General features: G+C 53.1%; 2 protein-coding genes and 1 long non-coding RNA gene across 22 annotated transcripts; 1 reads left to right on the forward strand and 2 right to left on the reverse strand.

Annotated features, from left to right (window-relative positions):
* Window positions 1–11,674: 11,674 nt before the first annotated feature.
* On the forward strand, window positions 11,675–104,797 carry MYO18A (myosin XVIIIA). Of its 20 annotated transcripts, XM_045836508.1 has the most exons (48): window positions 43,739–43,756; window positions 48,795–48,937; window positions 51,272–51,331; window positions 53,699–54,406; window positions 56,258–56,335; window positions 57,361–57,396; window positions 59,470–59,557; window positions 59,735–59,841; window positions 59,957–60,133; window positions 60,486–60,699; window positions 60,839–60,981; window positions 61,539–61,639; window positions 62,462–62,525; window positions 62,753–62,897; window positions 63,249–63,269; window positions 64,681–64,692; window positions 65,285–65,461; window positions 65,679–65,769; window positions 66,069–66,261; window positions 67,075–67,161; window positions 69,150–69,291; window positions 69,443–69,602; window positions 70,343–70,529; window positions 70,850–71,093; window positions 73,461–73,570; window positions 76,737–76,802; window positions 79,869–79,997; window positions 80,675–80,818; window positions 81,206–81,295; window positions 81,434–81,553; window positions 81,782–81,893; window positions 82,328–82,455; window positions 82,775–82,929; window positions 84,637–84,760; window positions 84,838–85,038; window positions 85,611–85,721; window positions 86,238–86,342; window positions 86,650–86,796; window positions 87,136–87,249; window positions 88,618–88,734; window positions 88,931–89,014; window positions 89,443–89,580; window positions 91,580–91,765; window positions 92,155–92,294; window positions 93,102–93,146; window positions 96,269–96,391; window positions 97,642–98,933; window positions 103,442–103,576. In XM_045836508.1, the coding sequence occupies exons 2-47, from the start codon at window positions 48,899–48,901 to the stop codon at window positions 98,927–98,929; spliced, it is 7,251 nt and encodes a 2,416-aa protein (XP_045692464.1). In that variant the 5' UTR covers window positions 43,739–43,756; window positions 48,795–48,898; the 3' UTR covers window positions 98,930–98,933; window positions 103,442–103,576. The 20 variants fall into 20 exon arrangements, with proteins under 20 accessions (XP_045692455.1, XP_045692456.1, XP_045692462.1 ...); XM_045836499.1 differs by lacking the exons at window positions 43,739–43,756; window positions 48,795–48,937; window positions 51,272–51,331; window positions 53,699–54,406; window positions 56,258–56,335 and adding exons at window positions 11,675–11,812; window positions 22,275–23,351; XM_045836500.1 differs by lacking the exons at window positions 43,739–43,756; window positions 48,795–48,937; window positions 51,272–51,331; window positions 53,699–54,406; window positions 56,258–56,335 and adding exons at window positions 11,736–11,812; window positions 22,279–23,351.
* LOC123817069 lies at window positions 39,439–48,390 on the reverse strand. Its single transcript, XR_006785375.1, has 5 exons — window positions 48,272–48,390; window positions 47,828–48,082; window positions 43,555–43,638; window positions 42,936–43,181; window positions 39,439–40,458 (listed from the first exon to the last, which is right to left on the reverse strand). It is a non-coding gene; the product is annotated as an uncharacterized LOC123817069 (long non-coding RNA).
* A 12,859-nt stretch (window positions 104,798–117,656) lies between the features above and the next one.
* Window positions 117,657–128,834, reverse strand: PIPOX (pipecolic acid and sarcosine oxidase). Its single transcript, XM_045836967.1, has 8 exons — window positions 128,645–128,834; window positions 127,250–127,398; window positions 120,926–121,139; window positions 120,464–120,646; window positions 119,801–119,956; window positions 119,261–119,419; window positions 118,615–118,690; window positions 117,657–118,336 (listed from the first exon to the last, which is right to left on the reverse strand). The coding sequence occupies exons 1-8, from the start codon at window positions 128,756–128,758 to the stop codon at window positions 118,206–118,208; spliced, it is 1,182 nt and encodes a 393-aa protein (XP_045692923.1). The 5' UTR covers window positions 128,759–128,834; the 3' UTR covers window positions 117,657–118,205.
* Window positions 128,835–139,371: the final 10,537 nt, after the last annotated feature.

Consider the following 139,371-nt stretch of genomic DNA (forward strand, 5'->3'; position numbering starts at 1 on the left):
GTAAATGCCCCCCTATCAAACTATGCCTTGGAAATGTGTTCCGTAATTCCCAGAGTCAGAAGCTGCAGTAATGAAAGGTAAGATGAAATTTTTCAATGTGAGACCTTAAAGAGCATCCACTGGGGAAGGATGAGGCTGTAAGACCTCTCTCTTCCAACTCCTGGCATGATGTCCACAAGTCATTTGTTACCCTGGAACCTGGAGGAAAGACCGTCTCCTGTAGCATCTTGGGAAAAATATGCCTGGTGCTATGTAGGTCTGAAAAAATTGCCCAGGACAGTTGAAGTTTTGAAAGCCCATTGAGTTGGGAACATGTCAGCAGAAGCCTAATTGCAGCATGAATATGCAGACCGCTAATTTGGGATTGTATTGGGGCTCCTCCTAAGAGTTGCTGCTTCAGTCCTTTATTCTACAGTGTCCTTTTCCCTGCCAGATTGTTCTTCTTGTCCTTGTCAGGTAGTAAGTGGTGCGCCTGGTGGGTGGCAGGCACAGATGGAACTGGAGCTCTTGCTGCGGGCCAGAAATAGTGATGCAAATTATCTAGCTGCTGAGGCATTAAATTTTCACCCCCTTCCCCTCCCTACTCCCACCTCCCACCTTAATTCCTTCCTTAAGGCCTCTGATTTCTGTGTTCACAGATGAGTGACTGGGCCAGCTCCTGACCCTAGCACCGAACTATTCCACCGTGGCTGGCAAGGTGTGGCTCGCTGTCCTCCTTGTCTTTCTGCATTCTGCTGGTCGCTCTGGTTGGAGGTGTGGTCTACAGGGGTGGGCAGTCCAAGTTCACCTGTAATACTCTGGCTACACAAATGTCTGGTGGCCATTCCCTCTAACTTCTTCTTTTCTTTTTTAAGATTTTATTTATTTTTCCCTGGCTGGTGTGGCTCAGTAGACTGAGTGCCGGACTAAAAACCAAAGGCTCTTCAGTTTGATTCCCAATCAGGGCACATGCCTGGGTTGCGGGCCAGGTCCCCATTAGGGGGATGTGAGAGGCAACCACACATTGATGTTTCTCTCCCTCTTTCTTGTTCTCCCTCTCTAAAAATAAATGAGTGAATGAATAAATAAATAAAATCTTTTTAAAAAAGATTTTATTTATTTAGAGAAGGGAAGAGAGGGAAAAATAAGTAGAGGGAGAGAAACATCAATGTGTGTTTGCCTCTCATGTGCCCCCAACTGGGGACCTGGCCCACAACCCAGGCACATGCACTAGACTGGGAATCAAACCGACAGTTCTTTGGTTTGCAGGTCAGCACTCAATCCACTGAGCCATACCAGCCAGGGCCATGCCCTGTATCTTCTATGTCATCTATGTCCTGCACCAGATTGCAAGGGAGGAAAGAGTAGATGTGGAGAGGGAGTACTTGCTGGACACCTTGCAGAAGCTGGTATCTGGGGAGCCCTGCAGAGAGCCAGGCTGGGGTCCCTGGGGTCTTCTCAGTTCCTAGAGGGACAGTTTCTGGTGGGAGAGAGGATTCTCCTTGGATGCCTACAGACAGGAGCCCCGGATTGTGGTCGCGCAGGGTCTTGGCCATCTACATTGCCCATGTCATGCTACAGGCCTTTATGGAACTGGCCATTCTGGGGAGCAGGGAGGTGCAGCAATACTATGTGTTTGGGTTTGATGTTCCATACTTGTTTCACTGCCACTTCTATCCTTGTCCCACTAGTAATGACTGCTTTGTGTCCAGAGCCACAGAGAAGATGATCTTTCTGAACTTCTTGTTTGGCGTGGAAGTAAGCTGCTTCCTCCTGACCCTGGTGGAGCTACACTGCCTTGGCTGGGTCTTCACCTGCCGGGCTCTCTTTGTGGCCTGTGCCAGCTGCTGCCACATTCTCCCCTGCTCTATTCTGATGAAGACAGGACTGGGCTCCAGGTGCCCCCTTGCCAGTAAGCGCCTGCAAACGCCAGCAGAGTGAACTGAGATCTGATTGGGCAATGCCAACTACCAAAAAAATCCTTATGGAAAAGGTTTGCTGACCCCTGTGCTAGGTAGGCCATTAGGAGCCATTGTCATCGTTCTCCTGCTTGATCCTTAAGGGTGAGGAATGAGGGGTGGGAGTGAGGAGCCTGCTTTCTCCTGAGAGCATTACCTCCACAGGCATGGGGTACTGAAGTGATGAAGCGGGAGGCCTCCAGAACCAGTCTGCCTGAGTTAAAATCCCAGCCCTGCCACTCACCAGCTATGTAACTTGGACAAGTTGCTTCATTTCTCTGTGCCTCTGTTCCTTTACCTGAAAAATGGGAATAATAATAGTAGATCCTACATCATAAGGATGAGATGAGTTTATATATGTAAAGTGCTTACCAATAGAAGCTGGTTGCAATAAACATTAGCCACTGTATTAACCTTAGCTGCCTGGAGTGTTGCTTTTTGCCTTGCTGCCTGGTGCACTCAGAATGGTGGAATCATATGTCAACTTCTCCCTTGCTCCTATGGCTGTTGGTGGCCCAGTCCCCACAGAAATCATCCTTCCTGTTCTCTCCTATGCCTGTCTCCTCCTTCCAGTTTCCATCTCACCTTCCCTGGCTTGGACTTGCATTCTCGCTCCCCTGGGCTGCAACTGCTGAAGCTGCCAAGCACCTCTCTGCCGGCACTGTCCCCTCCCTCCAATCCAACCCGCACTGGCCTGCTGGCCAGCTCTCCTGGAAGCTCCTCAGCCTGGCATCTAGCATCTTCCATGAGCCAGCCCAGATTTCCCTGTTCAGCAGGATCACCCACTCTTTCCCATTCCGGCCTCGCTTGGAGCCAAGTCTGGACCATCACCAGCCTCCTCCACCCTTTGCTTTTGCTCGTGTGCCCTCCTGGGGAGCTCTGTCTTAGCAGCCTTCAGAGCCCAGTTAAATGGGTTCAAATCCTGCTCGGCCACTGAGTTTGGCCTTGGGGAACCTGCATGATGCTCTGAGGCTCAATTTCCTTCTGTATATAAAGAAACTAGTAATACCTACTTCACACGGTTGTTGTGAAGGTTAAATAAGATAATGTAAATAAAGTGCCAAACACACAATGTTTCTTGGCACGCAGGAGGTGATATTATTATCATCTAAATCCTACTATTACGAGCGTAAATCCGACCCTCTTTCTCTGGAGACTTCCTCTACTCCTCCTCTGGTCTCCCCTGAGCCTCCATGAAGATTCCACGTGGTAATTGGTCATGCACTGTGTTGTGACTTCCCCTTTACTGTGGCTTTTGGCACTTGGTTAAACCCACCCTGTGTGTAACCGGCCATTGCACCTCAGTTGCAGGCAGGGTGGTGAGGGTGCGCTTTGCAAGAAGAGGACACACAGTCCTGCTCTTAGCTTAATGCTTAGTGTGGGATAGGGGTTCACTCACATATGCCGATTTTATTTAACTCTTATACCTTTAGGCCAGAATTAGGAGTAGGTCCACAGCCAGGGCTACACCTGAGGCATATCAGAAAACCAGAAGAGATGGACATTCCTTTACTTCCTCCTAAAACTTGGGCCAATTTTAACAATCCTGTAATAGCTAAGGAAGCTCTTTTCAATATCTAATTGGAGTCCCGCTTGCTGCAGTGGAAGCTGTTTTCTTAGGCCTCAGGCTACTGATGCCTATCTAGTTCCTGAGAAGCAAGGGGGCAAAACGCCCTCTGGGTTATGCTAAGAGACTTAGATTCCATTTCCCAGGCTGGGTTCAGCCAGTTAGAGTCCTCAGGCCAAATCTGGCCCTCTACCTGTTTTTGTAAATACATTTTTATTGGAACACAGATACGCCTACTGGTTTTTGTATTGTCTTTGGCTGCGTTTGTGCTACAATGGTAGAGCTGAATAGTTGAGACCAAGTCCATCTGACTTAGAAAGCTTAAAGATTTACTATCAGCCCCTTTTGGAAAAAGTTTACTGGCCCCTGTGCTAGGTCACTGGGAGCCTTTGAAGAATTCTAAGCCAGGGACACGATCATGTCTGTATTTTCAAGGGGTCATTCTGGTAGCCACAAGGAGGAGGGTTGGAGGGGATGAAGTAGAGGCAAATGACTGGGAAGAACCTGTGCCAGGTGCCCAGCTGAGCACTAACAAGGCCTGGACTAAGGCAATGACAGCGGGGATGAGCAAATGCTGCCTACTGGAGAGACATTTGTGGAGTAGAACCAATCGATGCCTGAGTGGGCGGGGGCTGAGGGAGAGGGAAGAGGCAGGGAGGGAGAGTGGACTTCTGACTTCATGGACTAAGGGAGGGTTAAGGCTCATTAACCAAACAAGTCAGTGAGGAAGCTTGTACAGTTGGCTTTGGACATGATTCATTTGGGGTATCTGCAAGAGATGGTGACAGAACCAGGCTAGCTGCTGGAGCGATTCCTGCTGTGGAGATCTGGGGAGCTATCCGTTGTGCGGGAGGTGGTTGGGAGCTCTGGGAATGAACAAGAATCTCCGAGGAGGGGCTGTAGGATCCCAGGAGCAGAAGGCAGAGGCAGAAATCCTGGGAAGTGCCAACATTGAAGGTCAAACAGAGGATGAATATTCAGCAAGGAGATCTGGAAGAAGAGGTTCTGGAGGCCAAGCTGAGAAGAGAGCTTCTAGAAGGAAGGCAGGTCAGATAGGCAGTAGTCAGAAAGCCTGAGAGGCAGATCCTAGAATCTGCAATTGAGAGATCACTGGTAGGGTGAGTAACTAACATGTCCCCTATGTGTGAGACTTTCTATTTTAGCGTTGAAAACCCCACATCCTGAGAATGCCCTCAGTTATGGGCAAACCAGGACATCTGGCCACTCTACTGCTTACCTTGCCAAGAATGATGTCAAGAAGAATTTAGCTTGCAAAGTGACTAACTTCTGGGGGCATCCCAATGAGCTGTCAAACCTATGTCCTAGTGATGGGCTCTTTGAATCTCTCCAAGCATAGTAACGAAACAGAGCTCTCTCTTTGGCCCTGATACAACCTAATTCAACCCTAACAACAAACCTGTGGGGCAGGAGGTTGTAGCCCTAATTTTACAGGAATGGAAACTGAGAGGTTAAGTCATTTAACTAAGATCTCGTGGCAAGTGGCAAAGTCAGGCTCAACTCCAAGCCTTGTGACTCCAGAAACTGGCACCCTGGCTGCCCCCACCGCTCTGCTTATAGATGTCCATGCCTGGGACCCTGGGCTCGGGAGTGGTGCTGCTGTGGACCCCTGCTCACTTCATTGTAGAGTCAGACAGAAGCCATGACATTCTGGGAAGCACAGAAAGAGCCCCACACTGTGTGTATACCAGTGCCGCAATCAGGCTGCTCACGCAGAAAAGGGCTAACATATACTCCAGGCCGTCAAGAGTTGTAAGGCAATAGCTAGGCTCTTAAAAGAATGTTTGTGGTAAAAATATGCATAACGTAAAATTTACCATTTTAACCATTTCAAGTGTACAATTCAGTGACATTACATACACTCACAGCGTTGTACGACCATCCCTGCTATCCATGTCCAGAACTTTTTCACCATCCCTAACAGAAACCCTGTACTCATTAAACAGTAATTCCCCATTTCCTCATCACCGCCCCCCCCCCCAGCCTCTGCTAACCTCTGCTCTGCTTTCTGTCTCTGTGAGTTTGCATATTCTAGGTACCTCGTATCAGTGGAATCACAAAATATCTGTCCTTCTGTGTCTAGCTTCTTTTGCTTGCGGTAATGTCCTCAAGGTTCAATCAGGGTGTAGCACGTGTCAGAATTTTCTTCCTTTTTATGGCTGAATAGTATTCTTTTGGATATAAATGCCTCCTTTTGTTTACCCATTCATCTGCTGATGAATAGGTTCTTTTTATTCTTACACTTCTAGTAAGACGGTCATATTTTTTATGTTTTAAAGTAGCATTTCAGAGACAACAGGTCACCGTGTGCTTCCTGAAGAAAGGCTGCACTACTTATGAAGTATTCTTGCCAAAAAAAAAAAAACCCTCAAAGCTGTTCAGTCTTCTAGATCTATCTACCAATTTATAGGAAATAGAGAAGTCAGATCATCATCTTAAACTACACCACGGGAGTGCAATCAGCAAAGCCTGGACTGTGGAAAATCTACAGCATAAAGCATCTCGTTTCTCCAACAAGTGTTACTGAGGGGAAAAAGAGACCGAAGAGAAACCTGCAAATTAAAAGACACTCGATAGTCACGTCAACTGACTATGGTGTGTAAATACTGATTCGAACAAACAAGCACTTTTCAAAAAGGCATTTACGGAGCTAAGTAGACATTTGAACATTGATTACTTGAGGGTATTAAGGAGTTATTGTTAAGCAATTTTAGGTGTGACAATAATATTATGGTTTTGTCTAAAACAGCTCTTTCTTTTAGAGAGGCGCACCTGAAGTACTCTCAGATGAAGTGACACGATATCTGAGTTCGCTTCAAAATTATGCTGGTAGGAAGTGTAGTTAAAACAAGATTCCCACAAGTTGATAACTATTGAAGTTTTACAAAAGATACTCTGGGGTTTGTTATATTATTTTGTTTACTTTTGTATGTTTGAATTTCCCCCCCATAAAACGTGTTTTGTATGTCATTTCAGAGATGAGCTCCTTTATTTTAGGCTGACCTTCAGCAGGTACTCTCTCCTGAGAATTTCACTTTTAAGTTTCCTGGAGAGAGTCTCCACTCACACGCCAAGCTCCTAGGCAAAGGAATAAAGGATCTTAAACTAATAGATGCATCTGGGAAACGATATTCAAGGTGTGCTTTTGTCACTTGAACACTCGCTATCAGGCAGATTTGCAATTCGACAGGCTCTGTAAAAAGCTGGCTTGCTAATTTGTGATCCTTTTTGGAGGGTCATGTTGTGGTAGCTTGCCATGGGATAAGAATCATCTCACATGCTTTACATTTGCCGTTTCTTTTAAGGCTCCCAATAACTTTGACACCTGTTATTAGCAGCCCTCATTTTACAGATGAGGAAGTGGAGGGTCACATGGTAACATCTGTTAACCGCTTACTATGTGTTCAGTACTGGGCTAATAATTGCTTTAAATGAATTTGCTCATTTTATCCTCTTGCACCCTTAAGAGGCAAACATTTCATTGTCTCCATTTTATAGATGAGGAAACTGAAGCTTGGAGAGGCTAAGGAATTTGCTGGCAGCCGCTAGACCAATTTGCCTCTCAGCGTGGGGCCCCAGAGTCCATACACTGCCCACTTGTCCCAGCACACAGCCCCGCAGAGTGGTTTAGAGCACGTGTTCTGGGCTGTGCTGTTGGTTAGCCATGTGGCCTTGGGCATATGGTATTTTAAAATACATATATTTTAAAAAATATATGTATATTCTGGTATTGTGTGATTTTAAAAATATTTTATTTATTAATATTTAGAGAGAGGGGAAGGGAGGGAGAAGAAGGAGAGAAACATTGATGTGCAGGAGAGACATCCATCAGTTTCTTCTTGCATGCCCCCAACCAGGGACCAAACCCACAATCCAAGTAGGGGCCCAGACTGGGAATCAAACCAGCAACCCTTCGCTTTGTGTAACAATGCCCAACCAAGTGAGGCACCCAGGTCAGGCCTTGCATGAATTTAGTTATTTTAATTTTTGTTTTTTCAATTAAAGTTTATATTCAGTATTATTCTGGATTAGTTTCAGGTGTCAGGCAAATTATTTCATCTTCCTAAGCCTAGTTTCTAACCTGCAAAATGAGAATAATAACAGCAACTTCTCAACTGGATGATCATAAGGATGAAATGAGATGCCTGTCAAAGTGCCTGGCCCATAGTAAGGACTCAATTAATGTAAGTGATATTTACTATTATTATTATTATTTTATTTTCTCTTTAAGGGGACTTCTCATTAATGTCAGATTTCTTTAGGAGCTTAGGAATGCTCTGGAAAACTGGCCTTTCCATGGTCATTTGTGCTATTTTATGTGGGCACTGCTTTGACATTTTCCCATGAGCGGGGAAAGATGCATTATTTTTACTTTTACTTAGAGCAAGGGCAGGGATTATTCTGACCTTTGGGAAGTAAAAGACTAAATGCCAAGTGATTATGAGCCAGAGCCATTGTGGGTTTTGCCCCAGTGTTTCAATCTTCCCTGGTCTCTGAAACTGGTTCCTGGTTTGGGCTAGAGGTGCGCCACTCCATGAGTGCCCTAGATGTGGGCACACATGAATAAAACAGGTCAATATGCCTACTCATTCCCTGCCATGATGTAGGGAGAAGAACATGGGCTTTGCAGTCTTGGGGACATCCTGACTCGGCCACTCACAGGTCGTATCCGAGTCCTGAACCTGTCTGTGCTTTAGTTTCCACAGCTGTGAGTTGCGAAAGATAGGATGATAAAGCTAACAGTTACAGAATGCTTATTATGTGCTGGGCACTGTTCCTTTTATATATTAGCTCATTAAATTTTTAAAACATTAATAAGCTACTTTTAAAGCAATTACAGGTTCATAGCAAAATTGAGTGGAAAGCACAGAGTTCCCATACAGTCAAAGGCTACAGGGTTCACCCTCGGTATTGTACATTCTGTGGGTTTGGGCAAATGTATAATGGCATGTACCCATGCTTGTAATATCATAGAGAGTAGCTTCGCTGCCTTTAAAATCTTCTGTGCCTATTCATTCTTCCTTCCCCCCAACCCCTGACAACCACTGATCATTTTGTCTCCATAGTTTTGCCAGTTCCAGAATGTCATAGAGTTGGAATGATATAGCCTTTCCAAATGGACTTCTCTCACTTAGTAACATGTCTTTGAGGTTCCTCCATGTCTTTTCATGGCTTGATAGCTTATTTCTTTTTAGTGCTGATAAGATTGCATTGTCTGGATGCACCATAGTTTACTCATTCAGCTGCTGAAGAATATCTTGGTTGCTTATAAGTTTTAGCAATTATGAATAAAGCTGTTATAAACATCCGTGTACAGGTTTTTGTGTGAATATGTTTTCAATTTATTTGGGTAAATAACAGGAATGCAATTGCTGAACCGTATGATAAGAGTATATTTAGTTTTGTAAAAACATGCCGCGCTGCCTTCCGAAGTGGCTGTACCATTTCGCATGCCCACGAACCATGAAGGGGAGTTCCTGTCAGTCCACGTTCCTGCCAGCATTTCGTGTGGTCAGTGTTCTGGCTTTTGGCCGTTCTCACCGGTGTGTAGTGGTGTCTTGCTGTTGCTTTAATTTGCAGTCCCCTCTATTTGCCATCTGCATAGCTTCTTTGGTGAAGTGTCTATTCAGGTCTGGCTCATTTTTAAATCAGATTGTTTTCTTTTTTCTTTTTAAAGATTTTATTTATTTATTTTTAGAGAGGGAAGGGAGGGAGAGAGAGAGAGAGAGAGAGAGAGAGAGAGAGAGAGAGAGAGAGAGAGAGACATCAGTGTGCGGTTGCTGGGGGTTATGGCCTGCAACCCAGGCATGTACCCTGGCTGGGAATTGAACCTGGGACACTTTGGTTCCCAGCCCGCGCTCAATCCACTGAGCTACGCCAGCCAGGTCAGATTGTTTTCTTATTGTTGAGTTTTAAGAGTTATTTGAATATTTTGGATAAGAGTCCTTTATCAGATGTATCTTTTGCAAATATTTTTTCCCAGTCTGTGGCTTGTCTTCTGATTCTCTTGATGTTATCTTTAGCAGAGAAGTTTTTAATTTTAATGAAGTCCTCATTACCAATTCTTTCTTTCATGAATCATGCCTTTGGTGTCGTAGGTAAAAATATCATTGCCATACCTGGGTCACTTAGATTTCTTCCTATGTTATCTTCTAGCAGTTTTAGTTTCCTGTTTTGCATTTAGGTCTATGATCCACTTTTTTTAAAGACAGATTTTTTAAAAAGATGTTATTTATTTATTTATTTATTCTTAGAGAGAGGGGATGGGAGGGAGAAAGAGAGGGAGAGAAACATCAATGTGTGGCTGCCTCTAGCACCTCACCCACTGGGGACCTGGTCTGCAGCTCAAGCATGTGCCCTGATTGGAAATCAAACCAACAACCCTTTGGTTTGCAGGCCGGCACTCAACCACTGAGCCACACCAGTCAGGGCCTATGATACATTTTAATTTTTGTAAAGGGTATAAGGTCTGTGTCTAAATTCATATTTTTGCCTGTGGATGCCCAGTTTTATTTTTAGCACCATTGGTTGAAAAGACTATACTCATTTAGTTTTCAAAATAACCTTTCAGGCAGACACTGTTACTATCCCCATTTTTCAGTTAAAGAAACTGAGGCACAGAGAGGTTCTATAAGTCACCCAGGGTAATGTAGCTAGTACTTGACGGAGCTAAGATTTAACAAGCAACCTGGTTCTAGAGTCCACACACTCAATCCCTAGCAATAATAGTAATGTCTCCCTCACAGGTTTGTTGTGAGGAAATGAGATAATGCCTAGCACATAGTAGGTGCTCAGGAAGCAGGAGCGATAGTCATTGTCCCACCTAGCCTCCAAGGCTCCACTCAAATGTCTTGTCCTCAAAGTAGCTTTCATTTCAGCCCTAGTCCCCCAACTCCTGTGTGAGCTCCCCAGAGAGAGGCTCCGTGTCTTATTTCTCTGTGTCCCTCACTCTTAGCAGGCTGTCAGTAAATACTTGTTTAATTGAGTTTGGTTGCATGCCATTCCTTTATCCACAGTGCACATCCTGGGTGTGGTCTATTCCTCAGGATCACCCAGCTCATATTCACCTGTTTGCTTCTGAGCCTCTCCCTCCAACTTTCCCACATCTGTCAGGTTGGGCCACCCCTGCCTGGAGAAGTTCCTGGTTGGGCTGTCTATGGAGGCAACTACCCTTGTCTGCTACACCCTTTTTCCTGAACTTTCTCTCCCCCCACCCCTCCAAACCCAAGACATAGCACCTATATTGGAGGCCTGGTCTCTAAATGCTTCTGGCCTTTCTCAGGAAGTCTAAAATTCTTTTCTCACTGGGTAGATCAGCTCACTTGATATTTACAGAACATGAGACCCAGTGAGCAAATATTGTTCTAAAAAGCTTCTGGCCCTGGCTGGTGTGGCTCAGTGGATTGAGTGCCAGCCTGCAAGCCAAGGGGTCACCAGTTAGATCCCAAATAGGAGCACATGCCTGGGTTGCAGGCCAAGTCTCCTGTTGAGGGTGTGTGAGAGGCAACCACACATCGATGTTTCTCTCCCTCTCTGTCTCCCTCCCTTCTCCTCTCTCTACAAATAAACTTTTTAAAAAACTTCTGAAAGGTGTTAATCTTGGCATTGTTGAACTCCGTTGGGGATGAGTGCCACTAAGGCTGTGTTCCCTGGGCCCTGGTACACCCCTTAGGAAACTCCACCGGAGGCAGGTCTCTCTTAGACCAAGCCACCAGCAGCCTGTGGACACCTTAGAGTCCCACTTTGGACATGGCAGGCAGTGCCTGCTTTGGACCGAGCCATCTGGCACCAGCCAGCAGCACCCTACGTCTGCCTCCGCAGAGCCACCCTGGGAAGATGTGGCCAGCAAGATCCAGTTGCTTCCTCTGGACAGCATTACTGTGGGCAGCACCCTCTTGGACACAGCCAGCAGAGTCCAGTGCCCATCTTGTACAGAACCTGTTCTATACACTCAGCATAACCCTAGTGCCTGTCCTGTGGATATATCCAGCAGCCTGTAGTGCCCAGTGCAGACAGAACCTCAGGCAGGACCTCTCAGACACAAACAGCCGTCTCCCAGAGCAGTTCCACGGGCTGCATGGCCCGCTCTAGAGTCGCGCCCAGGCGCTGCCCGGAAGGCCGGGCATTTATCCCCGGAGTCGCCAGCAGGGAGCTCACTTTCGGCTCGGCTTGCGCGACCGCGGGGGGCGGCGCTGCGCTGCGCGGCGCTGCGCTCCAGCCCGGACCGGGCCGGGGCCGCTGGATGCCTCGTCTCCGCTTCTGCTGCCTGCCGGGCGGGCTCCGGCGGCCGGTGAGCGCGGGGAGACGGGGGCAGCCGCCTGGTGGGCCCGGCGGGGCGGAGGGGCGGGCTCGGGACGGGAAGGCGGCGGGGCCCGCCGGCTCCTGCTCCCCCCACTGTCCCCTGGAAGCAGCGGCCCGGACTCCCGGCTCCGGTCTCCGGTCTCTGGTTTGTGGCCACGCCGCGGAGCTCGGCTCCCGAGAGTGGGGGCCAACCGAGAGGGGCAGGGAGGGCGAGCTCCATCACCTTTCGCCAGCGGGGGACGCGAGGAGGCAGGGCAGGGTGGTCTTCAGTTTGGGGGGATGTGGGGCTCGAGGGAGCCCAGGTCGCCCTAAGCTGCGGGATGAAGGCTGCAGCCTCGGGGCTAGAGAGCTTCTCGGGGCCAGGCCCAGGTCCCGCAGACAGAGCAACCCACCGAGGCTCTCGAGGGCAGCCGGGAAGGCGAGCACCTCCACATAGCCCTTTATCCCTCCCAGCGGCCTTCACCCTTTCGCTGCCAGGCCGACAGCGGGCTGCTCTCAAAGGAGCAGCTGCTAGACAGCTGGCTAAACAATGGAGACCCCGCTACCCCAGGCCCCCTCCCCTTGGGACAGAAGATGGGGTGGGCGGGTGAATGGTAGGCTTTGGAGATTAGGGAGTGCAGGCTGTCCCCTGTGACTGGCTGCTCACCTCACCTTTCCCTGTAAAGGGGTGGGGTGTGTGTGGGAAGGTTGGACAGCCTGCCCCAGGCCTCTGGGAGAGACAGCCCTAACGCCCCGCCCTGCTAACCTGTCATGCCAGTTGTTTCAACAATGGGAAGGGGAGGTGGTAAGGTTAGCTGTCCCCCACCAGCAACCGCGTGTTGGGGGGTTGCTGCTTGGTACCAAGCCTAGTGAGGAGTGGATCATGTTCCTGGCTGAGATAAGGCCTACAGGGACACACCACACATTGGGGCTTTGTTGTGGGGTTGGGGGTGTCACCCTGTTGCAAGGCACATGTGTCCTGCTGATTAGTTGGAAAGGCTGCCAGCCAGAATGAGCAGGGGGGTGGGGAAAGGCATCCAGTTTTTTAGCAGGTACTCCTTTTGCCTGGTTTGGCATGTGTTTGGCAGTGTCCTCATGGTTTGTGTTTTTGTAGGGAGCCCTAGACTGATGCTTCCTGGAGGAGCTGTCCTGCCTAGGGCCTTCCTGCCCTTAGATGATCCCCCAAAATTATGGAATTAGATTCCCTCTCCCCTACACCTTGCCAATGACTTGGGCCGGTTTGCATGGATTCATTTGATCTTTTGAGTGTCTGGCATGCCTGTGGTTGTGGAGGCCTTGTAACTTCCCTGAAGTGCGAAGTGAGTATGCATGGGGCCGCGCCGGAAGGGAGGGAACGTGTCCAGGCAATTAAGAGCAAGATCACCTTAGCAAGACATTGACTCCAGACAGGTTCATGCTGACTTTCTATGGGCATATCAGGTCTGGAGCCCTTTTGGGGGGCTAGTTGGTGTCCCATTGTCATGGCAATGGGTCTGGCCTTGCCTAACCGGTCCCCACCCTTTTGGTTCAGAGGCTATTTTCTACTTAGGGATACTGAAAGTTGCTCTCCAGAGGTCTCTGGCTTCCTGACAGACCTCATTGCTCTTTGTCAATGGCCTGCTACCTCCTCGGCTTCCCCTCTGCCTTTTTGTGATGAGGTCTTTCCAGGAAACATCTTCCTGATTGCTGGACACGACTGGTTATATATAGCCTTGGGTGGAGGTGTGCTTGGCCATTTGGGGTTGGGGACATTGGAGTTGGGGCCTCAATTCCAGGAAGACAGTATGGAAAGCTATTGTGTTAGGAGTTTCGGAGACTGAGAAGGGCTGTAGGTGGGCATGGGAGGGATAGAATGCTGGTGGTCACTTCCTTTGGGAGCTTTGAACTTTGAACATTCAATGACCTGGTGCCTGGCAGCTCCGAGCATCTAGTTTGTTTACTCATTCCCGGTCTGGCTCAGGTGCCAGGGCGTGTGCCTGAGGGCTTCCTCCCATGCCCCAGGCTCTCCTCAGCTGCCCTTACTGATTGTGTCCTTCCTGACTCCTGCCCCATCCCCTCCGCCTCACTCCCGGGCAGCCTGGGCAGCCAGCCTCTTGCCTGGAGCTTTCTTCACTGGTCCAGCTTGAAACTGCTCACTGTGGGGTGCACATGTCTTCAGAAGTTGGACCTGAAAACTCCGGGGTCCCTCAGAGGCAGGTACCTGAAGGCGGACTGGGTGGGGCCGAGCTGGTGCTTGTGTGAAAGGGAGAATCCACCCTCCTCGGGTGGAGCAGGGGTTACTGGAACTAGGGAAGGCTTGACGCTGGCTTGCTGTGTCACAGGTCTCCTAGGCAGCAGCGCTGTTCTTGCTCCTTCAGACCAAAGGTCTGTCCCCTGCCAGATCTCCCTCACCTGGAGTGGATACCACAGACTGGAACCAGAGCATCCATGTGAGCAGCGTCCTGTCGGCTTTGGGCCCCATTCCTTGTCCCAGGCCTCTCCTGGGCATGGTGGGTAAAGCTGAGGTAGCTTAAAGGTTTGAGGGGATAAGAGGGCCCAGCCCACTCTGTGCTGTGTAACAGATTCCCACAGGATGTGGGTTGGGGGCTTGATGGAGCTTTTAAGTTTTGCTTTGGATCAGGCCTCGGAGTGCTTTAAGATCTGTTCACTGCACCTCAGCCCCCATCACCACTTTCTGAGGTGGACTGAATTAGAGGGTAGGGTGGGGCAGTGGTAGGAGCTAGATGGGAGGATGGGTTGGAGACCTGGAAAGCCCCTTCTCCCTTACTTTTCTGCCCTTGCTCTGGAGATGGGAATTGTGTGGCTCATAAATTATCCACATTCCTTTGACATTTCAAATAGCTTAGAGTCAGGCAGCAGATTAAATTGTGGACCGTCGATTTTATAGGGCCCAGGGCCCTTCCTCTCTGCCAGGTACTTTTATTTCTCTTGCTAGGGATTATTTTTATTATACTCTGATATTCAGAGATGTTGGATGAGGGCTCGAGGTTACACAGCAAGTCAGAGGCAGACCAAGATTAGAACCTGCAGTTTGTGTTGAGCAGAATCTCTCTCCAGCAAAGTCAGGGACTTGGGGCCAACTCTAAACTCTCAGACCCATGGGCATTTTATAGTTGAAATAGCTGAGGCCTAGAAAGGGGACAGGACTTCTCAAGGTCACACAGAAGGCGGGGTGGGGATGGCAGTGTTAACTGAGTTCAGTGAGCGCCCAGCAGGCTGCGGCAGGTTCCCCGAGAGAGACGGAGGAGTTGCACCTAGAAGAGCAGCAGGGGACTTAGCGGGCTGCTGGCACCTCTCCAGCTCACCTTTCTCCTGGGGCCTGTGGGATCTGCGTTCCAGAGGAGACAGGAGGTGGCTCTGGGCTTAGGCTACGCAGGGCCCTGCTGCCTGGAAGGACAGGGGGCTGCCGGTTCCTGGCTCGTGGGCAGGCAGAGAAGGGAGCGGGGAGCCGGTAGGCAGGCAGGCGGGCGGGCTAGGCAGGCAGGCGGGCGGGCGGGCGGCTGATGTCATGTGAGAAGCGTGCAGCCTGAGTGAGGGAGCACACCTGGAGCCAGTAAGCTCCGTGTGACCTGGCGGTGAGTCACGGGGCTCTGCGGAGCTCAGCAGAACCCGCCAGGAGAAGCTCGGCGGCGGCTGCAGGGACAGGCGTCACCCTGTGCCGTTCAGGCTGGGGCCACGGGGCTCAGCCAGGTGATCTTCGGGCCCCACTGGGGCCCTTTTGCAGTCTTCGGTGGGCCAGCTCCGAGATAAAGGCCTTGGGGCTGTAGGAAATGGCCACTCAGGGAGGTCAGAGGCCAAGGGAAAGAGGCCGGCTCTCTTGGGAAAGCATTTCCTTTGTATTTATTTATGAGTGTGGTCCGGGCTGGGGTGGGGGGATTGACCCTTTTAAGTATCCACCCACAGCAGCCAAGTCTTGGGATTCTAACGTTATAGTTTCCATTTCCTGGGGTTTCTACTTTGCCAGCTGCAGGGTGACCCATTTAAATCTGTCCCCACTTAAAGCCACAAGACAACAGTAAGACCTATTTTAACCAAGTCCCCCAATCACTGAAATTGTTTCAAGGCATGAGAGGGCAATCTTGAACTTACTGTTGCAAACCTTGTTTACAGCTTTAATGCTAACTGGATCGCTTACCGTATTGTCAGACCTGTCTTTTTTCTTTTTCTTTATTTAAAAAAGAATATTTACAATCACAAAAGTAATATGCTGAAAAAAGGTTTAATCTGCAGGAAGTGCCCTAGGTCGAAAGTGTTACCCCTTTTTGCCATTACCCCACAGGCAAAAGCTGCTGATAAATGTTTGCAATGGATCTTTCCAGACTACTTTTCAAAAGTTTGTTATATATTTTTATGTATATTTATAGCTTAAGATATTGTTACATAAATACAGTTTTATATAAATATTAAAATATATTTTCTGTAAAAAATAAAGAACATGCACAAAAGTAGAAGAAAAACTATATATAATCCCACTGTCTAAAGCTGTAGGCTTAAATACACACACACACACACCTACCAGCTAAATGTTCTTTTTTTTTTTTTAAGAATTTATTTATTTTTAGAGAGAGGGGAAGGGAAGGAAAAAGAGAGGGAGAGAAATATCAGTGTGTGGGGCCAAGAGGTTGCCTCTCCTGCACCCATACTGGGGACTTGGCCCACTATCTAGGCATGTGCCCTGACTGGGAATTGAACCAGTGACCCTTAGGTTTGCAGGCCAGGGCCCAATCCACTGAGCTGCACCAGCTAGGACTAAATGTTCTTATTGTAAAGAATTAAAACAATACAGACAGCATACAAGTCTGCTTTGACCGTCCTAAAATCCCTCTCTTACAAAGAGCACACATTTTTTCTATGCATATGCAAATATTATATATAATATACTTATGTATATTCACACATATACATAGTTTTTAAAATTTAGTAAAAATTACATACTATCTGACAACTTGCTTTTTTCACTTAGTAATATAGTCTAAAATCTTTCTAGGTCAGCATACACAAATCTACCTCATTCTTTTTAGTAACTACTCAGTTCTATAATTTAGCTATTAACCTAGTGATGGGCCTTTATAGTGAAGAATTTTGCTACCACAAACAATGCTCTAAAGGTTAGCCATGTTTATTGTGGGAATATATCTACAGATGTCCTGTAAGAGGAATTGCCCCATCAAAGAATATGCACATTTGAATGTTTTCATAGGTGCCACCAACTTGCCTACCTTATACCAATTTACACTCCCACCAGCACATATGAAATGACCTGCTTCCCATCCTCTAATTGATTGTTATTACTAATCTTGGTAGTTTTTTATTGAACTGCCAAGCGAACAATGGTGTACCTCTTTTATCTCACATGTCTGAATATTACTGAGGTGGAGGACCTGTTCGTGCCGGTTGCCATTCGTATTTCTGCATCTCTGCGTTGCCTGTCCTTGTCCCTGGCGGTACCCATATGGGGCCTCTGGACGTGCGCCTGCGTGGTCCGGGTGGCCATGAGCTCGCTGGATTGCCGTCGCTTCTTCGGGCTTTCCTCTCTCTATACAACGGTCCTTTCCAGCATTGAGATTTTTATGTCTACACTCATTTTAGTCACACCTGTGCTGACAGTCATTTGTGTACTTTACTATCCCCTCTACCCATTTGGATGGCAAGAGTGTGTCCTGCTTCTGCTGGGTAGCATCCTTGAGGGCTTCCTCTGGGCTAGGCATTATATAAAAGGCTTCTTCACTTCATATTTCACTTAATTCCCATGCCTTATGTGGTAGGCACTATTATTATCTCCATTTAAGAAATGGGGAAAATGGAGGCACGGAGGCCTCAAGAGCCTTGCCCAAGGTTACATAGCTGTTAGCTTGAATTTGGTCCCAGGTTTGTTACCTGACATCTGAAATTTAAACTCTTTCATTAGTTTTATTTATCCTATATCCCTTGCATTCAGTAGGTGCTTGATACACACTTTTCCTTAATATTTTATCACAAAGCTCTGCAAACATTTAGAAAAGTTAAAGAATTTTATAAAGAACAGCCCCCACTTTCTAGATTCTACAATTAACACTTTACTACCCTTGCTTTATCACATATTTATTCCTTGATCCATCCATGGCTCATCTTCCATTTTTGATGCATCTCAAAGTAATTTGTAGACATCAGTATACTCTGCCCCAAATACTTAAGCATACATATTAGCTGGAGTTCAATATTTCTTTACAGTGTTTTTCTTTTGAGTGACTATCTCACACAATGGAATGCACAGACCCACGTGCACTATTTGAAGACTGCTGATGAATACATACACCGCCAATCCAAACTTCTATAGAGATACGTAGCACAAGCATCACCCCAAAAAGTTTCCTCATGCCCTTTCTCAGACAACCCCCACCCCCACCTCCCAGAGGAAATCACTGTTTTGATTTTTTTCCGCCTTAGGTTGGTTTTGCCTATACTAGAACTTCATACAAATAATACAATACTAGTATGTACTCTTTTGTCAAAGGCTTCTTTTACTCTCACTTGACAGTGTTTTTTCGATTCATCCCTCTTACGTGTATCAGTACTTGCTTCCTTTTTATTGCTGAGTAGTATTCCATTATATGAATATGTAAATTGTTTCTCCTGTTGGTGAGCTGACAGATGCATATGGAGTTGAATGGCTCTTGCCCTCAAAATGCTTTCTCTCTTAAAGTGACAAAGCAGTTGAATTGACTGAGGTGATTGTATTTGGCTTTGATTTTGAAGCTAGGAGTCAAAATGATTTAGGTACATACCCTACTTTACATACATACCCTAACTTACATGCATACTTTTTCGTCACTTAACATTAGAAAGGCCTGGCTGGTGTAGCTCAGTTGATTGAGTGCGGGCCTGAGAACCAAAGGGTCACTGGCTCACTTCCCAGTCAGGGCACATGCCTGGGTTGCAGGTCAGGTCCCCAGTACGGGTCGTGTGATAGGAAACCACACATTGATGTTTCTCTCCCTGTCTTTCTCCTTTCCTTCCCCTCTCTCTAAAAATAAATAAATAAAATCTTCAAAAAATTAGGAAGGCCTTCTGGAGTAGGGTGGAGTGAGAAAGGTAGAAAAGAAGGTCAGACAAACTATAAGGTTTCCTTCACTGAACAGAATAAGAGATGAAGGGGAAGCAGGTAGAGATTGCAGCCTGGAATGGAGAGCGGGGAGGTGGCAATGCCATTGCTGCTGGAGACTTTGGACAGGAGGACAGGAGATGCTGGAAAGTCTGGGGTCTACAGAAAGGTGACAGAGCCCAGGTCTCTAGCAGATTGGGTGCTGAGGAGCATAGGAGCAGCCACAACTGCAGCTGCACTGCAGGTCTGACCCTGAAGCAGGAGGTTGCAGTAGCTCCAGACATGGGGCACAGGAGAGAACCCGGGCCACAGCCAGGCCTGGCAGCTGTAGGAGTGGCAGTGGGGAAGGGGCGCCTGGTGAGCTGTGCGGATCACAGTGGCACCAGGAGCGTGAGGGAAGGGCTGCAATGGACTCAGTCTCCGAAGGCCTCAGGGTTGGGATAAGAGGGGTGACTTTGGCAGAAAGTTAATAACTAACCTGTGTCCACAAGAGACTTAGATATTTGGAATTTTAGAGCTAGAAGAGACCTAGATCATCTAGTCCAACCTTGAGCAAAGTGACAGGCTCAAGGTCCCCTGCTGATTTGTTGGCAGATCCAGGCCTAGATATCAGATCTCATAACACTCCAGGCCAGCATTGTGCCCTACGCTGCTGCTGCTGCTGCTGTGACTGTCGTTCCTGCCTGTCACGATGACAGTGGGGGCATGCTTTTGTCCAGACAGGGATTTATATGAAATTACTTTCCATGGACCTCTTCAGCCCAAAGATTCTAGAATTCTGAGCCTCTTTTCTGTTGATAACTGCTCAAATATGTAGGCCCCAGCAAAGAGCCAGGATTGGGAAAGGGTTGCCGAGCGAGAACTGGAGACCAAACGATGCCTTGGTGGGACTGCACCAAAGGCAGCTGGGCTCTCTGGGGTTGCACCCCGGCCAAGAGACTTGTTTGTTCCCTCCAAGTCCCTGAGGTGGGTTTCTTTCCTTATTTCCCCACAGTACTCCCTGGGGCCATCTTCCAAACCAACCCTTTAAGACAGCGCAAGTAGCCTGGGCTGGTGTGGCTTAGTTGGTTGGAGTGTCATCCTGTACGTGAAAAGGTTGGGGGTTCGATGCCTGGTCCTGGCACTTACGGAAGACAGTCAGTTGATGTTTCTCTCTCTGTCTCCTTTTTCCTCTCTCTCTAAAATCCATAGACATATCAAAAAAATTTTAAAACAGTGTTGAGTACTGGCGGATGAGGGGTAAGGTGGGCAATGACCAACTGAAGATCTTATGTCCTGGGGTGTGCAGGCCTGTGCCACACCCCCATCAATGGTTCGGGAGGAGGACAGACTCCCCGTGTCAAAGCAGAGCCCTAAAGAGAAGACGCCTGATGTCAGGCACTCCCCGCCCCAAATCAGCCCAGACCCAGCTGGCCAGGGTTGCCCCTGGCTTTCTTCCTCTTGAGCTCTACATTTCTTGTCTTCCCACTCCCAGTTACTGTGCATGGAGCATTTAGAACCAGCAAGTTCAGGGGGAACTTGATTTTACCAGGTAGAGACTGGAATGAGAGGAGGACAGGAGAACCTGCCAGGCCCACGGGGAGCTGGCTCTAGACCAGATTTCCCACCCCTTTGGGTGTGCTCTGCAACTAGAGATTTCTGAGGAATTGTACTGCCCAGTCCCATAGCAGCTAGCCACACGGGACTGCTGGGTACCTGAACGGTGGTTCATCTGAGCTGAGATGTGCTCTAAGTGTAAACTACGTGCTGGATTTCAAAGACTTTGTATGGAAAAGAGAATATAAGATACCTCAGTATTTTATATAGATTACATATTAAGATGACAATATTTTGGATACATTTACACTAAATAAATGATGTCATTGAAGTTAATTCTACCTGCTTTGGTTTTTTTTTTTTTTACCTTTTTAAATGTGACTGCTAAAACATTTAAAATTAATATATGACTTGAATTATATTCCTTTTGGGTAGTGCTGCTCTATAAAGGGTACATTTATCTCTTGGGAACCAACTGGGTGAGGGTGCTGGGAAGGGGGGAGCAGTTAGCCAGTGCACTGGGGCCCTTGGGAATTGCTGGCCTTGATGCCTTCCTAGGCATTATGCCTGGGTTGAGGGTCCCTCTCAGTAGAAAGGGGAGCCTGGGGTTCCCGCTTGGCTGAGGGGGTGGGGTACACAGAAGAAAGGCCTCTCTGGGGCCTTGCAGCATGGAAGGAGTAAGCCTGTGGTTCCTGTGTGTGGAATTCAGGGGGAAGGGCTTCATGGACGGAGAAAAAATTACATTTAATTTCTAATTAGTGGGTATGGCCTACTTCTGCTTCTCATTCCCTGCTGGTTAGAACAAGAAAGGCTCCCTCAACCCCACCCCCATCAGGCTTTTCTCAGCCCTGTGCCCAGGCAGGTGTGCGAAGTGGTGGGAAGAGGTCGGCGCCACAGGCACACGTGCCCGGGAGCCGAAGTCTTCTCTCACGCTGCCACAACTTTCTTCCTGAAGCTATATTTAGGTGTTGGTCTGGGGAAAAGGATGTGAGTTTTTCAGGATCCTGTTTATCCAGCAGATCCCACCTCTGCCCCCGCCGCACAGCTGTCTGCCCTCTGTTGAGTCTGGAACTTCCCCTTCACTTCCCTCCCTGCCTCAGTTTGGGCGCCCAGGACCTAGAAAGAAAAACAATATTTGCCATTGTTTTCTGATATGGCCACTTGTTAGCTATATGACAACTAACATACTTAATTTTCTCATTTGTAGAGATAATGATACTTACCTTGCAGGGAGGGATGCTGTGAAGTTCAAACGAGGTAGTGTGTGTAGAGAGCCTGGCATTATGCCTAAGTGGTACTCATTAAATAAGTGTTGGTTCTTCGAGGTCCTCTGTCAGACAGTGGCTAAGGCTGCTGTTCTGGGGATAACAGGCTTAGGAAAGAGCCCGGTAGCACATGATTCTGTTGCCTTAAGGGACATTGACCATGGGGAGATGATGGTACCCTGAGTCCCTTTCCTTTCTCCCTTGTGTTTGAAGTCAGGTCTCAAGTTGGCTCGACGGCATCCTCCTGCCAGAAAGTGAGATCTCCTGGATGCCCTCTCCAGGCACCCACCTAAACCTAGGTCTATCAGGGACCACAGGAAATGAGAAACTTTGGAGTTTGGGCTTTTCCAACCTTATCTAAACCTCAAGTTTCCTTATGTGTGAGATGGGGGTAATAATAGACCTTCCCATAGCAGTGATATGAGGCTTAGCTTAACCGGGACAGGTTCATACAGAGCAGAGAACTGGCGCATAGCTAGCTCTCCGTGAGGGGCAGCTGTGCTCAGCAGTTGGCCTGACTAGCCTGGAGACGTGGGAAGAGCCTCCACTCTGATAACTGTTCTCTTTCTCTCCATTTCTGTCTGCCACAGCAAGGTGGAACACAGAGGCCCTGTGCTGCACGCCCATAATCCTGTGGGGGTACCACCCCCGAAAACAGCACCCTCACCATGTTTAACCTAATGAAGAAAGACAAGGACAAAGATGGCGGACGGAAGGAGAAGAAGGAGAAAAAGGAGAAGAAAGAGCGGATGTCAGCAGCGGAGCTCAGGAGCCTGGAGGAGATGAGCCTGAGACGTGGCTTTTTCAACCTGAACCGCTCCTCCAAGCGGGAATCTAAGATGCGCCTGGAAATCTCCAACCCCATCCCCATCAAGGTGGCCAGCGGCTCCGACCTGCACCTGACCGACATTGACTCTGACAGCAACAGGGGCAGTGTCATCCTGGACTCGGGCCACCTCAGCACGGCTAGCTCCAGCGACGACCTCAAGGGTGAGGAAGGTAGCTTCCGTGGCTCTGTGCTGCAGCGGGCGGCCAAGTTCGGCTCCCTAGCCAAGCAGAACTCACAGATGATTGTCAAGCGCTTCTCCTTCTCCCAGCGGAGCAGGGATGAGAGTGCCTCTGAGACCTCCACCCCCTCAGAGCACTCTGCTGCCCCATCCCCACAGGTGGAGGTGAGGACTCTAGAGGGACAGCTGGTGCAGCATCCTGGCCCAGGCCTCCCTCGACCAGGGCCCCGGTCCCGAGTGCCTGAACTGGTGACTAAAAGGTTTCCGGCTGACCTGCGCTTGCCCCCTGTGGTGCCCCCACCACCCCCTGCCCTCCGGAAGCTGGAGCTGCAGCGACGGCCCACGGGAGACTTTGGCTTCTCCCTGCGGCGCACAACCGTGCTGGATCGGGGCCCCGAGGGCCAGGTCTATCGGAGGGTGGTTCACTTTGCTGAGCCTGGTGCAGGCACCAAGGACCTGGCCCTGGGGCTGGTGCCAGGTGATCGTCTGGTGGAGATTAATGGGCACAACGTGGAGAGCAAGTCCAGGGATGAGATTGTGGAGATGATCCGACAGTCCGGGGACAGCGTGCAGCTCAAGGTGCAGCCCATCCCAGAGCTCAGTGAGCTTAGCCGGAGCTGGCTGCGGAGTGGCGAGGGACCCCACAGGGAGCCAGCCAATGTGAGTGTTTCCCTGGGGATGAGCAGGGACCGGGATTGCTGGTGTCTCCTGTGATTGTATTTAGGTGGATGATTGGGGTACCCAAGAGCTGGCTGGAGCCAGAGCCCAGCAAGTGTGTGAGTGGTGAAGCTGGGCCAGTCCTTGGGCTTCAGGACCACCTACCTGGCTTGTGGGGAGAAGAATGACCCTCAGGTGGGGGCTGTACATGGTCATGCAAGCTCCATGGTTTCCTGAGCCTGAAGGTGGGGCATGGGGGCTAACAGGTGCCACTTCCGGATGTGAGACAGACAGTATGGACTCCTAGTCCAGACTGGTATCTGGACTGATACATAGGATCTCTATGTTATTTAGATATTGGAAATGGAAAAAAAAAGATAAATTATTTCAAATCAGGGCTGTCATGGAAATCTGGATGTGCAGCTGCTGTGGTAGCTCCTGGGAAGATGACCTCAGGCCTCCTCTTGCCCCTTAGTGAGTGAGGACTTGAATACCAGGTAAGGTTGCAGGATAGGCAGGGGCCGAATTGTGAAAACCTTGTAAATCATGGTAGGAGTTTAGATCTTACCCCAGTGGAATGGGGCCATTTCAGGGTTTGAAGCAGGGGAGTGTCTGGGCCTGATTTATAAAGACTGCTTGTACTCCAAAAGTTTTATTATCTTGCCTGGAAGAAGAAAATGCATGGCCCTGGAAACATCACAGACACTGAGCCTACAGAGGTAGTACGGCCTGACTATCCTTGAGGCCCCAACTGTGATCCTGCCACACAGAACAGCAGTGGAAGGGGTGACATAGGCCCAGGAGAGATTTAGGTTAACTGTATCCATCAGATTTAGCAGATATCTGTTTATTTACCAAGGACCACCCCAATTTAACTCCTGAAAAGATGGTCTTTAGGAGGATGGAGATCTCTAACCCAGGGGGCCCTTTAATAGGGTGGCTACATAGCAGTTTGAAAAGTTCTGCCTGGAGACAACACATGAAGGATGAGTTGGCCTCTGGTCATTCCTTTCTCCCAGCTGTGGCTTTTAGGACTGTCCCAATCCCTGAAGCCTGACCAGTGCACAGCCTGGCCAGGACCTTTCAGCACTAAGTGACCAACCAGATGTGTCCAAGTCAGAAACAGGAGGAAATGCTAAGGAAACAGGCAGAGTCCCGGTCCTAGCTTTCTCTGCAGGACAGGAAGTAGTTGCTCAGATGGCAGCTCAGCCTAGCAGCATTCGGGCCTGGAGGGCTTGGGAGCGGCAGGGTCAGACTCTGGCAGGAAGCATGGGCGCAGGTTCCAGACCTGGCTTTACCCTGGAGCTGGTGGGGTCAGGCAGCGTTGCTAATCAGGAAGGGGTGGTGAGTGGGAGAGAGCCTGTGGTAGAATCCAGGGAAAGGCCCGTACGTATTTATTCCAGAGACACATTGAGCACCTTCTCTGTGTTAGCCACCAGGCTAGACTGAACTTGGGGAAACAGCTTAGAGGGAGTGGTCTTATCTCAGAACCAAAGACCATACCATGTTGCCGTGTCTATCTACTTTCTCCCAGGCTAACATTGCCTTCAGCAGATGGAATTTTCTTCTTAAAGAATGAGTCCCCCAGAGGATTGTTGCCAGCTCCCTGCTGAACCACAGCACAGGCCTCTGTGGGGCTCAGGGCCTGGCATCACAGATGCTGGTTAGTTTTCCTCTTTGTAGCACAGGGATCATCTTGGCATCTCGTATTTCCCAGCCTCTCTCTTCCCTACCTAGCTGCTGCTACACCATCCCTGGGGAAGTGGATGGATTAGCTCTGGAAGCCCAAGTGGAACCCATCTTACAGCTGGTATCATAGAAGTGCGGGCTTGCTCTAGCCTGTGGGGCGAGCCCATTTGGTGCCCAGAGGACTTCTTCCCCTACCTGGGGGATCTGGCAGGGGACACAGTAGAAAGCCCCTTTCTAGAACTATCTGACGAGACAACCAGAAGTGTAGGGCTAAAGGAAGCCACATATCTTTTCTTACCTGGGTAGGTGGTAGGGACCCCTGCCACATAGAGGGGAGCAGAGGGAGCCCAGCACTGTGGCTCCTGAGACAGCCCCTGGGCTAGTGTGGGAGAGCTGCAGCCTAGGCTACGGCTCTCAGCCTCTATCTCCTCTTCTCCCACTCCTGCTCCTGCTCCTTTTTTTGGCAGCAGCTCTAATCCCAGTCCCATGCCAAGAAAAGAGTCTTCCTACCTCCTCCATACTCCTGGGTGGGCGGGGTCCCCTGACAGCTCTAGCCCCACAGGGACAGCTCTGGCGGCCACCCTGCCTGCCGGGCCATCCATCAACTGTGTCCACACGTTGCCTGTCCCCAGGGAGCTCTAAGGGAGCTGGCTGGCCATCTGTTTTCTTTCTGCACACAGATGGGGGCCAAGCCCCATGGCTCCTGTCCATGGTTCAGAAGGCCCCAGGGAGAGAGAGCCCCTTGGGTTTCCTTCTCGCGTGGTGTGTGTCCAGAATGCTTGGCTCACACCTTGTTCATACGTCCCCGTAGCTGCTAGGCAGGGCCCTGCTGGGAGTAGGGGGAGCCACAGGAGTAGGCTAGACTTGGAACCTGATAGAAATCACTTCGGAGGCCTGAGAGAAGCAGTCCTTCTTCTACCGTCTGTTCTTCCACTCTAAGCCCGTGATTGTAACTGGTGTGGTGCAAGAATTTTTAAGACATGCAATACTTGATTATTTAGTCAAGGGCACTGACCTCTTTTCTCTTAGATTGTCAAATAAAAAAGATGACAACAGCCAACACAACAACAGCCATCTGGTGTGAATGAATCAAAATTATACCTGTGTTTTTTGTCAGATCAGCAAAAAATATCATGTTTTTTAGTGTACCACAGAATTTTAGGAATTAGTCTGTGTGTGCCGTGAGATGAAAAAGGTTGAAAAATCGCTGCACTAAACAAACATTTGTTGAGCACTTACTGTGTGTCCCGGGACTGGCCGTGAGAAGCGCACAATCCCAGCCCCAAGGAACTCCTAGTCTAGCTGGAAAGATGATCAAGTAGCAGACAGTGACATCGCCATTTGAGAAGCTCAGTGACGGGCCAGTGCAGGTTACTAGGGAGCACAGAAGAGGGACCTTCAAGTGTAGTCTTGGGGATGAGTCAGAGAGAGCTGACTAGGGGAGGCAGGAGGGAGGAAGAGGCTGTCTTACACATAAGTCAAGGCCTAGAGATTGGAGAATAAGGCTGGGGGACAGTGTATGGGGGCAATATTGAGAGAAGCAGCAAGAGGAGCAAGCAGGCGCCAGGTCACAAAGGCCCCTGTGAGCCATGTCAGGCAACGTAAACTTTAACACAAGGGCAACGTGGCAGTTTAATCAGGAAGTGTTAGGGACGGAGTTTGGAAAATCTCTTTGGCTGTTTATGGAGACCTTCTGGTGTAGCAAGGGTAGCCGCAGGGAGAACAGTGAGGGTGCTATTCTGGTGATCCGAGAAGAATGACTGGAGGCCTCACTTGGGTGGAAGCATTGGAAATGGCATGTGGAACAGATGTAAGCAACTGAGGTAAATTCCGGGGCCTTGATGATCGACTGATGTGAGGGAAGGAGGAGAGGAGGGGTCAAGTGTGACTGCCAGGTTTGGGGAAGGATGCTGAGTTCTTTCAGTGGTTCCTCAGGAAAAGTGTTTTGGGGGGGGCATCTGTTTTTAGGTCAGTTATTCTTAAGTCTTCTAAAGGCAAAGTGTTCCCTGAGTCTGGTAAGATGAAGGGAATTGTTGGTTAAGATGGGGATCTTAGAACCCCAGTTGGATCGAAATTCTTCTCTCCAGTCCCATGAGTATGGGCAGGAAAGTCCAAGCCCACTGAGAAGAGGCAGGGGCGGGTAGGCAGGGTCTGGAAGACTGGTCCCTTCCATTCGTATCCTCAGTAGGCCCAGTGTGGGGGCCGAGTGGATTATCTGCAAATGTTGGATGTTTCTGCTGAGCTCAGAAAAGTCCACCTGGCTGAACCCTGGCCAGTGCAGTTGCTCTCCTGCTGCTAAGAGCCAGAGGAGCCGGCCTGGGTGGGAGCCCTACCCAGGAAGCACTGCTTCCTGAGCTTTTGAGGTGGTGGTAGGAGGAGAGAGGAGGGGGTTAAAGGATGGCCTGCTACCCTCTCCCAGTCAAGTCTAGTTTCCTGAGCCCTGTGGAGCTGTCAGGCATTTGCCGAGAGCTGTGGTAGAGTTTCTTCTCTGGTTGGACCTTGGAGTTTGCCCACAATTGCTATAGCATTGTGAGGTTCCTTAAGAGGCCGTCATAGCCATCTAAAGCACCTCCACACTCAGGAGAACCTAGAAGAGTGCAGGTTGTAGTGGAAAGAACATGGGCTTTGGAACCCATTTGAGTTACACTAAAGTGACCAAACTTTTCTGAGCTTCAGTTTAGTCATTCCCTTGAACAATTTTTTTAAAATTTAAAAATATATTTATTGACGTTAGAGAGAAAGGAAGCGGGAGTAGAGAGAGAGAAACATCGATGTGAGAGAGAAACATCGATCAGTTGCCTCCCATATGTGACCTGACCAGAGATCAAACCCACAACCTACCTAGGCATGTGCCCTGACCAGGAATGGAACCCCCAGCCTTTTGGTTTACAGGCCAATGCTCCAACCGCCTGAGCCACACTGGCCAGGGCTCCCTTGAACACTTAATGAAGGCTGTTTGAGGACCAGGCACTGTACTGAACACTGAAGGATCAAGCAAATAAAATACAATCTTTCCTTGAGGAAGCCTAGACATAAGTAAAGAAAGGTAACCAAACAACCGTAACTGCTGTCATAGAATTCCGTACAGGTAAACAGAAGGGTGGGAAGGAAGAAGTGGGCAGTTCTATCTGGGGAGAGGGGTGGTCATCAGGAGGGGCCTCTTATAGGATGTGACCCTTGATCTCCATAAATGAGCCTTATCTGTCCTCCCAGAACTGGAGATGAAGTCAAAGAAGGATGCACGCCCAGTGAACTCACTCCAGTTTTCTCTGGGGCGGAGAAGAAAAGGAGACTTGTTTTTTATTCTGTGTACTATACTTTATGGGTCTTTATTTAAGATAGACATGTTTATGTGTTAGGTGAGATCACTTAGGCAGACTTTGGCAAGTAGTAAATGCTTAGGAAGATTAGTATCTTCCCCTCTGCCCAGTCTCTGAAGACATCCAGGAAAGGTAATTTTGCAGCCTCCTTAATTAACCCATCCTCGTGTTCTCCCATCGTTGCTCCTGGTGAGGTTTTCTTTCCAAGCAGGACTCCTGATGCTTTTGTCCAAACTCTCTCACTGTGGCCCTGAAAAAACAGCCAGCCAAAGGGAGAGGTGGGCACTGGATGCTCCTAGCTTTTCCTGGCTTCTTAGCTCCCAGCTTCTTGGGCCTGCCGACATGGACGTCAGAGGCCCTGCAGGAGACAGCCCAGTCAGGGTTGCCTGCATGTGGGAGAAGGGCGGGGGTCACTTTGCCATAGTGGAAGTCCTAGACCCCTGGGCGGGAACTGTATGAGCCTCATCGTCCTCATCCACAGGATCCCTGGAGTGGGGACTGTGGATTCCAAGGAGAGACTAGAAACTGTACCGCTTGCAGGTCTGCCGGGCCAGCTGCTGAGCAGTGGGCTTTCCCAGGGGCTTCTGGTGGTGCTGGAGCAGCCGCATGCTGCCTGGGCTCAATGTTCCAGGATGCTTCTGTTCCTAGTGCCGCTCTAAATGGTCCTTGGAGGGGTTTTGGTCTTTTAAACAATTTTTACTTCATTTTGTGCCAAAGCTCCAGGCACTTTTGGCATCAAGAGTCTCGCCCTGTAAGAGCCCTGGTCTGGGGGCTCAAAGTAAACCCAAACAGAGTTCTTTTGGGGCCAGTGGGCAGGTTCAAGGGCACGAGAACTGATGGGTGAAACGCATTAAGGAGCATTTCATGTGAGGGGTATCTATCCTGGATTAGTTTGCAGGCTGCATGGGACCGGCAGGATAGAGTGGCACACTAGGTCGTTTCTGTCCTGCTAGGTCTCCCTTCTCTGTCCTCACAGGCACCGTTCTGCCTTCTTCCCGACGAGATGCTAGATGGACTGCAGCCCCTGAGTGTCCTGACCACCCAGCCCGTGGGTGATGGGGCACAGTGCCCAGGCCCCATCAAACTGGGCGTCATGGTCACTGGCTGCCTTTGCAGGCACAACTTGGACCCCTGGTGGGGGGGGGGGGCAGGGCCTTGATGGAGGCAGCCTGCCCTGGCCCCTCCCAGCCCTGGCCAGAACCCCTCCAGCCCACCCTGATGCCCTTGGCCATCCTGCCCTCTGCTCCCTTCTAATCTCTCTTGTTTACATTGAAGTGGCTCTGGAAAATACCAGATATGCAAACACCCAGACTGGGGGTGGGCGAGGAGTGGGGTGAAGGGGGGGTGTGGTGGGTGGGAACACAAGTATTTTAAAAATGCTGCAAATCTCTACAGTGTTTCCCAGAAACCACAAGCACGCGTTCTGCCTGCCAGCAGGGCTCCCGCCACCCCACTACACTGAGCTGCTGGATCGTCCTCACTGCAGCCCCCCCCGGGGGGGGGGAGCCTCTGTGGGGGTGGGGACTGGTGACCCAGCTGGGGAGGGGGCGCCCCTGCGGCCTGGGCAGGCTGCCCGGTGCCTCCCTTGTCAGTCCCGGCAGTAGTGCGGACACCCCCCAGGCATCCAGCCCCACTGTGGGCGCCCACCGTGGCTGACAGGCACTGCCAAGGAGTGGAGTCGTGGTGGCTCCCCGCCTCCTGCCGAGCAGTTTGCGGGGGGCGGGGGAACCCCAGCCAACCCTAGAGTCCTGCTTGGTGTTTGGCAGCAGCTTCTTTTCTGTTAAATACAGAGGACAGTGTCAGCAGAGCTTATTTTTTCAGTTGCTGGCTGTAGTTTGGTTGGAAAGCAGTCTCCTTAGACCTGGGTCGCCGCTCCAGCTCCCTTGATCTCCCGCCGAACGTTCCTCAGAATCGGGGCGTGGCTTTCTGTGCAGGCTCTGGGCCAGGGGACAGCGTAGGGTCTCTGTCCAGTATTCTGCATGGCATCCAGCACAGTATGTCGCACAGACATGCTTCACGGGTGGTGTTTAATTGATCTGGTCAAGATTCTGCTGAACAGAAATGCCTTGAGGGACGGGCGTGAAAAACAATAGCAAGGATGAGGATCGTGGCTAGTGTTCACTGTACATTAGGCACTGCTCTGGATGCTTTATTTTTATTAACTCATCAGATTTTTCCAACAACCCTTTAAAGTAGGTGCTACAGTAATCTCTCTAGTCTATCGATGAGGGTTACAGAGGGGTGAAGGTTAAGTAAATTGCTTAAGGTTTCCAGGCTATTAAACGACTTGGCAGGATTCGAACTTAGGACATCAGCTCCTTGTTCTTTGCTTATGTGCTGTGTAATAAGTCCTCACTTAATGTCATCAGTAGGTTCTTGGAACTATGACAAAAGGGTGGATAATGAAACCAGTTTTAGCATAGGCTACTTGATATAAACAAGTTCCTACATCATCTCATCAATGTTACAATGAAATGACACTGAATGAAGTGACATTATTTGAGGACCTGCTGCACAGAGCAGGAAAGGCCGTGTCTGGATACCCTTCCACCCCGACTTCCTAGCCTAGGTCTGGACCCGTCTGATTCCTGCTGCCCTAGAAGCCTCCTCTCCAGAGGGGAAGGGGAAGCCACAGTCACTGGCCACTCTTGCTCTTGCCCTGTGGACGGTGAGCCACAGAAGGTGCAACCAGTGCTCACAGCTTCCTGAACGTTAAGCAGAGGAAGTGAGCCCAAGGGGCAGCAGGCGGGATTTAATCTCGTGGGAGCTGGCGGAGGTCCTGGGAAGGGTGGCCGAGGGAAGCCTCTGGGAGAGAAGCGGCACCTGTCTGGTATCGGTTGGGTGTGGTCTCCCCAAGGTGGGGGGGGGGGGTTACACTTTTGCGCCTCCTGCATGTCCCCTGTGAGATCGGGGAAGGCAAGGGCATGGCCCCCTCACCTTTCTGGCCCTTACTGACATGCTTGTACTGACCGACACAGCACTTGGGATGGCAGGATCCCTGGACTGTCACCTCTGGCCGAGAGTGTGTCCTCTTCTGCTCCACAGGGACTGAACTCTGTTGTCTCCTAGTGTGCACCGTGGGGAGAAGGCAGGGAGCACGGCCTGGCAGAGTGCCGAGCTCGCAGTGCCAAGCGCGGAGTGGGTGCGAGACGCAGAGTTCTCATGTGCTTCTGCTGTTGAGTTCCTGCTGCTCCTGTGTCTGTGCTGCTTTTCCCTTCCCACCCTCACACACTGCTGTTCACCAGCTCCAGTTCAAATGTCTCTTCCTCAGGGAAGCCCTCCCTGATCCTCTCAGACCCTGTCAGGTCCACACCCTGGCAGCACCCATCTTTCTCCTTCATAGCAGTCATCGAGGTTACACTTCATTAGTTGTCTGCTCACTCCTCCAGCGCTGGAGTACTTCGTGAGAGCAGGGGCTATTTGATGAAGAAAGGAAGATGGTGCTCAAGTCAGGGACTGATTTCCCATTCTTTATCCAGTTCTTGTTTAGCTGTTTGGGTTCCTAGAACCCTCCCCGCTGGCCGCGGTGACTTGTCTGAAGTCCACAGCTCTGTTTCCTGTGCCTGGGCACTCGGCCTCTCTCCCACGGGCTCTCCGGAGGGGAGATGGGCTCTAGGCTTCGGAAGCAGGGGCCTGGGGGAGGGGCCCTGGCAGGGGGGTCCCTCAGATGGCCTGTCTCTCACGCCTGCACTGGAGCTCCCAGAGGCACCAGGCTTGGGTGAGAAGTGCGGGCAGTGTCACATGGGGTCACACAGTGTCCAGCCCTGAGGATCTGGATTACAGAGAGGTTAAGGTTAAGTAAGTTGCCTAAGGTTTGTTGCCTAAGATCCCCCAGGGGACCTTGGAGGAATGTGCCTGTCTTATTGGCTGCAGGTCTCTGAGGGGGTGGAATGTGGCCCTGTAGGGTTCACGGCTTCCTCTTCCCTTCTGCTGCTTTCCCTGGGCTGCCTTTGCGCTGGAATGTCAGCAGGCTGGGAATTTTCATGGCAAGGATTTTTCCTAATCAGAGCAACGGATTCCTGCTGGAGCCTGGGGACAGCTCCTGGCTGGGCAGGGGCTACCGGGGAGGCCAATGGTGGGTGCGAAGGTGACCCCAACTCCTCTGCTTTTAAGTCCTGGGCTCAGTTCCCACCCTCTTTGGAGATGCAAACATCTGTCTCCCCACTGGGCCAGGCCAGGGAACCTGGGCTTCTGGAGCTATGAGGTTCAGGAGAGGCAGTGGGAGGCCTTGGGGATGAGAGACTGCACCTCAGTTAGGAGAGAACATGGCTGTGGCCTCGCTTCCTCTAGCCATGTGTGAGTCATGAGCGGGAGGGAGCCGCCTCGGATTCCATCCGCAGGTGGGGCTGCGCCTGCCAGACCCAGGTTCTCTGGCCCAGGTAGGTTACCCAGCCTTGGTGGGGAGGTGGCACTGCTGAGTTTGTCACCTGTATCTGTCCACTCCAGGGCCTGGTTCCCTTTCTTTGTGACCTTTCTCCTGTGCCCTTTGTCCCTTGATCTCAATTCTGCTGGCTCCTCCCTCTCATTTCCATTTCTGCAAGGAGCTGACTCACTTCCTCTGTCCCGCCCCACCCTCTCTCACTGCCAGGCCTTGTGGCATGCAGGGTACCCACAGGGAGGGAGATTTCTCACTTCCCCAGCTCTTTTCTCTGGCTGCAGAACAGGCTGCCCCTGGCTCTGGGCAACTGAGGGCTGGGGTGGTTTGGAGTGGGAAGGGGACATGGCTCTGGACTATAGGACAGGACAGGCGTGAATGGCCCCAGCATCTTGGCACAATCAAGGTGGGTGTCAGGAAGCCTTGAGTAGCACCTGCTCTGTGTCACACGCTGTGGGCTTGGTTCTGGGGAGGAGAGAGGCTGAAGATGCCATCATTGTGATGAGGGGGCCTGTGCTTTCTCTAGAACAGAAGACATCTGCAGAAAGATAGATCTCAGCCCAGGGTGGCAAAGGCTCGAGGCCAAGCAGTGACAGCACTGTCAGGCAGCATGAGACAGTTGTGACTCTCTGTGGTACCCAGTTGCATGCCCAGCCCCATCACATGGAGGGAAAAGTATCTGGAGATCCCAGTGGAGCTTTCCAGAAACGTATCGAGAGGAAGGGTCTCTGATACTATCTCACTCATCTGAGGGCTGGTTTGATGGCCGAGCTGATGGCAGAAGCACAGCTTCAGAGAGTGAAAGTTTCCTCCCTGAGTAGGCTGCCATCTCTTACCTTGTCCTCCCCGGAGGGAGCTATCCAGGCCTCAGGAGCCCGAGTGTCTGGCACTTCAGGCACTGAAGACCCAGCCTGTGCCGGGCCTGGGACAGCCTTCCATCCTTTGACGCAGGTAGCCCAGGGTACCTAAAGGACACACAGACCCAGGGTGAGGTCCCCACTCTCTTGGCCATGCATCAGGATCGGTAGAGGCAAGAGGGACACCGGGCCCACCGCTTGAGAAGCCTGAGGGACTGACTACCATGGGCTGTCTTCCTGGATTCAAGCGACCAGCAAACATCCTTGTTCCCAGTAGCACTTGGCCTCGCCTGGCAGAGTCCCCACAGCGTAATTCTGGCCTCAGGATTTCTGGACAATGACAGGAGTTTCTCATTCAGGTGAGATTGGAGGTGGCAGGAAGGAATGAGGCCTAGGCTCAGAGAAGGTGAGGAGTATCAGCCTGGGTACCTGGCCCTACCTGGTGGGATGTGAACCTCTACTACAGGCATGGACGCCTGCCTGCACTCCTCCCCCACCCATCATTACTTGGCCTGGAGCTGGGCAGCAGAGCCAGGCTCTGTGAAGGGACACCCAGCTTGGAAATGGCACACACACACACACACTGCAGAACTTAGTCTGGGTGGTCCTCTTCTCCGAGACCCTTGCAAAGCACTTCTGCCATCAGCTTCCAGTCCTAACCAGCCCTCACTGTCTCTGTCCAGAGGGAAGCTGGCTTCCAGCCACAGGGCCTGGTCTCTGGGTCAGGAAGGCAGAGTTTTCTAGCTTTTATCAGGGCCCTGATTCCCCACCCAGCCCCTGTGTCTTTCTCAGACCACTGGTTTTGAGGCCTTTTTCTTCTGTGCCTCTGAGAGAGGGAACCCAGCTATAAAAAGTCCCCGATCCTCTCTCCCCACCTATTCTCTTCAAATCCAAAAAATGCAGCTTTTGTCGTTGCTGTAGAAACAGATGCTTGGCAAATATGAAGTTGGATAGAAGGGCTGGTTTTGGCTGTAGGAACTGCCTTCAGCTCATTTTAGGGAGAGAAAGAGGAAAAAACAACACAGGCAGAAGGACCCACAAATCAGGAGCTGTATAGATTGTGTCTGTATCCATCTCATTAATACATTGGTTCATACTGGGTATAGCAAGGACCCTGGAGCTAGACTGCCTGGGTTCAAATGCTGCCTCTGCTGCTTACTGGCAGGTGACCTTGGGCAAATTATTTACTTCCTCTGTGCCTCACTTTCCTCATCTGTAAAGTAATAATGATAGTACTTTCCTTACAAGGTTGTTTTGAGGATTAAATGAATCAATACATATAAATCACTTAGAACAGCATTATCATCATCATCATCATCATCATCATCATTAATCTGCCCCTGAGTATTGGGCAGCACTTGGTGCTTCTGAGCTGAATGAGTCATGTGCCCACAGGAATGCCCTCGGCCTGTTAGTGACTCAGCTCATCTCCTGGGGTGGGTGTGGCTATGCCCTTGTCCTCAAGATGGTGCTTTTGGCCTATGGGCATTCCAGGCGGACATAGGGAAATTAGGCCCAGGTTGGTCTCCAAGGGCCACAGGTAGCCCCAGAGTGGGATTGCTGTGCCCCGGGCTTCCGATCTGTATGATTTGATGCCAATTGTCTACTTTTCCTATTACTTCCTCCAGTCGAATTCTTGACTGATGCCAATACCTTTGAATACCAGACTTCTATCTACCTATTTATTTTCTAGTTGAACAAACAAACTAGACTTTTTGTGGTCTCTCTACAACTTATTTTGTTTCTTCACACCTGCCTTGCCTCTGACAGCTCTTCTGGATTGAGGCCGAGCAGGAGCTGGGGCCAGAACTGAGGACCGAGCAGAGAGGCAGCCCTGACCTGCCAGGTCCCGGGTCTGATCTCCGCTCTTTCCATCGCACATACGAGCTTCCGAGGGACTCTTTAACTGTAGCAAAACCTTCCATATTCAGTGCCTGTGATAGAACATGATAGTGGTCACACCTATACCGTTCCCCTGCCTCCCTGTCCTCCTGCCCCACTGAGGATACCGGGCTCGGGGAGCTAGTTTGAGCCTCTCTGGCATGACAGTCGTGTTCCAAAGTCCTTTCTCCACCATGTCCTCCTTCCCTTTTTCCTGGTTTGGTTCATCCAGCTGGCAACACAAGGAGGTAGCCAGTTACGGTTCCCATGCCCCATGGCAGAACTCCTGGCATGCGGCTCAGGGTGAGGCTTCATTGGCCTTGTTTGTCCTTGAAAGTGCAGGATTCTGCTGGGATTTGTCTCTCTGGGAGCACTAACATCAGCTGAGGCTAGCAGGGTGATGTGGGGAAGCCCTCAGGCCGCTGCATTCCTGACGTCTTACCCATGCGTGGTCCAGGGACTGCAGAAACAAGGAACGATTGTCTTCTGTGGCACTGAGGGGCTTTCTCCCCAGCCTGGGATGCCTTGCGATGGGGGCTGGCTTCCATTCAGCCTTGCCTTCTCAGCCCCTCTGCATCTGGCTTCTGCTCCCAGGCTGGGTGTTAACTTGTGGCTACAGTCCCCTCCCTCACTTCTTTCTGAGGCCTAGGGGTCAAGGCCAGGCACACTAGGACAGGAATCTAAGTAGAGTCTGGGGCAAGGGTGGGAAAGGGCAGCAGGTGGTCTGGGGAAATACCTGAGGGGGTCTTTGGCAAGGATGACCAGGATAAGCTGAAACGGGTTTCTTCAAAGCCAGATGGAATTCTCCAAAGAAGGAAACGCTCAATAGTCTGTGCCCTCCAACTTGGTAGCCATTACCCACATGTGGCTATTGAGCACTTGAAATCTGACCAGTGTGACTGAGGAACTGAATTTTTAATTCTAATTTAATCAGAAGCAGTATTCCCATTGTTTCTCTTTATCTTCCATTTAAATAGCTACACACAGCTAACGGCTGCCGTGTTAAGTAGGCGCAGCTCTGGACAGCTCTCTGAGAAGAAATGGTGAAGTGCTCCTTAGGCTGTTCTCCTCTTGCAGTCCCCCTGGTGAGACTGGGATGGTGGCATTTTCCTTTCCTTTCATGAAAGAAGTCTTGCCCTCTCTGGCAAGTTCTACACTTCGCCAGCTCTGGAATCCTAATGCCCCAGAGGCAGCAGGTCCCTGGCCGTGCGCCACCACAACTGGGGCAGCGCTTCCCCACTCGCTGAGCATGTTTTCTGCCCAGCTCGGTAACACAGGTGCTCACACGCCCCAGTGGATTTGGCCGGGGCTGTTGGTGCGGAGGTGGTGGGCTGGTAGGAAAAGTCGAAGCTTTTACTTCTCCCTTCCTGCTTCTGTGGAAATTGGGTTTGTGCTTTATTTTTACTTGCAAGAGTTCCAAAGAGAGGCCCAATAGGGGCCTCCAGAGGTGAACACAGATCCTCAAACATTTATTGATGTTTGGAGGGACCTGAGGCTTATCTAAAGGAGACTCTGACTTTGAGAATAAGCAAGGACTACAATTCTCACCGTCTGGAAGACCTTATTGGTATTTTATTTAAATCAGCGCAGCTAACCCTTAAACTGGGTCTCCTTTTTTTTTCTTCTGTGGACATAGAGAATTGTTATTTATGTGAAAAAGAGAACAATGCTTCATTATGTTTATTCTCTCATGTCTGTCAGAGGGGGTGGGGATGGGAATATCGCCTGTGTGGTGCATTTTGTAGACTCAGAAATCACCCAAGTCTTGGTGGGATTTGGGGCAGGGGCCTGGAGAATTTTGGGAAACCCTCCTCAAGGCTGGTCCTTGGCTTTGGGCCATGTGGGAGCTTGAGGAAGCAGGAGCAGTTTGGAAATCCCCAGGGGCCATGAGGAAATCCCCAGCAGCTGAAGCATCCCCAGGGACCAGAAGGCCTACTGGAGCAGCCAGTCAGGTGACTCCTGAAGGCAGCCAGGCCCGGACTCTGAAGGGGCAGGCTCCTGGTCTTACCAGGGAAGCCAGCCCCCGTCCCTGCTGGGGCTCTGTGCCCGCGAGATGGTGTGGTGTCACCAGGCTATGAGCAGACAGGCGCTGGGGGAGTGAGCAGCCCTAAGCCTCAGTGATCGCCTCTCACGCAGTGACCTGGGGCTGGCCAACCCCTGTTCACTTACCCTCCTGCTTGTCCCAGACCTCTGCCCATCACACAGGTTCAAAGCGTCTCTGGAGTCTTAGGTTTATTCATGTAGTCATCCATTCATCCATTTTGTTTCATCAATAAGCATTTATTGAGTGCCTACTATATGAAGTGACTGTTTGGGGCTTTGGGGATGAAGCAATGATGAAAGCAAAGTTGGCACTGAGCTTATTCTTGCCTCTTCTTGCCCTATCCCTCCAGGGTAAGACCAGAGGCCATCTTACTCCGGCAGGGCCCCTCAGCCTGGAGTTCTCAGGGGGACGCCTCTTGGGGGTGGGGCCGGGAGGCCAGCCCTGCAGAGCGGAGGTGAAATCCTGTGGCCTGGGCCCGCCCTCTGCCGGGCTCCAGTGGTGCTGCAGGGTGGGTGCGTCCTGGGGCTCCCGCGCATGTGCAGAGCCTGGCCCGCCCGTAGCCCCGCCCCTGCGCAGGCCGCGCTGCGGGCTTGGAGCTGACTGGGCCCCCACCTGCCGTGACCTGTCCGGAGGTCCAGAGAGTCTGGGCCCAACCCTGGGCGTGCATCATTCACCCAGGGAGGCTGCCTCTTAGCCCTCCTTTCCCTCCCTGTGGCCATCCCTAGGCTTCTTCAAGGGGCTTAGCTGACCTTTTTCACTTCAGGATCCATTGGTCACAGTATCCACTGGTCATCTGGTCATCAATGGCCAAATTTTTTAAAAAGTTGGTACTTCAAAGAGTACCAGTCGCTGTCTGCTCGTATTTCTGCTAGTATGTCTGCTGGTATGAGAAACTGGTATTTCATAAAAGAGAAGACATGTCACACACCAAAAAAGATAACCCTTTCCAAGAAAGGGAACGCACTGGTGCTGAGGCACCGAGCGAGTGCATCTGTCAGTTAGGTGGGGGGATCCCCTCCTAACCCGGGACGCGTTAGTGCCCCAGCCCGCCTCAGCCCTGAGAGCTGAGTGCTTGAAACAGGGCACCCCCCACAACTTCCCTAAAGAGTTCCGTTAGTGATATTTCATACATTACAAATTAGTAATAAAGTACCATACAATTAGTGCACACTTACGGAACCAGTGTTTATAGCCCATTTTTTAAAAAGGAGTTTTGATTTAACAGGGAACTAGGGAGACAAATGGGGTCAGAGGAGTACTCTTTTTTAAGATGTTAATTAGAACCTCAGCTTCAATGTTTTCTAAACTATCTCCCTCTAAACCAGCCTCAAGGAGCTCAGGGTCTGGTGGTGAGGAGGCTCAAAAAGAAGCCAGCACTGTGCTTCCCCACAGTGTTCACCTTGAGGTATTACATGTCACTGCCCGTTGAAGAAGTCAAAGACTTCCTTTACTTCTCAGAGCCTCCTGTCTAGCCTGCCCCCAACTCTGCCTAGCCCCTCCGCCTGGCCCAGTGCAGGAGACAGAGCCAGGGACCTTTCCCTCACCCCACACCACCGACCTGGGAGGACAGAGGAGTTGAAGTTGTTGGTCCATCTGGATATCCCTTTGCCCCCATTCTGTTCCACCCGGCTTATTGTACCTGTGCCTTTCAGATCAGTTAGTTAAACCCAGTGGAAATATATTGGACACCTACCATGTGCCTAATGCTGGGGAGTGGGTTGAAACCTAAAAGAAGTAGGAAATGGGCTCTGCTGTCCAGGGAGAGAAGGCATAAAACACACGACACAAATAGGTGACTGTCCAAACATTAGTTATGCTGTGCAGTCGTGGCATATACACATTAAACTTCAATGCATTCAGCTATGTGGTTGTATAAGAAACTATAATCTGTAGTGTAAAATTATAAACATTGTATTTTGCATATTTTTATTATAAGCTGTCCTTGACTATATATATTATGCTTTTATGCAGATATATAGATCAGTATATGCAAAGCCATATGGACTATATGTTGTAATCAATTCAAGGGATTTTTAAGGGTAATTTTGAGTATATTCTATTTTGCCTAATATGCTGACTTTCGAGTCTAACCCCGTGTCGCCGGTGACTCCCCCGTATCTAACAGGACACCATACTGAGTGTAATCAAGAACCGCCATGTACATGTGGTGACATTTAGGTAGAGACATTGAGTATTAGGGTTTTTATTATAATTTACCTACAAATTACTGGTGCTTTACGTGTACTTTCTTTTAAAATTCTCACATCCCCAGCCCTACCCCTTTTTCCACCCAAAAAAAAGTGGAAACTGCAAGAGGCAGGGCTGGGCTTCAGACCCAGGTATGTCTGGGCTTCAGGGCCCAGGTATGTCTGACTATAAGTTCATGCCTTTGCACTACACTACCATGCAGGCCTTGGGTTTCAGGGAAGGCTTCATAAAGGAGTGGGGCTCGAGATGGACCTGGAGAGACGGGGAGGGTCAAGAAGGGAGAGGAGCTGGTGGAGAGGCATTTATAAGTCAGCTCTGGTGGCGAGGAGGGCAGAGCACTGTGGGAAGATCAGCCTGCGAGAGAGAGAGCCAGGTGGGCTGGGGAGAAGGAGACAAAAGTGAAGGTGAAGTGTAAGGAAGGGCCCAGTTGTAGCTATCCTGGGAGGCAGGCTGAGGGGCCGGAGGGTGGTCTGGCTGGCTGTGGGGGGGACTCCAAGAACCACAGGTTAAGCTCATTAAAGACATAGACCAGGCCCTGAGACAGCACCGACCTCTGAGCAGCAGAGGGACTGGTTGTGGTTGTGTGTGAGGCTGAGCATGTTGTCAGCGCCTCAGGTTTCCCTCCTGAGGGAATGAAGAGGTCTGCTCTTTCCACTCAGGAAATGAAGCTGATTTGCGATGATCCCCATCAGTAGCACCAGTCGTCTCAGAGACAGAACCAACAGGATGTGGTCATCTGAGTAGAAAAGAGGAGTGGATGGGCACATGGTTAATAGTGATTCAGAACGAGACTGTGTGGATCCAGTGACACCTCAGTCACCCAGAAGCCATCTTCTGGAGCACTGCTGAATGGCAGGTGGGCTTAAGAAGGCCCTGGAGTTGCCAAAATAGCAGACACCAAGTCTGCGTGTGAACACCCAGGTCCTTCACTCACGGGAGAGGCTGCCATCTTGCTGACATCCCACTTGGCCTGCTCTGGACTATGTTCTCTCAGGCTTGATTACCTGGGTTTCTAACCTTTGGCAGAAACAGCACAGTATAGGAAGTGAGACTGCGGGAGACAAGGCATGCTGACAGGCAGCGTGACAGCTGACGGACAGAGGTAGGGGACAAAAGAACTAAAAGGCAGATATACGGACACAAGGCGTGTCTGGCCTTCCTAACGTGGGCATGTAGCAAGGGTACGTGTTGACCGTGATGTCTGGATGGGGCTGGTGTCCTCAGAGAGTGGCTGGAGGCCTTGCGGGGGGCGCGAGGTAGGGGGGCCAGAAGCCAGGCTGGGAAGTCAGGAGTCGTCACAGTGGGGACGGCGTGCCCTTCAGCACAGGATGGAGTGGAATCACGGCTGGGCTCAAGAGGGGAAGCTCAGTTCGAGATGACTTCAGAGCGTTTTACTAAAGAGAGTCTATCAAATGTTGTTTTTGTGATTGTAAATAGTAAATGTATTTAGAAAACTACTCAAGATAGAAAGCATTTTGTTCCTTCAAGGGAGTAGGCTTCAGATACCTAGAAATTTTGCTTATGGTGTATCCCCCCCCCGCCCCCGCCAATGATCACAGATAGGTAATAGTTAAAACGTACTGAAAACTATTGTGCTGGATACTCTTCTCAGAGCTTCGCAAGTTCTAATGTATTTAACCCCTACAGCAACCCTGTGTGGTGGGTGCTATCACTTTCCCCACTTTACAGGTGAGGAAGTTGAACCACAGGGTTAAGTTGTATAGTTTAGTGTACGGAAGAGCCGGGAATGAACCGGGCAGCCGGCCCCTGGAAGTCTCACTGACTTAGCCGTGGTGCGCCATGAACGCGTCATTTAGAGCAGTGATTCTCAGAATCACCTGGGGCAGCGGTGCCCAACCTTTCTGGCACCAGGGACCTGTTTCGTGGAAGACAGTTTTTCCAACTGCGGTGGGGGCGGGTGAGGAAACAGGAGGCGGAGCTCAGGCAGCAATGCCAGCACATCCACAGACAGGGAGGAAGGAGGCTGGGGACCCCTGGCCTAGAAGCCTGGCCACAACACAGGTGCTGGACCCCTATCCAGAGTTTCTGATTCAGTGCATCTGGGAAGGACCCTCATTTGCATTTCTGTTAAGTTCCTAGGTGATGCTGATGCTGTAGGTCTGGGGACCACACTTTGAGAACCAAAGCCCTTTCATTCCCTGAGATTTCACCAATGTCATGCTAACTGGGTAAAAGAGTGCAGCATAATTCTCATTTTACAGTCACCTGCTCACAGTCACATGGCTAAGTCATTCATTCATTCATTCATTCATTCACTGACCCACTCATTGACTGAACAAAAGGGCACCTCAGCACTAGGCCTTATGTTGGCCTTGGAGTTGCACGGTTCTTAGCCTTGGCTGCTTGTAAGAATCACTGGGGAGGAGGGAGAGCTTTTAAAAAAAAATCCCAGTGCCCATGCCTCCCTCCCAGACTAATTAAATCAGAAACAATGTGTCGGGGGTGGGGGGTGGGGAATCCAGGCATCAGTATTTTTAAAGTTCCACAGGGGATTTCATTGTGCAGCTGAACTGGCACCATTGTGTCAAGAAAGCACTGGAGATACGAAGACCTGTGACACAGCACATGCCCCAGAAGGGGCAGACCGGCTTTCTGGGAAGGCACACCACTCCCTAGAAAGCAGAGACAGGATCCCAGTGTCCTAGTGGCCGTGTGTAGCTGTGCTGGGAGCGAGGGGTGGGTAGGGGGCAGAGCTGAGCCTTGGTCCTTTCCGGCAGCGTCTACCAGCCTTTCCACAGAGAAAGACATACTGCTTACAGGACCCACTGGGCTCACAGGACCCCTGGCTGGGGTGACAGGCCTGGGGTCTCCAGCCACTCTGGTTGGACATTGGCGGGAGATGGCTCTACTCTAGGGCTTCCTTCCCAGTGCCGCCCCCACCCCAATCTTTTTTTTTCCCTTCAGAGGAAGAAGGAGGCTGTGACTGTTTCCTTTCTTCCACAGAGCTGACAGCGTCTGAGACAGCTTCAAAAGACCTGTCTTTTGGCTCCTGCCCACCTGCTCCCAGATCCCATTTCGGCCTCTCTGGTGTCCCCAGCCCAGGTCTGGGCATCACGTGGTGCCAACTGGAGAGCTGGGCTACGGTTTCTCTTGATGAGGAGCCCTGGCTTCTCACTGGCAGCCCTTGCTCATTGGCCAGACACCCAGTTTCCTCTCTTCAAAGCCAAGGCCCACCCACTGCACCCCACTCACCCCACCCTCCTCTGTGCCTGCGCAGTCACTGGCTGTGTGGGGAGAAGGAAGTGTGCACAGCGTGCAGTCGATTCCACGCATGTCTCCGGTGTATTCGTTTCAGCGAGGCAGCAGCCGTGGGCCCCAGACCGATAGCTCGGCTTCCGCTCCCACTGGACTTCACAGGACAGCTGTGCGGCTGCCCTGGGCACCGTGCGCCGAGGGCCGTGTGTTGTTTTAGCAGGGACGTCCCAGGTTGTCTTGCCTCTGCGGCAGTAATCAGATGGCTGGGGTGAGCCTCTGATTTGTGTGTCCTGTGACTGAGTGTCCGCGTGTGCCGGGTGTGCGAGTGTGTGTGTGCGTGAGTGCGTGTACGGGAACGTGCATGTGCTTGCCTTGATCCTAGCCTGTGGGGCCGGGGGCTGCAAGTCTTGAATTCCTGTGCTATTTTTAGGGGCCATATCAGCTCAGCTGTCGGGAGGCTCGGGTGTGTGTCGCTAGGAAAGTCCCACTCTCCCTGTCCCTTGCCCCTTATCCTCCAACACTGCCTGCCTGCCCCCCACCCCATGCCTTTACTCTGAGAGCCTCCTCCTTCCCTTCCACACACGCTGTTATCACCAGCTTCCTCCAGGCGGCATACCTGGTACCCGCAGTCCTCCAGGCCACTCACGCTCTCCGACTGGCTCTGGCCCTCCCGGGTTGGGCAGCTCTTGACGGGAGGGGCCTGGGGAGAGGGAGGGGAACAGGGGCGGGGCTGCAGCCAGTGCTATTTTGAGCTGCTAACGGAGCAGCATCGGAGAAGAGACTCCTTGCTCTGGGCTGCTCCAGGCCAGGCCATGCGGGTGAGTGTCCCTCTGACCCCCACCCCGGAAGTGTCCCAGGCTCCTCTTGCTGTTTCCTCATTTAGGAAAGGAGGGGCCTATTTGATATTTCCCCAGATGTGGTTGAAGGAGGTGAGGAGGGAGGGGAGGGGCAGCCTTGGGTCTCTTCTCTGAGCCTCTTGGTGGGGAGGGAATCACCCAGCCCAGGCCTCCTGGGGCTGACTCAGGACTTTGGGAGCTTCAGACGGGGCACCGTGTTCTAAACCTCAGTGTCCTGGGGCTGCATCGGCTTCCCCACAGTCTGTGACACGCCTTCCCCACAAACCACTAGTGCTTGAGGCTTCATTCCTTGGAACACTATTTTTTTCCAGAATCCAGAACCCCAGTACCTCCCAGGTCTTTGGAAGTCTTGTCCCCTGCTTTGTGTTGCCAGAATAGCCCTGCACCCCCTTCCTTCTGCTAGACAACGGAGAGGGGCCTGGGAGGGGTGGTTCTTGGAGTTGTCAGGGGCCTCCTCTTGCACCGTCCCCGAGAGTGGACTCAGCACTGCCTCCCCCATCTCTGCGGATCGAACACTTGGGACACAGATGGCATCTCAGGGCTGCCCTGATTGGCTGTGGATCTCTTTTGTAGCAGAGGTTACTCTAGAGGAGTAAGTTCCTTTAAAAAGCAAGTGAGGAGAGACATTGCTGCCTCCCAGTCTGTCCTGTTCCCCCACGCCACCAAGGGTAAGGCTTTCAGCTGTGTCAGCAGTTGGCAGAGCGAGTGGGCTGGCCTAGTGCGGAGGTGTGCCGGGAGCCTGAGATGTGGCCATGAGCATTTGTGTCGCTCTTTGCCCAAGGACTGCCCTGCCCCGGCCACAAAACTGGCACCAGGGTGGAGGTATGTGGGCAGGCGGGGTGGGGCCAAAGAGACTCCTCACCCTGAAAGGGTGGTGCTTCCTGGTCTAGCTGAATCCCCACCCCACCCCACCCTGGGCCACCAGCACCAGGTCGCAGATTCGGGGCCATGCATGAAGATGGCCAGGCCGATGGCAAAGTGCCCTGCAGAGAGGCAGTGAGAGTCCCCAGGGAAGAGAGGCCCCCACAGGTCTGGCTGTTAGAGGAGGAAACCCGGGCCTCTGCAACTGCAGTAGCAGCAGCAGGAAGCCATTCCAGTGCACCTGCTTCCTCCCGGCCTGCTGGGGCTGGGCAGCGGCTGCAGGCGCGGGGCTGCTTTCTGTTCCGCCCTGCCCTGCCCTGGGGGCGGGCTCTGGCTGGAGGCCGGACCACAGGGGCCAGGGTGTCCCTGCCCAGTCTTCTCCCTCTCGTCCTCGGCCTGACAGCGTGGCTCGGGCCACTCCCTGCAGGGCCCCCGCTTCTGTCAGACAGCTCGGGGTGAAGTCAACTTGGGTCGTGGGTGGAGGAACAGGTCATCTCTGGAAACCCTGCTTTCTACCCCAGATGTCGTCTGGCAGGTGATGTCATGGAAGGGCAACAGTGCAGGAACCTGGGAGATGGAGGTAGGGCTTGCTTCCACCCCTTAAAGTGAGCCCCGGCAGGTCCTGCTGAAGGACAGACCTGGGTATGTGTCCTAATGTGCCACTTGCTGCCATGAGGCCTTGGGCAAGTCACTGCCGGGCCTCCGTTTGCTCATCTGCAAAGCAGGAATCATACCCGTATGTACTTCAGAGGGATGTCTCGGGGGTTAAACGAGATGATGTATGTAAAGGGGTCAGCACAGTGCCTGGCCCTTAGTACATGTTCAGTACAGGGCACCTGTTATTACTGTCTTATTGTTATTTCTTACCTACACCTTCCTCCTCCCCCGGCCCCAGTCCTTACATAAGTTGGTGCTAGGTTGGGACTGGCAGGGAGAGGGTCACCTGGCACCTACCTCTGCACCTCAGAATGGGATAGGGCAGAGAGGAGGATGCTGTGCCTCTTTCTTCCCAAAATGAGAGGCCCAGAGTGTGTGTGAGTGATGGCAGAGGGGGCGGTGCCAAGTTCTCTGCCTCTAGGCACGCTCTCTCCCAGCACCTGCTGCCCTTGGGAGCTCAGAGTGTGGACATCAGGCTTGGGCATGTGGGCCTCCGTGCGTTTGTCCAGGCTGGGCATTCCATGCCTAAGTGGTATCTGGTGGATGGAATGATTCTCCTGGGGGTATTTGTGCCTGCTGTCCCTCCTGGGAAGGGCTCAGACAGTTGTAAGTTAAGGGCAGATGGTCCTTGGTGGCCACACAGAGTATAAAACCGGCCTGATGCAGCCCCCTGAGTTTTGGAAGCCTTCTGGGGCTGAGCAGGGGTGAGTCCCTCAGCATCTTTCACAGATTTTCTCCTCTTCGAGAACAAATGCTTTTAGCTATTATTTCCTATATTGACTATGTAGTCATCTTTACAATAGAAATAAACAGTAAGTAAACAATACATAAAATAAATACCAAATGTCTCTATTGTGTCTGATTCACACAGTTTACAAGTTACTATGATCACTGTTCTACTTAGGTTCTAGTTTTTTTTAATTGTTATTTTAGGTGACGTTTTCCATATGGTTACATTGCCTACATTTTTGTAAATGTTTTAAGAGAGAGGGAAGGGAGAGGGAAAGAGAGGAAGAGAAACATCAGTGTGTGGTTGTTTCTCACTCGACCCCCACTGGGGACCTGGTTAGCAACCCAGGCATGTGCCCTAGACTGAGAATCAAACCCGTGACCCTTTGATTAGCAAGCTGGCACTCAACCACTGAGCCACACCAGCCAGGGCCATTTTTGCTAGTGTAAATGGCAACATAACAGCACATTGTACCCAAGTGCCATAGTTTACCTAGCCCTTCCTTATCCTGGGCATTTGGGTTGCTTGTAATTTGGGGCTAGTATTTAGAGTACATCTTTAAACGTCTTTGCATGGGTTTGTAGAGGTTTTCTTTTTTCTTTTCTTTCTCCTCCTTTCTTTAAGTCAACTTATTGCCCAAGCATTCCTGAAGATGGGATGGCCAGGCCAGGAGATGATGAATTTTAGGCTGTTGTTGCTCCCAAAGAGCTACTAAGCCTCCCCTCAACTCGATGGCACTGAGTTTACCATCTATTTACTGCTGCTAAGTTTAGAGATTGTACCTCCCCGTTTCTCCCACGTCCCTGGGAGCTGGGATGTGCCAGTGTTATTCTCCATAGTTCCTAGGAAGCCCGTCGCAGCACTGTGGTGCAACAAGTTCCCTCAGTGGGGTGGGTGAGGAGAGTGCTGCCCGTGAGGAAGTCAGAGTCCAGGGGACATTACAGACACACAAACAGCTCCGCAAGGTTTCCATCCTTGTCGCAAATCCCCGTGCTGCCTACCTGCCTGCTCTGGGCCCTCCGCCCCGTGCTCAGCCTCTCCATTCCCTTACCTAGAGAGTGGGTTATTCTGAGGATTAAATGGAGACTGTGTACAGTGCTCACCACTGCACCCGGCTCGTGGTAAGTATTCAGTGAGCGTTGCTTTCTCTTCCCTCCCTCAAGAGAAGATGGGGGTCGTCAGGCCTCCACAAGTGGTGGGATCGTGGTGGGGACTCCCTCTGCAAGTCCAGAAACTTGATCTGGGCACATTGGACACTAGTAAACACTGCCCCGTCATACTTTGGCTTGACCCAGACCTGACCCTTGATGCTAATGCAGAATATTAGCCAGAGTTGGCTACCTAAGGATGACTCAGCCCCTCTGACCCTGCCCAACACAGCAGAAAAGGTGGGCCTCTGTGGGAGCAGCACGGGCTTTGCATTCAGAGTGACTTGGGTTCAAATTCCAGCTCTACCATTTATCAGGTTTGTGACTCAGCCTCTCTCCTTTTCCTCTTCAGTAAAATGGGAGTAATACTAATTCCTGTGTCATGAGGCTGCTGTAAGGTTTAGATTTGAAAATATACTCGCATGTTAAATACATGTACCAGGCCCATCTCACTGTAGGTGTTCCACATTCAGTAATTAATGTCGCTGGGAATGGCTGAGCTCCCCAGAGAGGGAACTGGGCAGGACCAGAGGCCTTGGCTCCCAAGCGCCCTTGCTCCACGGAGCCATCAGCTCCCAGCCCTGGGGGCGACCGCAGCAGAGGCATTGCCACCGTCTTTGGGGCCAAGCTCCTTACCTGTTCTGTATTGGATAAAGACAGGTTATTCTTGATCCTGAGCAAATCTTAGTTAAAATCCAGCGATAAGGAAGAAAGAAATATCCAGGCAGTCCGGCCCAAAAGCCCCAGACAGAACTTCCTTTGAGAAGAACCCCACGCTTGTGTTCAGAGTGAAGTTCATAAGGACAGCTGAGGCAAAGGACTAGGCCCCGGTGTGAATGGCAGTGTTCTTACATCCTGGGGTGGAGGGCTCCTCCCGGACCTGGAGGAAAACTAGAGCAAGAGGTCAAAGAACAAACTGATTAAACAAACTTAAAGTCTCTAGCATAGGAACGGGAGAATAAAATAGAAAAGTCAACAAAGCAAAGTAAAAGCAACTCGCTGAAAACAAAAACTTCTTTAGTTTTTCACTGTTAATTCATTACCAACAATAGTAAGAACGAAACAGTTCTTAAGCCTCACCGAATTTAGTGGTTTCTTCGGATGAAGGCTCTCCTTCGGTGCAGGCAGATTCTGCCTGTTGACTTTCAAGCGGACCAGCTCCGGTTTCCAACCCATGGATGGGGTGGCTTTAAGTTCCCCAGGCCCCTTGTGCCTGGCAGGTCATGGTGTGTGGCAGGTAAAAGGTAAAGTTGCCCGAGTCCTAGAACAGCTTCCTTAATCCCCTCCCAAGTCACAGGCCCGCAACTTGGGTTCACCAAATTAAGGGCTCAAGTGCCTCTCCCCACGCAGGCCCCTAGGGTGCTAAACCTAGAAAGGACCCTAGCCATTATCTACACTAGTCCGCCCTCTGCTTCTACAGAGAGGCTCCGAGAGGGGTGGCTTATTTAAGGGCACACAGAATCCAGGAACGGGAGGTCCTGCATTCTGTACCCCACTTTGCCTCCTCGTTCCTCTAACACTGCATACATACCCGTCTCTGGCCTTTTGAGCTTTGTAATCCTTCCCCCTCCACTCCACCCCCTTCTCCCTCTGTTGCCCACAGTGTCTGTCCTGGCGGACCCTGGCCTTTGGGAAAACTCCGAGTCCCTGAGAGACCCTGCCCACCCATTTCTCCTTTGACCCAGGGCGCAGGCTACTTTCGGCGCCATGGCCTTTTCATCAAGATTTGCCTTCTGGGAGCAAAAGGAAAGTTGGATTTCAAAACCTTTATGCTTTTCCGATGTGCTTGGCATGGTGTGTGCAGGCAGGAGACCGGCTTGTGAGAGAGGGCTTTGGAAACCAGAGCAGGACCGGGGCATGGGTGCATATTGGGGGTTGGAGAAGACTAACCAGGGGGCCAGTGGACTCTTCTGTCTGTCTGGGCCCCTGCGCTGAGTCATGCTCCTCCCTGAGCTCCACCTAGAAAGCTGAGCTGCTGTTTGTCCCACTGGTGCCCCTCCAAGTTAACCCCTCCACACTTCCCCATGCCCCTGCTGCTCCGACTCACCCCGGGAATGTGGGCCGCTGTGGAGGGGCCGCTGGCAATGCATTTGGCTCTGAGGCCTGGGAACTGAGTCTCCCCCAGTCTGGGGGTTGTGGAGGGCAGGAGGAAAGGGAGCCAGGCTTTCTGGCTGCCCAGGTCCAGAGGGTGATTCAGGCTGCAGACCCGGGCATGCCTTTGTGCTGTGCATAGTCCCCAGCTGGGCAATGACCTGCAACAGAGCCCTTTGGGTGGGGGAGGGGAGCAGTGAGTCAGCCTCAGGCTAAATCTGGAGCTGAGCTCAGAGCTGAGCCTAGTGTCTCAAACATTTGGGGGGATAGCCATTGGTTCCCCAGCCCCTTGCCACTTGGGTAAGATGCTTGGGGTCCCAAGCTTGAGCCATTGGAGGGAGGAGCTGGTAAAGGATGCGGAGTGGACTTGGAATCGGGGCCATGCCTGTGCCTGAGCTAACAGCACTGCGAGCAGTAATCACTGTGCCTGGGTGGTTCGTGAGCACTTGTTCCCCCTCTAACCCGTGTGCCCCTCCTCTAACCTGCAAACTAGAGCCAGTGCACGGTATGGTCTCTGGGGGTGGGGATGGGGTGAGGGATGGGCACCGCGGGAGGTGGGGGGGGCAGCAGGTGTAGACCTAGATTCTGCTACTCCTCTTCATTCCCTCTCCACCAGCCCCTTGCTTCCCTTTCTCTGCTCCAATCCCAGTTTCTAAAGTAGTAGAGTCCATGCTGACGAAGAATTACTGTCTCTGGCAGCGCGGACTAACTTTGAAGCTTGAGCCCATTGAAAAGAGTTCTGTGGGCAAGATGCAGCTTTAAAAGTACCTTGGCCATCATGCTGGTCAGTGCCCCAGGCACTGCTAATTAGAGTTCAAAATTAGCCTGGAAGCTGGTTACAAACAGAGAGTCCTCCCCAGGTGGATAATTAACAGGACCCTGGAAGAGTTTCTGAGGATCTTTTCCGTTAGGAATCAAGGACTCCTCTTACCACATTGTGCTGGGAAAGAAAGGCATGCTGAGGTACCGGGTGGGGTCAGACTGGTAACAGACCCGTCTTTCTCTATAGTCCAAAGTGAGTAAAGATGAGAAATGAAATCCACTAGGACTGCTGAGCTTGTGGAGGGAGAGATGTAAGTGAGGCACAGGGGAGCAGGTCCCCCCCAGCCTGGAGGCCTGGCCGCTCCGGGTGTGTTCTGGGCCAGCCTCTGAACAGAAAGAACCTCCAGAGCGTCCATATTGCCTGTCCTTTTTCCCGGATCGTTATGGCATCTGCTGCTGGCCCCTGACTCTGCTTTTCTCCTCTGACTTGGGCCAGCCAGCCCCTGGACTGAGTACAAATCCCTGGTCAGAGCAGCCAGAGCTCAGGCGTCTGTCCTGCCTCCGCCCCCCACCCCCAGCCTTGGGGTTCCCTCTCTCAGCTGCATGGTTGACAGTTTGTGGGTCTGAGGTTGGGGAGATATCTGGCCTCCTGAAACCCTGCCTCTGCCACGCTCTCTGCCTCCAGCCAGAGCCCAGCCATCTGGTTGAGAAGGCCTCGGGCTCTGTGCTGTGGGAAATCGTGTGGAGCCCAGAAGGAAGCCGGAGCCAGCCCGGTGGAGCCGCCCATTCGCCTACACTGAGCTCTGCAGGCCCCTGCAGGCCCCCACACGGGGCAATTCCCCCTCCTCAGCCACTAGGTCAGGGGGCCCCTGTCCAGACCCCTTCTCATCTGAGCTGGAATGACTCTGGTAGTTCAGCCTGAGCTGAATAAACTGCATCTCTCTATCCACACTGCCTCCAAGGCCAGGGTGCTGCTTTCATGGGCAGACCTCGTTAGACTGCCCCAGTGGGCCACGTGGCTGGTCTCTGGGGGCAGAGGCCCTTGGCTTTGGCCCTCACAGAGACTCTTCATTTCTGATGTTGTCACAGGACAGTTTTGACCCCAGTGTATCTGCTGCCCAGGTCTGTAGCCCCAGTTCCCCTGGCCGTGGGATGCTTATCTTCTGTGCTTCTCTTGCTGGGCCCCCAGCCCTGACCTGCCAGTGACTGCTCTGTCTGCTCCTTCAGGTGAAAGAGGAGGACAAAACTCTGCCGAAGCCTGGCCCTCCTGGCAAGGAGGAAGGGGCTGTAAGTGCTTTCTCCAAGCCCCCTGTGCAAGGGTGTGCCCACCATAGCCTAGCCTGGGAGGCTGCTGCACGCAGCAGGCAGGCGTGGCACGGTGCCCCTTCTGTGTGGGTGCCCGGAGGGAATACCAGGAGGGGCTGAACGCACCGCCTGCGCGATGCTAACCTGGGGCGGGTGAAGCAGAAGGGAATGCCAAGGCACTGTGGAGACCCTCCCCCACACCCGGTCAGTCCCTGCCTTTAGTTCTGCTTTCCTGAACCTCTGGGGCTGGAGAGGCCTTAGGTGGGCAAACCCTTAGGTCGGGAGTACCAGATGAGCAGCTGCTGGGACTCCTCATCCTGCACTGGGTGGCACCAGACAAGGGCAGGGAGGCGCTGCAGCTGCTGCTGTCTCTCCCTAAGACCCCGTCAGCTGCTTGGTGTGGGTGACCTGGAAGTAGGCCCCAGCTGCCCGGTGCCCCAAGCCAGCCCCTACCCGGCCCCTACCCCAGTCGTTCTGCCCTCAGATAGAGGCCCTGAACAAAGGACTCTTTTAAGGCAAGAGAAGAGAGACCGTTCCAGAAGAGGTAGGCCTAGGGATGTGTAGTTGGGAGAGGGCTGCCGTCAGCGCAGGGGGCGGCAGTGCCCAGGGCTCTGGAGCAGCGCCGGGCTGCAGAACAGATCTATGCTTCATCGCCGCAGACGGTGCCTGCCCGGCTCCCCCACTTCCTTGGACCGAGACTCAATTAGCCAGACATTGTGGCTTCTGCCTGATCTGTAAACAATCCTGCAAGGCAGCCTGTGATTGCAGAGGTACATGTTCGAGACGTGGGCAGCAGGGGTCTTGGAGTATGCCAGGTTTTTTGTGAAAATTCCATGTAAGGTGCTTAGAAGACTGCCTAGCATATAATCAGCACTGTATGATGGGTAGCAGTTGTTTTCATCATCGTTGTCATCATCGTCTGCAGTTGGAGGGGACAGGAGGAATGCCAGAAAGGGGGGGAGTAGGACCCGGCAGCTAGGGCCACCAGCCAGCTCTGCAGTGCCCTGGCAGGACACAGAGCACTCTTGGTCCAAGAGGTTGAGGATGAGTACCTTCAAGCCCTCCCCTCCCCTCCGCTGCAGCAGGGCCACGATGCAGCTGAGGCCTGGGCTGAGGCCATTTGGCTCAGCTCCGCTCAGGACGTGGGGCAACCTCTCCACATACTGGCCACTCCATGAGCATCTTCCTACATCCAAGCAGAGATGGCAGCCAGCCCCTCCCGGAGCCCAAGTGTACCCTTGAACCAAGGTCATTGTTTTGAGGAACAAGGGCTCAAGCATGGTTCATTAGCGGCAGCTCTTTGCCTGACCAACACGGAGCCCCTAGGTTGCTCCCCCAGGCAATGCGGCTAGCATTGCAGGAAGCTCTGCCCTGCCTCTAGCCAGCCTGGCCTTCCCAGCGGCAGGCTCTTGGGTCCACAGACAGTTCCCACCAATGGGGAAGGGTAGGTGAACCATGGGGAGTGTGCAGGTACCCCATTCAGTTCCTGGGTGCCCAGATGCTGAGAGGCTGCCTGAGGCAGGGCCCCAGCTCTAGGGCAGAGTGGAGCTGTGGTAGCTTGAGTGCTTAACCCTTTGTGGGCCACAGCTGCCTTCTCTTCCTCCCATATTCCACACACACACTGTGGGAGCCAGGCAGCCTCCAGCCCTTGAGGGGTTTGCAGGAGGAAAACTGCAGAGGGACCGACAGGAGCAGGCTGAGCTGGAAGCTTCCTAGGCTAGCACTGGGTTTCTGCAGTCCTGGAGAATGTGGGTGGAGAGGGGACAGTGGCCTGTGACCAGAGGAGCGGGCAGGGAGGAGGCCTGGCATGTTGGAGGGCCAGGAGTTGCTCCCTGACCACTGTTTTCGTCAGGAGGAGCAGACTCTGGGTCTGACCGCCCAGCAGACAGTGTGATGGAGGGATCACAAAGGCAGGAAGGCCCAGACTGAGGCCTAGGAATTGGTTGTTTGACCTCTCCGTGCTTCGCCTCTGCTGTGTTTGGGCTGTGAGGGCGTGGGCTCACCTGGACTGAGGCTCAGTCGCTGCCCTGACAGAAAGCCAGTAATGGGCGCCTTGTGAGCTCTGGGCACTCTGTGCCAGCATCTCAGGGCTCTATGCTAAGCCTGGGGATAGATGGCAGGTGACAGCAGCACCTGCTTGTGTTTTGTGGGAGAGGGACACCTAGATGCAGTTGTCCTGTCTGGGTGATGGAGAGCCTCTTGGAGCTCTGCCTCATTCATTATTCGGTATGTGAATGGAGGGTTCGTTCCTGGGCGGGGCGTTGAGGTCACACCTCTTACTTCCTCTGCACAGGGTGGGTGGGACACAGGAGCTGATGCTAATGTCTGCCTGTATCTGTGTGACTGTAGCTAGAGGGCAGCGCAAAGGACGGCAGTGGCCCATCTAAGAGTCCGCAGCCTCCCACCGGCCCGGTACCCACAGAGACTCCCGAGAGAACCAAGAGCCCTGCACCCACGCCTGCCATGAATGGCCTGGGCGCTCCCTCCGGAGAAGGCCCAAGTGAGGAGGCCCCAGGCCTGTCCCGGAAAAAGGTGGCGAATGCAGTGAGGAAGGTGGTGAGCAAGGTGCTGCCTGGCGAGGAGCCTGGGAGTGCCAGGGAACCTCCGGGCAGAGGGGTCAAATCCCCTGAGCACCCAGCTCGAGGCAAGAGGGTGGAAAAGGCAGCTCCGGGTCCCAAGCCGCCACCTCCACCACCTCCCCCTGCTCTACCTAAGCCCGAAGCCAAGAAGGAGACGGCCAAGGACGAGCTGTCTGTGGGCCTGCGGAGCCTGATGTCTCGGGGCAGGAGCAAGGACCACAAGCCCCGCAGCAGGCAGGCTCCTGGGAAGGGGGAGAAGCCCTCCGGCCAGGAGCCAGGCTACTCGGGGAAACCAGGCTCCCCAGAGGCGGTGGACTCCCCAGCCAAGCCAGGCTCGCCAGCCAAGCCTGGAACCCCAGAGAAGCAGTGTTCCCCAGCCCCGCCAGAAGCGCTGGCTGACCCAGGCTCCACTAGCCCAAAGTCGAACCTCGCTGGATTGCAGCAGCCCAAGTCACCAGCCCCTGACGTGCCACAGGAGGTACCCTAGCGTGTCACTAATCTCCCATGTCCCTCGCCACCCTTGCTTGAGGGCAGGCACCCTCACAACCAGCTTCCCTAAGGCCCCTGCACCAGCCCCGCATGACTGAGAGGCTAGGCCCGGCCATTGCTCACAGCGGGGCCGCATGGCTTTCCCGGTCCGAATGCCAGAGCCTGTGGCGGCCTGAGCTCTGCGATGGGTCCTGCTAACCAGCATGCTGCTGTCCCGGGGGAGTCGGGGCCTGGTCCTCAGCTACATGGGGTCAGTGTGAGGCTCCAGACCCCAAATCAAGATCTAGGGTCTTAGCAGATCAGTGCCAGGGGAGGGAGACAGAACTTCCGGAGTCGGGCGGCCTGCCTGCCAGGTCTGGGCAGGGTCCCAGCTCTGAGCCTCATCTGTCGGGTGGGGGCAACGCAGGTCCTCAGTTCCTCCTCTGAAGCCCTTGGGGCCACAGGTGTTTTGGAAATTAGTAATTTTTACATTTTAGAATATCATATGGTGTACATAATCAGCAGCAACCCATAACCAAATGCATTAATATTTCCACAGCGAAACCTATGGATGTTTACATTGCAGAGGGATAGAATACAAAGAATTGGGTTTTGCCACCAAAATAGTTAAGAAGAATCTTTTGTGTGGGTGGACTTTTGGATTTTGGAATTGCTTTGGAGGGTTGCTGTGAATGTTAGAAACGATTCAGGTAATGAACATCCCCAGCCCAGGCCCTGGCATGGCGGGTGCTCCCCCGATAGAGGGCAGTCCTGACCTGACCAGGAGGCTCACCACAGCAGTTATTAACTCCATCGTGGCCACCGCTGCCACCAGGCCTGGCCAGCAGCCCCCTCTGGCGGCAGCACTCGAGGGGAGCCCTGTGCCTGGTGGCTCGTGGGCACGGTGGCCCCCTTGGGTCTGGAGCTCTGTCTGTCCACCGAGTGCCCCCTGGGCAAGACAGGAGTTTGGGAGGCAGAGAGAAGGAACGAGGAGGATCGGTCCAGCCCTTTCCCTTGGAAGGTGCTGCCTGCTTGGCCAGTCCTTGGGTTGGGGACAGCTCTCTTTAAGCTTTCCCGTTGGGTAAACCCTTCTCAGGCGGCCTGGGGTCTGTGTTTGTGTCGAGGAGGGGTATCAAGTTTCATCACTGCTTCTCTGTAATTTGCACGCTCCTTCAGCTCCTTCCGTCTGGAAGGGGAGGGGCGGGATGAGGGGCAGGGCACAGCCTAAAGGCCTGTCCTGTGTCCAGCCCCTGGGATTCCAAAGGCCCCAGAGCCTGTCTTGCTCCCATTCCATTCTTCTTGGGTTTTGAAGAACTTAAGAGTAGAGCAGGCTGCAGCTCTTCCCACCCCTCCTGGCTCACTCTGGATCAGGGATGTGACCTTCTGGTGCACAGGAACTCGCCAAGGCATTTTGGCTTGATGGGCAGGGCAGGAGGCACACCGTCAGTCTCTGAGAAGACCTCTACGGAGCTGAGAGCATCACACGCCCGTTCCGGGGCCGGCTGTCCTCCCTCTGGCTCCCTGTCCCTCCACCTCTCACTAGGGTGGGTTGGGGGCTGAGAAGAGCTCTGCTTGGAGTTCATCAAGCGGTCCGCTGGGCTGACGGCAGGGGCCCGAGGGTGTGTGGAGGAGTAGGGCCATCCTGTTGCTGAAGTGGTGAACATGGTGAGAAGAAACTCAGAACTCTCAGGTGCTTTTTTTCCTTATCTGATAGTTTAAAAACTCACATTGTGCCTGGCTGGCCTTCCTGACCCCACCTCACACTTACCCACTGGGTCCTAGCGGCTTCCTGGGCTAGAAGCTTGGCATGCTGTGTCCCCACCACTTCCCAGGCCAGGACTAATAGTGGTTTAACCTCTAGACAGGAGCTGCCCCTGAGGTCCGGCTGAGCCCCGCAGAGGAGGCCCGCCAGCGGCTTGAGAGGATCTTCACAGCTTCTGTAATGCCACCTGTCGCGGGCACTTCCCCGGTCCCTGGCGCGCCCCTCCCCTGAGGCTGGCGCCCAGACTGAGTGTGTCTGTGTGCGCAGGAACACCTGCCTGTGGAGGAGGCTCCGTGGCATCCGGGGGCCCTCACCACGGTCTCCCGCTTCAAGAACGGAGAGAAGGGCGCTGGGGGACATGTCTCAGTGCCCGGGGCTGGTGGGTGTGGAGGCAGGGAGCTGGCTCCCCTTTTTTGATGCCTTGGCTCTCTAGACCCAGGTGGGCCTGTTAATGCCTTGTCCATTTCTAACGGGCAAGGTCCAAGGCCTGGCTGACTCCCCTTCCTCTCCAGAAGGGCCTTTAAGTGACCAGACAGAGACAGAGAGGTCAAGGTGCCTTGACTCTTGGGCAGTTGGCACGTGGACCCGAATGGGTCACCGTGGGTCGTGCAGCTGCCTGGGAGTGGTGCCGTGGGGGTCTGAGGAAGGGGTCCTAGACTTGGGGGTACCGGTGGTCCTGCTGTATGACAGGTGCAGGGAGGATATCTCTGCAAGGCAGCTTTGGCAGGGGCCGTGGCATCCTGGGGTCGGTGTGTTTGGAGGCCAGGGACAGCCCTGTCCTGGGTCTGATCAGGGAAGCTCATCTGGAAAAGGCCCTGGATGTGGGAGGTGGCCTGGCCTGGCGGTACCCAGAAGAGGAGCCTAACCCAGAGTGGACTAGGTGGCCAGCCTAGGAGTGACCGTGGCCCGAGTGGTGCACTCCTGCCCAGGCCGCAGGAATGACTTACCAGAGCCTCGCCTCTGAGAAGTCTGATGGTGACAATTGTCTTCACCAGGCTGGGCCTCTCCTTGGCTGGGCTCAGTTCACCCGCCCAGGCTGGCAGCCCCCCTCCTGGTGCTAAGGGACTCCCACCTACACCGCGCACCTCAGGCAGCCTGAGAGTGCCCGCCCACGTGTGCCTGGGTGCTTGCGGAAGGGGGCGCGCCGATGGTCTGCTTGCCTTCACCCCTCTTCTTCTCTCTCCTTTGCTTGCTGCTGGTAGCTGGACCCTGAGGCCGCGTCTCCTGCCCACAGCCAGGTAGGGTGTTCCTGCCCCCCTCAGGAGCCCTCCGCTCCCTCCGGTGACCACCTGCCACCCCTGGCCTGTACCTGGGCCGGCGTCTGTGCTCGGGCCTCGTGCTGGAGTGTAAGGCCTCTTTCCCCTTCCAGTCCCCACCTGTTGTCTGGCGGGACCCCCCGGGAGGCAGTGCTAGGAGTTTGAGGTGGGCACTCTGTGTCAGGCCCTTGAGGAGTGTCTAGACTAAGCGTTACCGCCCAAGTGTGGCCTCTGTGGTGCATGGTTCTCAGCCACTGGAGCCCAAGGGCCTGGCCAGAGTTTTGGTCTCTGGGTGTTTCCATTCTGCTCACTCTGGATAGAGAAAGCTGAACTGGCTGAATCCCTAGCACCACCCCCCCCCCCAGCCGCCCCCCCCCACCAGCCTGAAGACGTGGCGGCGTTCCCTTATCTCCACCTGCTGGCCACTGCAGAAACGCGCCTCCAGATTAGCTCTAAAGGAGTTGGTGACCGGCCGTGACCCTTTGACGTCACCTTGTACGTCAGTCTTCAAACACCTGACCCATAGAATGTACCCGCCCATTCAAGACAAAGGTTTCGCCTGCCTCACATGATTTAAACACACACACACACACACACGTATAGTTTTGTTCTATAAAAGTTACATTTCTTCAAATATAAAGAACTAGCCTTTTTTTTTAAACATCTTCCTTTAACAATTTAAAATAGTGACACACCATAGTGACCCTCCTAACTGAAGGGGACCGTCTCTGGCCGTGAGTGCCAGGGCCCGGGGCCTCAGGTGCGGCCCAGCCTTCCCACTCAGCGGCCGGGAAGGGCAGTCGGTGGGGGAGGGGGAGAGGTCTCTGGGCTGGAACCCACCCTGCCAGTGAAACCCGGAGCTCTTCCGTTCAGCTCTGAGAAATGTGGCAAAGAAGATGCTCCCTCTTACTATGTGTCCTTGTCCTTCTCAATCCCTCACCAGGGCCCAGGCCCCAGGCCTCGTGAGGGTGGGGGACTGTAGAGACTCGTGGTGCCTCACAGCGGGGGTCTTCAGACAGTGGGGGGAAAGGACCAGCCCCATGGCTGCTCCATGTCCTGGGTGGGGCCTCCCCCCAGCAGGGCCACTGCGCGACCTGCTGCCCTTCCACCCGCATGCAGCAAAAGGAGCCTGAGGGGCCTGTCTCCTGTCTGCTCACCCCCCCACCCTACCCCCCGCACTATTTCTTCCCTCGGAGTCCCGGGCCCTTACCCCAGCAGCGTCTGCGAATGCTTTTCTGATGGGCAACCACGTGGGGCCTCCCGGGGTCCCCGGCCCTCTGTGCCCACTCTGGTGCCCACCCGTGTGGCATGCAGTCTCTTCCTGTGTTTGGTAGAGGAGTGCTGCCCCTCTCCCCTGCCCCCATATCTCTGGGCGTGCCCTTGTGTGGCCTTGGCACGTCCCCGTGGGTCTGTGTGCCCGCCGCCTTCTGAGGAGGCTGCACATGCGGCTGGCTGGGCCCCACCCCCACCCCGTGGAGCGTCCTCTGGAGGGCAAGGCCTGGCCCACATGAGGACTCGGGCCCCACTTCCCACCTTGCACTGCAGAGTCTCAGTAGACACTCTCTCCTCGCATCTTGAGACAATGCCCTTTCCCGGCTCGGTGAAGGAGGGCCTGTCAGGATGAGGGAGAAGCTGGGTCTGAAAGGTCACGGTGGCTGTGGCTCAGGGTGAGGGGTGTGGGCTTAGGGCACCAGTCCCACAGGCTTCGCAGGGCGGCGGGGGAAAGGGCAGCTGAAGGGAGAACCTGCTGACCCACTTTCCCGGGGTCCGCTCTCTCCTGTGCTGCAGTCCTGCTCCACCCTCAAGGTTGGCGTGGTCACTGGCTCTGTGTCCTTGTCCTCGGGGTTCCTCAGGACCACCACCCCCTCCTGGCTTCCCCACCTTTTTCCTCTGACACCTCTGAGGTCCCTGTCCTGTGCCCGCTCCCCAACTGTCCCCCTTGCACAGTGGCTCATCTGGAAGCCCTTCCCCTCAAGTATCTCCTCCCTCCCGTTGTCCCTGCCTCTGTTTTCCAGAGCAGGGCCTGACTGTGGGCTCTTCCCCTCCCTCTGGCAGGTGAAGACCGAAGAGCAGATTGCAGCTGAGGAGGCCTGGCACGAGACGGAGAAGGTGTGGTTGGTCCATAAGGATGGCTTCTCCCTGGGTGAGTCTGGGGAGGCGCAGGAGCGGGTGCCTGGGCCTCTTGGGTTTCAGGGCTGGGGTTCCTTCAGCGTCTGGTGAGAACCGGGTGGTGAGTGAGGAGGAGGCAGGGCCATAAAGGGCCGAAGAGGGTAGGAAAGCCTCCCCAGGCCCCTGTCTGACTGCCCGTCCTACTCTGCAGCCAGTCAGCTCAAGTCCCAGGAGCTCAGCCTGCCCGAGGGGAAGGTGCGCGTGAAGCTGGACCACGATGGAGCCGTCCTGGATGTGGACGAGGATGACGTGGAGAAGGTTGGCAGGAGGCTGCAGGAGGGCACGGGAGGTGGTCGGACAGGGCAGGCCCGCCCGCTGCCAGCGCAGACAGGTCCTGCTCCTTCAGTGCCCTCCTGCCTGTCCTGTCGCGCAGGCTAACGCCCCCTCCTGCGACCGCCTGGAAGACCTGGCCTCCCTGGTGTACCTCAACGAGTCCAGCGTCCTGCACACGCTGCGCCAGCGCTATGGCGCTAGCCTGCTGCACACGTACGCTGGCCCCAGCCTGCTCGTCCTCAGCCCCCGCGGGGCCCCCGCCGTGTACTCCGAGAAGGTGCGATGCCTTCTGAGCAGGCATGTTGCCTCATGGACCCACCCGCCCGCTGCCCACCCCGCCTTTCCCGGCTCTGCCCCTTTCCCTTGGCACCCCACGGCCTCCTGTCCATGCTCACAGTTGACCTTGGGAGGAGGAGTCATTTCAAGGGGTGAGGACAGAAAGCCCCTCCCCAACCCCTATCAGAGGCCAGAAACAGCTCTCGTCTGCATTTCCTGTATGGCCTTAGCCTCCGAATCCCCCTGCTGCCCTGCAGTGAAAGGCCCAGAAGGATGTGGACCTCGGGGCGAGGGGTGTCTGGGTGCGACCAGCTGAGAGCCTGTCCATCCTCCCCTCCCTTCTCCCACCCAAGGTGATGCACATGTTCAAGGGGTGTCGGCGGGAGGACATGGCACCCCACATCTATGCCGTGGCCCAGACCGCGTACAGGGCAATGCTGATGAGCCGCCAAGACCAGTCCATCGTCCTCCTGGGCAGCAGTGGCAGTGGCAAGACCACCAGCTGCCAGCATCTGGTGCAGTACCTGGCCACCATCGCAGGCACCAGTGGGAACAAGGTGTTTTCTGGTGAGGCAGGGACAGCTGAGACTGAGAAGGGGCTTGGGAGAGAGGGTGGGGATGGAGGCCCCCCCGGGTACAGGCTGTCTCCCCCTGGCCGCCCCGTGCGCCCGGCCTCCCTGATGGCCCCGGGGCCTGTCTTCTGCAGTGGAGAAGTGGCAGGCTCTGTATGCCCTCCTGGAAGCCTTTGGGAACAGCCCCACCATCATGAACGGCAATGCCACCCGCTTCTCCCAGATCCTCTCCCTGGACTTTGACCAAGCTGGCCAGGTGGCCTCGGCCTCCATTCAGGTGAGGGGACACTCCGGGAGGTAGGAGACTGTCACCTGGTTTCATGCCATAGAAATCAGGCTCTCTCCTGTGCCTCATTTTCCCGGGATTCTGCCCCAACAGAATGGGCCCTGGCACTGGCGGGGCTGCTCCCTGTGCCTCCCGCCCTGGGTGGGCACGGCTCAACTTCCCGCTCAGCCCTGCCCAAGCCCCGGCCCCACTCCCCGGGGCTTCTCTCGGGCAGATTTCACCTGGAGGAGGCTGGCTCGTCGGCATCGTAAGGCCCATCCCAGGCTGACTCCTGTCCTGGCTGAGGGGAATCCCTCACCACGAAGTGTCCACCTGCCCACAAAGGCTGTGCCTTGGGACTAGGCAGGGTGGCAGTGTCCTCCACTAGCTGGGCCTGTCCTCTTCCTCCTCCTGGCCCTGGGCTTGCCCCAGAGGTGATCCGGCCTCTGGTCGAGCACCTGGGGAGGAACAAACAGCTTCCTGTTCCCACGGGCCGGTTCTTTCTGGTGTGGGGGAGGCTCTTCCTGGCACTGCCCTCCCCTGCCCATTCCCTTCCTGTTGTGCCACAGACGATGCTTCTGGAGAAGCTGCGCGTGGCTCGACGCCCGGCCAGTGAGGCCACATTCAATGTTTTCTACTACCTGCTGGCCTGCGGGGATGGCACCCTCAGGTGAGACGGGGCAGAGGGAACTGGGAGGGTGCTTTGGACCCCAACCTGAGGAAAGTTCCACTGGCCCTTGCCACTCTATTGTATCCCATACCATTTGCTTATTGCGTGCCTGCTGCACATTAGGTTCTGAGCTAGGCCCTGAGAGTGGCAAGATGAGGGGCCCTAAGCTCTGCACACAGGGGTCTGGTTATGTGTGAGGGGCACAATTCCTAGCTGGGACCCCTGCTGCCTGTGGAGCCAGGTCTAGAGAGGAAAGCACGCTGAGATGCAGATGGCCAGGGACTGGCCTGCAGTCACACAGCTAGTGCGGGGCTGAACTGGTCCGCACTGGGGCCAGAAGCCTTACCCCTCTCAGGGCCCTCCCTCTAGGCTGGCCCTCTGTGCCCCCAGGTTGGCTCCTCTGCCAGGCTCTTCCCTTTAGACCTTCAGACCTGCTGTCCGTGTTCACTGAATGAAAGGATAAATGATAAAGCAGAGCAAGCAGCCCTAGGGCCTGATTCTCTTCAGCCCTTCTTGCAGCCGAGGGCACAGTCTCTGTCCTGGCCGGACTCACCCTCCAGGCAGGCCTCCTGCTCCCTTCCAGGGATCTGACTGGACACTCTCACCAGGACGTACGTCTCTGGTGACCTGTCCTGGGGAGGCCGTGCTCTGCCCTGACATCCAGACCAATTAAGAAAGCCAGTAGCCTCCGGCCTGGCAGTCGGGCGTGATGGGCAGGCAGACTTCAGAGTCTGGAAGCTGTTTGTCCATCATCGCCCTGGTAGGCGGGTGGCCTTGGCATGGGGACCAAGCTCCGTGCTGACGCCTCACTTGTACCCCTAGGACAGAGCTCCACTTGAACCACTTGGCAGACAACAATGTGTTCGGGATTGTGCCGCTGGCCAAGGTGAGGGACTTGTGCGGACTGGTTGACAGCCCTGGGCCTTGGGAGTAAAAGAAGCCTCCAATGGCCTGGAGTGCCCCGTGGGAATGGCAGAAGGCCAGTTCCAGCTGGGTGGCGCTACCCCAGTCTTGCCCTGCCCGAGGGACCGGCAGCACGGGGGTATGCTGGCGGTGGGGTTGGGGGACAGCCCCTCTGAGATCCGGTGCCGGCATGCCCATCTGTCCCTGTAGCCTGAGGAGAAGCAAAAGGCGGCTCAGCAGTTCAGTAAGCTACAGACGGCCATGAAGGTGCTGGGCATCTCCCCCGATGAGCAGAAAGCCTGCTGGCTCATCCTGGCTGCCATCTACCACCTGGGGGCCGCAGGAGCCACCAAAGGTAACCTGCAGTGGGGCCCCAAAGCCTGGCTTGTCACCCAGGAGACTTTTTGAGGACCGTCCCACTCCCAGTTTGTCCTCAACCAGCACAGATCTCCGGTTATGAGACTCCACCTTTCACTGTGCCTCTTCCCAGCCCCCCGCATCAGAGCAGAAGGCTCCCCACACCCAGAGAAGCCTCTCTTGGCAGCAATGGCCTGAAGCCTGAATTTTGGTGGCAGTGCCCAAGAGCACTGTGAAAGCAGGGGGTGGGCGCTGGGAGGCTGAGGGGAGAGAGAAGGGCCCCAACACAGACCCCACAGACCCAGACCGGCCCCCTGGAATAACTCTTCTCTTGTTCCCTTCCTGACAGAGGCCCCTGAGGAGCCAGCGGGTAACTGACCTTGGCCCCTCCCCAGGGTGTAGGGGTCCCCTGGCCATGTCTTGGTGCTTGCCCTGGGCTCTCCTTGGGCGCTGGCCTTGTCTGTCATAATGGAGGGGCCTGGCCTGGGGGAAACTCTGTGGTTGAAGGTGGAGAGGGCACCTGCTGGCTGTGGGGCTTCTTGGAGTCCCCCAAATAGCTGCTTCTATCTGTTTTGCATCCAGATCCTGGAACCTTTCACGATGCCCTCCATGGGGCTTGGGTGAGGTAGGGTGGGCTTGCTTCATGGGGCCTCCTAAGGCCAGTTTTCTCTGAGTCCACCCTTCTCTCCACTGGTTTGGCAGCAGGTGTCTCTTTCTCTTGCATGTCAGGGTGGAGGCCACTAGGGGGCAGCAGGCACCATGGTAACAGATGGACTGCAGCTTCAGCGCTTGTGCTTGGGGGCTTGTGAATGGAAGCAGGGGTGTCCAACTCGTGGCCTCTGGGCCACAAGTGGCCCAGGATATCTATGAATTTGGCCCAACACAAAATCATAAATCTACTTAGCACATTATGAGATTTTGTTTGTTTCCATTAATGCTTGTGTATTTAAATGTGCGGCCCAAGACAACTCTTCTTCCAGTGTGGCCCAGAGACGCCAAAAGTTGGACACCCCTAGCCGGTCTGGCCTGGAAGAGCTCTGCTGCCTTCCTCTGGGATTACACTGACGGGCGGGTGCTCTGAGCACCGATTTCTCCTCCAGTTCGGGGACAGGGGTGCTGCCTCTGAACAGCACCCGGGGCTTGGGCTCCATCTTCCTGCGGGATACGAAGGTGCCGGGCCGCTCAGCAGGGGCGAGGAAGCACTGGTTGGTAGGTGGGCGGGCACATTAGGCTCCTCACCATCCCAGCAAGTGGCGTTCCCACCAAAAAGGAAGCGGGCTCTGAGTGAAAGAAGTTCTCCAGATTGTAGGTGGGTGGACATCTGGCTGCGTCTTAAGGAAGTTCTTGCATTCTGAGGAGGCCACGAGCCCAGGTTTCCTGTAACCCTGCCCAGTGCTGACTGCAGGGAGGGGGAGAGCTCTGGGCGTGTCAGCACAAGGGCCTTACTGAGCAGGGTCTGCGACCTCTGCAGAGATTCCAGTGTTTTCTAGGGCGTGTATGGGTACGTGTATGTGTTAGAATGTCTTTGGAGGTCTTTGTGTGTGTGTGTGTGTGTGTGTGAGAGAGTGGGATTACACTCACAAACACACTCCTTTGAGACTGTGAGTGAGCTTGTATGTGTGTTCCTGAGTCTGAACGGGATTGTGTTTTCCTGCCCACTCGTCCGCACAGACCCCCACCCTCCGCAGTCCCTTCCCGTGGGCCTGGCAGGCTCCGTCGATGACTGTTTGCTAACACGCTGTTTTCCTTTGCATGCTGCATGCTGGTCCTTTGCCTTACAGAAGCTGCTGAAGGTAAAACCTTGTTTCTTGTTAGCTTTCCCTAATTGCCATGATTAGACACATGTTGGCTGAGGCACGTCTGTCTGCGTGGGCTCTCCCTTTCCTCTGAGGCTTTTTCATATCCTCACTGTTGAGCCATGGGTGGGTGTTTGTAGCCTCCCCTGGCAGATGCCTGGAGGTAACACGGAGGGTCCTAATGCATTCATGGAAGGGGAAAGCACCGTAGTCTCTCCTGATATCCCCCAAGGCACAGGTGGATCTCAGTGTTCATCATGGGTGGGCTGGCTTATCTTCTGACTGTGTCCCCAAGTTGGTACGACCCCTCCCCTAGCCAAGCCCTCTCTAAAAGGATGTTTGAAGCTGATAGGGTGAAGCTGCCCTCTGGTGGCAGCAGTGTGGTATTACCTCCTCTTTTAGGACCCATTCATTCTCTCCACCCCTGAAGAACACAGGAAGCTGGCAGCTGCTGGCTGGCCTTGTTTTGCCTGAAGTCCAGTGGTGCCTCTGGAAGATACTCACTCCCCAGTCCTGTGGGAACAGGGAGCCAAACAAATGGCCTAAGGAGGAAGACCCAAGATACTAGATTGTTTTTTCTATCCCATAGCTGGGCGCAAGCAATTTGCCCGCCACGAGTGGGCCCAGAAGGCCGCATACCTGTTGGGCTGCAGCCTGGAGGAGCTCTCCTCGTCCATCTTCAAGCACCAGCACAAGGGTGGCACCATGCAGCGCTCCACCTCCTTCCGCCAGGGCCCTGAGGAAAGCGGCCTGGGAGATGGTACAGGTACCCTGGGCCCCTTGGCTGGCGAGTGTGATTGGGAGGCCTCATCTGGGGCTCATTGCTGTCTCTGCTGTGGGGAGACTGCTGGGGTGAATAGAGCCTTCATCAGGGAGAAAAGAAGCCCCACGACCCCCGTGGCCTTGGCCCTGGGTAGGCAGGGAACATACCTAGGTGGGGATCCCAGGGAGCAGGAGCTAGAGCTGATCCTCTTGCCCCACAGGCCCCAAACTGAGTGCACTGGAGTGCTTAGAGGGCATGGCGTCTGGCCTCTACAGTGAGCTCTTCACCCTGCTTGTCTCTCTGGTGAACAGGTGAGTGCCAAGCAGGAGGGCCCAGGAGCTGTTTGGCTTCCTGCCTTGTGACAAAGGTGGAGTTGATGCCTCAGTGCTAGTGTGATTGCTGAGGCAGAACCACCTTCCGCCAGCAGAGGGCTCACTGTCCTTGTAGGCCAAGGAAGGCACAGCTTCCCCACCAGGGCCTTGGGCAAGTGCGCAGGGATGGGAACTTGGCTTGGGCCAGGGCTGGGCTGCCTGGGCACCGGAGGCAGACCAGTGGGGCCTGTTCAGCGATACTGCCCTAGACAGCGCTGACCCAGGCTCTCCCTGTGAAGGGCTCTCAAGTCCAGCCAGCACTCACTCTGCTCTATGATGATTGTGGATACTCCGGGCTTCCAGAACCCTGAGCTGGGTGGGTCGGCCCGCGGAGCCTCGTTTGAGGAGCTGTGCCACAACTACGCCCAGGACCGGCTGCAGAGGCTCTTCCACGAGCGCACCTTTGTGCAGGAGCTGGAAAGATACAAGGAGGTAGTACTTGACCTTGCCCCTGCCTGCCCACTTCACCCTCCAAGCCTCACCCTCTGGCCTTGGCCCCCTTGGGGGGGTGTCTGTGGATGAGGAAGGAACTACCTTCCCCGCTGGCCGCTCCTTCCCGCCTTTTACACTCTTGCCATGTCTGTCCGCCTGTGCTCTCTGTACTAGGTGTCTTCCCTGCCCGGGGTATTCTTACTTTGTGGAGCATTTGCTCTCCAAGAAGCTGAGGATATATTCAGGGTCCCTGGGAGCGCTTCCTTGCCCACATTTAAGGTGCCACCTAAGCCTTGTGATTGCCACTGTGTAGCTCCTGCCAGCTCATGTCAGGCCTGGCCTTCCCTGCCTCCTGGTCTGTTAAGATGGTGATTGATTATTTAGGGCCCCTTCATGAAAGGTGGTCCTGGATGGAATGAGATCTGGAAATCCTACTGCATGTGGCAGTGAGGGATATTGGTCCTGGGGAGGATATTTATCAGGGATGAGAGAAGATTCAGGAGGGAAAGGACAGCTGTCTTCGAGTGTCCCAAGGATGTGTGTGAAATTGAACAGCTCGCTCCACATAGCCTCGTCAGTGGGTGTGAATAACAGAAATATGTGACTTCGGCTCAGTATAAAAAGAGGTTAGAAGGAATTTAGCTGTCCAGAGGTACAGAGGTGCCGCGGTGAGCACTCGTCCCTCGGGCTGCTGGAGGGGCGCTCCTGCGTAGCACAGGTCAGACTTGCTGACTCCAGCATCCCCTCCTGGCCTGCTCACAGAGCTGCCCCCACACGGCCCTGCGCTCACGGCCTCTCTGCCTTCCTTCCTAGGAGAACATCGAGCTGGTGTTCGACGACCTGGAGCCAGCCGCGGATGACTCTGTTGCTGTTGTGGACCAGGCCTCCCATCAGTCACTGGTAGGAGGAGTTCCAGCGAGGCCCCGGGCTGGCCTTCTCTCTCCCTTCCCGTCCCTCTTTCCCAGTAGAGCCCACCGTGCATGAGCTGCTGCCAGGGGTGCTACTGGGGGCTGTAGGGGCCCAGCATCCGGGCCCAGGCACCCAGCACTTTAGAGCTGTGGGCCCTGCCGCTCAGCCCTCAGCCAGTCTAGCCAGGAAGGTGGCACTTCCTTCTGCCCTGGTGCAGTGGGGAGCCCCGGCCCCCGGGCACCTGAGCTGGACGGGAAGGTGCACCTCCTCTCTGACCAGCTGGGGCTTAGGCCCTGTCCTGTGACTGGCTGAGCCTCAGGTGTGTCTGCCAGCAGCTCTGGTGTCTCCTCCTAGGTGACGAGGGCCTGGCTAGACCCAGACGACATAGTTATTCCCTACCATTGTCCCCGAGAAGAAGACTGATGCAGCCTGGCCGAGTGGGGTGAAGAGGCAGCATTGTACCCAGACAGGGAAACCAGCTGCAGACACCCACTGAGGGCCATGCAGACATGAGCTCCTGCCCTTGGAGATGGGCTTTGTCACCCTTGGGACTAGTGTCTGGGACACCTTGCTGCCTGGGGATGGCTGGCCTAATGAGTACTTGGCATTTGGTAATTGTCTTCAATCAGGGATGTTACATAAGGTATTTTATTGGAGAACTGACGTTTTGGCTAGGCTTCTGACCTGTCTCCTCTGCTTTGAGTCCTGTCTCTCTCTCCTCCTCCCTTGTTGAGAGGCCCTGTTGGGCTAGCAAGGGGTTGGGGCCCCCTGAGACAAGTGCTTAAAGTGCCCGAGATCCACATCTCCCCAGGCGAGCTGGCGTTTCTCCCCTGATACCTGGGCTCCCGCGGTGGCCCCCCTCTAGCTTTGCCATTCCCAGGAGGTATGAGGGAGTCAGACCGTGTGGCTTAGGAGCAGCAGTGAGGCAGGCAGTGCATTTGGATGGGGCTTGGCCATCCTTTCCCTTCTTTGCTCTCTCTCTCTGACTGGCCTTGGCGTTGGGCAGTTGTACCCGGGGGACTTGGGCCCCTCAGTATCCAGCCTGCCACTCGTCATCCGATGGCTTTGTTGCTCATTCCTGCTGGTAGCTCTAGTCACTTTGGGACCTGAGTTACCCATCAGTCCTTGGCCACCTCCTGGTCATCACACTGGCTCCCTCGGGCAGTTGTAAGGAGGAGATGTCAGCAGCTGGGGTCAAAGGGAGGGAGATGGCATTTCTCTTCCTTCTCTTGTCCCTCGGACCCTAAAGGCCGGGCCAGAATGGGGTGTGGGGAAGGTCGAGTCATTCTTGCTTGAGGAAGACTTGAGAATTCCATAGAAAAGACACCTTCAATCCAGGTGTGGCCACAAGCATAGTCTGTTTGGCTTACCTGGGGTATTAGAAATCAGAATTCAACAATTCCACCTTCTCGTCCAAAACCCGTCTTAACGCTTTTCTCATTTGAGTTTATGGCTCTGCAATGACCACCCCCTCAGTGCTCTGAGCCCTCTCTGGGTGCTCCCCTCTCGGGGGGGCCAGGGCTAACCCCACAGCTGTCACTTATTGACATCTGTTGGTCCATGCACTATGCTCAGGGCCTTTATCTCATTTACTCCCTCTGGGAGGTGACGCCTGGGGAAGTGGCTACAGCACGGGGCTTTCGCTAGCCCTTATGACCCGCAAGAGGATGAGGATGGAGGAGAGCCTCTGGGTGTGGGCAGGGCTAAATAAAAGCCTTTGGTCTTTGGTGACTTTGGACATGAGTCCTAGGACTAGGAATCGTGTTTTCCATGAGCTTCTTTCTCCCATCTCCTTCTGGCCCCCTCATTTTCCTTGCTGCCCACCTGCTCCACAAGGTGTCAGCAGTGAGTGGCCGGAGCTACTGTGTGTGCAGTGTGTAGGTGTGCAGCCTAGTTAGAGCGTGGGGTTAGAGACAGGGCCAGTGGCTCCTTCCCCACAGCTCCGTGCGACACAGTGGGGCTGCTTTGCTCCTCCGCAGGTCCGCTCACTGGCCCGCACAGATGAGGCCCGGGGCCTGCTGTGGCTATTGGAAGAGGAGGCCCTGGTGCCAGGGGCCACTGAAGACACCCTCCTGGAACGCCTTTTCTCCTACTATGGCCCCCAGGAAGGTGACAAAAAAGGTAGGGGCACCACTGGAGAGCAGCCCCCTGCTTCCTCTCCAGGGTATCCACCTGTACAGGTCCAGGTGGCACTGCCTAGGGGCTCACTGTGTCCCCGGGCATTCTGGGGCTTGTGCCCTGATGATCTGAACTGTGCTTCTCCCACCCGCAGGCCAAAGCCCCCTCCTGCGCAGCAACAAAACACGCCATTTTCTCCTGGGCCACAGCCATGGCACCAACTGGGTGGAGTACAACGTGGCTGGCTGGCTGAGCTACACCAAGCAAAACCCAGCTACCCAGAATGCCCCCCGGCTCCTGCAGGACTCCCAGAAGTAAGGAAGGCACTCACTCTGCCCATGTCCCATTCCTCGGGGCTGTCGTGGGCTCCCTGGTCTCAGGCACCCTCACCGGAAGGGTAGATAGCCTCCACTTCCCAAGAGGCAAGGCTAGTCGGCCTTGAGGGCACAGGGGTGGCCTCCTGGAGCAGAGGTGGGGCTAGGCGTGGTCGGAGGGACCTATAGTTTTAAATTTGACTAACACCCCCACACACATTCCTCAACGAAGGCAGATGTAGTCTTAGAAAGCCCTCAGTCAGATAATCCCTGACATCCACTCATTTATCCAATAGGCAGTTATTGGGCACCTACTCAGTGACAGTGAATAAAACACAGATCCCTGCCCTGGTGGAGTTCACACCCTAGTGGGGGTGGGGACAGTAAACGTGACAGCAGATTCTGTCTCCTTTGAGAAGCTGTTGAGCTCTGCTGTCTCCTGCCACCTGGGAACCCTTCCCCCACCTCGGCCCTTCCTAGAGGAAGAGAGCATGTCGCCCGCTCTGTCCGATCCCCGGCTACCCCTTGGCTTCTGCCCTCCCTGGTTTTCCCTTTTCACTAGTTAGAGATTCGTCTGCAGTTCCTCTGTAGGGCGTGGGACGTGCAGCCCTAGCCCAGGTAACCCAGGCCCCTGGCCACGCTGGTGCAGGGGTTGTGTGGTTTCTTAGGAGCTGGTAGAAGGCGTGGCCTCTACTGTGAATGTGACTTCTTTCTCTCCTTTGCCCTTCCGCCTCTGGCAGAAAAATCATCAGCAACCTGTTTCTGGGCCGGGCGGGCAGCGCCACGGTGCTCTCAGGCTCCATCGCAGGCCTGGAGGGCGGCTCACAGCTGGCGCTGCGCCGGGCCACCAGCATGCGGAAGACCTTCACCACCGGCATGGCGGCTGTCAAGAAGAAGTCGCTGTGCATCCAGATAAAGCTGCAGGTGGTGAGTCTGCCAGCCCGGCCACGGCGCCCTTTCTTACCCCAGCAGGTAGCCCGTGCAGTCTGGGCACGCTCAGGTCACCCCGTGCTCACTCCGTATTTCCCTTTGACCTGATTGCTGCTGGTGGAGTCCCCTTTCCAGTGCTGCTGAGTGACGACTCAGGCCTGGTCGGGGCAGAGTTGTCCAGCCTTAGCACGTTCCTGGCAAGGAACATGTGCCTCGCCATCCTGCAAGGAGTGGAGATGCTGGTACCAGTTCCTGCTCTCTTGGGCATGGGCTGGGCCATCAGGGTCCACTGAGGGCCATCCCTTCCCCTTTGACAGGATGCCCTCATTGACACCATCAAGAAGTCGAAGCTGCATTTCGTGTACTGCTTCCTGCCTGTGGCAGAGGGCTGGGCCGGGGAGCCCCGATCTGCCTCCTCCCGCCGAGTCAGCAGCAGCAGCGAGCTGGACCTGCCTTCGGGAGACCACTGCGAGGCCGGGCTCCTGCAGCTGGACGTGCCCCTGCTCCGCGCCCAGCTGCGTGGCTCCCGCCTGCTTGATGCCATGCGCATGTACCGCCAAGGTGGGGCCTCCTTCCCTCTCGGCGCCTGCTTCCCTTTTCTGGAGCTGCCCCTGCCCCTCCCCATCTCTCAGATGGGCCCACGGGGCCAGAGGGGTGCTGCTCCCCTCCTGTCTCCGACCAGCCCCCGCTTCGCTCTTCTGCTCCAGTGTCTCCTCTGTAGGGTCTCTTCTCTCCTCTCCAGCCCGGCCTGTTCCTCCTCCTTTTCTTTCCATTCTGCTGACTCTTCTCTTCCTCCTCTCCCTCCCATATTTCCCCTCCCTGCCCCCCAGGCCCTGTTCCCAGAGCTCCCCCTTCCCTGGTCTGGGTCGGTCAGCTCGGCCCACGGCAGTAGATGCCCTTGTGGGGCCGTCTGAGTGAAATGCTAAATCCTTCTGAGGTGCTTACATTTCCCAGAAAGTTCAGACAGACCCCCTTGATGGGCCCGTCTGGAGGAGGGGACGGGGCTGGAGAGCAGTAATAGCGGTTAACATCTTTGGACCCTTCGCGGTACACGGGGCACTGTTCTGAAGACGTCAGACACACTAACTCCTTTAATCCTCACAGCAGCCTCTCGAGATGTAGGTTCCGTTACCATCCCCAGATGAGGAGCCTGAGGCTCGGAGAGGTTAAGTGCGTTGGCTTGCCCGAAGTCACACAGCTCGGAAGTGGCAGAGTGGGATTTGACCCAGGCAGACCTCATTCCCCAGCTCAGGCCTCATGGGAAGTTATGAATTTTCCAGGTTTCTGCCCTCTTTTCTTTAGCTAGAAGAGCAGGCGGGGTGCCCCCCCACCCACAGCCAGGTCCCCCTGAGGCATCCCCACGGACACCGCCACTTTTCCTCAGCAGCCGAGCCAGGAAATGGGCTCCCTACCCTGCTCTAAATAAATCATCGATCTGTCCCCACGTCTTGATATGGAGTTGGTGTTTATTATTTCAAAACCAGATTGTTACCGCTCTGAACAAAAATCAATGTGCTTTACTCAAACAAGCAGATCGATGAGGCCAGCAGAAGAAGGGCCCCCCCAACTCAGCCCCCAGCCACTATCGATAGCGCTGATGATTAATTAAGATGCCAGGCGTCCAGACCTGCTATCCCGGCCCATCAATTTAATTGCTATTCAGATACAATCAATAGCTCACTTTGTCTTGGCCCCTCAGCGGCCCCCGCCTCCTGTTTCAATTATCAGGCACATGCATCAGCCTCATCTCCCAGTTGGAGGGTTTCCCAGAGCCAGCCAGCCCGGCCTGGTGGAGAGAGCCCCTGCCCGGCGGTCGGGAGTTCGGGTCCGGAGTCCAGTTCTGCCTCCAGCCACGCAGCCTTTGTGGCCTTGGGCAGTCAGTCGCTCCCCTTCTCAGGCCTCAGTTTCCAAGTCTGGAAGATGAGCTGTATCTGTTCTAAGACCCTTGTGTTGTTTGAGATTCTGTGATTCTGTTGGAGTGGGTCTCTCGGTCCTCTGCTGTGGGCTCTGGTGTCCTTGGGCGACTCTGCGGAACCTCCCGCTGGCCACCACCCTGACCTTGCTCCAAAGCAGAAGCCATGTCACCCTCGCCCTGACCTCCAGCCTGGACAATAAGGAGACCTCTGTTAGAGGTGACACTCTTTAGGGAGAGAGACTCTGCAAGTCTTTCTGGCCCCATGGCCTCGGGCTCAAGGTCAGGGTGAGGGTAGGAAGGGGGCCCTTTCCGATGTCCAACTTCAATGGACTGAGGAAAGGAAGGGGACATTGTATTGAACAGCCAGCAGGTGAGCCAAGCTTTCTACATATTTTCTGATGTAAGCCCCGTGACTACCATGCCCAGTATGTGGCAGGGCCCCATTTACAGAAGCGGAAACCGAGTCTCAGTAAGTTCCAGTGGCCCCTCCAAGGTCACATGGTATGGGGAGCCAGCGCCCAGGTTCCACGCCCAGGCTCATGCACTTTTTCTCTCAGCTACTCTTTGATGCACCCCCCTTTTTTTTCTTATTAAGTCCTGAAGACATTGTTCTCTGTGGGTTATGACAGAGTCACAGGCCAGAGGTCATCCAGGCTTTCATCGCCATGGCATTCCTTCCAAGTGGTTAGCTATGCCCTGTTTGCACCCCCACTGACAAGGAACTTGTTTTCCTTCTATAAAAAGGAAACAAGTTCCCTTTTTAAACCTTGTAATTACGCTGTGGGGCCGCCCTACATGTCCTCTCGGCCTCCTGCCCCCCTGTCCCTCATCCCTGCCTCCTTCCTCTCTGCTCCCCTGCCCAGGGTCTGCCTCCACCGCAGGTTCTCCTCCCCCAGCCGTCTCCTCCCCTCCGGGGACTGGCCCCGCAGCTGCCCGGATGCCCGTGGCTGCTGGGGTACTCAGGAGCAGGTGAGGCACTGATGCCCGCCTACCCGGGGCTGCTCTCTCTCTAGGTTACCCGGACCACATGGTGTTTTCTGAGTTCCGTCGCCGTTTTGACGTCCTGGCCCCACACCTGACTAAGAAACACGGGCGCAACTACATCGTGGTGGATGAAAGGCGGGTAGGTCTGGGCCCCGGAGCCCTTTCAGACCCCTTTTCCTCTGCTCAGACCCCTCTGAGCTGCTGCCCTTTCTTCCCTGGAGGAAGTCGGACTGGCCCTTGCTCAGCTCCTGGTTTTGGCCATCCAGGGTCAGCACAGGGGCGTGTGGCCACCAGCCATGGCCGTGGGGAGAAGACAGCCAGGGAATGGGCTGCAGGAATCTGAGGAGAACCACCCTCTCTAGAGAGGCTCGAGGTGGGAGTGTCTGCTCTCTGGTGAGCCAGACTGCCCTCCAAGAGCCTTGCTGATGGCCAATTAGAACTGACGTTTCGGCGTGCTACTGGTAGCACCTGGGCCCCTCAGCCTTCACCTCCGGGTCAGGGACTAGTTCCTGTAGAGGAAGCTATGCCAGGCAGAGCCTAAGGCTGCCGGGCCCCCCTGTCAGCCCGGATGGTGAGTTCCTGGCTGCTGAAGGGGATGTCTCCCTGCCATTCCATTCTGTCAACTCGACCCCCAGAGCAGCTCCTTGGAGAGCTAAAGGGCTCCTTGAGCAGAGGAGTCGAGTCCTCCACCGCGCTCTGGCCTTAGGCACCAGCCTGACTCTGAAAGCATCTCAGACCTGAGGATGGCTTCCCTAAAAAGGAGGGCACTCCCCAGAGCCGGCAAAAGGCCCCTCCCCTTGGTCCCCGAGTCACACACATTCGTGGAGGCCGCAGAACCTCCTCTCCATTCTCACCAACCAGGATCTGCCGTGTCCTCAGCAATCTCGGTGTGACTATAGATGACCCGCCCCACGCCCCTTCTCTCTGACCCTTACCTTCATTCCAGCCTCCCACTCACGGCTACACCCGGCACCGTGTCATCCCCGGAAATGCTCCGCCTCTGAACTCTTAAATTCCAGCACCGTCTTCTCTGACCCCAGACTCCCTCCTGGGCATCTCACACCCCCCTTCCACTCAGACACCTGCTCTGCGCCCCCACTGAGACCTCTCACTTCTGGACCCCACTCTGGTTTCCCTGCTCTGTCCGTTCCCTTCTCACTTCACTCCTTGTCCGCTCTGCCTCGAGGCCACGGTCTCACCCTCTGGTCACTCGGCCTTCGTCAGCGCCCTCAGCGCCTGCGAGCCACTCCTCGCACCTGCTCTGCCCAACCCCGCCCTGGGCCAGCCTTTGGGTGTCTGCTCGCCTCAGTTTGGGGCCGCAAGGTGCTGTGGGAGAAAATGATACAATCACTGGACTTGAATTCCTACAGCTTTATGGTCTTCGGCCCCAGCTGGGCCCTCGGGGTGGCCGGGCGAGTTTTCTGTGTGCCCCATCCTGACCTGGCCCCGACGCTAAGCTCCCTCCCTGACACTCCAGTTCTCCACCTCTCTCCTCACATGCTCCCCGACTGGGCTTTCCCAGGTCTTCTTCCCAGCCCTTGACCTTGCCTCTAAACGCTAATAAAACTGAGGCTCCCAACCCCCTCCTCTGTCTTCCATACACTGCTCTTCAGACGCCTCCTTCCTCCTGTCTGGGTGGAAGGGACTGGACGAGGGTCCCGGCACCTCGTCCAGTCCCTTCCTCCTGTGCTTCGGACCCCAGTCCCTTTGGTCTTCCTAGAGACCTGCTCCACTGGTGGCAACTTTTCCCTCCTGTTCCCTCAGCCTCTCCTCTGCGGGCCCTTTTCTCCCGGTGCAGAAACATCCTGCCACCGCTGCTCTCGGAAGGGAGCCTTCCGTTAACCCCCTCTCCTGCCGGACTGCTCTCTGCCTCCTGCCCGCCCTGTGCCTCCCACACTCACTCTCCTCCTGCTCCCCCAGCCCCACCACTGGTCATCCCTCCACCCATGGCCCCGAGTTCCTGTCTGGGATGCCCTGAGACTGGGCTTGTCTCTTCCTGCACTTTGTGCTGCCAGAACCAGCGGGCACTTCTCTGGGCTCCTTCACAACATGTGACTCTGTTCACAACTCTGTCCTTTTCGAAACACTCCCTGCTCAGTGTGTCTGCTGCCACCCTCTTGGTCCCCGAGTCACACACAGACCTGGGAGACCTGGGTTTCCCCGAGTCTCCCTGCGCTTTCCTTCTCACAACTTCTGAGCTTCACTTCTCCTACTTGCCCCTGAAATAACAGTCTCTCTCTTCTTCAAGACTCTCTCCTTGGCCAAGTGTGTTTTCTGTTCTACACCGTCTTCCGGGACAGCCTCATTCACACCCTTCACTTCAGTTACTGCATACGTATTGATGGCTCCCAGATCAATAGTGCTAGCCCAGGCCCCTCTCCTAGACTCCAGACATGCGTTTTTATCCGGCTTATTTCTGGACTTCTCTGTTGGTGTGCCTCGTAGCACCCCAAACTCAACATGTTCAACCCAAACTGGTTCTGTCTCCTCTCAAACCCACTCGTTCTCTCGTATTCTTGACTTTGGAGAACGGCACCATTGTTGGTATACTTACCTGAGTCAGAAATCTCAGTGTGCCCCGAGACTCCTCCCCCTCCCCTGCCCCTCCCCCATACCTGGCAAGGCTCTCGCCTTGACACCTTCCTCCTCTCTTCCCTTTGGGTCAGGCTCTGGTCTTCTGTCCTCGGATTATGGCAGTGGCAGCCTGAGCAGGTTTCCACTCATCCTCTGCCCTTCGACCAGTGATACCTCTGTAGAACGCAAATCCGATCAAGCCCCTAACTGAGAGAACCCTCCAGGGGCTCACGTCACACAGAGTCCCAGTAGGTTGGCTACAGCCCACCTCCCTCATTGCACCTAAACCGCCCCCACTTCACTCCAGGTTACGCCGGTTACCTTCCTTGTGCATCCCGTCGCCTTGTGCTTCATGCCTTCGCTCACACCAGTCCCTGCGCCAGACACACCCTCCCTCCCACTTTGTCTGGCTAATTCTTACTTGTGTCCAAGCGGCAGCACAGTCACCTCCTCCTGGTCCCTTGGCTGACTTAGATGCCTCCTCGTCTATGTACTCGACTAATTATTCACTTGTCTCACAACACCCAGAAGGAGGCTTATTCCTGTTGTGCTCCCCCTCAGACCCTCAAACTCGGGCGCAGTGCCAGGCCCCGAGGAAGCCCACTGAAGGTGCTCGGTGCACAGACGAGGGGCTGCCTGAGGGGAGGACGGGGAGGCTAAGGGACTGGGCGGAGCCCAAGTGGAGATGGGGCATCCCTGGGGGGCTCCCTGACGGAGGCCTCTGCCTGCAGGCAGTGGAGGAGCTGCTGGAGTCCTTGGACCTGGAGAAGAGCAGCTGCTGCCTGGGCCTGAGCCGGGTGAGTCGTCCCTGAGGGGAGGCGGTCGGGCCTCACTCTCTGGTCACCTCTGTCCACATGGCTGGCCCTGCCCTCCCTGCTCAGTCCGCCTGTAGGAGTCTCCTGGTGCCTCTGCTGAGCCTTGCCCCCACCAGTCCCCTCCAGCCGCTCTGGGGCTGTCCTTCCTCCCTAGCTGCCCTCCTAGGGCCAGGGGCCAGGAATTTAGATATTCCAGCTGCAGCAAACTTGATTTTCCCCTCTCTCTGAGTAACTGGCTTGTTCAGTGACATGAACACCTTGTGATGTCAGGAGGGAGTGGGTTGGAAGGTGGCCCTAAACTTGGCCTGCATCCTGGTGTGGGGAGTGGGGGAGGCAGAAGAGAGGACAGCTGGAAGGATCAGGAGGGCAGCAGGCCAAGTGCTCCAGAGGGCCGACCCCCTCTGGCCGGGTGTCCTGGGCGGCCAGGGTCCCAGAAGGGCAAGGAGGACATGGCGAGGCGTGTTGCCGCCACCTGCCCACGGGCCGAATTCCTCATCTGAATGGAACGTGGTGCATAAAAGGCAGGCACGCCCGGCCCTGGGAGCTAGTCTGCCGCACCACTCCACGCAAGAGGGTCAACTGAGCGTTCCTGTCACGGGCCAGGCTGCCTGGCACACCCTCTCTCCTGAGACCAGGAGGCTTGATCAGCAACATCCACGTATGTGCTCCGAGGGTTGCAGTGGGAGGGAGAGCAGTTGGGAGCCAGACAGAGGGTTCTGGACCTGTCCATCTGTCAGTAGGCAGGGAAGAACCTCGGGTCCCAGGGCCTTGTGGATGGGGGAGGGGGAGGGGATGCTCAGAAAGAAGGCCTAAGTATTGCTTGTCCACTCTTCCCTCTGTTCTGCACTCTAGGTTACATTTTGGTTTCTCCTGCCCCTTTCCTCACTGGGAATCCTTTCACATCTCCTCACTGTCTCTTTGTCTCTGCTGTCCCTGGTTTCCGTGGTCCTTTTGGCCCCGGCAGTCCCTGATGGTCTCTATCGTTCTTTTTCTTTCCTTGGCCTCTGTGTCTTCTGCCTCCCACCCTCTTTCCATGTTGTTTTCTGGTTTTGGTTTCTGCTCTCTGGCTCACCTCTTTCCTCTCTCTCCCTTTCCCGAACTGTCTCCAAGCTCAGCTTCTTCCCTGGGAAGCCTACGGTCAAAAGTTTCATTCTAGCCTCTTGGTCCCTCCTAAGTGGGCTCCTGTCCCTCTGGCAGGCTGAGCTGCTGCTGGCTGGCACTGGGATGGCACCGCCTCCAAGGCATGTCTTGGGCAGGAGAGGGCCTGTACAAGCTGGTCCTCTTCCAGGCTGCCGTCTCAGTCCCTCCGCACCATCCCTGTGCCGGGCTGCGGCAGCCGAGTGCCAGGGCCTGTCCTGCTCAGGGCAGAATCGGGTGCAGGTGGATGGATGTTTGCTCGCATCTGGTTTGGGACAGAAGTGTCAGGACCTCTCGGCTGTAGTTGGCGCTGGAGGGTGAGTGAGGATTCCCTGTTTATGCCATCACTTTGAAGGGAGAGGGTCTCAGTCGGAGCCTACAGGACCTTGAGGGTTTAGGCAAGGAGTCTGGGGATCTGAGAGCCACCTATGTTTGTATGGATGGGTATGTTGGGAGGAGGTGGCCCTGAGCCTTCCCCTCATACTCAGAAGGACTCTGAACTCCACAAACATACAGCTATTCAAGACAGGTTTGAGGCTCGCTGCCCTGGCCTCTGGATCACCCCTTTTCTCCTTGTGTGTTTCTGGGCCATTATCTGGCCCCACCTAGCATCTCATGCTTCTGCCCTAGTCAGATGACTGTGCCTGCTGACAGCCAACACAGGGGACTTGGGTAGTCCCTAGGCCCTGGCAGGAACACAGCCTCACACATTGTGGGAAATCGAGGCTCAGGTAGGACACAGGACCTGTGGGAGATCCTCACGCTCAGCCTCCAGTGTGGGATGTGGGAAAGCGTCATAGAAGACTGAGCTGGCTTTCTCCCAGGACAGCCTCAGGGGACTAGGTTTCCTCGGAGTTGCCAGAGGCAAAGCTTTCTCAGCAGAAAGTGTAGGCCCATCCCCCACGTTTCCCCTAAAGGGAGGCCTGGGGATACTGTACCTAATGGTTTTAAGTGTTTCCCATGGAGTTCACATCTTCTCTTTGCCCCACAAAAGGGAATATGTGTGCTGAGCAAGGCAGAGGTGGGCGTGTATCTAGGTGTCCCTTTGTCCTCTCTAAGGAGACCAGAGCCTTTTCTACCTATTCCCCTCCCTTCTTCCTCTCTCAATACAACACTTACCCAGCTCCAGCTCAGAGCACCAAAGAGTGAGAAGATAGGCTGAGTGTGGGGGTGTCCAGCTGGTTCCTCTCACATCTGCCCTCTAGCCCCCAAACCTGTATGGCAGGTCCCTCGACTGGGCCAGCCTCCACCCACCACACTGGCTGCTTCTTGAGATGAAACCCGGGTGTGTGGGTGGGGGAGGGTGTTGGCACATGAAAGAGGAGATGTCTGAGATGAAGCTGAGCTGGAAGGTCCAGGGAAGGGGCTCCCTACCCCTTCCCCACCCCCTCTCTGCACACCGCTTCCTGGACCTTTTTCTTCTCACACACATACCACCCTCCACTTCTCCTGATCTCGGCAGCTGGATGCCACAGGCAGCTGGAGCAGGTGGCCCGGGCTGTGGTGGGCACAGGGGGCGTGGGTGGTGTCGAGGGCAGTCCTGGGGGAAGAAGCCACTGTTGGTGTGGCAGAGGGGTGTCCTCTCCCCGTTTGAGCGATGGTGCTCCACTGCCTTCTCATCCCTGTGCCTTCCTCTGACCTCCCTCTCCTCTCCTCTCTCTCTGAAGGTAGATTTCCCACCTACCCCTCTCCCTCCGAAACCTCCCCGGTCCCCAGCTGGCCCCACTCCTTCAGCCTTCCTGGGGCCTGTTCTTGTTCCTTCCTTCCTGTCTTGGACACTTGGATTTTCAGGCTCTGTCCAGGCCAAGGGCCACACTCCTGGGCCTGCCGGTGTCCTGAGCCAGCTTCTGGTGTCCTCAGCCTGGCTGCCCCTCTCAGTCTCCTGCCCTCATGCAGCCTGCTTCTCCACAGGTGTTCTTCCGGGCAGGCACGTTGGCGCGGCTGGAGGAGCAGCGGGATGAGCAAACCAGCAGGAACCTGACCCTGTTCCAGGCGGCCTGCAGGGGCTACCTGGCCCGCCAGCAATTCAAGAAGAAAAAGGTGCTTCAGAGACATCCCCATCCCACTTCCCAGCCTAGGCTGAGGTCCTGGGCTGGGGTGGGGTCTCCAGGGAACATGCAGGGGCAGGAAGCTGGTCTTGGGGCTGTGAGTTATTCTCTGGGGGAGAAGAGATAGGGATCTCCCAAGGCCACCGTGCCCTGGGCCAGGCTGGGAAGTGGGCAGCGCCTCTGCCCCAGTGAGAGTGCGGGCGTGTCCAGCGATGGGACCGTGTGGCCTGGTCCAAGGGTTGGGGTGGGTGGGAGATCAGGGCCCAGACAAAGGTGGGCTGTGGATTGTGGGCTGCTCCATGAAGATTAAGGAGCTGTGTCAGCGGCTCCTTTTCTTATTAGCAAGTCCATAAAACAGCCAGCACTGCCGCCTCTTGTGTTTCAGCAAGATTAGGTTTTATAGCATATCCAGGCCAGGGTGCCGGAAATAATCAGGCAGCAAATAAAGCAGATGAAATTATTCCTAATGACGGTGGCGTGGTTAGTGCCCAGTGCTGTGCTCCCAGGGCCACGCTCTCTGTGGCCCACTCTCCGGGGAGTGGAGGGAAGCGGGGGGCAAAGGGTGGCCGTAGGCAGTGTTTGACTCCAGGTCAGGTGATCCAGTGGGAAGGATCCTGCCCGGGCCTGGGACTGAGAGCCCTACTGTGCGCCACCCCCACCCCGACTTAGATCCAGGACCTGGCCATCCGCTGTGTGCAGAAGAACATCAAGAAGAACAAAGGGGTGAAGGACTGGCCCTGGTGGAAGCTCTTTACCACCGTGCGGCCCCTCATTGAGGTGCAGCTGTCCGAGGAGCAGATCCGGAGCAGAGACGTACGTAACAGCCCCAGGAGGGTCAGGTCACCGGGAGGAAAAAGACTGGTTCATCCATGTGGGCAAGAGTCTTACCAGCTTTTCTTGGGCTCCCAAGTGCTTCTTTGTTTAGTCCAGAGTGCCGGTGTCCTTGGACCATGCCTATCAAATAGAAGGCATCCCTCTGGGGTGCTGGCCTGGCCCCTGGGGAGCCTCATAGGATAAAATCTTGGGCATCCTCAGCATGTGGAGAAGGGTGTAGGGATGGGAGCCCTGGAAGGCAGTGGCGTCCTGTTTCCTGGTGTTCTGGCCCAGGGTTTACCGGCTTTTTTAGCCCAAGGGTGCAGATCCCGGGCCCCAACCTCTCACAGAGCCTCTGCTCACTTTGCCCTCCTTACTGCACCCTAGGAGGAGATCCAGCAGCTGCGGAGCAAACTTGAGAAGGTGGAGAAGGAGCGGAATGAGCTGCGGCTCAGCAGTGACCGGCTGGAGAGCCGGGTGAGTGACTCCCAGCACCAGACAGACTGGCCCACCTCCACAGGGAGTCTGGGCCTAGGGGGCCCCTCAACCCCCACGGCGTTCCTGCTGAGCAAAGCAGGCATTTCAACTGGTGGCATCTCCCTCCCCCCACACCAGATCTCAGAGCTGACATCGGAGCTGACAGATGAACGTAACACGGGAGAGTCCGCCTCCCAGCTGCTGGACGCGGAGACCGCAGAGAGACTCCGAGCCGAGAAGGAGATGAAGGAGCTGCAGGTGAGGGCAGGGCCGGGGTGAAGGCAGCCATGCTAGCGGCTGCCACACTGTAGTGCCATCTGCTCCCCAAGGACAGGTGGCTTCTTCGCCACTAGCCCAGCACCCCTGTCTGCCCTGGGTAAGCATGTGACCATGGTCTCTGGGGTTCGGGGGTGTGGGGGGTGTGGGTCTCTGGGGGGTGCTGAGAGACGGGGTGGAATGGCACACCTCCCAACCCCTCTCCTGCAGACCCAGTATGACGCACTGAAGAAGCAAATGGAGGTGATGGAAGTGGAGGTGATGGAGGCCCGTCTCATCCGGGCAGCCGAGATCAACGGAGAAGTGGATGATGATGACACCGGTGGGTCTGGGGCTGGAGGGGCTCAGTAGTGGCACTCTCTGAGGCCCACCCCTGGGTAGCCACACCCCTTGTTCAAGCCTGTCTCCTTTGTATAAGTCTATTATGAGGCTACAGTGAAATAAATGGAAAGTAGAGGTGTCAGATGCAGGGGAGTATCATGGAGAGCTATAACAACTTTGATAATGGCAATGGTTGAGGGCCATGGGCTAGCAGTTCCTGGGAAGATGACAGCACGTAGCCACCTCCCCCTCTCTAGTCTTTTCCCAGCTGTTGGCTCCTCCCAGCTTGGGAGGAAGCCATCACTCCCGAGACCTTTCTGAGTCCCTCTGGCTGACTCCACCTGCTGCCTCTCCCTGCCCTGCCCTTCTTCCCCTCTGCCCTTTCTTGGGGACTCTCAGAAGCTCAGTCCTCCCTGTCTGCCCCCAACCCCCCAGGTGGTGAGTGGCGCCTGAAGTATGAGCGAGCTGTGCGGGAGGTGGACTTCACCAAGAAGCGGCTCCAGCAGGAGTTTGAGGACAAGCTGGAGGTGGAGCAGCAGAACAAGAGGCAGCTGGAGCGGCGGGTGAGTCTGCTGGGAGCAGTGGAGGCCCATGCCCAGGTTGGGCTGGGAGAGGCTCGGAGCCACATACAGGCCTAGTGAATGGCCAGAAGCAGACAGGCCCCGGGAGCAGTAGGGGAGGGTTGGCCTGTTAGCCTCTCCGTGCGGGCCATAGCCAAGGCGAAACCGCTATTATAGTGTCTTCATTTTCTGAACGTCCCTGACTTCATCCCTCATCCCTGGGTTTCCTCCTCACTTACTTATCTCCTTCTCCTCACTTTCTCTGCCAACGCTTCTGGGCCTCTCAATGGCTGATAACCCTGCACCCCATCTCGACCCCTAGCTCGGGGACCTGCAGGCAGATAGTGATGAGAGCCAGCGGGCTCTGCAGCAACTTAAGAAGAAGTGCCAGCGGCTGACGGCTGAGCTGCAGGACACCAAACTGCACCTGGAGGGCCAGCAGGTCCGCAACCACGAGCTAGAGAAGAAGCAGAGGAGGTGGGTGGGCCCCCTGCCCTGGGTGCAGGAGACCTCCTAGAGCAGCCCCAGACAGGGCTCCCTGCCTCCCCCTCCAGGGAGGAAAGAAGGGAGGACCTGAATTTGGCCAGAGGCCTTGCCTGCAAGGTCACGCCTCCTAGAATGCGAATGGGTCTTACTCCCGACCTCTGAGGAGCACTCAGACCCCACCCCCACTGACGGCCTGCTCAGGCCTCTGCTCTCAGGTATGCTCCCCCTCAGGGTTCCTGTCGCCCTGCCTGGGCCCAGGAAGGACAGGCACTGACCAGGCCCCCGTGCAGGAGCCCTTGCACCGTGGCCCTGCCCCTCCAGCGCACCCAGCTCCCCAGCTCCCCCTCGCCCCGGCTGCACAAACACCCTCTCCTGACTAATGTCGTTAAACTACCGTGCCACTTCCATCTCATTATGGTAATGACACAAGGGGGGGTGCCTTACAGGAGCAAATCCAATCTAAATTAATTTCCCTGGCTGGGGACGGGATTGGGACGCCTTTATTAGCAACACTGAGGAGCCCACACACCCTGGAACAGCAGGGTGCCCCAGGGAGTGGGAACAGCACCCAGCTCTCCTGTGCAGGGGTGGGGTTCTCAGGGGCAGCCCCGTGCCCCATGATCCCGGAGGTGAGAATGGCAAAGCCCGTCCTTCCAATGACCCCAGTTTACCCTCGGCCTCCTGGGCTGGGCTGATGCTTTGCTGAGAGGGAGAGGAAATGAGGTCTTAAATTTCTCCCTCCCAGCGCCATGACTCTCTGCTTCCCTAGTTCTTACTTTACCCCCACCCTCCCCTTTACCTAGAGACGGGCACCCTTCGCAGGAACCCCCTTCTGAGCACCCCGATGATGTGCCAGCTTGGCCTAGTTACCATCTTGCCGCACTCCCCACTGGGCAACTTATTAGGTTTCAGCTGCCTGGAGTTTTCTTACCTTTTTTTTTTTTTTTTTGACATGGGATTGGGGTAGGGGAAGCTGTTCAGTTTTCTTCAGGAACCTGATGAGCTATTCAGGGAAGGCGTTAGGAATTTCAGCAATTTGCTCCTTACTTAAAGTCACTGGGCAGGGAAGGGAAGGCTGGGAAGTGGAGGAGTAAAGAAAGAGGCCCCCACCCGTGGACTGGGCCCTTGCCCGTTGAAGCTCAGGGCCAGTGGGCACCGTGGGGCAGTTGGCTTCCAGCCCAGTGTAGGGTGTTCTGGTGGTGACACAGGTACTGCAGGGGCAGGGGACCTGGCCAAAGGCTAGTGCTGAGAGGTGGGAGCAGGGGCCACGCTGAACTGTGGAAAGTAAGTTAGACGAGGCAGGATGTCCATTTCTACCACCTCGGTGCCCTCTCTGCACTCACCCTGGGCTCGCATTCCTGAAATGAAGTGAAAAAGGCTGAGACCGAACACGTGAGCAGAAGATGTTCATCTCCTCCTCTTGGCCCTCCTTCTGTGGGTGCTCTCAGGCCCACCTGTTGAAAGGGCCCCTTGGACCCTCTCGATGAAATGCCCCCCCATCCCAGACTAGGTTGCTGAGCAGGGCCTCGATGCCTTGACCTGTCACCCCTGAATGTCGACTCACCCCAGCTGCCTGAGTACCCCCTCTGCCTGTGTCCCATCTGCATCTGTGGCATCATTTCCTGGCAGCCTGTGGGTGCTGGAGACCCAGATCCTTCCCTTGTCTGATGGAGTCATGCCGGCCATGCTCCTCCACAGGTTTGACAGCGAGCTCTCCCAGGCACATGAGGAGGCCCAGCGGGAGAAGCTGCAGCGGGAGAAGCTGCAGCGGGAGAAGGATATGCTCCTCGCCGAGGCTTTCAGCCTGAAACAGCAGCTAGAGGTGCGTGGGGCTGCCCACTGTCCACACCCCGTCCCCTTCACAGGCAGGGGCCAGCCTCATCTTCTCTTTCTCTCCAGGAGAAAGATATGGACATTACAGGATTCACCCAGAAAGTCATCTCACTGGAGGCTGAGCTCCAAGACATTTCCTCCCAAGAGTCCAAGGATGAAGCCTCTCTGGCCAAGGTCAAAAAACAGCTCCGGGACTTGGAGGCCAAGGTCAAGGATCAGGAAGAGGAGCTAGATGAGCAGGCGGGGACCATCCAGATGCTGGAACAGGTGCTGGAGGGCTTGGCTAAGGGAGGCACCACTGTCCCCGCAGCTAACCTGGGGCATGGGCCAGAGGAGGGCAAGATCTCAAATTCAGTCAATTGTTCATTCATTTGTTCCCTTATTCACAAAATGTTGAGCGAGCACCTGATCTCTGCCAGCCACGGTGTGAAGACAATTAAGCTACCGTGGTGCTTTCCACAAGAACAAACTTTGACTGAGCTCCAGTGGTAAGGGGCTCAGCATGCCTGGCAGCCAAAGGCCATGAGCCCACCCTGGCTGCCACTGAGCCACTGGGTCAGGTCAGGGAGCTACAGCCCGGAAGCCAAATGGAAAAGCTACAGGGTTGTCCCTACCCCCAGCAGCCTTCTCTGGGCCTGTGCTAGATAGACACCTAGTAGGAAGTTCAGCTTCTTCCGAAAAGCTCACCGCCACAGGATCAAGGTGGAAGTAGAGGGAACCACTGGCAGAGGTGCTCCCGGCTCCTGCGTCTGGAGAGAGCCGCCCATCAGAGTGCAGGAGCGGGGGGGCCAGAGCGCCACTGCGAGAGGAACCCAGTCTCTACTCCCACCCACCGCCAGGCCAAGCTGCGACTGGAGATGGAGATGGAGCGGATGAGACAGACCCATTCTAAGGAGATGGAAAGTCGGGATGAGGAGGTAGAGGAGGCCCGGCAGTCGTGTCAGAAGAAGGTAAGGCAACGGGCACTCACCCGTCCAGTGTAAATGCCGGTTCCCCATCGCTGCTTTAAAGTAAGGGGATCTGTTTCCCTGCCTCAGCCACGCCACCTTGCGTTGCCATTCTGAACCAGGAGTCTCCATGTCTCCACTCCTGGCATTAGCTGGGATGTGTGCTCTCGGGAACTACAGAGGAACTCTGGCTCTTACGGGACCAATGCTCTCTGCTTTCTGTGCCAGCCGGCAGCCCGCCCTGTGCCACCCCGTGCAGCCAGCCAGCCGGGGCCCATGGGGTCTGCCCACCCTGGAACGAGGGCTTGGGGTCACTGTGCATGCCCTGTCATCTCTCTTCTCCCTCCCAGGCTGCTTTGAAACCCTAGGAACTTCAAATTCAGGGTCTGGTCCCTTTGGGGTCACCCGTGCTCAGCCCTGCCCCACTGTTTTCCCGGGGCGGGGAGACCCAGAAGGGAAGGGGAACGGCTGGCTCTGGTCACTGAAGGGACTGATGGGGCTGTCCCCACGGTTCTGCAGTTGAAACAGATGGAAGTGCAGCTTGAGGAAGAATATGAGGACAAGCAGAAGGTGCTGCGAGAGAAGCGGGAACTGGAGAGTAAGCTCACCACACTCAGCGACCAGGTGAGTGGAGACTGCGGGCAGGGGCCTGGCCAGCTGCCTGCCCCGCCCCAACTTAAGGATGGGACTCTTAGGTGTGGAAAGCTAGGAACATACAGGGGAAGGGGGCGTGGTGCTGGGCTCTGTGGAGCCCACTGTCACCTCTTGTGGAATCGGGTGATAACCACACATCGTACACCCAGGCTTTCCCCATTGTCTGGCATGATGCTGGCACTTCCACTGCCGTAGCTCATTAGGGAGACTCCTAGAGTGAGAGCAGAGGGAGGCCCTGTGAGGAAGCCCAGGGCCCCAGCTTCTGGTGTCCACCCAGGTGAGCCAGCGGGACTTCGAGTCAGAGAAGCGGCTCCGGAAGGACCTGAAGCGCACCAAGGCCCTGCTGGCAGATGCCCAGATCATGCTGGACCACCTGAAGAACAACGCACCCAGCAAGAGGGAGATCGCCCAGCTGAAGAACCAGGTATCTGCTGAGAGGACGGGGTTGGCTCCCGGGCAGCTGAGCTTATTTTTTCAGTTTCCTTTCTCACCCTCTTGTCCCTCTCAGTGGTTCTTGAGTCCGTACAAAGGAAGGTGACGGGAAAGCGGGGAGAAGGCTCTTGTAGCAAGCACAGTCCCCAAGGCCTCTGCATGATGTGCCCAGCCCTGGGGTGCTGTGGGTGGGCCCCGGGGTACTGTGAGTGGGTGAAGAGGAGAGGGAGAGCACCTGGGCTCCGTCTGCCCTGGGATCACCCTGCGCAGCCCTCCTGCCCCCAGGGAATGTCTGACATCTCTCCCTGGTGGGGGGTGGCTCTGTGTCCAGCTGGAGGAGTCAGAGTTCACCTGTGCAGCAGCCGTAAAAGCACGCAAAGCAATGGAGGTGGAGATCGAAGACCTGCACCTGCAGATTGATGACATCGCCAAAGCCAAGACAGCGGTGAGGCACCCGCCGTGCAGGGCTGGGCTAAGGGAAAATACAGCTGTGACAGTAGCTGCCTTCACTCCAAACAGGGGCCCCCTCCGGTCCAGGTCCCTTCACACCAGGGTTTTCTGCAGGGAGAGCAGGCCTCCCTCCTCTGTCCCTCCCACTCATGGCAGAGGCCCGGGGAGGGGGCGAGGTGGAGGAGGGAGCCAGCAAAGGCCCATCTCCCTGTTTAACCACCTGCCTGTGGGAGCTTGGCCGCAGGCCCCAACACCATAAATAAAAGCAGCTAATGGGGCTGAGGGACATAAGCAGGTGCCTAGAGATTAGAAAAAGCACAGATAAGGGGATGGGATGGCTCGTTTCCCTCCCCTTCCCCTGGCCGGCCCACTGACAAGCCCAAGAGGCAGCTAATTAGCACTCTCATTTAATGCCTCCCTTTTAATTCCCCACCTCTCCCACGGCCCATCCATAGCCATAGCCCTAGCTGGCTGAGAACTCATTACTAGGATGTGGCCACTGGCACCGGCACCGGCACCGGCACCGGTACCATCTCAGGCAGGGAATGGGGCAGGAGACAAGGCGGGCCTTGGCTCGGGCTCCATGACCCCGTAGCTAGCCACCCGGCTACTGACACCGGTCCCGCAGGCTTGATTTATCCCCCTGACATTTGTGCTCCTCAGCAGTTTTCAGGTGAGTAATTCAAATTCTTTAATTGTGTTAAAAAAGGCTGTTATAAAATTACCATTTTATTTAAATCTGAGTTAATAAATTTCTTGGCAGAGGCTTCCCTAGCTCCCCACAGCCTGGTAACAAGATGGATGGGGCAGAGAAGGAGCCAACGCAGTCATTTTGGTTTGGAATTACAGGCTAATAGATTCATTCATTTCCTGAAGCTGCTGTTGGCTGTCTCTTCCCCTCCCCCCAGGAGTGGACTGGCTGTGGCACCTGGATGGCCAGCCGGGGATCAGGCAGTCCCCAGGGAAGCCAGACCCCATGCCAAAAGAGCTCCACAGATTTGAGAGTCCTTCCTGGGGCCTGAAGGGGGCTGAGGGTGTGAAGGTTGGGGCCTAGACGGCTGGTGCCAGGACAATGGGTCACTTGTTCTGGGCAGACCTTTTCTGCCTTTTCATTAGCCTCCAAAGAGCTGCTAGAAAGGAGCTGTCATTTAGCCCAGGGTCTGGTCTGTGCTGCAGAGATGGCCCTTCCCTCAGCTCCCTGGCCCGGAGCAGGACGGGCAGCTCCCTGACGGTACTCGTCCTGGAACCCGCTCCAGCAGGTGGACCTGGCCTCATTATCCCCCCTCCCATTGGAGGTGACAGGGGGAAGGTTCGGGCTCACGCCAGGCCTGAGGCCCTCTGATCTGTCTTTATTTCTGTCCAGCTGGAGGAGCAGCTGAGCCGCCTTCAGCGTGAGAAGAACGAGATCCAGAACCGGCTGGAGGAGGATCAGGAGGACATGAATGAGTTGATGAAGAAGCACAAGGCAGCTGTGGCTCAGGTACCCTGCCCAGGAGTGCCCGCCACGCCCTGTGCCACAGACACTGCCCTCTTGTCCTCCCCAGAGGTCCCCAGCGCAGCAGCCACTTCTTTGGAGAGGTGTCAGTGCCTACAGTCCCTAGCTCTCAGGGTAGGGTGGAGCAGGGTGGGTTTGAGGTTTACAGGGAATCCTGCTTCAGCATTCACTCCTTTCCCAGGCTTCCCGAGACCTGGCCCAGATGAATGACCTCCAAGCTCAGCTAGAAGAAGCCAACAAGGAGAAGCAAGAGCTCCAGGAGAAGGTGGGAACCAGGGTCTCCCTTGGTAGAGAGAGGGTGCCGGGATCACCATGCATGGGGATGCATCCCCAAGCTCACAGCTTAGCAAGCCCTTCTCTCTGCCGTCAGTAATCCACAGAGCAGCGTCGAGTGCAGAGAGCTAGGCTTAGAGCCATGTCACCATAGCAGACATTTTGGCTTCAGCTGCCACGTTTCACATTTCTGTTCCCTCTCTGGTCCTTAGCTTTCTCCTTTCCCTCCAAAGGACTAAATGTGTGCCAGCGCTGGGCCAGGTGGGGAATGCCTCTGGCTCTCTGCCCCACTCTTCTGCCTCCCCTGTGCATCCCTCCCTCCCTCAGCCTTCTGGTCACCATGGTGATCTTGCCAGCCCCAGGCTCTGCCCTCTCCCTTCTGCGCTCAGTTCTTTCCTCTCTTCCTGCTTCCACCCCCAGCTACAAGCCCTCCAGAGCCAAGTGGAGTTCCTAGAACAGTCCATGGTGGACAAGTCCTTGGTGAGCAGGCAGGAAGCTAAGATCCGAGAGCTGGAGACACGCCTGGAGTTTGAAAGGACTCAAGTGAAGCGGCTGGAGGTGGGTGCACACGTCTCCTGGTCCACAGTGACCAGGGCAGAGCTGCCTTTGCAGCTAGAGCCACACATGCTGAGCAGGGCCGGGCAGGCCAGCGGATGCTTCTCAGAGGCGTCTGCCAAGCTGCCAGGCCAGCTGACGGGGCGGTGCCTTCTCCCCTGCCCGCCTGGCCTGTTCTCTGGGCACCACGGAGCCTGCCTGCTTTACATTCTGTCTCCGTGCTTACTTTCTGCCAAGGGACCAGAGCAGCTTAGCTTTTCGTCTTCATATTTTCCTCCACCATGAGCTCCCCCCGCAGGTCCGCCTCACTCGCTCTCTGGCAGGGTCATAAATATGCAGTGAATGGCGCCACTTCTATGAGGCTGAAGTCTGTTCTCTCATCTCACTGCTGTCTCTTTCTCTCCCTTCCCTTTTCTATTCCCTTTTTTCCTCATTTCTTCCCACCCTTCTCATCTCCACTTTTTCACCCTCTGTCATTTTTCTTTGTTTTTGTCCCATTCTTCTCTTTGCATTTTCCCTCTCCCGAATCTTACTCTTCTCTCTTACCCTCTCCCTGTTTCTTCCTCCCCCCACCCCCGCCATTCCTCCTCTCCCTCTACTTTTCATTCTCTTCCCTTCAACCCTTCTCCTTTTTCTGCTCACCCCTTCTCGTTTTCTCTCTCCTTCCTCTCGGCTGTAATCTCTACACTCCAAATTCTGTTCCGTGTCCTGAAGCCTGCACGCTCCAGCTCCCTCACTTTCTGGCAGAGCAGACGGGACGAAAGAGGCAGGCAGCATTCTCTCTCTGGGCTTCCGCCCCTCTCACCCTAATTTTTTAAGTCCTCCTCCTTCTCGAGCCTGTGGACGTGTGTCTGAGCACCGACAGCTCTTCAGGAGAACTGTGTTCGCAGGTGCAAGTGCTGAGGAACATTCCGTCCACCTTCTATCAACCCCTCATCGGCGGGGCAAGCACTAGGGTAGGGGTGGAAGCAGGGGACTGTGGAGCTGGCTGCGGGCACCCAAGGGCATTATACCCTTGACCTAGGAAGAGAACATGGCTGAACCTCCCAAGATAGAGTCCCAGTCTTCAGGAGAGCTAGGGAGAATCAGAAGTTAATAATAGTTCATGTTCTACCTTCATAATAGTTTGATCTCCATTTTACATACAGGAAGGGCTAAGTGAAGTCACAGCGCTTTCATGGGGCAGAAGAGGCCATTGGTCCACTGGACACAGGACAGACCTACTTTACTTGTCTCCTTTTCTTGTGGGTCCCAGTCCCTTTCCTCAGCTCTCTTTCACTGTCCCTTCTGCTCCCAGATTATGAAACCCAAGTGGCCCCTAGAGATCACGCAGCCTAGCACTGTGATCGCAGAGACACAGAGATGGAGGGCTCTGAGAGGCAGAGACCCGGGGGGAAGTCAGGGTGGAAACGAAGTCCTTCCCTCACCCTCCACCCCACTCTCCAGGTCACTTCTCGCTCAGCACCCTGTGGCCCAGCAGGAAACAGTGTGTTCAAGTTTCTGGGGGAAGAGAGACTCATCAGGCTTAGACGGATGGCTCCGTGCTGGGAATCCGATGGCTCCTTAGTCTCCCCCTCACCTGGGAACTCTCAGTAAAGCCGTTTACCTCCGAGCTCAGGATCCAGCTTTTGGAACTGCCAGGTTCAGGGTGGCTGAGGGAAGTCTGCGCTCATGGAGGCCCTGCACACGGTGTCCATGTGGACAGTCCCAGACTGTGGCCAGACGTCGGTAGTTACAACGCTGACACTAGCACCTTCCGTATTCCAGGGCGCCTTCACACAGCATACCTGATTCGGTCCTTAAAAGACCCTCGGGGGACTAGGTGTCATTCTCCCCGTTTGCAGCAAGGCAAAGGAAGCTGCCCCAGAGGGCTTTAGTTTCTTGCCCACATACCAGTGCATGCTGGTGCCAGAGATGGACCCCAAGCCTCCTGACTCCAGAGTTCTGCCCCAGCCTTCTCTCTGCCTGGCTGATGGGCCCCTCTTCCTGCCTCCCTGTCTAGAGCCTGGCCAGCCGGCTCAAGGAAAACATGGAGAAGCTGACTGAGGAGCGGGACCAGCGCATAGCAGCTGAGAACCGGGAGAAAGAGCAGAACAAGAGGCTGCAGCGGCAGCTCCGGGACACCAAGGAGGAGATGGGCGAGCTGGCCAGGAAGGAGGCTGAGGCCAGCCGCAAGAAGCACGAACTGGTAATGCACCCCACCCTGGGCCCCAAGCTGGCAGCCCTCTGAGTAGCTGCTCAGCACACACCTGACCCCTGGGCTGGTGGGGAGTGGGCCACAAAGAAACCGTGATTTAGAGAATTGTAGGAAAGAAGACAGTTCAGGAAGCCCTGGGGGCAGGTCAGGGGCCAAGGGTGGTCTTGGAGTCTTCAATAGGCCAGACCAGGCCCAACAGCCCAGCAACACCAGAGCAGAAATAACAACAACAACAATAATAACAACAATAATAAAGCTCTGTGGGCTTGCACCCCTGTAGCTCCTGCCTGGCTGGTAGGGACTGGAAGTAGGCTTTCTCGGGGACAGCTGGATAGGAGACTAGTCCACCTGTGACCTGGACTACCCATCCCATCTCCTAGGAAATGGATCTGGAGAGTCTGGAGGCCGCTAACCAGAGCCTGCAGGCTGACCTGAAGCTGGCCTTCAAGCGCATCGGGGACCTGCAGGCCGCCATTGAGGATGAGATGGAGAGCGATGAAAATGAGGACCTTATCAACAGGTAAGAGGGGCCCCTAGGGCTGCTCAGACAGCACAGAGACCCTTTTGATGGAACTCTGGCCCAGGCCACCAGGAAGAACAGCTACAACCTCTGTCTCCCTGTCACCAAGCCACCAGCCTCCCTCCCCTTGCTGTCAGAACCCAGCATGGCCCTGTCCTGCCGCAGCTGAGGGCAGGCCAGGTGCTGCCTGGCTGAGACTCCGCCCCTCCTCCTCCCGGTCCTCCCTGCTCAGGCCTGCCCCGAACCTGGCTGTCCAGCTCTGCCTCTTCGAGATGAGTTATTCCCTCACTTAGCTGCATTTCCTGTGGTGCCTGCCCTACTCTGGAGACAGCAGAGATTTAAGGGCCGAGGTGCCTTGTTACCATGCCAGAGACTTTCTCTCATAAAACCCACCCAAGGAATGGTTTAGGAGAGAGAGATTTGTAGTCTCAGGCTGAGGAGGAAGTCATGAGGCAGGCAGCCTGGCAGGCAGAGGCGTGGGGGTGGACAGGCCCTGGAGAAGCTCCCAGCACAGCCCTGAGCAGACTCCCCAGAGCTGCCCCCTGTCCTGTGTGAGCCCAGGGCCCCATCCCACAGGCCAGTCCCAGGGAGCCTGCTCCTTCGGGTCAGGGGAACGTTGCCAGGGGCAGCCCGGAGCTGTCTCTGAGGACAGCGCTCTCGCTCGTCCTGCCTTCTGCTCTCAGTCAGCCAGAGCCGTCTCCTCCTGAGGAAAGAGGGGTCCTCAGCCGAGGGGCCCACTTTGGTTTGCCCATTGATTTCTCTGTCTTTTTCTGGCTCCCCTGCCCACCATTCTCTTTCTGTTTCCAGTTTGCAGGACATGGTGACAAAGTATCAGAAAAGAAAAAATAAACCGTGAGGACTGGAGCGCATGCGCTCTCTGCCTCGCCTCGTGTGGTGTCTAACCGCCCTAACAGTGGCCTCGCACTGGCCCGATGCATGGCGCATGGCAACACGCAGCCTCTCGCATCTCCTCTGAACTAGGCTCTCACACTAACACTGCTGACTCCGTCCTGAGGGAGGGCAGGGCAACAGGCGGGGCCCTGCCTCAGAGCCAGAGGGCAGGCCACAGCTGCATTCCCCCAGGAAGGTTCCGGCTGGCGGGTAGGACAGGGGCTCCATGGTCAAGGAGAACTCAGTCTCAGTTGGTAGTGCCCACAGTCTGCCTTCCTGGGCCCCAGCCCACTCCTTCCTCCGAAACCAAGTGTGGCTGACCTCTCCAGCCTATTGCTCTGGGGAAACGTCTGTTTGGGGTGGATTTGTTCACATCCTTGGGATCCTCTGGAGCCCGAGCTGCCTGCAAGAAGTGGGTATGTTTCATTTTGAAAGGTCTGCCACCTTCTTTTGGCAGACAAGGGTAGGAAGCGAGGGGCATCTAGCAGTCACTTGTTTGGAGAAAGCATTCAGGCAGCTAATCACGGGCTGCTCTGCCGTGGCTGGGGAAGGGAATGCAGCCAGATGTGTTTACTTTACTCCCTGCGGGCACCTTGGGCAGAGGAACAAGGCCCCCAGCCTTGTGCTGGTGCTGTCTGTCAGGTGGCAGGAAGCCCAGGAAATCCGCCCCTCCTCCTTTTCTTCTGTCAGGTGGGAGCCGGACAGTGGATGCAGATGTGCGGGCCTCCAGGCGGCCCCTGGTGATCCTCCATCAAGTTCGATAGGGCCGTTTTGGGGAGGTTGTTTTTTTAGCATGGCATTGGGTTTCCTCCCCCACTCTCTCTTGCCTGGCAGGCCTCCTGCCCTGGCCAGGATGGGCTGGCGGCAGCGCAAAGGACTCTGTGAGAGCTAATGATAAATGTAATAGTGTGTAACAGTGATAGAGGGCCGCTGGAGCCCGGTTGTCACACACAATTAATATCCCCCGCCGTTCTGTCTCCGTTTGTTTGTTCCCTCGCGATTCGGCTCCCAGTTAACTAATAGCACATGAGCCTGGACATAAATTGTATTTGACACAAGGTTTAATTCCAACCATTTAAAATTTCAACTGCCCCCTGAGCCTACCTGCCCCTAGAGTTTGTTTACGGGCTTGGTTATTTAAGGAAAAGAACCCAAACATCATCTATATGCTCAAAACTAAAGGGAAGGCGAGGGCAGGCAGGCCAGCTTCTCAACCTATTCATTGCTCTGAACGTAAGGAGGAAAATTCGTATTCTGGGCCCGTGACCGTCTGTCCCCTGTGTGTTCCGGTCCCACCATCCTGGGGCTGTAGCAGCTTTAAGGACTGATAAAATGCGCATTTAAGATCATATTCTAAATCATCGCCAGGCACAACACACGGGTGTGTACACACACACACCCCAGCGTGCACTCACGCAGGCGCATAAGGCCATGCAGTCCAAGCTGGGCTCCTGCTGATGACAAAGAGGCGACGTGGCTCCTTCCTCGGCAGCTCTGGGCCTCAGCTCCAAGTTATTGAACGAGCGTGCTAAGGCGGGCAGAAAAATAATGTTTCGATTTACTTAGAGATACAGTTGTTATTGCCATAACCTTAATGAAAGCAGTAAACAGCGCGGTATTAAGGGAGATTTATACAGAAATGCTTTTAACATGTAGACATAGATTTTGCCTTTCTAAAGGCAATCAATATGGTTATGAATGGCGGTGATAAATTACAGGCTCTGAAGCTGGAGAAGGAGGTTTTTTGCATGAATGTATAAATCAGGTGGTATTGGCATTCCATGGGGTCCTTGCACCATAGTAAATCTGCTGGGCTCGGATGGGCACAGGGCTCGCATTAGCGGTTTTGGGGCTGTCTGCTAAACTCCTATTTACCCGGGGCATCAGCCAGCCTCATCTTTGTTATAATTCTGTGTTTGACGGAAGCCCATAAAATATGCCTTTTATTCCCCGTACCACGAGTCATGCTCTCTCTCTCACAGTCCCCAGAACAAACCCTGGTGGTTTTGTGTGTGTGCGTACACATGCATGCGCACACACACAGGCCTGTGTGGCTATTTATTCAAGAACATAACTCAGGAACAGGGTTGCTCCTGTTGACACAGATGAAAGGAAATTTATATCAAGGAGAAATCCTAGCACATATGTAGCAGAGGAACATGGTGAGCAGACGTTTTGCAGAATTCTAGGAGCATTCTCACTCGGAAGCTGTCTCCAAGACCTCGCTGCTTTACGAGAGTTTGACTCTTGGGCTTTCCTGCAACTAGAGAGGGCTCAGTCCATCTTGGCCGAAAGGCGCACTGGAGGCTGTCCAGAGGACAGAAGAGGAGACTTAGTGTCAGAGCCCTTGTTTGGGACTTTCTGGGCCCGACTTGATCTCCAGGGCGCAATTCAAATTCTGAAGTTATTGCCAACTCCTTGGAAAATGCTGTCCTCTCTTTTTCCTTTCTGTTTCTCAAGAGCCAAGGCAATCACAGAATGGGTCTGGGATACAGCCTCGAGTGCCCAGGGTAGCATTGCCATCAGCTCAGGAGACTCCTGGTTCAAGCTAACTTAGAGTCCTAATATCTCTTCTCTTTTCTGCACCATGGCCAGCAGCCCTGCTCTTGCAGGGAAGGCATAGAAAATCACAGCAGCTACAGCCATGTGTGGGGGTGTGGGCAGAGGAGAAACAGCAGATAGGCCCCAGGGAGTAGCTGAAGGGCCCAGGACTCCTTTTTTAACCAAGAGCCATTTAGGGCTAATTGACGAATGAATGGTCTCCTTATCAATCTCTTTGGGTTGGTTTGCTGAACAGCAGCCTCTCACACAAAGTGGAATGGGAGGTGCCCTCACCCCAAGCTCCTCAGGGTGTTCTTGGTGGCTGTCACACAGTGTGGCCTGCTGAGTGGGGACAGGGTTCTTATGAATGGTGTGCTCTAGCTAACCTCTCCGTTCCCCCTGACTCACTGATTGACACGCATGCCACCCTGCATCCCGCCCCCACCCAAACCACACCTTCTGCCTCTTGGGCGCTCCCTGCTGGGCAGCAGGTGATCCCCTCTCCCCCAGCCTTGCCCACCCTTCTGTTCCTCATCCCATAGCGAGGGGGACTCAGATGTGGACTCGGAGCTGGAGGACCGAGTCGACGGAGTCAAGTCCTGGTTGTCGAAAAACAAGGGGCCTTCCAAGGCAGCTTCCGAGGATGGCAGCTTGAAGAGTTCCAGGTAAGCATGTGGCCTTGAGCTGGGAGGAAAAGCCAGCTCATGCCCCAGGCATGGATGCGCAGTCTGCCTTTACGCCAAAGAGGGCAGGCCTCCCGCCATCTGCCTCTCTTGCGTGGCATCAGTGTGAGGGGCCCTGAGTGCCCCCAGCATGTGGAATGAGCACACGTGATCGGTTTCTTCTTGGCCAAGGTCTGCGGTGCCCTTATTACTCGGGCAGTACTTTCCTACCAGGCTCAGGGCTTTGGTTTGGTGTAGATTTAACTTCATCCCCCACTTATTCCTTCCACACATGTTGATTGAACTACCCCATCATTTGGGCTCTTAGAGATCTTAACAGGAATAGCTGCAGAAAAAGCACTGGTTCTGACTCCCCTGTCACAGCCGCACACACATTGCCCTCTGTCTCTGCCCATTCTCTCCTTCCTCTAATCTCTTCACTGCCCCCCACTTCCATGCTTCCTGCTCACACCCATGGTAGAGGGTGGAAGGGCTTGCCCCCTGTTTCCTGGCCCATTTACAGTCTTCTGGTCAAGCAACTACCTCTGGAATCCAGAGCTCTACCTTCCCCATCCCTCATCGACCAGCCAGCAGGACCAGCCAGCTCAGCAGCAGGGAGAGCGGCCCTCTGCTCCCACCCCTTCCGTGTCCACTTCCCTGCTGCCATTCCCCCGCCCCCTTCTCCCCAACTCAGAGCCTTCTCATCCCCATGCACACCCTTCCCCACCCCCTCCCAGAGGTGGCATTCAGGCTGGGCAGAAAAAGTAATCCCTCTTCTCCTCCCACTCCCCTGAGGCCCCTTCGCAAGGCCAGCCCCTCACCACAAGCACCCAGTGGCCCCCTCTAATTGGTTTAATTTATTCAGCGGAACAACATTTTGTTATTGCAGATAATACTGCCTTCCCCGCCCCACTGCCGTTCACCACGGCGTGGCACGAGGCTCCAGGTAGTTGACAATGAAATAAATTGAACTAAACGTTTTAGAGGGGGAAAAGTGATGAAATAGAACAATAGTCTAATTTACATGACATTCTCCATGAAGCTATTTTCACTGACGCAAATTATTTTGCTTCATTTCCTCCGACGCTCTCACCGCCACTTTGCCAGGGCTGCTGCCGATTTCTCCTCCTCTTTTCTCCTCCCTCCCCTTGTCTTCATTCTCTAGGTTTAATGCCTCTTCCTTTCTCTCTCTCTCTGTGCTTCCCCTCATCCGCTGTTGGTTCTTTCCTCCTCGGTCTCACCTGCTCCCTCAGAACGGCCCTCAGCACCCTCGGGAAGGAGGGCAAGGAGGGCAAGGGGGTGGAGGAGAGGCCAGCCTCCGCACTGAGCTCCCTGAGCTATCGGAAGAGGCTCACCCTGAAGGACTCCATCGGGGGCGCGGGGGATGCGGATTCACTCTTCACCACCCTGAGCGAGCGGGCTGCCTCCCCCGAGAGGCCCCCCCGGAAGGCCCGCCGGAGCCCCAGGGAGGAACCAGGCCAGGGCAGGAAGCCCGAGGAGCCAGATGAACGTGGCTCCATCTTCTCGGAGCTTGGGGGCCGTGCCAGCCGGGGCCTGGAGAAGCGATGGGGTTCAGACTTCGACCGGGCCTCGGCCGTCTCTGCGCCTGTCAGCCGGGCCTCCTCAGCCACACGTGGCTCGGGTGAAGACAGGGCCCGCTCCTCCATGAGCTTCTCCCTGTCGGGCTCGCCGAGCTCCCGCCGCAGCACCTCGAGGCTTGACAGCCTGTCGACCTTCAGCCCTTCCTTGAGCCGGGCCTCGCGCCGCGGCCGGGAAAGCCCTGACTCCCGCCTGTCCCTGGGCCGGAGCTGCCTGGATGAGTGGGATGATGGAGCCAGTGTGGCCCTGAGTGAGGCCCACTCCCAGTACAGCCACCCGTCGCTGGCCCGCAGCCTGTCGGTGCCACCCCAGCCACGCAGCTCCGCCTCTGCCACGGATGAGCCTCTCGGCTCCAGCATCCGCCCCGTCAGCCGCCACTCCTACCTGGACCCAGACCTGGAGGCTGCCATCAATGAGGTGTTGAGCTACAAACCCGTCCCGTTCCAGCGGAGCAGCCTGGAGCCTGACTCCGAGGAGGACGACCGGAAGAGCATCCAGAGTGCCCGGAGCGCCCAGCTGGACCCCCCAGAGCCGGCCGCCAGCATCCGGCGCTCCGCCTCTGCTGCCGATGTCTGTCGGTCCCGGTCCCGCAGCAGCCGGAAGAGCCGGAGCAAGAAGAGGAGCAGCTCCAGCTCCAGTTCCAGCTCCAGCTCAGAAGATTCCTCGGAGCACAAGCGGCGGAAGAAGGGGCGCTCTCGAAAGGGCAAGAAGAAGTCCAGATCGAGAAGAAAGAGAACAGAGACGGAGTCTGAATCCTCCTCGTCAACATCCAGTGGCTCCACCGTCTCAGGCCACAGCCGCTCCAGCGTGAAGAAGGGCCCGGCTGTGGAAAATGAGGAGGCCGGGCAGGCGCGCCGGCCATCTCGGAAGGAGGAGAAGAAGCGTAAGAAAGAGGTGGACAGCCTGATGATGCGGTACCTGTACCGGCCCGAGAGCGACTAGTGCAGTAGGTGGCACCTGGCGTGCAGTGCAGCATGGCGTGTGCCACTCAGTGTGAACTAACGTGCTCCTGCCCCTCCTGCCACCACCTGGGCCCCTCCCGCATTTCTCTCAGGTGGGCCTGGCCTCGGAGAGCCTCCTGGCTGCCTCGGAGAGCAGAGCCCTGAGCCCAGGCAGGTGAACTTGCTGATGATGTCAGTCACAGCTCCCACTTATCGAGTCCACCCCGGGCCAGGCACCCTCCTACTTACTGCCACACTGCACTCACTTAATTCTCACGTTAACCCCATAACAAAGGTCTGATTAGCACCATTTTACAGAAGAGGAGACTGAGGCTCAGGGGAGTTAAGTCACTTGCCAAGCTCTCACAGCTAGGAAGCAATACTGACAGAATCTGAGTGCAGGCTGTTCCATAGGTCCATAACCACTCCTCCGTGCAGCCCAAGGCAGAGCACATGGGCAAAATGTTTGCTACCTGGGCCTGACAGCACCCATATAGGAGCTCTTGTCTGTGGCCCCAGCAGGCTGGGCCCAAGAAAGTGTGTGCACTTTTTGTGACAGCTGGTGCATCAGTGGCCACCAGCTGTCATGGGGTCTTTTGCTCAGCTATCCCGTGCCCTGCAATGCCGCCTTCCTCTCTGGCATGGATGTCAAGCCTAGGAGTGCAGGTTCACAGGGCTCCCACCCCCGCCGTACTGTACCCTACAGCAGACCTGGAGATGCCCGATTCTTTCCCCACCCCTCCCAGCTGAAGCCCACACGTGGGCGTCACCTCATCTGTGCTCATCTTGTAAAGTGTTAATGAATAGAAATTAGCAGCTGCTGAGTGACAGCCCCATCCTGGCTTTTCTGCCTCCCCCTGTCTTAGCTCCCTGCGGGGAGGGAGATCCAGCAGTTAGGCCCTTTCTACCCACACCCCCACCTTGGAAGGAAGGCAGAGACTGACTCATTCAAATCCCATTGTTACCAGTTTCCCTGGTGGGTGATGACATTTGGATCACCCCGGTTATGTGAAGCTGTTTCTGGCATGGTACCCTCCCAGGGCAAGCTTGCTGCTTCCCAGGAGGTATGACCCCAGAGCATAGCCCCCTGGGGCACAGGCATTTGTTTCCTGGATGCATGAACTAACACACACCTGTCGCATGCTTGTGGGCCTGTGCAGTGGGGCAGCTGACAAGCACACCGCCTTTATACCAAAGGGATTGGTTATGTTTTAAAGAACAGAGCAAGTGGAAGTGAAGGGTACTCAAAGCTGTTTAGAGATGGGTGATGGGATGAGATTTAGTGGGGGAAGGGATGGGGAAGATAGAACTTGAATCCAGACCAAGCTCATGGCCAACGCTGATTCCTCGGGTGCTGAGGTGCTTGGAAATCAAGCCCTTGGTCTCAGCACTGCTCTGTCGCTTCCCTCGTGTGGCAGATGGTTGCAGGTACTCTGAGAAGAGCAGGAAGCATCTCTGTGGCACTAGGGAGCCATGTCAGCTCCACAGTGAGAAAGGACAGAAATAATGATATGTGTCTACCACCTCAGCCTTCCCCTTAGCAGCCCTGCCAAGTACCCTGCTGCCCCAGCACAGGAATCAGTTGCTAGACCCCGGGGGAGGTTAGGAGAGCAGAGAGGGCCAGGCCCCTCTGAGCGCTGCACCCCTACCTGAAGAGGGGCCCAGCCAGGCCATTCCACACTGACTGACAACTGGTGGATTTCAGACTCCAGGACCCTTAGCCCATCATCACCCTGGAGTCCACAACCAACAACAAAAACGCATAAAGCTGTTTCTTCCCCCAGCCACCAGCACAGTTCCTCTTGTCCACCAGGAAAACAGGAGTAGTCCTGAAACCCTACACACCACCACCTCCGAGGAGGATTGTATTCACCGTGGGGAGAGTGGGCACCCAGCCAGGAGCTAGCCAGCCAATGCAGAGCCAGCAAGACAAGAGCAGGGGAGGGAGGACCTAGTTGGACTCAGCATGGACTGGCTTTGGATGAATAAACTGCCAGGAGTGGGGGCGAGGGCAGAATGGAGGCTCAGCTTCCCATCTGGTGATGGGGACCAGCGCGAATTCACAACATGAACCATCCGTAGCTAAGGCAAGGGGAGGGGGCCGCCACCCTGAGCTCACCCAGCAGGAATTAGCTTGTATACCAAATTGTTTGTGACAGCGCTGAGAAGGAGACAGAGGCTTGTGGGGAGGAAAGCTTTTTAAACAGCTTAGTTAAAATGTTAAAATTGCCAGCCCTGACCCTTGCCCTGGGGAGGGCCGTTGGCTCTCCGACAGCTGTCCTGGTACAGCCACGAGACTGGCCAAAGGGCACCCAAGGCAGGAGCAAGGGGATCTTGTGGCTCCACAGAGCAGGGAAGAGAGGCGCGGAGCTACCCCTGCCCACTTCCTCTGTCCCTGTCCAGCAATCAGATGGAACAGTGTTGAAACCAGGCTGTCACGTATCCAGGGGTCTGCCTGGCCAGCACGGGAATGTGGGAGCAGGGGCTGCAGCCCCACTCCGAGAAGAGGTGAGAGAATGGAAAGGTGCATCCCAGGCCTTCCAGCAGCGCCCAGTCTGCATCTGGGTACCAGCCCTGGTGTCTGCCTCACCAACCCCTGCGTGTAAAATAACCGCACTGTCTTTCCACAAAACCAGTCCTTCCTTTGCCTAACAGCAGACCTCAGCATCGGATGCCCAGAAATTCTGTCTAAAAAAAAATAAAAATAAAACCAGGCTCCCACTAATTTAGAATTCAAACAACCCCAAAGCTAAAATAACCCCAATTTTTTCTATGTTGCATAGTCATCATTGGGCTTTATAATTTTGTCCCCGAGACACCCCAGAGTCCTTAAGTGCCTTTGGCCCATCAGAGTAAGACTCATTTATGCTCAGTCTAGTTTGTATTAAATGTGTTTTGTGCTATTCTGGTTCCTTTAAAAATGGTAATTCATTCATGAGAAATACGATAACTATTAACCAGACTGCCCCATTCCTGAACCATTTTGCATAATTGAACATGTTTTTTATCAGGCTGTTCCTTCTCCCCGGGGGGTGGGAGAGAGAGAGAGAAACAGACCTATCTTCGCACACACCCCAGACTGTCACCCAGACTGGTGTGGAGAATTCAGGTTTAGCCTTGTTTTCTCCTCAGGTCACCCAGGCTAGCAGCACGGTGGAGCATCGAAAGGCTTTGAGGTCTAAGAGTCCCAGGTTCAAATTTACATACTGGCTGTGTGACCTGGGGCAAGATGCTCCATCTCTTTGAACCAGCCAACCCATGACATTCCATAGAGTTATTGTGAAGATCAGACAGTCTATCCAGGGTGCCTAGGAGGGGGTCTCACACAGGAAGGACCCCACCACCAAATCCTTTCTTCACCACAAAATGTAGTTCTTTCATGCAGCACTGTGTCTTCCTCTTTCCGTTTGGGGGCAGAACTTTGGGGACAGAAAGGCCTAGTAAACAGGGGCCCTCCTCAGACTCTCAGACCTTATGGCAGAGAGGTAACAGAATTCCCGTTTGTCCCAGTGGAAGCTCTCTAGGACCTGGAGGCAGGGCTGTGTCCCTGGAATCACTGGGCAGGGACCTACTGGGTGCAGGGCACGGGTAGGAGTGCAGCCACCCCGGGCTGCATTTTCTCCTAGAATGTTGAAATTGCAGCGTACTCCAACGGTCAGTGATGGTGTGGGGGAGGGGAGAGCTTGGGGAAAGAGTAAAGAGGAGACTGGATCTGGAAGGTGAGATTCCGTCCTTGCTTGCTGCCTTGAGCCTGCTCCATGCAGGGGTGATGCCGTTCCCCGTCCTGGTAGGGAGGGATAGCTGGAGGCTCCTGGTGCCCTGATGAAAACTCTCTGAGGTTGGGTTACAGTACCAAGAAAAGGTATGCCACCCTGGGACACAGGTCTTGCTAGCTTCTACAGCCTGAGTCTCCATTCCTAGAGGTAAGTAGATGATGCCATGGTCAAGGGCAGAAATTCTCACAGAACTTAGGAAAACCTGATCTGGAGAAAGGTTTCAGATCTGGGAGTATTCCAACAGGGAAGGGCCCTCCTTCTTGGAATCTTTTTAGGGGCAACTTCCCCTTAGGCAGGCTGTAGTCATGTGACCACCAAGCCTTCAGTCTCCCTGTGAGTGTGGTGAGCTGAGGACGGCCTGCATCAGGACCTTCTGGAAAGGGAGCTGAAAATGCAGAATTTCTGAGTTCCACCCGAGAGCTAATGAATCAAAATTTCTCAGGGGAAGGACCCAGGAACCTGCAGCTGATTCTTACGCAGATTTAAGTCTGAAACCCACTGTGCTACAGCATTGCTCTCCTCGGAGTTTTCCAAGTTTTCAGAGCCAAGACAATGTGCTCCTTTCTCTGACTCTTCTGAATATCTTCTGGGGAAACCAGGGAAGGCCTTTGCTTCTCAATCTGTGGCTTTGGGGGAAAGCTATGACCGGTCTTTGGGGGCCTCCCCAGGGCTAAAGACTTTGGTGCTGAAGATTAGAAATGTCATTCCTCTGTGACCTCATTCCTCTCTCCCTGCAGCCCCACCAGCTACTGGAAGTCCCTTGCCCCTGACCGGTCAGATGAAGAGCACGACCCTGTTGACAGCACCTCCAGGCCCCGACACTCCCACAGCTCTCTGAGTGACAGCGACACAGAGGCCAAGCCAACGGAGACCAACGCATAGCCTCCCACCCCATGGGCTTCTGCTGCCATGGCGCCCCTCCCAGGACAGAGTGGGGCACAGGCCTCCCCACCTGACTGCTGATCTGCAGGAGAAACAGCTGATTCTCTTGGGTCAGGGCGCTTTCCAGGCTGTGGGGTCTGACGTCCTCATGTGGAAGAGGTGGAGGAAGAGGAGTTTCTGATAAGAGAACTCTTTGCTCCTTCTGCCTCCAAAATGCCACACTCTTGGCTTTGACCTTGGGCCACTGTGGGCAGTGGCAGGTGGCTTAGCACTGCATGGAGCCAGCAAGTTGACCTCCATCTCAGCCCTCTGCTCAGGGACGGTGGACAGATTGCCTACTGGGACATTCTAGGTTGCTGGGTCCATGGGGGAGGATTTGGGGGCTGGAACAGCAATTACTTCCCCCCAGCTTGGGGTGAGGGCTTTCTCTTCTCAGTGCCTGCTGTCTTTTTACTTTTTAATTTAAACACCCAACCTCTCCATCACAGCTGCATCCCTGAGAGCGGGAGGGGGCCGTGGTGGCAGCTGGGGCCCCAGAATGACTAGTGGAATTTCATCTCCATGTTCACTCTTAGAGAGCAGCCCTTTCTCTGTGCAGCTGGAGAGAAGGGTAAGCAGAGCTGGGTCCAGGTGCTTCTGGGTTTGGGCTGAGCAAGCCTACACAGACGGGTGCATATGTACCATCCGGAACATCCAGCCCCTACCCTTCTTTGGCTCATCAGCATGTTAAATGCAATGACCTATTTAAAAGTAAACCCATTCCACCTATGCCAATTTGGGGTTTATCCAAGCAATGCCTTCGTCCTGCTCTGTCCAAGTTTTCTTGACGATAAGCTCAACTTCAGAGGGAAGGCCTTGAGTTGAGGACTTGTGATCAGAAAAACTAAAGATGCAAGTTTTGGTCAGCACTAAAATGTATCAGACACTTGTCCTCACCCAGTGTCCTGAGCCTGATTCATTCTCTTCTTCCAGTCACCCTGCCCCACCCCAACCTACCCTAGACATGGTAACATGTGGCCCATCAGCCCCAGACCCAACCCTAGAGGTCATCCCTCCAACACCACCAGACTCGGGGGCCCAAGGGCAGTGCCTGGTGCCGCTCCCATCTGCTGCCCCCTTTCCTCTCCCGCAATTGGTTTGTACTTACTGGGCTGTGCTCTCTCTTCCCTGATTACCTAATGTATGGAAATAAATGTCCTTTTCCTCTTGGCTCCGCCAGTTTTCCTGCCTATTCCTTCAGGCTGAGATAAAGTGCAGGGTGGCCATGAGGGAGCAGACTCAGACTTCTGGTCGGGACCTGGGGGAATCACCCTGGTTTGCTCCCACATCAGACCACGGCCACTCAGAGAGCTTTGACAGGTCATTTGGGGCAGGCAGAGGCAGTGGGGTGAGAGGGCTGGTCAAAGGAGACGCAAGTCCCGCGTTTAAGAGCCTATGGATTGTGACTCAGGTTGGCACAGCTACCAGGCCTCGTCCTGCCTGGCCTCTCCTTGAAATGCTGAGGTCCCTCTGTTAAATCTCACCAATTACAGAGATCCTGTCTGCTCTTTTTGCTGTTATTAAGGAATGCAAGCCCTTTGTATTAGAATTTTTTAAAGTTTAATTTTAGTCATTCCAAAGACTTTTTGGTCAAAATTTGACAGAACTCGCTAGCCCCTAGCCCCACTGACCACGGGGCAATCTGAACAGGCTGGGAGTGCTGGCCTTCTGTCCGTAGTCCACACTTGGTTTCCTCCCAGAAGCCAAGAAGCAGTTCATGCAGAAGGACTAGAAACAAATGACTCACTCCTCCTCCTCCTCCTCTTTACCTTCTGTAATGTGACCAGTTTTAATCCCTGCCTGCATGACATGTTTACAGCTGGTTGATCGGGCTCCCTGGTTTGGGCAAGGAGGAATATCAGACAGCTCTCTCTAATGCTGAGCTTCTGGCTTCCCAGAAAAGGTCAAGAAAAGGAAGGAGGGAGAAAAGTCAGCCCCAAAATGAGTGTGAGAGAAGTGTAAAATTGATCCATCCAAAACTTGAGACTGCCTCTCTCCACCTCCCCCCAGGTTGAACAGAGAAGGCAGTAAAAGTGAAAGTACTTTTTAAAAAACTACTGGTTCCTCAAGTTCAGTTCTGTCACATTTTTATTCCTGCTTTCAAATATCTTGATATGTTTTCTATTTTCAGGAACTAGTATGACAAAGTCCCTACTACCTGCAGACAAGGTCCCAGCTCACTCTGTTCAACATGGACTCGGGCCTCTGGTAAAGTGCGAAATCCAACATAAATCTCCAATAGCCTGGCCTGGGGCAGAGGGCTTAGTTCAAGTGGGAAAAAAAAAAAACAAAACACAAAAACCCTTACATTATTCATTTATTCATCCACTCAACAATTTTTTTAAGATTTTATTTTATTTTTTAGAGAGGGAGAAGGGAAGGAGAAAGAGAGGGAGAGAAACATCAGTCAGTTGCCTCTCACCCACCCCCAGCTGGGGACCTGGCCCCCAACCCAGGCATGTGCCCTGACAGGGAATCAAACTGGCGACCTTTTAGTTCAAAGGCTGGTGCTCAACCCACTGAGTGACACCAGCCAGGGCAACAATCAATTATATTATTTATCCACTCAACACATATTTCATATCAGTCTGTTATGGGCTAGGTACTCTTCTAAGTGCTGGAGGTGGATGAGGTCCTTTCTTTCATAAAGTGGAGATTCTGGTGGAAAAGTTAGGCGTATTATGAGGAGAGACACCGTGAGGAGGGGAGACAGCTGGGGAGTCTTCTAAAAGGAGGTGGTGTTTTGAGCGAGGGTGTGAAGAAAGGATGGCATTTCCACTGGTAGATATTGCTGGGGCAGGTGTGCTGGGAAGAAAGAAGAGCTTAAGCAAAGGCTCTGAGGCCAGGTAAGAGGTGGTGGTAGGAAACTCCACAGGCTACAGGCTGTCCAGGGAAGCCGAACATTGCCTCACTGTGCCTCACATGGCCAGTGCTTCTGCAAGCTGCAGCAAAGTTCAGCCAGGGTGCTGGGCTCCAGGCTGGGAAGGAAGCGATCCCCTCGGCGCCAATTTCCCGGGAGAGTCCAGGGACCTGCAGGACCCTCAAAGCCTATCTTCATTTTGGGTGTGCCTGCCTTTACCTGTACACTCAAAGTAGCTCAGGTCCCTAAGATGTGATTCCCACCAAACTGACAGCAGATCTGTCCCTGTGCCCAGCTCAAAGCCACCTCCTTTCTAATCTCAGCCCTCGGGATTGCTCTGACTCGTGAATAAGAAGCATAGGCAAGGACAAAAGCCCTGTGTTACTCCCGTGGCACCCAGTCTGTGCGCAAGGACCACAGTGGCACAAAGTGACTCCCAAACTACCCCCTTTTGTCCTGTGTCCTCTTGGCAAATTATACCAGTTGTCCTTCCCCCCATGCCCCGCCCCTGTGCCTGGTGGCACAGACACTTAGCGATTTGCTCCTTAATTGTCCCCCAGCTAGGCTGCGCAGATGCTGCTCTTTAATCTCTCCTGATAAATGAATCACACTGCTCCTTTAATCATATGTTCATATCCAAGCCAATTTGAATCAATTTGGCAGGGAGCACATTGCGAGAGTTGCCATGACTGCTGCTTCTCCCCACAGGGCCCTGGGGCCAGCATGTCTGCTGTCCTCACCCTTAAAAGAGCCCAGGAGGCCCTTCCAGGAGAAGGGTCTCCTACCTGAATGGTGGGGACTTTTCAAAGTAAATTGCTCATTCCTATCCTCCAAGCAGGCCTGAGTGGGAGTGGAAGGAGATGGATTCCCAGAGGCCTCAGAAATGGGAGGAAGAGGGGTGACCCAGTCCACATCTTTCCTTGGTCACCGAATAAAGGGCCCCATTATCATCCCCGGGGGGAGAAAGTGCTGCCTTAACTCTAACCCTAATCCTTTCTGTTCCCCTTTCATTTCCTCTGAGCTGGTTCTCAGAGAAGCTGGGACACTTCATCACTTTCTTCATAGCAACACATTCCAGATCAATCTGTGATCATTTGTCCTTGCTTGTTACTGCTACTGGCTCCCACCCCAACTCCTTTCATCCTTCTTCCCCATAATGTATGCTTTTCTAATTCCTCTAGCCTGGGGGGCGCTCACGGACTTGCTTGGTAAAGTACCAAGTTTTGCCTCATTTGGGGTGGTTACTTTTTCACCTACGGAGTGGGGTCCACGTGCACCACGTTTTGTTTTCACTACACGTTTGTGAAAGTGAAAACAAAACATCAATAAAACCTGCTAAACTGAGTGTTCTGCAGCTACTACTGAGATCTTGGAGAGGGGACTTAACCTCTTGAGCCTCAGTTTCCCCATCTGTGAAACAAGGCGATATTGCCAGCAAGAACCATTTGGCTCCTAAGTTTGGAAGGAGCCCCTCAATGCTGCCAACATCCCTGCCTTGGTGAACCAAGGAACAAAAATGTGGCGTTAGGAAGGCCGCGAGACCCGGGTGCTGGGGGAGGGATGTCTTCTCCCAGCGCGAGGCATGCCGGGTTTGGTTCAGCCCAGAAGCCGGGTTGTGCCTCTGCGTTGTCCTCGTCTTCTTTTAACTTCAGGGCTCTGCCCCTTTGAGGTACCTGTCCTCCCACTGACTGGGAAACCGGGCTACACTACCATATTCATATCTTATTTGAATGACTTGGGCCTTTGGAGCACTGGGCCTCTGGCTCCGCCCCCACCTGGAGGTTCTTCCCGCCCTTCCAGGAAGCCACGCCCCTGTAAAGATTCAGAAGCAGTTGACCAAGTGAAGCCCCACGTTGCTGCCCTTTATGGATTTCAGAGGCATGAGGACACCTGTCTTCGCTCAGCAACCCAACAGCATACTGTTTCCGGCTCTTTTAAAGGTTCCTGGAACTATGATGTAGTGACTGGGGCTTCCCAGCCTGTCAATGGTGATATGTGGGATGAAGATGATGATAAAACCAAATAGTTCCCATTTGTCTGAGCACTTACAATGTCCGCCGTACTTATGCACTTTGCCTAAATAATCTCATTTAACCTTTGTCACAACTCTGAAGTGTCCTTGACCCCACGAGGAAATAACATCTGTCCTAGCAGGGTTGCAGCAACTGACCCAGCAACTCTGAGCTATTCTGGCCTTGTCAGAGGATGGAGTGGCAGGCAAGAAAGCCAAGAGTCGTCATCCTCCTCCTCTCAGATAGCTGTGTGCCTGATATCCACCAACGCCTGGCCTTAAAAGGAAGCACTTCTTGGCAATTTTAGGGGAAAATGTCAACCTCACATTTGTGTTGCTCCTTACAATTTCAGAGCATGCTCCATACATTATCACATTTGTGCTTCACACACACTGTGCCAACAGTATGAATAACAGTGCCACGTGGCCCCAAATGCATATTTTAAGCTATATTCACTTCAGTCTAATTTCATTACAGTACAACCCAACAATCCAGACCATTCTCTGGGATTTGATCTGGGAGGAGTGATTTCCAGAGCAATAGCCATTTTGGAGTTAACAAGAATACTAGATTTGTTTAGAAGAAATTTTACAGAGAAATTGAGTCTTCTGTAGTGTAAACCCCAGTAATGGGTCATATACTTAAGGGAGATTCCAAAAGGATGTGTGCTTTGCGATTGAAGTCAGTGACATAAATCTCCCAGTGGAATACTTAAATGTGCAGATGGAATTTGCTTTAGATATCAAAAGTCAGCTATGACAGTTTTACCAAAAAAAAACTCAAAAAGGATATTGAGTTTTGACACTGTTCAGGCAAATTATATTTGAGGTGGCTTAAGAGTCAAAGAGTTTCCACATTTTAATAAATTTTGATATGTTCTGTGCCACATCTATGATCTGACTAGATTAGGAAAAGAAGCAAATGGATTTGGGGAAGAGAGGACGCCAGGGAATTTGCAAGTGGAGAGTACAAAAAAGGAGGGGTCCATTTAAAAAAAAATCCTGGTATAGGGAAGATGCCGCCAATAGTTTCAGAAACATTAGGTCTTTGAAAGACCAGTAACCAGGCAGATACAAAATCATAGATGGAGAAACAGGCCTCATGGGTCACATTTCTTACAGAGCTGGGATCGGTTGCAGGTTGGCATTCTTGCTTGGGGCCCCCACGGGAATATTTTCCTCTGCAAAGCAAGGGAGGATGACCCTAGTGAGTGACTGTCCCAGAATGTTCTGCACTGGAGGCACGGGCCTCATGGTCTGCCTTCGAGGGTCCTGGAGCTCATCTGTGGGGCTATTCTTTCTAGACCACATACTGAGCCACTGAGCAGGCTGTTATAGTAAAAAGGGAGTTTCTGCTCCCAGGAACTGGCAAAATAAGCTTGGAGAACCAACTAGAAAGTGAGGCAGTCTTACAGCTCTGTGAGTGAGTTCTTTTTTTTAATATTTTATTTATTTATTTCTAGAGAGAAGGGAAGGAAAGGAGAGAGAGAGAAACATCAATGTGTGGTTGCCTCTCACATGCCCCGTACTGGGGACCTGACCTGCAACCCAGGCATGTGCCCTGACTGGGAATCGAACCAGTGACCGTTTGATTCACAGGCCCGAGTTCAGTCCACTGAGCTACACCAGCCAGGGTTGTGAATGAGTTCTTAAGGGAACACGTACTCAGGACAAAAGTACCTGTGAAAACAGGTAAATGAATAGGACAAGGGACCTCTGAATATTATAGTTTTATTTGGGCATGGGGAGTTATAGATGAAGTATCTGCGCTTAAAATATACAATTTTCATGCATTTTTTAAAAAAGTCCATATAGATGTGTGTCTGTGCCAAACACAAAAGAAGGCCCCAAATTGTCCTATAGTGTGACTATAAGAGTAGCTTCTTCCTGGCATTTCATATATAGAAATAGTAGCTGTGAGGGGAAAACCATGTGGTGAAGCTGCTGAGAAACTGCTTAGATCCCTCGCTCAGGGAAAGCCGTTCTTAAAGCAGCAGGCATCTCTTGGCATGGCTGACAGTGGAAGCTGGAAGAGGAACAGATTGGAGGGTGGAACTTGAACAGGGTATTTCAGGGAGAGAAGCGGCAGGGAGGAGAGAATAGCATCTAGACGGTGCCCTCTCATGTAGCCTGGTGCCCTGCAGGTGACAGGTTTAGGTGAGATGACTCGTGTTGGTAAAGGGACTGGTGATGGATCAGGGTGAGGAGAAGCCAACTGCCAAGAAGGTCATTTAGAATATTTGTGGCAGGGTTATATACTTAAAAAAAAAAAAAAAAAGATCCATAAGGATGGGCACGGCTCAATGACCAGACTTTGTGTCTGGCTGATGGATTTGTGTTTCTCATACCTGACTCCATCTAAAAAGGTTTAGTCCCTTAAGGAAAAAGTATTTTTGCTGTTTCACACAGTCAAGTGACCACTGAGTTCTCTGAGAAAATGAGAAAGTATGAATATCTGAAGAGGGTGCCTGGGGGTTCAGGCATCACAGAAGTTCTGGGAGGATTAAGTTCCCTGAGGTTGGGGGTGATCTTCATCTCCCTCCCCTTCCCCCTCCTTGCTCCCCAGTAGAAATCAGCTACAAATCTCAGCTTGTTGGGAACAGATGGCCTTGGCTGACGAATAAGCCACCGCAGGCTGCTCCACCTGTTCTCGGGCTGGAATAATCAGCTCGAGACAAACATCGGCGCTGAAATAACTCATGGCAGCGGGTGATGTGCAGGCACAGATTCCAAAAATCTCTTTAATAGACCCCCTCTAAACCCTCTCTCCTTCCCAGCCCCTAGAGGCCATCAGGGGAAGGTAATGGAGCGGAGAAGACAGATAGAGCCCCAAACTGAGCATGATGCTCAAGCTGCTGGTGCCCAGGGGTGGGGGAGGGGGAGGGGGAGGGGCTGAGTGTTGCAGGATGTTGTGGGGTGGAGCACCCTTCACCTGGAAGGGCAGGAAAATGTGAGAATGGTTGGTCCATGTCAGGGACAAGTGTTAGAAGATCCAACCAGTCGGGCATAGTATAAAACTGAGAATTTGAGATTCATTTGAATTTGTTCATTAAAAAAGTGATATGTAAATGAGATCAAGCTACCAGCCAATCTCTCGGCAGCTCAGACAGCTCTGCCAGCAACCACTGGCGCTGGGTGCCTGGGTGCCCCTACTTTTGTGGACTTGTGTTCAGCCTCCCTTCACCTCCTTGATGAAGTCAGCTGGGCTAATGTTCCCTGGCAGAGGGAGATGAGCCTGTAGGGGGAATGACAGGGCAGGGAAGCAGTGTTGACGGCAGTGGGGGAAGGGGTGTCCACCTGAGATGGAGGTCCAGCTCCTGTGAAGCCAGTCAGGAGACATCAGGGACTGAGAGAGAGCAAGGCTGGTTGCTGGCTCTGGGTGCCTCAGGCAGGCGGCTTGCCTTGGTCCAGCTGCTTGGCCAGGTGCACAGAGCATACAGGCTCTGAGTCCCCAGAAACTGTGCTGGCCAGGGAAGAAGGCTGCAGAGCCCTTGGACCCCAAGAGTTGTATCTCTGACTGCCTATCCAGCAGCTGTGCTTGAGGCCCAAGGCACTGGGGGAATGGGGCCTCCCCTCACATTTAGGGTCCCACAAACCTGCTCTTCACCTTGCAGCTGGGTGTGCTCACAGAGGTACCATGGTGGCCCCAGTCCTGCTGAATGCCTGGTTCTGTGGTTCTCACACACTGCTGCATATTAGAAACACTCAAAGAGCTGTTGTTTTTGTTTTGTTTTGTATACAAAAAGTAAAGAGTATAAGGAACTGCTTTATCTATCAAGCAGCTCCTACAATTATCAACACAGAGAAAATTATGCTTTTATGTACACCCCTATGCACTTCCCCACTTCACTGGATTATTTTGAAGCGGACCCCAGATACATCACTTTATTAATAAATGCTTTAGTATCTTTTCCTCAAAGAAAAGAAAATGACTCTTTTAAAAATGTAATCAGCCCTGGCTGGTGTGCCTCAGTGGATTGAGTGACAGCTTGCAAACCAAAGGGTTGCAGGTTCGATTCCCAGTCAGGGCACATGCCTGGGTTGTGGGCCAGGTCCCCAGTAGGGGGCACACAAGAGACAACCATACATTGATGTTTTGCTCCCTCTCTTGTCCTTTCCCTTCCCCCTTTCTAAAAATAAATAAAATCTTTTTTAAAAAATGTAATTACAATACTCTCATCGCACCTAAAAAATTTATCACAAACTCCTTAATACCAAATATTCAGCCAATGTTTAAATTTCCCTGATTTTATAATATATTAATAATTTAATAAATATATATATCAAGTTTGTTTGAATCAGTATCCAGACAACACTGAGAAACCTTTTTTTAAATTCTCACCCGAGGATATGTTTATTGGTTTTAGATAGAAAGGGAGAGAGAAACATCAGTGTGAGAGAGAAACATCAATCCGCTGCCTCCCATATGTGCCCTAACCAGGGACTGGACCAACAGCGTAGGTGTGTGCCCTGACCGGGAATCAAATCTGCAACCTTTTGGTGTATGGGACAGCACTCCAACCAGCTGAGCCACTGGCCAGGCCAACACTGAGGAACTTGTTAAAAATAGTGTCCAGGACCTTCTCCCTCAGGGACTCTGATTTGATTGGCCTTGGGTGGAGCTCAAGCATCATATATATAGACACACATATAATATTATAATAATAATAACATAATAAATAATAATAACATATAATATATATATTAAGCATTATATTTTTTAGAGCTAACTGGATGGTTTTAATGTGTAGCTGAGATTGAGAAATGTTCTACCTTTCCCCCTCCCAGCTTCCTGCCAACTCCTCCTCATCCAGGCTCTTAAATGCTTCCTCCGCCTCCACCCAGCCGAGCCCCTGGCACTAGCATGCCTACCTGGATGCCCCTCTTCTCCAGGCTCCTCGTTGGAGGTGGGCTCAAACTCTCTGTGGACGCAAGCATTCCTTTCCCTACATATTCACCTACCATGTGCACCTGTTCCTATCTCTTTCTCCTCTAATATGCCTGGTGCCTGTTCTCACCTTGCAAGCGTAGCAAAAAGATTTTTTTTGGCTTTTGTGTGAAAATAGCAAAATTCCTACCTCAGGAAAAAAAATGAGAACTTCCCTGCGGGCTATACTCATTTGGCTGCTCAAGTGGTTCTCTGCTGTGCTGGAGCTGACCGAGGGGCCTGCCAGGGGCTTGGCAGCAGACATAAGGGAAACCAGGGATTGAGTAGGACTTGAACCCAGCACAAGGAATCTAAGAAACCTTTCTGTCCTGAGAATGTTGTCCCCCAGGGTATTTTAGAGAGTGATGCCGTGTCCCTAGCTCATAGCCAGCTGCCTAGCCTCCCACAGCGGCTGCTCCCACTAGCTCCCCGACCCCTCCACTCGGCCTGCCTCTGGATTCGTCCCTCTTCCCTGTGTCCCCCGCTCCACGCCTCGCTGAATGTTGGTGAAACAAATCTAGTCCAAAATAATGAGCAATCAACTACCCTGATGCTTGGGGCAGGCTGGGGCAAGGGCTGGGGGGAAGGGGTAAGGAGCTGAATCATTTATAAAGCTTAATAAAGATGCAGATGAGCATGCTGACTAAGAGCCCCAGAGCTGGGCTTATTCATTATTCAAAGTTATGTAAATGCCACTGGGCCCTTCGTGTTAGAATCCTGCCCCTTGTCCCCGCTGCTCCTCCCTGTCTGGCAGACCCAGCCCGCCTAGTGCATCCCTTTCTCTCCCACCCTTAGGTGCTGTCATCCACCCTGTCATGGGCCCTGGCCCCCATATCCATTCCAGGGTGATAAAAATCCTCCATCTCCTCTCTATCCAGAAGTCTTCCAGCAGTTGGTGGGGAGGTCCTGGCTTTCAGGCAAGACTATAGGCCCACAAAGATGAGCTTCTCATTTTTAGAGACTTCCAAGAAAAGAATACCATAAGAGTGCTTATATACAGGTTTTAATATCTCACAAATCTACTTAGCGGGATGGGTATCCTGACATCTAACCTAAACCACTCTGGCCGCACTGGAAGCCCACCAGTGAAGTAGAATAACCACTCACTAAACTCTTTTTAATCACTCTTCTGAGAAATAAAATGCAAGCACCAAGTCACACTCCAGCCTGCTGTCCCCAGACTAACTCACCCTTGTTGCCTCCGTGTACCTTTCTGTACAGCCGAACCGTCTTCTACATCACACTCATGCTGCCTAAGCTCTGAAGCCTGTTCTGGGATGCCAGACTCTGGTGACAGTTTAACTGGCACCAACTACACTATATTCCTCCTCTTTTCTACGTCATGATTACTGCTTCCTACCCCACGACTGCCTAGGTCTTGAGGCTCAAATTACTTTCCTTTGGCTCTCCTCGCTCTGTACCAGCCTTTCCCTTTTCCCCATCGCCCCCTAATTTTTCAGTTTGATGAGGCTGAGAGATGCAGAATTGGGTCAGAGGCGCAACAGCATCGATTGCCTCTGCTTTCCCTTCCTTTCTGGACCAGCTCTCCTCCCTCCCTACCCTCGATCTATTTTTAGCCTGCCTCTGTTTTCTTTAGCCTGGGCGGCAACCAGAAGGGCCTCTTTCTCTTCACTGCCCTTATCTCTCCCCTGCAGCCTGTGCAGACCCCAGCTGCCCTTCCAGAGGTCTTACCGCCTGCCCCATTTATTTTCATTCTCTTCCATCTTGAAGATATGCCGGGCCTGACTGAAAGGGGACGCCTGGCCACGCTCAGGCTGAAGGAAAGCAGGGAGATAATGCTGGCGGGTCTGTTTGGACAAATCCTTCAGTGTTATTAAAACCAAGCTGTCCTCCGACCCTGTCTGCAATGGCTTGTCATCTTCTCTATGCCTGTAGACTCTGTTCTCTGCATCTCTTCTCCCCTTCTGTGACCCTGCCTCACCCCCAATAAGAAGTGCTCAGTTGCATCACTTGGATGTTCTGGATCTGTTTCCTTTGGGTCTGGGAGCGTGCAGCAAGCATTCCTGGGGGTCCCTACCTGCCTTTTTGGCCCGCACGTTGCCAGTATCCTCTTAGCCAATTCCCAATTCTCTCCGCAGCTCCCAGATCTCACCCCTCCCACGCACACCCGTCCTGCCCCATGCACCCTGGGCCCAGCCCCTCCGTGCACTTTGTTTCTGGGACACACCTGCTCATTTGTGAAGGGCCTTAGCCAGCTCAGGCAGGGCTTGTCAGCACCCCCCATTTGTCCTTTCTTAGACTCCTCTAGACACTGGTCGCCTCCTTTAGCTGCCACCAGCAAGCTGAATTAGACTGGATATTTTGGAAGGGCTGCCGCAGCTGGCTGGGGGAGGAGGGTGGCACAGACAGAGGCAGAGGCAGGGGGACTGCGTGCGGGCAAGCATGGAATGAGAGGGAAAGGTGCCCGACACCCTTTCTCCCCAACTCGGCCAGCTTGGGAGCTGGCAGGATCTCACATGGATCCCTCTCCATGCCTCATTTTTTCTCTCTCACACACACAATACCTTGCTTTACAATGTATCGTGTTGTCTTACATACATCCAGATACCTGCCTGGCACACTCCTCCTCCAAGCCTGCTCACTGCTCCCCCCTCAGTGGGTCCTACCCTGCCCACCGTGGAAAAAGGTCGTCCCTCCCCGTACCTTCTCCATCTTCCTCACCCTGTTCTGTTTTTCCCAGCACACCTGTCACCTTCTAACACACAACATAATGCACGTATACGTATTGTTTACATTTCCTCCCCTCAGTGGACAGTGAGCGCCACAGGAGCAGAGATGTCCACCAGTTTTGTTCACAGTGGCACCCACAGAGCCTCGCACAGGGCCTGCCACACAGCGGAAGCTCAGTAAATATTTGTGTACAGAATGGATAAGTGAATGAACAATCTCAATCACCACACACTCCTGTAGAGCTGGTTGATATTATTTCCTTTTTTTATTGTGGTAAACTATACATAACATAAAATGCACCATTTTAGCCATTTTAAGTGGCATTTAAGTTTAGTGGCATTAAGTACATTCACTTAAGTCATGTTTGTGTTGGTGACGTGTTGAACAATGACACTGTGAGCCTCATCACCGTCCACCTCCAGGGCTTGTCTATCTTCCCAAACGGAAACCCTGTGTCCATGAAGCGCTGGTCCTTCCCTCCCACAGCCCCCGGAAACAACCATACTACTTCCTGTTTCTATGAATACAATGTGCATCCTTTTCGTGTCTGGCTGACTTCACTTAGCATCACGTCTTCAAAGTTCATCCATGTTGTAGTATTCTGCCCATTTTACAGACACAGTGATTATGTTTATTCCCACTTTACAGAGAACGAGGTTCAAGAGACCATCTGAGAGTACCTGAAAAGCAGTCTTGTAGGATTGATGGGATTGGCTGGCTTTTATAATTCCCTGGAGAAATCAGTGCTAATCCATGAGCCTAGGCCTGTATGGCAGTTGAAGAGTAATTTCCTCTGTGTTGTATTCCCTTTGGGAATATTTTCCCTCTCATTCCCATTTCCCACTCTTCCAAGCTCAGTAACTCCTAACATTTGCACTACCGCCATCACCACCCTCCGCACCCCCACCCCGTGCCAGTTTTCTCCTCCCCAGGGTACTTTACCTCCTTTCTCTTGGGTCAGACTGGCCTGGTCTGGAGATTATCCCGCTTGGGTACATTAAGCCTTGCTTGAGTCCCTGTTTAAACCCCTCACCCCTCCTCCCACCCTGGGGTAGTTATGAGCCTGCTCCCTTTCAAAGCAATTAGTGCAAGGAGACCAGCCGACTTGGTGCTAATGCCGTTTCATTAAGTGGGAGCAATCCTAATGATAATAAAATGGCACATTTAACATTCAAACACTGAACAGGGTTTCTAAGCGAGTGTGCCTCTCTCTTTCTTTCTGGTATAACAGCTCCATCTTCATAAGGACCTGACAATACACCTTAATGAGAGACTGGGGAGCTGAGCATCTTTACAGAACCAGAGAGAGGATGAGAACCAGACAAAGAATCCAGAGCAAAGGGTGCAGTGTACCAAGGGGATAAAGCCCCCAGGGACTCCTGGGGCAATGGGTTCTGTGGTGCTGATTTAGATGGTTCAAGTCTGTAAAAAATCAGGTCACATGGAAAATAAAGCCCACCACAGACTTTAATGCAATGCTGTTATTTATTTATTTGTTTTTTCAACACATTTTTTAAATCTTATTTATTTATTTTTAGAAAGATGGGAAGGGAGGGAGAGAAACATCAATCAGGGGACTGAACCCACAACTCAGGCATGTGCCCAGACCAGGAATTGAACCAGCAACCTTTCACTTTATGGGATAATACCCAACCAACTGAGCCACAAGGGTCAGAACTATTTCACACATGTTTTTTTCAACAAACATTTATGGTGCATGATGAACCAGATTTTATTGGAGTTTGTAGTGGAGGGTGGCTCTAGTTTTAAGAAAGGAACTTCAAGAGCAGCAGTCACCTACGAATCATCTTATTTACCCTCCCCCGAGCAGCTTTAATCAAATCTATTTCAAATTCATCAGCTGTCCCAGTAAAGAGAATTTTAACAACTGCTTTGGTCTCCTGTGCCAGTCCTTATGCCCCCTCCTCATACGGACATCCATCTGAAAAGTCACTGGGGAGCTGGACAGGGAAGCAAGGCAGATTAAATCATCTGGTGTTTACAGGGGACTCGAGAGCAGGAGCAAGGGGTGGCCTCTCACAGCCACTTCCTCCATCTGAGAAGGCGATAAGGGAGGCTGCTGGCCAGGGGTTAAAGGTGAGCTTTGCCAGGGCCAGAGAAGCGGCTGATTCGAAAAGGTGTCAAGTCATAGGATGGTGTTAATTTCATGCTTAATTCGTACAGGATCTTGCCCACAACAGGGGATAGCTTGAATCCATGCCCTAGAGAGAGAAGAGCAAGTTGTCCAGCATCCTCCAGAGAGGAAGCCCCCTCCACAGCCCCCAGACAGAGATAATTCTCTTGGTCACATCCCGAAGTCAGAAGTTGCTTCCCACTATGAGTTACCTGTTCTTCTGGGAGTGCCCTGCCCAACCCCTGACACACTCAGGGTCTGGGCAATGGGCCCTATCTGGCCGGCAAAGAGCATGGGAAACCCCATCTTGCCTGACACCGAGGTAGGTCGACTTTAAAGCACCCATCTCCCTCTCCTCGGACTCACCAGAGAATCCAGCCCCAATGACAATGTTGTCATACTTTGGGTGTCGATCAAGAATGAAGTGCCCGTCAGGGGTGTTCTAGAAAGAAACAATCACACCTGTGTCCTTTGAAGTTAGAGGAAGGAGAAAGAACTGCAGGCTCAGAAGGGAGGGGACCAGGCTGGATTTCTTTCCAGAAAGAATGGAAATGCAGCACAGGAATGTTCTCTGCGCGGCAGTGCCCCCCTTGGGTATGTCAGTCTTTCTCATTTGTCCATCTGCCTCTCTTCTCGCACAGAGCTATGAACACAGTAGGTGCTCAGTTAATGCGCTTAAACTAACTTAGCCAAGATGCCTCAGGCTCTGGTGACATCTGCCTCTTCTCTTTGTCCCTAAGGCCTGCTCAACTAGAATATCTTGCCAAAAAATCTTTTAGAGCCCTTCTGGGAAACATAGCGAAGGACTGCCAGGCATAAGCCTAGTTTCCTAATGAAAAGGCATATGAATAACCCCCAACAGGCCCTCTCTGGTGGAGGTGAACCGACCCACAGCAATGAACTTATTTGTTTCAAGTCACACACTAGGTCAGGAGTCAAGTAGAGCCGAGCCCCAGCAGCACCAGGTCGATCAGTCTCCTCCCCTCTGCCCCAGGGCTGCCTGCACCCTTACCGTGTACATGCAGCGCTCCACGATGGCAGGCTTGGGCTCTAGGTCGGGTAAGTGATCTCTGACAAAGCGGCTCAGGATCTGGATGTCCCGGGCATCTGAGAATGCTGCGGGGCAGTCCCGCTCCTCGGGATCTGCATTGTTGCCGTGGTGATAGCTGACCTGGCTCCCAATCAGAGCAGTGTGAGCTGCCAGGGCCAGCATTCCTGCACACCCACCCAGCCCAGGGGACAGGCTTATACACACAATGCCCCCATCCATCATTCCAGCCTTTCCAGTCCTGACAGATGCTGCTTGTTGCCAGGCAAGGTTGCTTAGTTGTTCATTCCCTAGTTGTTCATTTGCTAACCCTGTGTTTGCACAGGAAGGGCTCCCTTTGCTGGGCCTCAGGACAGTTGGGTGTCTTGTATTGCAAATAGTAAATAGTGAAGTAGACTCCTGATGCTGCCCACCGGGATCCAAGGGAGTCCGCCCAGGGAAGTAAGAGCAGCTGCCCCAATTTTGTGTGTACCCCTACTAGCTTTCTCTCTGCCTTTCACTCACCTTCATCAGCCCTGGGTACTCCATTGAGGGCGTCCCATAGATGTGGTGGGGAGCCAGGCTGTTGAGGCCCAGGTCCAGGAAGCATGGAAAAGCCCGAGACACACCATAGCTTCCAGGAACCTTCTCTCGCCAGTAACACACATTGATCCGCAGGGTCTTGAAGCAAGGAGAAGTGGGAGATGAATGGGGAAAGCCTTGGGACTCTAAAGACAATGAGAACAGTTTTTTCTGTGGTCTTATAGCCCTTCAGTATAAGCCCAATGCCCCACTTAATTCCTCTGTCCTTTCTTCATCCAATTCTCATGTCAGTTGCGTGTTACATTATATTGTGATGCACAAAAATCTCTGGATCTCTTCCTCCAGTTGTTAGTCTTCTCCCATAACTGCACCCGGTTTTCTCTTCTTTCTCTCCAATAAAGACAAGGTATATATAATACCTTATATTTATTCAGTGCTTAGATTGGCCAGACCATCCCCAAGGGTGTTATCATTTAATTTAATTCTCCAAAAGTCCTATCCCCCATTTTACAGGTTATAAAACTGAGGCTCAGTGATATAAACAAATTTGCCCAAAGTTATCCACTAGCAAGTGGCAGAACCAGGACTTGAACTCAAGTTAATCTGGCTCTAAAGCACCAACTCTCAGGCTTCCAGCTCCCCTACCTGGAGAGGCAGCTCAATTCCCAGGAGAGAGAGGACCCGGTTGGTCCAAGGACCTGCTGTGATGACCAAGTTCTTGGCTTGGTAGGTGCTGGAGGTGGTTTTCACCGTGATCTGTAGCCCTGGTTTTATCTCCATCACCTTCTCTCCATCACACACTTTGCCTCCTAGTCGTCGAATTGCATCCTGAAAGGGCAGGATCAGGGAAAGACTGCGTATGTGGTTCACCCTGTGGACAGAGTCCCTCACTTAGGGCAGAAAAGAGAGTGCAGATTCTAGGCCTCCTTCCCCATACTGACAAGGCCTAGCAGAGTATATAAAACTGCCCTGCCCAAAGGTCAAGACTAAAGCCAGCCTGAGAAAGGCTCTCACCCAGTGTGGGGGGGGTGGGGGGAGGGCAAACTTGACTGGGACCCAGGATGCCCAGATCAGGGGCTGCATTGCCCTAATTCTGCATAACATCACCTGGAGCACTCTGAGGGCCTTGGACGCATGGAGAATTCCACCAAACTTGTCCAAGAGCCCCACTTCTCCCCTGGCCAACCGAATATTGGGGAAACGTTGCTTCAGTTCTTCAGATGAAAGACGCTGGTGTTTCACCCCCCACCTAGACAAAGTAGCCTGGATTGTCTTTAAATCTTGACTCTCCTTGATTCCCAGAAGCAGTAGTCCAGTCTGCCTGTTACACATACACACAAAAAAAAGACACATGGGTGAAGACACATGGGTGAGAGAGAATGGCTCAGAGCCATTCTCTCTCACTCTCCGGCAAGGGTCCCAGGGCCAGGCATCAAGGACAGTCCCAGCCTCACATTTAAAAAACAGGCAAATTTATCTTGATTCTGTCACAAGAGTCCCAGTATTATTGAGCTGGATTCCAGCCCATTCCCAAGTCTGCCTTTGCCTCTCACTACTTATAGGTTTGCTTATCCCTCCATCCTCCCTCTCAGGATCCTCCTGTCCTTGAGGGCAGAGACCCTAAGTCCTCTTTATTTCCACACCTTGAGAGGGGTAGGTGTTCATTGAGTTTGATGTGATTTCTTCCTCTTTCCCCCACCCCCTGATCCCATTCACTATTTTCGTCTATTCATTACCTTTTCCCCCGCCCCTGCCGTTTCTTTCTTCTGTCCCTTTTCTTGTCATGTAATGTTCTGTGTGTCTGCCTGTCTTTCTATTCCTCCTCAGAAGCTGCCCATTTCATGGAAAGGGTCCTCCATGGGCAGTTCTGGCTCTAGGTCCCGTCCTGGCATCCCCTCCGGGACCTTGCTCTGGTCACTCACTTCCCAGGCCCCAGGTTTCTCCTCTATGACAATGACTGTTGGACTATTGGTGGTTCCACGCCAGGAAGGTACTGTCTCCAACCCAGGGGCATGTGGAAATAGGATGGGTCATTTTTTTTTTTAGCTGTCACAGTGCCTGGGGGTTGCCACTCATATTTAGTGGGCAGCGACCAGGGATGCTAAACCTGCTGTGCTAGGAAGATCCCACCCAAATGCCAAGAGCATCTTCATGCAGAAACACCAGTAGATGTTTTCTAGGGCTCCACCAATTAATTTAGTGATTCTATGATTTTGTTTCTCCCCATATATCCCTCTCTGCTTCTTACTCACTAACGGAGTTGAAAGCTGCTTCTCTTTAATGCTTTCTGTCTCTCTGTCACAAGAGACCAGAGATCTCTCTTTGTGGAAACTGGTCTAAACAATGGAGGGGGGGTCACTTTGGGCCTGGGAACCATTCCTGTTATCCCCCTCAGTTTCAGCAGCCGTAGTGACCAGCATCAGCCTGGTACATACTCCAGGTACTGCATATAAAGCTCGTAATAGCCTATAATGGAGTCTCATGGATATTACATGCTTCCAAATCCCACATTATCTGGTTGGGGGGATTAAAGAGAAGACTGGGAGGGGTTAGGGACACAGCGGGCCCCAGGGCTGGTGTCAGTACACAGAGCCGCGCAGCGTGCCCAATTCATTTGCCATGGTGCCCGCCTACCCAGCATTCACCACTGGTGGGAAAGCAATGAAGAGGCACCTCTCTGCCTCTTCAGAGCTCAGCAGAAGGATGCTGGAGAAATCCCCACTAGCCAGTGGGCAGACTTTTTCCTGTGGCCCCAAAAAAGAACTTCATATTTGTTCTCGGGTAATAAAAAATTGCCTAGGAACCTTCTTGGTCAACAGAATAATTAAGAACTCACCCAGGTGTATTTCTTGAGCCCTTTTACCCAGTGGAGTTGTAACTGGGTAGAATTCTGGGGAAGACCTGGCTTAACCCTCACTTCAGCAGTCAGATCCCTGGCCTGGAAATAGAGCAGCATAGCCTAACCCTGCCTGCAATACACCAGCCTTGGTCTCTCACATGCTCTGAGATTTACTGCCTTTCCCTTTCTCCCTCCTCTCCTTCCTCCTTTCCTTTCTTCCTTCCCATCTTCTCTCCTTCCTTCCTCCCTTCCTTAAAATAAGAATCCCTCTTACAAGAATGTACTATACAGGGAAAATGAACTGATGCCAAGACAATGGGCCAATCTGTTGAATTATGAAATGCTGAGTGACGTTCTCATTCCCAAGCCGTCCTGTGGTGGCTGAAGCGGGAGCTCCCCATCCCGAGGAATAATCAGCGAGCTGACGCTGCCCGTGAATGTAATTGTGCTGATCATAATCATTTTGCTCCAGCTCTCTGCCCCTGTGGCATTTATTTCTTAGCCCAGATATTGATCTAACAGTGGGAAATTTTCCATCTGAATTTGTGATGCTGGACCCTCCCCTAGTCCAAAGATGCGTTTGGGAAATTCTCATTTTCCGTGGATCACAGCTGAGCTATTTGGCCTGAGGGAAACCGTGCATTGCTGGAGAAATGCCTAGGATTGGTGAGAGATTTTTGACCATTATGAGCAAATCAGAAATAAATGTAAAACACTGCCTGGAAATGCAAAGGCCTGTCATTATGGGAGATAGGTGAGAGGCTCCTGTGGGAAATGCTTGGAGAATTGGAAATCAGTCAATCAAAACCGGGATCGGAGAATGGGTCTTTGCCCCCAGTATGAAGATAGATGATTTCCATGGGCAGATTGAAAATCATTTAAGTGCTTATTTTCTTAATGGCTTTTCCTAGATCCCAATAAACAGACTGCTCATTCTGCGTCAATTTCTCACCCCCCGTGCTCTGGGCCGCCTTCCTCTCCTCTTTTTCTGCTCAGACCTAAGCTGCAAAATTTAGGAAGGCATCAGAGGAAAAAGAAATGCTCAGGAAATGACTGGCCAGGGCTGGCCTAGAAAGAAGGCACCTTGAAGTGAGACTGGGTGGTCAGGAAATCCTGAAAGGGTGCAGCTCCCACCTCCCCGAATGTCCTCGGCTGAATGCAAAGCATTTGGTGTGAACTGTGCCTTCCTCCCAACCCTAGCTGGATCCGGCACGAAGAAGCGGTAATCAAAGATTCTTCCCAAGGGTCCTGTTGACTCTGTGGCCCCACTAAATCCACGGACGTGATGTAAGGAGTTGCTGATTAGGGATTTCCAACAGTTACTACAGCAGAACAGGAGGCAGGATGGAGTGGGGAGGAATTGGGAGGGGCAGACATCTCTCCCTGCATCTGCCATCCCCTATCCCAGGCTCCAGCTTTTCCCTGTCTGGGTTAAAAGTGCCAGGCACGCCAGCTCTCAGAGTCACCTTGAGGAAGGGATTGGGGGACGGACTCGGTAATGGCTGCTGTCTTTGTTGGTTTTGGAGGAGCTCCTGGGGTTTCATCTTCCGTGCAGTGGGCCGAGGTGGAATTGGTTAACAAAGACTGCTCCAGGGAGGGGATGTGGCTGACAAGCCAGACACTTCCCCGACACAGGAAGCAGCAGCTGCGGAGGGGGCCACCAGGTTCTGCCAGCAGCTGTACTGCCTACGGCTGTGATCTTGTCTGATATTGTCAGCTAAGCAGGGGCAGCCCAGGTCAGGAGCTAGATAGTAGGACTCAAAGGGAAAAGGCAGGGCAGGAAAGAGAGGGGACACGGAGCTGGGATTTGCTGTTTCTATTAACGTGCTGGCTGTACGCATCACAAAAGACTCAGACCTTGTGATCTGACACATGTGTCACTGTCTGTTCCCAGAATATATGCAAATATCCTGAGCTCACCCATGTTTAGTATGCCACTGTCACAGGAAGCGGCAGAAGAGAATAGAAAGAATTGGGCAACCACCTTACCTATCAGCTCCTGACAGTGTTATTTTTTAAAAATCATCATCAAAAAGCATTAAGTAAATACATTCATGTCTATGAGTCAGGTTATGATATTGTGCTAGTTATTCCAGAAGAACCTAGGAGAATAAGAACCACAAGGATGACGGATCATTTAGAAAATCAAAATGAAGAATAAAAGCTAAAGGAATCGGGATGGGAAGTGTCTATTCTGTGTCCCTACTAAGTAAAGGAACCACATAAATTAGTGTGCCTAAGTGAATTAGGTTAGCCATAGGAAAGACTTTAATAATAATAATAATAATAATAATGATAAAACACCTCACACTCTATAGGACTTCTAAGGTTTTTCAAAGCACATTCACTTCACTTTGCCTTTTTTCATAATTGAGGCTGTGAGACATCAGAATGGTCTTTTAAGAAGGGCTGTGATATGTCCTTGTCTTTAAATGTACATTAGCAGTCTTCTGATCTGGGATGATTTAGCAATGGACTTGTCTGGAGACAGGGGGTAGACAAAGTAACCACTATGTGGTATCTTCTAAACCAGGGAGCCAGCAAACTAGGACCCAGGGACAAAATCAGGTCTGACACTTGTCCTTGCCTGTTGCGCAAGCCAAGATGCTTTTTGTATTTCAAAAAGGTTGATAAAAAGCAAAAGAAGAATATTTCATGACATGAAAATTATATGACATCTCTGTGTCCACAAATAAGGTTTCACTGGAACACGGCCACGTGCATTTGTTTACGTGTTGTCCATGGCTGCTTTCACATTGCAGCAGTAGAGCTAAACGACTGGCAAAACTGAATACTTGCAAAAGAGGCCATACGGCTTGCAAAACCTAAAATACTTACTACGTGGCCATTTATAGAACAAGTTTGCCAAGCCCTGCTCTAGACTGTAGGAATTCTGTGATTTGCACTGATAGGTTAAGGCCCTGACTACTCAGTAGCAACCCTCTAATGATGTTTTGGGGAGAATTCGATGACTTTATACGTATCAAGTACACTGAGAACAGCCTTACTTTCTTGCTATGAGCACTAAATATGTGATGATGATGATGATGATTTGTCCAAGCCCTTTACATACTTATCCTCACAATAGCCTCATGAAATAGATATTATCACTCCTACTTCACAGATTAAAAAACTGAGTCTCAAAGACATTAAACAATAATGACCAAACCACATAGCTAATGTGTCAGAGTTTATTCTTAAGCCAGGCCTGCCTGCTTCCAAAGTCCTGCTCTCCTGGCAAAGAAGATTATAATCTCCTATCCAAGGGTGCCTTTCCCTCTCTCCCTCTCCAGCAGACTTTCCTCTTGATGTTCTTGGTTGCTGCATCCTGTCTGACTCCTCCTGCTCTTCCCCCTCCCTTGCTCAGTTGAGGTAGGATGTTGCTGACCCAGAGCAGGTGGAAGGAATTGCCATGTATTGAAAGGTGCTAGGCACTGTGCCAAGTATTTCATAAGAGTCTTGTTTAATCCTCATTAAACACTGTGAGAAAAAAACGAGACACAGAGAGGTACAGGAAATTTTCCAAGGTCACACAGCTGGTAAGAGGTAGAGCACAAAGGCAAATTCGCACTAGAACCATCTTCCCTATGAAAGTTTCTACACTCTTCTCACATCTCTTTTTGTTGCCCCCTGTCTGCTAGGAAGAAGGGTGCCCTCCAAGGCCTCAGCAGTTCCTTTAGCTCAAGACACTCAGCAGTATTCACAGATGGCTGACAGAGAGGGGTCCCTTTGCCAGGCCACCCCTCAGCAAGACACGCTTCTTTATTTGGGTGCTGGGTGCATTAGCTGCCTCTGGAATAAATCTGTAATTAGCTGCCCTAGCTGTATTTGCATAATGGATTTCACTTTGTTCTTAAGTTAATGGTGTTTTTGCAACAGAACAGTAACCTCTTGGTTCCTGGCCATTAAAATAACTGCCACCCTGTAGGGTAGAGCTGGGGTTTTGTAGAAAGTTCAGTTAAGAGCCACAGAGAAGGTGGGAGGGGAGGTGGGGTGAGTGGTTAAGGTTCTCTTCATGTCACAGGCTGTTTGCTTTCTTCCTCTGCAGTGTTTGATAGGCCAGTGAGGAGGGGCCTTACGGGTCAGAGAAAGCCCTGGGGGCAAGAGGGAAAGAGCTGCAGGCTCACTGCCTGGCAAGCAATGGGGTCTGAGGAGCACCCCTATTTCCTTCCTGTGGGAGGAGGTATTCAGAGAAAATGAAATGGATTTATAGGGGTCGCTCTGGGAGTTGGGAGATGCACTCAGCATAAAAAGTTATGATACTGGTAGGAATATAAAGAATCAAGACAACAGGCTCCTTTCCTATAACAATCCCTGCCCTGAAAGAACTTCAGATGGTTTCAAAGAGACACAGATATAACCTCTGCTGGCCTTGGACACACGGTCTGAGCCCAGTCCTGGAACTCAGAGCCTGGCAGGAGCCAGCTGGGCCTGAGGGGTGGCCATGACAGCGAGTAGAATGCTTCCATGTATCTGCCCTTCCCTAGGCCCTGTGTCCCTCCACGTAGTTCACGTGTTTACAGCACTGCCCCCTCACAGACTAGAATCATCTCCAGGCCCTGAGATTTAAGGAATTCCTCCCCCACCACAACCTGTATAATTGGGTTCCGGTTTCTTGCTCCAGCTGGGCCCACATCTGGTAGCACTCATCCATCATCTGGGTGTAAAAGTCTTCAGGGTACGCCCTTCGGATTATCCGGCTCTGCCCATGGGAGCTTCCTCGGGAGTGTGGTAGAAAGAACTGGAAGTGGAGAGCCAAAGAGACAGCTGAGGCCGTTACCCCCGCACTGCCCGCCCGCCTTGAGGAGCCAGCTCATCCAGTCAGCCGGGAGCTGCCGACCAGGAACACTTACTTACTCCAAACCTTTGCTTCCACTCTCCCTTTACGGCCAAGTTCCGGAGCTGGCTATCAGAACAGAAGCTCTTCAGGAGCATGAACCCCGCATCCTTTTTTGCTAACATTTGCATCCCAGAGTCCCTCTGTTGGTTTGTCTTCAGCCATCCCACTGCCACCCCATCCCACTTGCACTCATAGAGAAGCAAAACGAGAGAGACTCTTTGAGAGCATTCTAGCCTAGCCCCTCATTTTACGGACAAGGAAACTGATGCTGACTGTTTTCCTGTGGCTTCAACTCTCTCGGGACAAGGAAACCACTTGGGATTTAGCAAAAGATGTAGAGTTGGCTGCAAGGTTAAACCAAGAATCCCTCAGGCTTTGAGAAAACTGATAAAGAAATCAAAAAGTGTTCTAACCCAGACAGCGCATTACCAGGAAGAGTAAACCAAAGCCTGGAGAGCTTTAGGCAGAATGGGAGGGTAGAACTCTTTGGAAGGTGGGCTGGGTGGACATGTCCTGGGAAGGACCCTGTAGACACACAGGCCCACCCACCTGTGCGTGGTCACTGTAGACAGCCCTGCAGGGGGTCACCTATTCTATAAAGAAAAATAAGACTGAAGTTTTATTTCCTGTGTATCAAACAAGCAGGCTGCTATTATCTGGAGGTGGCAGAAAAAAAAAAACAGAGGCCTCTGCTGGGTTCCAGGGTGAGAGGCCAGGAATGTGCAAGGAAGAATCCTACCTCTGAAGCAAATTATCTTTGCTTTATGGTTACCCAGAGCAGAACTGATTATTTTTCTGGGTTGGATCAACCATTTTGACACAGAAGGAAGAGAATGGGTGGCAAGAAGGAAGAGAACAGGCCTGGAACACTTCTTGGTCAAGGGCACGAACCGGGGGTGGAAGGGGGCAGTAAAAGGAGGAAATGCACCTAGAAACCCAATGTAGGTCTTAGGGAGGGTGGAACGTTCTTTACATTACCATGAAACACACCAGGCAGCCAAGCTACACATTGCACAGAATTTGTGATGATCTGGCCCTAGCCTGGCCCCATAGCCTGGCCCCATCGCCTGCTAGCTCTGGAAACCTCTCTCTAGGGGAGGAGACATGGACAATCCCTAAGGTCAGGAGTGTAGAGGGGACAGAGTACCTGCTCCAGCAGAAGAACCCGCTTCTCATGTTTGGCCAGGTGGTATGCAGTGAAGCAGCCCTGGACACCTGCCCCAATCACAATGGCATCCCAGAGATCTTTCTGAGCGGCCATGATGCCCACTTAGCCCTACAGCCACAGCGCCCACACACAAAGGAGAAAGCGAGCGAAGCGGGGCTCTGGGCCTGTAGAGGAGGAGTAGGGCAAAGTGCAGCCTGGCCAGCTTTCCCACAGTCCCCTGGGGCCATGTCCTTCTCCCTTCCCCCAAAGGGCACAGGGTGTAGCCTGGACTTCCCTGCACAGCAGAGCTGAGCAGTCCAATTTTGTGAGGTTTAGCCCAGCTCAGCTGCCAGCCTCACCCTTGCATCCCTCTAGCTTTCTATTCTTGGTTCAATTATTGTCATGCAAATGGGTCCTTTCCTTTGCCATCGTCCTGTCTCATTATGATCTTTGTCTCTGGGACCTCAGCCCTGGAATTTCAATGTCTCCTAGACCAAGCTGGGCACCAGGAATGCTGCCTCGCCTGCTGGCTCTCCTCCCTTCAGCTTGATTTGCTTTGGAGATCCTAGAGGGTCCAAGTTAAAAACTTGGCATTATGCCCAGGGTAAGGTCCACCTCCCTGGTGGGTGGTGAGATCAGGGGGTAGACGCAGGGGTCAATTGAGAGGGCAGTCTCGTGATTATGAAATTATTCTCAGCATGTTTCACCCTCATTTTTAGAAAGGAGGAAAAGAAATGATCCTGAACAAATGGAAAGGACAGAGTGAGAGGAGGAGCCTTCTCCTGAGGCACAGACAGGGGTCCAGACACCATCCTAGGGTGGGGAGGGGCCTCTGCAGTGCTTCCTGGGTGCCGGGCGATGTGCTAAATAAGTGCTTCCCACGCCCTGGGGGCAGAGCCAGGACTGGTGGGGCCTGATTCTTCTATGATTTGGGGGGTCCTCTTTAAGAAAAGGAAAAGAAAAATTATGAATACAAAATTAGGTGCTAGGACTTGGAAGAGCTGTGCAATTAAGGAGCCCCGTGGTTGAAGTTTCATTAGCTTCACGGTAAAACTGCTTCCGAATGCATTATCTTGTTTAATCCTTACAGCCCTAGGCAGAAGTATTTTTGTCCCCATTTTCAGCAGGTTAAAGATGGCCCCAAATTCCTTGTCACTCTTCATATCACAGGGTCTGTGACTGCTTGACCAATAGAATACCGCAGCAGTGATGCTGGAACAGGTTCTGGCCTGGGTATAAGCAACTGAGAGCTTCCTCTTCTCTCCTTGGAGCACTCTCCACAGGAGCCCTGACCGCATGGGGAAGCCCTGAGACAGCACAGAGTCAGTCATGGCAGTGACGCCATCTCGGACAGCAGCCTAGAGCAACCACCACCTAAATACGACTGAGCGGCCTCATTTATACCACATGCAGCAAAAGAATCACCCAGCCAGCCCCATCTGAGTTCCTGACCTCCAAAATTATAAGACAGAATAAATACAATTGTTTTTAGTCAGTAAGTTTTGGGGTGGTTTTTTATGCAGCCATAGCAAAAAAAAAAAAAAAAAAAGAAAAAAAAATACCACTTTCCAGCCAGAGACATTAAGGCTTGCAAAGGTTATAACTCACCCAATGCCACACAGCTGCTCAACATGGGCGCTGAGATGTAAAGCCAGGTTTGTCTGCTGCAGCACCTGTCCCTTAACCGCTGTGCCACACTGGGGATTGTCAGAACTTGTACTGATGATTCTAATTTGAATATTTTGTTGTTTCTCTCATGGCCATACTGTAAGTGGGAGAAAATAATAGACTGGGAAATCCATATGACCACAGGGAGCTACACAACCTCAGTTCAGTGGCCTGCCCCCAGCAAAGACTCCCCCAGAGTGACCTTGGCAACGAGCTGTCTTCTCAGCCCAGCCCTTCTCCTGGGAATAGCTCCTGGGAATATAGGAGCCCAGAGAGGAAGTGCCACATGACTGGCTTTCTTTTTTCTTCTGAAAAAAAAATTACTCTAGAATTCATAAGTCATCTTAGCCCCACCTCACCCCAACCCACAGGGGACTAGATAATATCCACCTCACAACTGGAAAGCTCCTGTAGGGTAAAGAAGTGGCGAACGTAACTGAGAAAAATGTACTATATAAGTACATAAAGGTTTGATATAAATATATAAGGTCAGCCCCCAGATTTCTCTTGATAAGATGTCAGAGGAGATAAACAGTTTACACACCAGGAAAAGCAGACAGTAAATCCTCACATGGAAGTGTGCCCAGTCTCACTAGCAATGAAAGAAATGGGAATTAAATAACTTCAAGGCATGATTATGTGCCCACTAAATGAGCAAAACCAAAAATTTTTAAATCTGATGTCGTCAATGCTGTGGGGATGGAGAGGGGCTGGAGGGCAACTCAGATGGTCTAGAGTAGACCTTCTGGAGAGGGCCTGGGCAGTGTGCAAGAACAGGAAAGTTGTTCAAACCTTCTGACCTAGAAATTTGAGCTGGAGAACTATACCCCAAGGAAATATCCGAGGGGAGAAAAAAGACATTTGTATAAAGACACTCATGGCTGTGCTCTTATAGTATAAAAAATTGGAAGCAGCGGGGCCACAGGGAACAGGAGAACAAACTCCGGCATGGGGCACAGTGGAATACTATGTAGCGGTTCACAGTGACAAGCGTGGGGACTGTGGGCTCCGCAGAAACGTGTGTATGAAATCACACTGACAAAGATAGGCAGAATACAAATAGACACCCAGATCACCGTCACCAGTTACTTGTGTATGTTATCAAAAGATCTAAAGAGAATGTGGCCAGGTAATTGAGCTTAATGCTCATTAGTTTCTGTATTCTAGAAAAATTGTGCTTCCATTGACAATTTGTAAAAGAAGGAGAAACCCCCTGGGGATACAGATGCTTTAGATCTCCCTGGTCACTGGTTCCAGGGCCTGCACGCTCTTTCTTTTTTCTGATCTCAGTTCTTCCTGCTGCCCCTGACATTTCTTATTGTTCATACTCCGGGGAAGCTACAAAGCTGCTGGTAACCCCCCCACTTCCTTTGTTTAATATAACATTCCTTCAGAGATAAAATGACAATTCCATTTTCCCATCCCTACTTTATAAGCCTGTCCTGGATTCCTGGACTCAAGCATTATGCTGCTTGTTAAGTATTTCAAACGGCTCCTCCGAAAGCATACGCTGGCCATGGCCCAACCTTGAAATGAAAAGCAAACTGACCTCTGAAGGTTCCCCTCTATGTCAGGGTTGACTGTGCTTGTGGCTGTCCAGCGGACAGGGGCAGGGAGAGAGATGCCATCCCCTCCCTCAAATTCCATATTAACACCCATTCTGGATTGGAAGACTGTGAAAGGGAGAGCCAGCAGCCCTACACTATGCTGCCGCCTGCCAGCAATTGTGGCTCGTGTCCTGGGGCAGGAGATGTGAGGCTGAACTGCTCATCCGAGGGCTTGATTGACACTTCACAGATGGGGGCGGGAGAGTCGAGCCAGGGAAGCAGCAAGCTGTACAGCTCAGAAAAACTGAGGGGACAGGATGAGAGAGAGAGAGAGAGACACACACACACACACCCAGGAGGTGAATGGGGACGGAGAAGGGCTTCTTTTGTCTTTCCCCTGCGCCTCTTGGCCAAGAAGCAGGAGGAGCCTGGAGCAAGAAGGCAGACAGGCTGGAGGAAGTGGCCCCTCCAGAACCATCCTGTCAGCTGCCAGGGCAGTTTGGGGCCCTGAATGTGCAGAGGACTCCCGCATGAGAAAATGAAGAGGGACTGGACACAGCTGGACCCTATTTGGTCTCCAGACACACTGAGGACCCGCTGAACGTCTCAGGTTTCACCTCCTCTCCTCCACCCAGCTCCCTTTGCCCCAGGTCATCCAACCACCCTCCCTCATCTAGATCCCTGCGTTAACCTCATAACCGGGTCTCCTCGCCCCATCGCCCCATCCTTGGCCCTCTTAATCTATCCTTCCACATTTCTGCCAGAATCCTCTCTCTAAATAATAAATCTGATCAGGTCACTCCTCTGCTGAAAATTCTGTAACCACTGCCCACTTCCTGTGACGACAAAGTCATAGCTCCTTAAATCGGCACACAAGGCAGTCTGCCCTGTCCCACAGGTCTCCCACTCCGCTCTTCAGACCCTGGCCGCTCAGCGTTCAGAGAAGTTCCAGCATTTGTTATGAAGACGCCAAATTCCCCGACACCGCCAAGTCCACCAGCATGGCTGGCCTCTCTCTCCCACGGTCCCTTCCCACCTTGCCTGGTCTCAGTGATAACAATGGGCATAGTGCATTGTAATTGTTTGCGTGTCTGCCTTCCCCTTAAGCTCTCTGAGGGGGAGGGTCTTCTGATTGTCATTTTTCATAGATAATATAGACTTGTAGAACAACAATTAAAAGATATGAAAGAGGACACTGCAAAAAGAAGTCTCCTTCCCACCCTGTCCTCAGCTACTTCCTTCTGCTCATTACATGCAACACTGTTACTGTTTTCTTTTGTATCCTTCTGAGATGTTCTGTGGGAGATGTTCTGTGGGCATACACACATACTTACACGGCATTTTCTTTTTTTAATCTCAGGCTGCATACTATAGCGCCTTGCTGTTTCCATGTCCTGTATCTTGGCTCCTACATGAGTCATATGGAGTTGGCACATTGTTTCTGATGGCTGCATAGTATTCCATGGTAGAGGAGGCATTTGAGACAAAGAAGCCACTTGTATGTGTTTGCTGAAAGGATGGTGGGTTTTTCTGGCTGTCATAGGCACCCTGTAATCATGTGGCTCTCCAGCTGTCTGTCATTAGATGCTCAGGAAGGTGAGAGGTTCATCTGAGCTGGCCCAGCAAGTTACATCAAAGGCTGACAGTGCCTTCTGTGAGCTGCTGAGGGCAGTACCCACCTTCAGGCCAGGAGACTTTGGCTCCTGCTCCCTGCCATGCCTTTATTTTTGCATTTGTTAAATGGCAGATATTAAGGTCAACTCTGCTCCCTCAAGGTATGAACATTCAATTGTTGCCCTGGCCAGTTGCTCAGTTGGTTAGAGCATCACCTCAAAACACCAAGGTGCAGGTTCGATCCCCAGTCAGGGCACATACAAGACTCAACCAATGAATGCATAAATAAGTGGAACAAATCAATGTTTCTCTTGCTCACTTGCTTTCTTGCTCTCAAAACAATCAATCAATAATTTTTTTTAAAAAAGGGTTCAATTGCTATGCAGTCTCCAGAGGAAGGGAGAACAATAAGGAAAGCCCTGGAAATTGGGACTGAAACTTGTAAGAAAATATTAAGTCATCATTTAGCCCAGGAAGGGTGGATGCACCTTCCAGAGTCTCAGACCTTACTGGGACAAGAGGAAAGGCAGTAAAAATGAAGGCGGAAGCATTTTCATTTTTAGATGAACACTGGGAAGTTCTTAATCTTATCTCAGCATATTTGTACACTCTTCTAATTGTGGTGCCCTGAGATTACCTAGATGTTCATTAAGTAGGTGTCTTTGCATGTATGTATATCTGAGTGGGTATCTTTCCATCACTAGGCTTTTGAGAAGGCCCCGTCTAAGCTCAGCAGACACTGAGGGAAGCAGCGAATCAAAGAACTCTGAGGACAGGTGTCCCAACCCTCCGGTGGGGGTGTGTCTCGGGTGGGGACAGCACACGCATCCCCTGTTAGGAGCCTCTACTCCCTTCTCCGGACAGACAACCTTCCGCATCTTTCCCATGCTTCCTGGCCATGATATCAGGACACTCTGGGGTGGGGAGTTGCGGGGAGGATTGAGACTTGGGGATAGGAAAAGAAACATACCTTTCACGGATTGGGCTGTCTTGACAGGTGACAAATGGCAACTACAATTCAGTAGCATGCAGGAAGATTAACTCCAGGGATGTGGCTCTCTGGTGTTCTCCAGTTTTCAGGTACATATGGTGTGCCCCTCTGCTCCGTCTGCAGCCTGACTGCTGACATTGCTGTTGTGAGGGATGGAGACAGGCACGGGAGCACATCACCCTGCCAGGCATAGGGTCATGGAGGCAGAGAGTCAGAGGAAAGCCTGAGGGAAAGGAGGGAGGGAAGGGAAGCAGAATTCTGAGTATCAACCCTAAGTCACCTTCCATTCCATTTTCTGTTTGTTGCCTCCAGGCCGGCCCCCAAAGCCAGGCTGGCCCATCTCCTGAGTCACCATGCCTGCAAGACTCATCTCTGACTCTGCTTTCTTGCTGGTTCTTCTTCTTTTTTTTTAATCCTCACCCGAGGATATCTTTATTGATTTTAGAGAGAGAGAGGGTGAGAGGGTGAGAGGAACATTGATGTGTGAAAGAGAAACATCGATTGGCTGCTTCCACATGTGACACCATCAGGGATCCAACCTGCGACCTAGGTATGTGCCCTGACCGGGAATCGAACCCACGACCTTTTGGTGTATGGGATGAGGCTCCAAGCAACTGAGCCACCCAGCCTGGGCTCACTGGTTCTTATTCTCCCCTTGTTTTTTCTGCTTCTGCCTTGGGCCCCCCTCCTTCCCTTGTGGTCGAGAGAGAGAGTCGAGGGAAGGCATTTGCAGACAAATGGGGAGACACAGGGGCCTGGCGGGAGGAGAGGCAGTAAAGAGGGAGGGAGAGAAAAGGGAGGAGAGGCAGTAAAGAGGGAGGGAGAGAAAAGGCAGCCGGGAGCCTCAGGCATCAAAGCCACCTGGCTCTGCTTCTTGGTGAGAAGCCTCGTGCTGTTTCTCCTAACCAGGGTTTTTATGGAATGTTTAGCCTGCTGGGGCCGGGAAGGCAACTCTAAGCTGTACCCCTCTCTCCTCTCTCATCTGGCTGCTGGTTTAGACAGGGCTTTCACACTTGGGATTGACCAGCTTCTTGAATGAATCTTTGGGCTAGTGTCTTTCATGAGTTCTGGAAAACTCTCAGCCATTATCTCTTCTCAAGCATTTGCCTCTGCCCTATTTGCTCTTTCCTCTCCTTCTGGGACACTAATTAAACATACATTAGGCCTCCATTCACTGTATCTGTTATCTTCTCTGTCCTCCCCCTTTTGTCTTTCTGTGCTGCATTCTGGGTAATTTTTCACTATTATCTTTTACTTTGTTAATTCTCTATTCCACTGCATCTCCGTTGCTTTTAAATTAATGAGTTGAGTTTTAATGGCAGTTACCATGAGGTTTTCTTTTTAATTTTTAGAACCTTGCTTTTCTTTTTTTAAAGATTTTATTTTTTTATCTATTTTAATGACATTGTAATTTATTTTATTATTTTTAAAATATTTTATTTTTTATTTTAGAGGGAGGGGAAGGAAGAGAGAAAGAGAGAGTGAGAAACATCAATGTGAGAGAGAAACATCTATTGGCTGCATTCCGTACGCACCCCAGCACCCCAAGGGACTAAACCTGCAACCCGGGCATGTGCCCTGAGCAGGAATCGAACTGGTGAGCTTCTGCTTTGCCTGACAATGCCCACCCCACTGAGCCACACCGGTCAGGGGATAGTTGTTTTTTCAAAGTCTAATTTTTCACCTTACATAATTACTTATTCCCTGAAAATATTTTCAAGCTTGTCTTTTATTTCTTTGACCACAATAAGCATGGCTATTTTATAGTCGGCTCTGGTCATCCTGATTTGTGAAATCTTCTCAGCTCTTTTTCATTTGTCTCTTGCTTCTCTCTTTCTCACTTGTGCAGCTTTATTTTCTGGGGGGTGTGGCTCTCTAACCTGCTCTGGTACCTTCGCTGGAACCAAGATATAGGAATGACTTGAGTACGAAGGGGCCTCCATCTAAATAGAGATGATTGTCTTACTGCTGCCAGGCACCAGGGCACCAGCAGCCCAGAGCTATCTAAATCAAGTCCACAGTCTGAGCTTCCCTGGATCACCCAGGCAATGTGAACTTGGGCCGTGTGCTTTGTTCCACGCTGACCGTGATGACGCAGCCATTTAGGGTCTGTGTGTTGAGGAGAGGACCCTCTGTGAAGCTCCTCAACATGTGCAGGGACAGAGCGTGGGTTTCTAAGCCCCTCCCTGTTCCAGGTGATCACAGTGAAAGGTCAGATTTATTAGGTGGTTTCTATGCTCTGGTTTTCTCTTCCATGTTGGCCCATTAATTCCTTGCTATTTATCAACTCCTCGGGGCTTTTAAGATGTTTTTTGATATATTATCTAGCACTTTCAGTTGTTTTTACTGGGATAGTTGGTCCAAATAAATCAGCCTGCCATTACCAGGCTTCCAACCTCGGCTGCAGTCAGATTACTAATACCCCAAACACGCCAGCTCTCCTGTACACCCTCCATTTATATTCCCCTGTCTGCTTCTTCCTAAGATGCGAAGAGTGTATGTGTTGTGGGGAGGGATGGCAATTGTCAATAAGAATGACCACTTCCCTTAGAGGGCAGCAAAAATGGGAATCTCACATTAGCCACCCTAGGGCCAGACTTACGGGTCCCCAGAAACAGAAGTGTCATTATACATAGGACCCTAAAGATTATGATGAATTAAAATAAGAAAGTTTTGTTGACAAGCTGCCTCTTAGGTAATTACTATTATATTTGTTTAAAAGGAGGCATGAGGCCCTGACCGGTGTGGATCAACTGGTTGGGCGTTTTACCACAAGGGGAAAAGTCACTGGTTTGATTCCCTGTCAGGGCACATGCCTGGGTTGCAGGGTCAGTCCCTAGTCAGGGTACACTCGAGAGACAACCAGTAGATGTTTCTCTCCCTCTCTTTCTTCCTCCCTTCCCCTCTCTCTAAAAATAGATAAATAAAATCTTTAAAAGGAGGCATGAATATTTTGATAAGGTACAGGTGTGAGCTGTGACGACCCCCGCCCCAGCGCCGCCACCCCCATTAACTGCTCTCAGCTGAGAGTGGGTCCTGCTTACTGCACAGCCTTTGTCTTAAAGAACGGGCCACACAATTGCCCACCAAAGCTCAATTGCTCAGAACAATAGAGAAATGTAGTCTTCTGCTCATCCTCCCTCTTTGCAGAACCTAATCTCTTTTAAAAAAATTGTTGAACAAATATTTAAATAAAATCAGTTTTCTCTCTCTAAAAATAGCAAAACACTGGCAACAAAAGTTGCCTCTGGGGAGTGATGCTGGGAGGAATCTTGTTACATATAGAAAAGGGCTTAGAAGAAAACACTGTACAGATAATTGCTGTCCTGAGGGGCTCAGGGACAGACTCTGGGCATTGGTGGCATCCTGTCCGCACTTGGGCTCCCAACCTCAGCCAGGGTTTTGGCTCGCGTAGGGCTGAAATCGACAGAAAGGCCAGAAAGCAGACGGATGGTGGCGAGCAGCATCTGGAAATTTAGGGAATAGAGAAGGAGTGGGATTGCAGGGCCCAGGCTGGATCTCACTCCACTGAGCAGGGTTCTTGTACAGAACCCTGAAAGCATCCATGCCGAGTCTGCCTTGCAGTTGCACGGTGAGTAGAGCCAACAGATCGCTCCCCACTTCCTGCCTCATCCTTAGCAGCTTGCTCTCTCTGCCTCTCTCTCCATATTATACTTACCCACCTTTATTTTCTCACTATTTACAGGGGCAGAAGAAGGAACAGCTTAGATAAAACATTGGGAAGAGTCCAGCTATTTTTGGAACAGATTATCAGTCCTCCTTGCCCAGAATTCTTGAAGGAAAGAAAAATGTGGAGGTTCGTTGAATGGGGTGGGGGAGGTCTGCCTGGAGTCCATCCAAAAACCTTCTGAACACCCTGGGAGTCTGGACAACCCTGCTCCTTATCATCACTCCTTAATAACCCCTCCCCACGGTATACAAGCTTATCAGAGGTTTCAGGGCACTCACCTGACAGAACTTCATTCCATCTTTACAACAGCACTGGGGCGTGGACAGGGCACGCATCTTTATCCCCATTTTGCAGATGAGAAAACTCTGATAGCTAGTGAGTGACAGAGACAACATTCCAACCCACATCCAGGATTTCACACCCCAAGCCTTTCCCCACCTCCAGAGATGAGCCCAAGGCTCTCACTCCAGAGCACACTGGGTCCTAGCTCAATGCTTTCGTGGAGAATGGGCAAGAATGCAGTTCCTTCCATGTTGCTAGTAACAGCATTCCCCACCCCCACCCCTGCAAAGAAAGAGAAGGAACATTACCCCCAATGGGAAGAAATTCTAAAGCAGCCTCTGGGAAACTTTGGAGAAGCGGTTTGATTTATTCCAGTCCCTACTGGTATTCTGGGCCACATTTATAAACGTCAGAGCCGGAAATGAAGTTCCCCCTGCCCTGGCAGCTGCTGGTTACTGCTACTGCTCACCAAGGGTTCAGAGAAAGTGTTTCCCCTCCCCTTGATTAATGGAGAGCTGAAAATAAAAGAAAAATAAAAGCCCCTAGGAGCATTGATAGAAGGGAGGGGGCCGCTTCTCAGGAAGACAAAGGGAGTGATCTAGAAAAGGCTCATATTGATGAAACAGAGAGGACGTGTGTGTGAAGTGAGTGCGTGTGTGTGTGTGTGTGTACATGAAGGAAAAGATCCAGTTTTGAAGACCATGGGGAAAATAAATATGTACTTTCTGCTCGTGTACAGAGAGGGAAAGTAGTACAATCTGTGGTTCCTTTCGGGGGCTCTGACACAAAATGAGGGAAGGGAAGGGCGTCGGTGAGGTTGCCTTTGTCACTGCCAGGTCCTACTCTCCCCAAGCAGAACCTGCTGTCTTCTGGGGTCTGGGCCAGGGACAGAGGCCAGCAGAGACTTAGAGCAAAGGGGTCCTGGAGGAGAGGG

The sequence above is a fragment of the Phyllostomus hastatus genome, unplaced genomic scaffold, assembly GCF_019186645.2.
Source record: "Phyllostomus hastatus isolate PE091 unplaced genomic scaffold, TTU_PhHast_1.1 phas_contig_210, whole genome shotgun sequence".
NCBI classification, from domain to species: Eukaryota; Metazoa; Chordata; class Mammalia; order Chiroptera; family Phyllostomidae; genus Phyllostomus; species Phyllostomus hastatus.

Excerpts from the sequence above, each read along its gene's own strand:
- MYO18A (XM_045836499.1), top strand. The coding sequence starts at position 22,353 with ATGTTTAACCTAATGAAGAAAGACAAGGACAAAGATGGCGGACGGAAG. Across the intron at positions 60,134-60,485 it reads CCGCCGTGTACTCCGAGAAG|GTGATGCACATGTTCAAGGG; the intron begins GTGCGATGCCTT and ends CTCCCACCCAAG. Across the intron at positions 67,162-69,149 it reads AGGCCTCCCATCAGTCACTG|GTCCGCTCACTGGCCCGCAC; the intron begins GTAGGAGGAGTT and ends GCTCCTCCGCAG.
- PIPOX (XM_045836967.1), bottom strand. The coding sequence starts at position 128,758 with ATGGCCGCTCAGAAAGATCTCTGGGATGCCATTGTGATTGGGGCAGGT. Across the intron at positions 119,957-120,463 it reads GAATTGAGCTGCCTCTCCAG|ACCCTGCGGATCAATGTGTG; the intron begins GTAGGGGAGCTG and ends CCTTGCTTCAAG. Across the intron at positions 119,420-119,800 it reads AGTACCCAGGGCTGATGAAG|GTCAGCTATCACCACGGCAA; the intron begins GTGAGTGAAAGG and ends ATTGGGAGCCAG.